This window comes from Miscanthus floridulus, chromosome 11 (assembly GCF_019320115.1).
Source record: "Miscanthus floridulus cultivar M001 chromosome 11, ASM1932011v1, whole genome shotgun sequence".
NCBI lineage: Eukaryota > Viridiplantae > Streptophyta > Magnoliopsida > Poales > Poaceae > Miscanthus > Miscanthus floridulus.
Window position 1 is genome coordinate 58,917,440 of NC_089590.1, and position 144,179 is coordinate 59,061,618.

At 45.6% G+C, this 144,179-nt stretch overlaps 7 protein-coding genes and 2 pseudogenes across 12 annotated transcripts in view; 1 reads left to right on the forward strand and 8 right to left on the reverse strand.

Annotated features, from left to right (window-relative positions):
* The window catches only part of LOC136490870 (transcription factor bHLH153-like), a 5,236-nt gene extending 2,405 nt beyond the window's left edge, over positions 1-2,831 (reverse strand). The window contains exons 1-2 of one of the 3 annotated variants that reach the window (XM_066487068.1): positions 2,031-2,819; positions 1-1,253 (exon numbers count right to left, since the gene is read on the reverse strand). The exon at positions 1-1,253 is cut by the window's left edge and continues 963 nt beyond it. The gene's annotated coding sequence lies outside the window, so the exon portion shown is untranslated. The other 2 variants (XM_066487069.1, XM_066487070.1) reach the window with 2 other exon arrangements.
* Positions 2,832-24,246: 21,415 nt separating this feature from the next.
* LOC136492020 (uncharacterized) lies at positions 24,247-38,523 on the reverse strand. Its single transcript, XM_066488183.1, has 4 exons — positions 38,494-38,523; positions 38,245-38,408; positions 24,752-24,895; positions 24,247-24,667 (listed from the first exon to the last, which is right to left on the reverse strand). The coding sequence occupies exons 1-4, from the start codon at positions 38,521-38,523 to the stop codon at positions 24,247-24,249; spliced, it is 759 nt and encodes a 252-aa protein (XP_066344280.1).
* A 10,328-nt stretch (positions 38,524-48,851) lies between these two features.
* Positions 48,852-53,393, reverse strand: LOC136493187 (uncharacterized). Of its 4 annotated transcripts, none has more exons than XM_066489240.1 (5): positions 53,207-53,393; positions 52,468-52,588; positions 52,025-52,317; positions 49,983-50,225; positions 48,852-49,435 (listed from the first exon to the last, which is right to left on the reverse strand). In XM_066489240.1, exons 3-5 carry the CDS (start codon positions 52,265-52,267, stop codon positions 49,160-49,162), a joined length of 762 nt encoding a protein of 253 aa, XP_066345337.1. In that variant the 5' UTR covers positions 52,268-52,317; positions 52,468-52,588; positions 53,207-53,393; the 3' UTR covers positions 48,852-49,159. The 4 variants fall into 4 exon arrangements, with proteins under 4 accessions (XP_066345337.1, XP_066345336.1, XP_066345334.1 ...); XM_066489239.1 differs by having other exon boundaries at positions 52,025-52,325; XM_066489237.1 differs by lacking the exon at positions 52,468-52,588.
* A 15,736-nt stretch (positions 53,394-69,129) lies between these two features.
* On the reverse strand, positions 69,130-70,016 carry LOC136494313 (endochitinase A-like; annotated as a pseudogene).
* Positions 70,017-78,603: 8,587 nt separating this feature from the next.
* On the reverse strand, positions 78,604-79,908 carry LOC136493188 (endochitinase A-like). Its single transcript, XM_066489241.1, has 2 exons — positions 79,411-79,908; positions 78,604-79,295 (listed from the first exon to the last, which is right to left on the reverse strand). Exons 1-2 carry the CDS (start codon positions 79,835-79,837, stop codon positions 78,889-78,891), a joined length of 834 nt encoding a protein of 277 aa, XP_066345338.1. The 5' UTR covers positions 79,838-79,908; the 3' UTR covers positions 78,604-78,888.
* A 7,641-nt stretch (positions 79,909-87,549) lies between these two features.
* On the reverse strand, positions 87,550-87,921 carry LOC136492021 (uncharacterized). Its single transcript, XM_066488184.1, has one exon. The coding sequence runs from the start codon at positions 87,919-87,921 to the stop codon at positions 87,550-87,552; it is 372 nt and encodes a 123-aa protein (XP_066344281.1).
* Positions 87,922-88,801: 880 nt separating this feature from the next.
* On the reverse strand, positions 88,802-91,939 carry LOC136492022 (uncharacterized; annotated as a pseudogene).
* Positions 91,940-94,668: 2,729 nt separating this feature from the next.
* LOC136493189 (endochitinase A) lies at positions 94,669-95,891 on the reverse strand. The gene is made up of 2 exons (XM_066489242.1): positions 95,430-95,891; positions 94,669-95,303 (listed from the first exon to the last, which is right to left on the reverse strand). Exons 1-2 carry the CDS (start codon positions 95,848-95,850, stop codon positions 94,900-94,902), a joined length of 825 nt encoding a protein of 274 aa, XP_066345339.1. The 5' UTR covers positions 95,851-95,891; the 3' UTR covers positions 94,669-94,899.
* A 47,177-nt stretch (positions 95,892-143,068) lies between these two features.
* The window catches only part of LOC136494522 (protein DUF642 L-GALACTONO-1,4-LACTONE-RESPONSIVE GENE 1-like), a 2,926-nt gene continuing 1,815 nt past the window's right edge, over positions 143,069-144,179 (forward strand). Inside the window, exon 1 of the mRNA XM_066490674.1 lies at positions 143,069-143,230. Within this exon, the coding sequence (XP_066346771.1) occupies positions 143,140-143,230 (91 nt within the window). The 5' untranslated portion in view covers positions 143,069-143,139. The remainder of the gene's footprint in view (positions 143,231-144,179) is intronic.

Genomic DNA, 144,179 nt, shown 5'->3' on the forward strand with positions numbered 1-144,179 from the left:
AGCTCCAGATGCCTGTAGGACATTGGCCTCGTTCGGCTCGCTGAATTTTGGCTGGAAAATACGGTTCTAGCTGAATTGTTGTGAGAGAAAAACACGGTTCCAGTTAAAAAAAGAAGTCGAACAAGCCGGATATGGGGTAAGCCGAACGGGGCCATTAGGAGCTAGTTGACGGATTTCAGTCTTTCAGCCAAAATTGTCCACTGTGCACTGTGCTGTTGTATATTGTGTACAGTACACGGTACGGTACGATGAAGATAATCTACTCAATCATTAAATACTACTTCACAACCGCCCTTAAGCGTAGATATAATAAAACTAGGACTAGTATATGTATATCATCATAAACCAGATTGTAGCTCTCATAAATCATAATCATGTCTGAACATGAACAACGAAAGCTACCGTTTGCATTAGCAGCAAAGAAATTATACGAGTCTACATCAACCCCTTCATTATAAATTATAATCTGATGATGATGGTGCCGTTACGTATTCCGGCTGGTAATGATCAGTGATCAACCAACGCGTATTCTCGTCATGACACACACAGTCCAGTTAGCAGCGGGGCCCCATCATCTTCTGGCGCATGCGGAAGACAAACAACAGGCAGGCGCCAGCTGTTGGTCAGGCTAGGCTAGCGGCGGCTAGCGGCTAGCTAGCGACGCTGGTGCAACTGCCCTAGCGTTCTTCCATTTGGGCGTCATTCCAGGGTCTCTGATTGAGAGCTTCAGACAAGCAGAAGCAGGCCCTGCGGTGCTGCTACCAGAGAAAACAGGTTTGGACTGTACTACCGCCATTTGAAGTTGGAATTTGGAAGCAAGCAGCTAGGCCAGACATCCATTTGAAAGGATCATTAGGGCAGAGTTACTGGACAGTTTTTACATAGACAAACACTGGTGGCATCATTTTCCTTTCCTTTTTTTTTCAGAAAGAAGGTTCTGACTGAACCTTATGGGTTCACTGATCATGCATGCATACTACTAGTGTACTAGTGTACAGTTCATGTTTTATATATATACTAACTAACAACCTTGTTCTTTGTTTAAGAAAAACAAATATAGTTGTGGAACTAACAAACTATGGGAAGTAGTAGGAGAGGACAAGAGGCTTGTCCCCTTCGATGATGCACGCTGGTAGCAGAAAACCACTCATGATTGACTGACGAATTTGTGAAGTAGCACCAGGTTGTTTGCAGTTCCGAGCATCAACAAATCTAGGCACACCCCTTATTTTGCCATCATCGCTCCTCCTTTACTGCACCCTCACCAAAACCGCTCACTGTTTAATTTATTTCTACATATACAGTCTACTTGAATGAAGCAAGTAAAAATAAATAGATCGATGCGTAATCAATCGAGAGTACCAGCAGCCTTTAAACCAAAGTGGGAGGCCTTGAATACGCTCGATCGTCCTGTCCTACCCTCGTCGCGACGTCATCGGCAGCAGGAGGCCAAAATAAATTGCGTTAGCAGAGAGACTAATCGCACGTCTAATTAAAACCGGTCGCCGACGTAGGCCGATATCCGTAGCCGTAGCCACCCGGGAGCCAGCTGTGCGGAAAGGACGCGAGAGCCAGCCCAGACCCGCTCGCCGCCTGCCTGCCTCTGGCTGCCTGCGCGTACTGACACGTTACTACGCGCATTGCGCCGCGCCATCTCTACATGCATACGCCATGGCTTGCCTACTCTCTGTTTCTGCGTGTGCGTGTCGGTGAGAAGACAAGAAACCGAAGGATCATGAACACGGCAGGCAGAGGTTGTCGCATGCACTTATGCAGGCCGCCCGCCATGGTTGAGCAAAGAAAAAGCCTTTTGGAAAGACCGACCGGGCAAAGAAAAAGCCATCGCCATGGTTAACCGGCGCGCGGCTAGCTGGTATAGTACTCCTATTCAGCTCACCGATCGATGATAAACAAGCTGCTGGTATCTAGCTACGAGCATGCATGCATGCATAACAATACCAGACTACCAGTCCAAGAACTATCTGGAGAGGGTTACCCCCTGAAAAAAGGTGAAACGGAGAGGCTCTTACCAGGATCAACGGCGACCACTGCGTGCGGAAGGAGAGCGAGCACAGGGGAATCGATTGCGGTGAAGATGGCACGAGCTGATGTCTGTGTCACCGGCGGGGAAACGACCGAACCAGCGGCAGAGCGGGGCGTGCGCTTCTTCTCTCCGCCTTCCCGGCGTGCAATCGCCTTCCCTTTCCCCCGGCCGGAGCCGCGCGCCACACACAAAGAGGAGAACGAAGAGGCTGCCGGGAGGCACCCACCTGCGAAAGGAGGAGAGGCTGTGTTGGGGAAGAAGGAAGAGACGAGGCTTACGCAGGGTTTAAGGATGGATGGGTGCAGAGGCAGAGGGGAAGGCCCGGGGACATCTGGGGATCAGGGAAGAGGGAGTCCGGCCCTGACCGTGTTTATATACAGAGGACAGAAGAGATGAGTTGCTATTGCTACCTGGGTGTGTGTGCTGCGGCCTGCAGATGGATAGATTTCCTCGAGTAGAGCACGTATTTTCGTAAGGAAAGAAAACTAGTATATCTCCGCTACTCTATCTGCGCTAACGACGGAAAACAAACAAATGGGGTTCCTTATCACGAAATCGTTAGGTGCACCTCCCGGATGGGCTACTGGTGCAAAGGGACAAGGGAAAAGGAGATGCTGTGCACACCACCTTGTGCCGGTTCAGGCATGACAACTTTGGCAAGGACGAGAACGAGACGAGCGTGGGGAGGAGGAGGAGGAGTGCATGGCATGGCATGTCGATCGATCTGTGCCAACACTCGCCTCGCGTGTGGACTGGAGTATGTGTATCCGATGTGCGCCTAGCACTTCCGTCCGCTTTTCATGGCTTTTCCGCGGCTCCTTTTTCCGTTTCCTTTTTTTTTTTGTGTTTGTTTTTTCGGTCGCATGCATGGGCCTCGGTGACAGCTAATATCCAGAGGGTGGAGAGGGAGGGAGCGGCGAGACAAGGACAGGAGGTGACGCCATATGCTCAGCCCACAGCGGCAGGGCAGCGAGCGAGAGAGGGACTCAGAGGAGGGGCCGGACGGCGACACCCCGAGAGGGTTTTATTTAGGCAGGATGTCGAGCCAGCTCGGTTGGTTTGGTCTAGCTTAAACCGGTTTTATTAGGGTAACAAGCCAGCTTGGCTTGACGGGTTAATATTATGAGTTAGAGAAGCAGCTCAGCTCAGCTCGTTAGCGAGCTCGAGCCGCTCGTTTAGCTCGTGAGCTACTAAAAATAAAATACACATGTTTATAATGTTCATGTCACAATAATTTCAGAAGGTGACGTGCATCATTATGCAACCATACATGATTAATACATATTAGGTTCATCAAAAGTATCAACCATGCAACATAGCTGGTCCATCCATAATCCATACAGTTCCAGCATACTTACTAGTTGCTTGCAATCACAGACTTAGAAAACTCCACAAATTCAATGTTAGCATCGTCATCTTATCCCTAAAAAACAATCCATAAATCAACATTTAAGTACCACAACAATTATAAAATCAAAATTCATATTAAACAGCTGAAAATAAGGATTATATATCCATGGAATAGGTGTCCACTTCTAGATCAGCATCATCATCTTCTGGATTCATAGTCGTGGGCTAATAGGCCTCAGCTCGTTTGAGCTCGTGAGTAGCTCACGAGCCGGTTCGTTAAAACAGCGAGCTAGATTTTTAGCGCAGCTCATGAAAAAAATTAAAATGAGTCAAGCCGGATACAAGTCGAGCGAATTGACGAGACGTGAGTATTTTGTCCTGCCTCAGTTTTATTACTCCTGAGTTACTTCCGTTCCGGCCGCGCGCGCTTGCCGTCGCTGCTGCTGCCGATCGATCTCGGCCTCGGCTCCCTCCGCTCGCGTGTGGCGTTCGTGCCGTCCCGCGTGAAAAGGCTGCTGGTGCCTTGTGCGTTCATGCTCCGGCACGGGAAGAAGGCGACTTTTCCGCGGCGGGCGGGAACACGGACCCTGTCCGTGTGCGGCGCACCGTGCAGCAGGGCGTGGACTGTGGTCTGAGGACAGGGATACCGAGGGATAGGGCGGGGCCGGGGCTGCGCACGGGTAGGTCCGTAGGTGGTCGCGCGTCGCTTCTGTCAGAGCAGCGGCACGTAGTACTACTCTGTATGCCGTATACGTCAATAATGCGTGCGCACAACATCCATCGTCTGGTGGTCTGGACTGGCTGGCTCTGGGTCGGATCGGATCGTCTGCACAGAGCACATGTCTCTCCCTTCGTGTTCCTTTGCCTCCGTCTTCGTCTCGTTTTCTTTGCAGCACTTGGAAACAAAAGAGAAATCGCAAGTGCCTTTTACCATACACGTACACAGGCTAGTGTGGAATTTTTCAGCGTGTAGGCTCTGGTTCCATTTCCCTATCAGGCAGTGAGTATGATCTTAACAACTCTCTGAAATCAGGCAAGCTTGTTGAGGTAGGTCGTCTATGCTAGTACCCTAGCGGCTAGCACAGCATCAAGACTCTTCTAAGTATGTCGTTCCACCTGTAGTTTTATTCCCACGCTACTTATTTGTCTGTATATGTGATGATGTTGGTGACGTACGAGCCGCTTGTCTTGACGGGATCCGTTGCATTGCATGCATGCTGCTAGTACACGTATCGTCGACCTTTCGCTTTTCCGGAGTCCGAATCAATCTTCAGCTTCTTCGGCCGGTGCTGATACGATCGTATATGATCGTGGATTATTACTGCTGACTGATTTAGTGTGAGAGAAAAATATTATTCTGATTGAAAATTTACGATCGTTTACGACTAAGCGTGCCCCGACAGTTTAACCCACTCAGGTCCGCCAAGTCTTTGAGTAATCCCCTGTTTCAGCACCGCAGATTCCATCCCGTCCCATCTCATCAGTCATCTCATCTCTTCTCTTTCGGCGGCTCCCCTCCGCTTCACCTCACATGATCCAACAGTGAGACCCCAATCGTGACGTGCCCCTCGCCTTTCAGTTTCATGGCATGACTGCCTGACCGCACGGCTGCCTAGTTGACAGCCAAGAGCCCGCCGCGCCCGACCGGGCACGATCTCGGCTCGCTGCTGGCTGCTGGCTGCTGCTGCATGCGGGCAGGGGATTTCAAGGGACGGGACGGGCTGCGCGAGGCCCCGGTCGTCGGTCGCTGTCCCGCCTGTCCCGGTCCGCGCCACGGCTGGCGCGCCTCCACGGCGACGGCGACCGCCGCGCGAATCGGTTTTTCTTTGCCTCCAGCTCCAGCTCATCAGAGCGCGCGCCATGCACGAGTCCACACGACGCGACGGCCGCGCGCCCTGGACCTGATGGGCGGGCCGGACGGACGGGGTCCACGCGCTTCCACCGCCTCTCGCGAGTCGCAGTCGCGACCTGAAAGGGATTTTTATCTGCTGCGCCGCTGCATCGACTCGTCCATCTTTACTTCACCCCCAATTTGCGCTGTGCTAGACCAGTTCCATTACGACGGGTTGGCAACTTGGCATCGTATCGTATCATATCGCAGTAAACTCTCTTTTAGACATACTCAATTATCTCTTTTAGACATACTCAATTATCTATCGTTTTTTATTTTCGTCTCGCAAGTTTGACTCGATTTATAAAAAAATACATGCAACATTTGTATCTCTAAATAAATTTAGTATAAAACTAGATTCAAATATCTTTCCAATGATACTAATTATATATCATAAATATTAATATTTTTTAATATATATTTTGTTAAAGTTATTTTTTAAGAAACAAAAATAATATATATTTTGAGAAGGAGGGAGTACGCTACTTGCGCTGGTCGTGTATGCCTGTGGGCGATAACAAAATCGACACGGCATGGGCCCGGGCCGGTTATCCGGCGGCGGCTAGTACGTACTCCACTCCTACTCTGCATGGACTGGTCCTCTCAGCTGAACATATGTCAGACGGTTTCCAGCACCGCTATAAACAAATCGTAGAAGCAGGGCGTCTCAAAATTCCAAGTTTTTTCACTCTCGCTCCATCACATCAATTTTTGACACATGCATGAAGCATTAAATATAGATAAAAAAATAACTAATTGCACAGTTTGGTTGTAAATCACGAGACGAATCTTTTGAGCCTAGTTAGTCAATGATCGGACAAAGTTTGTCAAATACAAACGAAACGTGCTACAGTGTCCACATTGCAAAAATTTGCAATCTAAACCAGGCCCAGCTGAGTAGGTAAAGTTCAAAGATGATGATGACAATTCAAGGTCTAGGTCTTGTTTAGATTGTAAGTTTTTTCACTCTCTCTCCATCACATCAAATCTTTGGACACATGCATGGAGTATTAAATGTAGATAAAAAAATAACTAATTACACAGTTTGATTGTAAATTACGAGACGAATCTTTTGAACCTAGTTAGGTCATGATTGGACAATAATTGTCAAATACAAACGAAAGTGCTACAGTGCCAAATACTGATTTCTAACCCCAATCTAAACAATGCCCTAACCGTAGAAGCACCGCTATTCAGTAAGGGAATGAGACAGGACCAGGAAAATCATGGCTTGCCTAAACCTAGAGGTAGAAAGCCTAGTAAAGCTGTGTCGGGTACCATAAAACGGGGTCCCCTAAACGAAAACAGAAAAAATCATTTAGACCCTGTCAAAATCAAAGCCAACAGACAACTATTGGTTAACCCCCGGCCTTGTCCGAGGCCACCGATTCTCCGCCTCGCTCGGGGCCTCGCACGAGAGGCGTCGGATGGCCTGACGACTTTCCGCCTCGCTCGAGGCCTCGCACGAAAGGCCTCGGACGGGGAACCGATTCTCCGTCTCGCTCGAGGCCTCGCGCGTAAAGCCTCGGACGAGATGCCGATTCTCCATCTCGCTCGAAGCCAGCTCGGCAACAGCCCCGTCGCCTCCGCCTCGACCAAATTCCCCGACAGAGCGTCGCGTCCAATTAATGCGACCAACCACTCCCGCAACATCAGCCGGACGACGGCTCGACACAGCAGAGCGGCCGACGAGACGGGAAGTCGCATCAACACCATGCCGTCCGGACAGGACGGGGCAGGGGTAACCAGCCGCTGTGCCCGGCACTGTGCCCACGACTGACGCCCATACTACGCTGTGCTGCCTAACCCCTGCTCCGAGGACAGCGCGGCGTGGGGAGTCAAGTTCGGGTCCCTGCAGCCACGGAATCAGTGTACGGGACCAACTGCTCCCACCGAGCCTCGGCAATCCACTTCAGGGTCTCGGCAACCTCGGGATTCGCGTCCGCCGAGCCCCCACGATGGCTCGGCCTCGGCACCAGCTGAGCCTCGGCTCCTTATGCGGTCAACACACAGCGACCAGCACGTCGTCCGCCATGCCCTACGTCAAGCCATCACTAGAGCTCCCACGTCGCACAGGATCGGGCGTGACCGGCGCGTTGCTCCCGTGCGTCAAGGACAAGGACCGCTCCGTCGACCATACCACCACAGTGACAAGCTACAGGGCTCGGACATATCGTCTCTGTTCGCACGACGCTACGTAGCAACCCCATGTATCACCCCTGTCCCCCCTTCAACTATAAAAGGGAGAGACCGGGGCCGTTTTTAGGAAGAACACGAACGGGCACATGAGCTCACAAGTTCACGAACTCACGCATACACGCACAAGCAACGCGCAACACTCTGTAATCCGGCCGCTCCCCCGCTGCCTGAGATCAACATCTCAAGCAACCCACACCGTTCCACGCAGAGACCTAGGGCTTGCTCCCTCTCTCGCCTTGCTTGTAAACCCCTACTACGAGCACTTCGGTGCAAGGAATACAAGATCGATCTCTCAGACTGGACGTAGGGCACCCATTGCCTGAACCAGTATAAACTTTGTGTCTCTTTGCATCACCATCCGGGATTAGGAACATGCAGTACAAATTACTAGTTGGTTGAGGGCCCGCCGGTCTAAAACACCGACAGTTGGCGCACCAGGTAGGGGCTTCTACTGCGTGTCATCCTCGTCATCCCGACAAGTTCTAGATGGCAGACCACGTGCGACCATTGCGTCTCGGCACGATAATCTGGTTTGGGAGCCTAGAGTTCATGTCTCTAGGACATGAGTACGATATGGTACTCCTCTCACCCAGAGTCCCACTGACCGTCGACGACGTCACGCCCCAGCAGCCTAGGCGCAGGCGGCGCCTAGGCCACCGCTCTCATCACGCTCGCCAGGCACGACACGGGCGAGACCACCCCGACACCGCGCAAGCTCAGGGCGACGTGCCGCGCTCCACCGGTATCCCACGCCCAGCTGTTGGCACAAGGTCCCTGGTTGGGGACCTGTCGAGCCTGAGCCTAGACAAGGGAAAGACGCCGGTGGCGTGTGGCGACGCCCTTTCATCAAGCTCTGCCCCGCCACCTCCTGAGAAGTTGACTTCGGTGGAGCAAAGCCTGGCGATGGCACCGTCCCCGTACCCCTTCGGGTTGAGAAATGCCGCCGCCACCTATGCTTCCGCCTACGCTTCCGCTCATGCGGAGCCCTCAGGACGCCACCAGCGCTTCGCCCTCGACTTTGACCCACACCCACGCTGACTCCTCAGAGGAGGACGAGGCGTGGGCCGGAGCGGACTTCTCCGGACTTCGTGACCCTAAAGCCATGCGCCGCTTCCTAGCCGCGAGCGACTACTGCTTCGGCTACTCTGACTCTGACGACGAAGGCACTTACGACCCCACTCGTGAGTGCTTTCACGTCGGACTCGGGATGCCGAGCACAGGCAATGAGGACGAAGGGGTAGGCAACCGTTCCCTGCTTCGCCAGGGGGCGAGCGCCGCCATACCTCCACGCGTTGTCCCACCGGCGGCGCAGAACGAGAACCTTGCCCCCGGATAGCTTCAACGCCCGGACCTGGAGCAGCTCCGTGAGCTTTAGGCTAAGGTCGAACAAGACCGACTCCTTCTGCAGCAGCTCCGAGACACTCTCGAGCAAGAGCAGCGAGGTCACGGCGAGGTCGGAGCAGCCCGGCAGAGGGCCCGCGACGTCCACTGCCGCATCAACAACGACGGGGGGGGGGGAGGGGGGGCGAGCAACCCCTTATCTTCAATCGCGCTAGCCAGAACATCGCGGCAGCAGTGATGCTTCTTCGAACGATGCCTGAGCCCTCTACCACGACCGGGCGATGGGTCCACGGCGAGCTCCGGGACCTCCTCGAGACCACCGCGGTGCAATAGGCCGAGAGCTCCGCCTCGCGACGGTGCGGGGGTGCCTCGGAACTTCCCACGGCATCGCTTCAGTAGGATAGAGGGCCTCGGTTCACCTCGAGCCTGCTCGGGCACCAACCGCCAACAGGGCCCCCTCGGTGCACGACCGCCTCGGCGGCCGACGCAAGGCGCAGGACGACCGCGAGGTGGACAGCAGGCGACGACGCCACGATAATGAGGGGCCCACCTGAGGATACCGCCCGCACCGAGGTGGCCGCTACGATAGTGGGGAGGACCGCAGTCCTTCACCTGAACCACCTGGCCCTCGAGTCTTCAGCAGAGCCATCCGCAGCGCTCATTTTCCTACCCGGTTTCGACAACCAGCCAACCTCACGAAGTATAGCGGCGAGACCAATCCTGAACTTTGGCTCGCCGATTACCGCCTGGCTTGTCAGCTAGGCGGCGCGGACGATGACCTGCTCATCATCCGCAACCTCCCGTTGTTCCTGTCAGACTCGGCGCGAGCCTGGCTCGAACACCTCCCTCCCTCATAGATCCACGACTAGCGCGACTTGGTCAGGGTCTTCGTCGGGAATTTCCAGGGCACATACGTGCGCCCCGAAAACTCCTGGGACCTTAAAAGTTGTCGCCAAAAGCCGGGCGAGTCTCTTCGAGACTTCATCCGGTACTTCTCCAAGCAATGCACCGAGTTGCCCAGCGTCGGCGACTCGGAAATTGTCCAGGCTTTCCTCTTCGGCACCACCTGCCGAGACCTGGTCCGAGAGTTAGGCCAGAACGTACCGACCTCGGCTGCTGCGCTCCTCGATGTCGCCACCAACTTCGCCTCGGGTGAAGAGGCTGTCGGTGCCATCTTCCCCGACAATGAAGCCAAGGGGAAGCGGAGGGATGAGGCCCCCGAGGCCTCGGCTCCCCACCTCCCCAAGAAAAAGAAAAAGAGTCGCCAGAGGAAGCAGGAGGTCCTTGAGGCCGGTCTGGTTGCGGCCACGGATCGCAAGAATCTCCGAGGCCCCATAGGCCCCGAGCTCTTCGACGACATGCTGAAGAAGCCCTGCCCTTACCACCAGGGCCCGGTAAAGCACGCCCTCGAGGAGTGCACCATGCTCTGGCGTTACTATGCCAAGCTCAGACTCCCCGACGACGATGCTAAGAAGAGGGGCGCCGGCGATAGGGACGACGACAAGGACGATGGGTTCCCCAAGGTGCACAACGCCTTCATGATCTTCGGTGAACCTTCAGCGTGCCTCACGGTGCGCCAGCGAAAGAGGGAATGCCGGGAGGTCTTCTCGGTGAAGGTGGCCGCTCCTCGGTACCTCAACTGGTCTCGGGAGGCGATCACCTTTGATCGGGATGGCCACCCCGATCATGTCCCAAACCCCGGGCAGTACCCACTCGTTATCGACCCCATCATCGGCAACACCTGGCTCACTAAGGTGTTGATGGACGGGGGCAGCGGCCTCAACATCCTCTACGCCAACACCCTAGAGCTCCTTGAGCTTGACCAATCACAGCTCCGAGGCGATGCTGCGCCTTTCCACGGCATCGTGCCGGGGAAGCAAACGTGATCCCTCTGGCGCATCGACCTGCTCGTCTGCTTTGGCACTCCCTCCAACTACCGCAAGGAAGTCCTCACCTTCGAGGTGGTTGGGTTCAAGGGAACGTACCATGCCATCCTAGGGCACCCGTGCTACGCCAAGTTCATGGTGGTCCCCAACTACACCTACCTCAAGCTCAAGATGTCGGGTCCCAACGGCGTCATCACGTTCGAGTCCACATACGAGCATGCATACGACTACGACGTTGAATGCATCATGTACGCCGAGGCTCTCATGGAAGCCGAGACCCTCATCGTCAACCTCGACCGGCTGGGTGATGAGGCGCCTAACTCCAAGCGTCGTGCCGGGACCTTCGAGCCCACGAAAGCCGTCAAGCTCGTCCCGGTCGACCCCACCGGCTCTAATGACCGGGCGCTAAGGATCAGCGCCACCCTCGACAGCAAATAGGAAGTCGTGCTCGTCGACTTTCTCCACGCGAATGCCGATATGTTCGCGTGGAGTCCCTCGGACATGCCAGGCATACCGAGGGAAGTCACCGAGCACGCCTTGGACATCCAGGCCGGCTCTAGACCGGTGAAGCAGCGCCTACGCTGATTCGATGAGGAAAAGCATAGAGCCATCGGCGAGGAGGTACAGAAGCTTTTGGCGGCCGGGTTCATCCAGGAAGTATCCCATCCAGAGTGGTTAGCTAATCCTGTATTAGTTAAGAAGAAAAACGGGAAGTGGAGGATGTGTGTAGACTACACCGGTCTGAATAAGGCTTGTCCGAAAGTCCCTTTCCCATTGCCTCAAATCGACCAAATCGTTGACTCCACGACGGGATGCGAAACCCTATCCTTCCTTGATGCGTATTCCGGTTACCATCAAATCAAGATGAAAGAGTCCGACCAGCTAGCAACTTCTTTCATCACCCCATTCGACATGTACTACTATGTTACTATGCCATTCGGCCTCAGAAACGTAGGGGCCACGTACCAGCGGTGCATGACCCAGGTCTTTGGCGAACACATCGGGCGGACCGTCGAGGCCTATGTGGACTACATCATGGTCAAGTCCAGGAAGGCCAGCGATCTCGTCGATGACCTGGAGATAGCCTTCAAATGCCTCAGGGAGAAGGGCATCAAGCTCAACCCCGAGAAGTGCGTCTTCGGGGTCCCCCGAGGCATGCTCTTGGGATTTGTAGTCTCGGAGCGCGGCATCGAGGCTAACCCAGAGAAGGTCTCGGCTATGACCAACATGGGACCAATCCAAGACCTCAAAGGAGTACAGAGGGTTATGGAATGCCTTGCGGCCCTGAGCCACTTCATCTCACGCCTTGGCAAAAAAGGCTTGCCTCTGTACCATCTCTTGAGGAAATCGGAACGCTTTTCTTGGACCCCCAAGGCCGAAGAAGCCCTTGTCAAGCTCAAGGCACTGCTCACCAACCCTCCTGTCCTAATACCGCCAGCCAAAGGCGAAGCCCTCTTACTCTACGTCGCCGCAACGACCCAAGTGGTCAGCACATCCATAGTAGTTGAGAGGCACGAAGAAGGTCACGCTCTACCCATCCAATGACATGTTTACTTCATCAATGAAGTGCTCTCCGAGACTAAGACACGCTACCCCCATATCCAGAAATTGATCTACGCCGTAGTCTTGGCTCGACGCAAGCTGCGTCACTACTTCGAGTCCCACCCGGTGATCGTGGTATCATCATTCCCCCTAGGAGAGATAATCCACAACTGGGAGGCCTCGGGTAGGATAGCCAAGTGGGCCATCGAACTCATGGGGGAAGCTCTATCTTTTGCACCTCGGAAAGCAATTAAATCTCAGGTGTTGGCCGATTTCATGGCAGAATGGACCGACACCCAACTACCACCTGCTCAAGTCCAGGCAGAATGCTGGACCATGTACTTCGATGGGTCCTTGATGAAGACCGGGCAGGCGCAGGTCTGCTCTTCATCTCACCCCTCAGAGTGCACATGCGCTACATGGTTCGGCTCCATTTCGCCGCCTCCAACAACACAGCCGAGTACGAAGCCCTCGTCAACGGCTTGCAGATTGCCATCGAACTTGGAGTGCGGCGCCTCGACGTGCAGGGCGACTCATAGCTCGTCGTTGATCAGGTGATGAAGGAGTCGAACTGCCATGACCCCAAGATGGAGGCATACTGCAAGCTGGTACGTCGCCTCGAAGACAAGTTCGACGGTCTCGAACTCAACCACATCGCGCGTAAATTCAATGAGGCCACGGACGAACTGGCAAAGATGGCATCAGCGCAGGCCCCGGTCCCCCCGAACATCTTCGCCAGAGACCTCCACAAGCCTTCCATCGACTATGCCTCGGCAGCGGAAGAGCGCCCATCGGTCGAGCCCACCGTAGGGCTCGAAGCCCCCTCGGTCGTCGAGACCCCCTTGGCCGAGACCGAGGTTATGGAAGCAAACGTAGAGCCTCTTGAGGCCAACCAGGGCACAGACTGATGGGTCCCGTTCCTTGATTGCCTTGTTCGAGGAGAGCTCCCTGCAGATAGGACCAAAGCCAAACAGCTCGCGCGGCGAGCCAAAGCTTACGTCCTTAGCAACGGCAAGTTGTACAGGCAAAGCCCATCTGGTGTCCTCCAATGATGCATCACCACCGAGGCAGGTCAAGCCCTACTTTAGGACTTGCACGTGGGAGCCTATGTGATGGGACTAGGGGTTGTTCCTGATCTTTTGGTGAGTGTGGATAAACTCGATTTGGGGTGGATTCGACGTTGGCTGTCCGACTACAACGACCACAAGGTTGCTGCACCTTAGCAACAGGTACACCGGCTCCGATTGTGATGTTCTTGCCGTGCCAAGAACACCAAGAACCTGCAAGCAACCGAGAACAAGCAAGAACAAGATGAACAAGCAAATAACTCACGGATTTAAGCCAAAGGCTGAATCTGAATCACAAGTTGGGGTCTTGAAACAAGCAAATCGGGTGGTCTAGCCGACACACGCGTTTACAAGGAAGAAGCAGCAGCTATCTTGCATCTAAACAAAACCCACCCTCATTCTGATGGCTGCTGGCTCTATTTATAAGGAGGAGAGCACAAGGGGGAGTGGGAAACCCTAATCTGGGCGCCCCTCAAAGGGTTGTAGTTAGTACAAGGCCCAGGCCCAAGCTGTAGGTCTCTGCGTCCTTTGGCTTGCTGCACACAGCTTCGGTAGATTCTGATAGTGGGGTTGGACCCATGTGAAAGAGGATGACGCGCTCTTTCCAACAAGTCAAAAACCAGCTTCATTGGATCTTGTATCAAGGAGTTATGGTACTTTTGATGGAGTGTCCCCTGCTGTCTCGAGATGAGCTGTGCGCCCCATTAATGATGATTCCCACTTGTTCGGCTGCTCCATCCTCATCATGGGGTCTAAACATGAGGCAATGGAGTCTTGACCAACATTCCTAAGAATAAGACAATCATCACCATGATTTAGTAGCATCCAATTCTGAGACGAGTTTGTATGAACAGCGAGGAACGACTTTACCTGATAATTAAGTTGTCGTGCTAGAGCTCTTGTCATCGGACCTTGTTGTGCAGCAGGTGTGGTTGTATCAATGGAAGGGATGTCCTCATCATCCTCCCCTTCTTGCATTTGAGTCGTCCTCGACTCTAGTTCATCCTCTTCTCCCAAATATGGCTTCAAATCTGCAATGTTAAATGTGGGGCTAACCCCAAAAGCTGCAGGTAGCTCAAGTTTGTACGCATTATCATTAATCCTTTCTAACACTTTAAAAGGACCATCGGCTCTAGGCAGCAACTTAGACTTTCGCAAATCAGGGAACCTATCTTTTCTCAAATGGAGCCAAACTAGATCACCAGGTTCAAAAATGACATGTTTCTTCCCTTTGCTACCAGCTAGTTTATACTTTGCATTCATGCACTCTATTTTCTCTTTAGTGGTTTCATGCAATTTTAAGATCAGTTCAGCACGTTGTTTAGCATCAAAGTTCACTCGCTCCGAGGTCGGAAGAGGTAACAAATCAATAGGAGCACGTGGCACAAACCCATAAACTATCTCAAAAGGGCTTTTCTTAGTGGTAGAATGCTGTGAACGATTATAAGCAAACTCAACATGAGGCAAGCACTCTTCCCACATTTTTATGTTCTTTTTCAAAACAGCCCTAAGCAATGTAGATAAGGTTCTATTGACAACCTCAGTTTGTCCATCAGTTTGGGGATGACAAGTAGTGGAAAATAAAAGCTTAGTCCCTAGCTTAGCCCACAAAGTTCTCCAAAAATGACTAAGAAATTTTGCATCCCGATCAGAAACAATGGTGTTAGGCACACCGTGCAATCGAACAATCTCACGAAAGAACAAATCAGCAACATGTGTAGCATCATCGCTCTTATGACATGGTATGAAATGTGCCATTTTAGAAAATCTGTCCACAACAACAAACACACTATCCCTCCCCTTCTTTGTTCTAGGCAGTCCTAAAATAAAGTCCATTGAAATATCTTCCCATGGTGCACTTGGAACAGGAAGAGGCATGTATAAACCATGAGGATTAAGGCGTGACTTAGCTTTCTGGCATGTTGTGCAGCGAGCAACGAACCTCTCCACGTCTCTCCTCATCTTGGGCCAAAAGAAATGACCAGCAAAGATGTCCTCTGTCTTTTTCACACCAAAATGTCCCATGAGTCCTCCTCCATGCGCTTCCTGCAACAATAACAAACGCACGGAGCTAGCTGGAATGCATAGCTTGTTGGCTCTAAAGACAAACCCGTCGGTGAGGACGAATCTGTTCCATGTTTTCCCCTCTTGGCAATTCAGCAATACATCTTTGAAATCATTGTCACGTGCATATTGTTCCTTAATAGTTTCCAAACCAAAGATTTTAAAGTCAAGTTGTGAAAGCATGGTGTAACGTCTAGACAAAGCATCAGCAATTATATTTTCCTTCCCCTTTTTGTGTTTGATGACATAAGGAAAGGACTCGATGAATTCAACCCACTTGGCATGTCAACGGTTCAGTTTTGCTTGACTACGGATGTGTTTCAATGATTCATGATCAGAATGTATGACAAACTCTTTGGGCCACAAATAATGCTGCCATGTTTCCAAAGTCCGAACTAGAGCAAGCAATTCCTTATCATAAGTAGAATAGTTCAAACTAGGGCCACTCAACTTTTCACTAAAATACGCCATAGGTTTTCCCTCTTGTAACAGCACACCACCCAACCCAATTCCACTAGCATCACATTCAAGCTCAAAGGTTTTGTTGAAATCAGGAAGTTGGAGTAAAGGTGCATGAGTTAACTTATCTTTGAGCGTGTTGAAAGCATCCTGTTGGGCTGCAGCCCAAGTGAAGGTTGCACCCTTCTTGGTGAGTTCATGCAGCGGGGCTGCAATGGTGCTGAAGTCCTTCACTAATCGATGGTAGAAACCAGCAAGTCCTAGAAAACTCCGCACTTGTGTGACCATGCAGGGAACAAGCCAGCTGTGTATGGCCTCAACCTTGGCTTGATCAACTTTGATTCCCTGCGGTGTCACAACATATCCAAGAAAAGAGACTCGATCTGTGCAAAAGGTGCACTTCTCAAGATTGCCAAACAAGTGTGCATCCCGAAGAGCATTGAAAATGGCACGCAAATGATCAAGATGTTCCTCTAATGATCTACTATATATCAAGATGTCATCAAAGTATACCACTACAAATCTGCCAATAAAAGAGCGTAAAACCTCGTTCATTAATCTCATGAAAGTGCTGGGTGCATTAGTCAATCCAAAGGGCATGACAAGCCATTCATATAAACCAAACTTAGTTTTAAACACTGTTTTCCATTCATCTCCTAGCTTCATACGAATCTGGTGGTAACCACTACGCAAATCAATTTTAGAGAATACAATTGAGCCACTCAATTCATCAAGCATATCATCTAACCTTGGAATAGGATGACGATATCTGATTGTGATGTTGTTTATCGCTCTACAATCAACACACATGCGCCATGATCCATCCTTCTTAGGAACTAAAAGCACGGGAACGGCACAAGGGCTAAGAGACTCACGCACATAACCTTTGTTGAGCAATTCTTGTACTTGTCTCTGAATCTCTTTTGTCTCGTCCGGGTTGGTCCTATACGGCGCACGATTAGGCAAGGAAGCCCCAGGGATGAGGTCAATTTGGTGTTCAATCCCTCGAATTGGTGGCAGCCCCGGTGGTACCTCCTTTGGAAAAACATCGGCATACTCCTGCAAAAGATTAGTGACAGCAGGAGGCAAAGAAATAGATGTATCTTCGAGTGAAAATAAAGTTTCTTTGCAAACCAAAGCATAGCAAACAGTAGTACTAGCATCAATCTCATCCAAATCAGATTTGGTGGCAAAGTAACAAGAGCCTTTCAGCTTGATCTCATTTTTATTATGATGAACAGATTTGCTAGACTTCTTCTTATGTTTCTCAAGTTCATTAGCGACAATCTGATTTTCACTAGCAACAGCCTTATTCTTAAGTTTGCTAGATCTAGCAAGTTCATCTCTTAGAATAGACTCAGGGGACATGGGGTGCAACACAATCTTCTTGTCATTATGCACAAAAGAGTATTGATTTGTTTTACCAGAGTGCAAGGAATCTTTATCAAACTGCCATGGTCTACCTAACAACATAGAGCATGCTTGCATAGGCACAACATCGCAGTCAATGGAATCATGATAAGAACCAATGGCAAACTCTACCCTTACCAATCGGGTTACCTTCACCTTGCCGCTGCTGTTAAGCCACTGAATGTAGTAAGGCTGCGGGTGTGGTTTTGTGCTCAATGAAAGCTTCTCCACCATTTCAGCACTTGCCAAGTTGTTGTAGCTTCCTCCATCTATGATCACACGGCAAGAGCGTTCCTTGATCACACACTTGGTTTGAAACAAAGTGTGGCGCTGATTTTGTTCAGCTCTCTCCATTTGGGCACTTAGCACCCGCTGCACCATGAGGCTCTCATAGTGCTCAGCAGCTTCAGCCCTAATGTGCTCTTTGTCTTGTTGGAAATCATCTCCTTCCGCTACATTGTTAGCAGCAAGCAAAGCATATGTTTCTTCATCCAAATCACTAGCAGAGGAATACCCACCATCAGCTCGCACAATCATCACACGTGTGCTTGGGCAGTCCTTGCGTATGTGGCCATATCCTTTGCAGCGTAGGCACTGAATATCCCTTGTTCTCCCCATGGATACCACCGAGGATGAACTCTTGGCAGATGTAGCCGTTGCTCCTCTAGTTGGTTCACTTAGGCATGGTACAGAATTTGTTGTAGAGGAGCATGGCTTGATGGTCGAGGAAGATTGTGGGGGTGCACGCGTTGACGGTGCAGCAGCATTGGAGGGTGTCCACGGGCTAGCACGACCTGCAGGAATGTTAGCCCTCATGCTAGCTCGTCGTCCCTGCACTTCTCGTTCAGCTTTACAAGCAAGGTGAAATAAACGATTGACAGAATTATATTCCTTATAAGCTAGAATGTCCTGAATCTCCCGGTTCAGCCCACCCATAAATCTAGCTATGGCACCATCCTCATTTTCCTCTAGCCCGCAACGAAGCATACCCATTTGTAGCTCTTGATAGTACTCTTCTACAGATTTGGATCCTTGCCTCAATTGTTGCAACTTATGTAAAAGATCACGGGCATAATAAGAAGGAACAAATCTGGCCCGCATGACCCGTTTCAAAGCATCCCAAGTTGGTGTGTTATTTGGGTTCTTACGATGGTATTCAGACCACCAAACAGAGGCAAAGTCAGTAAACTCACTAGTTGCAGCCCTAACACGTTTGTCCTCAGGGAAATCATGGCAAGTAAATTTCTGATCAACAGCTAATTCCCAACTAAGGTACATATCAGGATTATACCTCCCATCAAAAGTAGGTATGGTGAATTTAATCTTGCCAAATGAGTCATCGGCACGTACCTCTTGCCGTGGTCGGCGAGGACCTGTCTCATGGCGGCGGCGATGTTGTTCGATGCGTCGATGACCATTCAGCTCCTCATCAAGCTCAGTGTCCGCTGCATATTCTTCTTCATCATGACCAGCAGCACTGCCCATGGTGTTGTTGTTGTTGTGATTGCGTCATTCGAAACCATCACAGCGATTCTATTCCATCCTCTCCAATCGCTCCAAGACACCTACAAGAGATGTATTAACAGAACCAAGAGTGCCTTCCAAGGAAGCCAACTTGGTGTTGGTCTCAATCTGAGCCGTCTCCAATTGACCAAGGCGCTCATTGGTGACACGAACATCCTCATCAAGGTGTTCAGCATGGAGCCTCACTTTGCGTTCAAAGTGTTGTAGCAAGGCTTTTGATCGAGGTGATTGTGGAGGGGTCCTTTCACTTTCTCCTGCCATGGTTAGTATGTAGCAAGGGAATCACAAGAAAATATGTCCTACCAACTAACTGAATTAGGTGGCAACAATTTTCATTCTCTCAGCATGTGCAACCGAGTTCTTACATGTCCTTACCTTGCTATGCAGATGGTGTTGGCGACGACAAGAACAACACAAGTAGTAGCAAGTAGAACCCTGTGACGTTGTAGATAATTTGTGGAGCTGTAGGTGGCTTAAAAAAAATCAAGGTACAACTGGAACCACATTAGTCAATGCAAGTTGAATAAGTGTTCAAAGATAGTATCATGCTGGTCCTAGGCTAACCCGTGCTAGAGACGCGAGCCTAGACACAAATGTTGTCACCAGACAGTAGCAAACAATGGAAATGATGAGAGTAAATAGCATCAACTTAACCCTTCTTTTTTTCTTTCTTTCTTTCTTTCTTTCCTCCTTTTCCTTTCTTTTTCTTTTCTATTTTCTTTTCTTTTCTTTTCTTTTCTTTTCTTTTCTTTTCGACAAGTAGCGCACAAACTGAACTTTTGCAATATGATTATAACAAGAATGCAGCAAGTAGCATAGACATTCTTTTACTAGGGATAAGGATTGCAACAAGTAGTACAAATATGCAATTTGAACTCTCTTATTTTCAGAACTGAGTGTACTCAGATTTGCACCAAAAGGACAGGTGCATAAGGTAGTGTTTGTGTAGGCGCGGCTAAAGGTGATGGTGGTGAGGGTTTCAGCGAAAAGGTGGAGAGAGCAGCGTCTGAAGTGGGGGGGGAGGCAACAACGGATTGTGTGGTGACTAAAATGCGACAAGAACTCGAAACTCTAAAGGATTAGAACCTAAGAACCAGCACTTGACACCATGATGTAAAGCACAAACTCAACAAGCAAAGAACTAAGCAGATCAGCAAGGCTCAAACTTGTGTTTGGAATTTCAGTTCTATCCTATTTTTATATTTCTGGACTATAGGTAAAGTAATGAACGGTAAATCACTCACCAAAGAACCTTGCTCTGATACCACATGATGGGACTAGGGGTTGTTCCTGATCTTTTGGTGAGTGTGGATAAACTCGATTTGGGGTGGATTTGACGTTGGCTGTCCGACTACAACGACCACAAGGTTGCTGCGCCTTAGCAACAGGTACACCGGCTCCGATTGTGATGTTCTTGCCGTGCCAAGAACACCAAGAACCTGCAAGCAACCGAGAACAAGCAAGAACAAGATGAACAAGCAAATAACTCACGGATTTAAGCCAAAGGCTGAATCTGAATCACAAGTTGGGGTCTTGAAACAAGCAAATCGGGTGGTCTAGCCGACACACGCGTTTACAAGGAAGAAGCAGCAGCTATCTTGCATCTAAACAAAACCCACCCTCATTCTGATGGCTGCTGGCTCTATTTATAAGGAGGAGAGCACAAGGGGGAGTGGGAAACCCTAATCTGGGCGCCCCTCAAAGGGTTGTAGTTAGTACAAGGCCCAGGCCCAAGCTGTAGGTCTCTGCGTCCTTTGGCTTGCTGCACACAGCTTCGGTAGATTCTGATAGTGGGGTTGGACCCATGTGAAAGAGGATGACGCGCTCTTTCCAACAAGTCAAAAACCAGCTTCATTGGATCTCGTATCAAGGAGTTATGGTACTTTTGATGGAGTGTCCCCTGCTGTCTCGAGATGAGCTGTGCGCCCCATTAATGATGATTCCCACTTGTTCGGCTGCTCCATCCTCATCATGGGGTCTAAACATGAGGCAATGGAGTCTTGACCAACATTCCTAAGAATAAGACAATCATCACCATGATTTAGTAGCATCCAATTCTGAGACGAGTTTGTATGAACAGCGAGGAACGACTTTACCTGATAATTAAGTTGTCGTGCTCGAGCTCTTGTCATCGGACCTTGTTGTGCAGCAGGTGTGGTTGTATCAATGGAAGGGATGTCCTCATCACTATGGGCACCATGCGGCACCTCGGACGCTCGTCGGAAATGCCTTCCGCCAAGGGTTCTACTGGCCGACGGCGGTTGCTGACGCCACCAAACTAGTACGCTCCTGCGAGGGATGCTAGTACTATGCGCGGCAAACGCACCTCCCGGCCCAAGCCCTCCAAACCATCCCCATTACATGGCCATTCGCCATATGGGGGCTCGACATGGTTGGGCCTCTGCAGAAGGCCCCCGGAGGCTACACCCATCTGTTGGTTGCGATCGATAAGTTCTCCAAGTGGATCGAGGCTCGTCCGATCAATCAAATCAAATCCGAGCAAGCGGTGCTGTTCTTCACTGATATCATCCACAGGTTCGGGGTTCCGAACACCATCATCACTGATAACGGGACGCAATTCACCGGTCGCAAGTTCCTAACGTTCTGCAATGACCACAACATCCGTGTGGCCTGGTCGGCCGTAGGACACCCTAGGACAAACGGCCAAGTAGAACGTGCCAACGGCATGATCCTACAAGGCCTCAAGCCAAGAATATACAACTGGTTGAAGAAGTTTGGCAAAAATGGCTTGCCAAACTCCCGTCAGTCATCTGGAGCCTAAGGAACACCCCGAGCCGAGCCACAGGGTTCACACCGTTCTTCCTGGTCTATGGAGCCGAGGCCGTCCTCCCCACTGACTTGGAATACGGTTCCCCGAGGCTCCAGGCCTACAACGAGCAGAGCAACCGCACTGCCCATGAAGATGCCCTCGACCAACTAGAGGAAGCCCGAGACATTGCGCTGCTACATTCGGCCAAGTACCAGCAAGCCCTATGACGCTATCAAGCCCGGCACATTCAAAGCTGAGACCTGAAGGTGGGTGACCTGGTGCTGAGGCTGAGGTAGAGCAACAAGGGCCGCCACAAGCTGACCCCACCATGGGAAGGACTGTACATCGTCGCCCAAGTGCTGAAGCTCAGGACCTACAAGCTAGCCAACGAGAAGGGCGAAATCCTCACCAATGCTTGGAACATAGAACAGCTACGTCGCTTTTACCCTTAAATTTCCAAGCATTGTATACATTGTTTCTCGAAATACAATTAAGAAGCGTTCTTTAGTTGTTCTAATTTTCCAAGAAACCCCCCGAGCCCATCACGGGCCTTAGCATTATGATAACACCGTAAGGGAGACTCAGCTCTGCCTCTGCAGAGGTGCCCACTACAGGGCTCGAACAGAACACGGCTCTGCCTCTGTAGAACCGAGCCTCCCTCAGGGGCTAGAAGGGGGGACTCCCCCCTAAGTCTCACGCACCATTTCTTAATCGTTTTTCAAAAAAAAATCTATGCCAAACTCTCTAGCGCGCTCTGACATATTGATTGTAAAAAAACCTAAGGACCGAAAGACTGTCTCAAGGCCAAAAGGCCGGCCGAGTCGCGAGACGGCCTACGCCTCCGGGCTACGGCACTCCCTCACCACCTTTTGCCCAAGGGGTAGCTTGGCTCTGAGGAAGTTTTTTGCAAGAAATATGTTTAGAGACAAGACAGAGGGCAGAGGCTCGGAAATACAATAAAAACGATTAAGAAGCGTAGACGCACGATTACTTTAAAAAGGCCTCGACGACCACCAGCGTTATGATACGATAGCGTAATCCCTAATCTATTTACATGGCCTCTTGGGCCCAGGTCAAGGTTCAGGGTCTCCAGCATTGGCAGACGACGTGGGAGGGACCACCTCCTCTTCGAACAGCTTGGCCAGCACCGTGCCGGGGCCCTCAGCCGCCTCCATCAACTTCACGACCTCCTCATCGGCCTCCTCATCATCCTCGGCCAGGACATAGCCATCGCTGACGGCCTCAAGGTCGACGCCGACGTAGTGTGAGGCGACGACGGCCAGGGCACGCTTGACGCCCGTGTGCAGCGGCCCTCGGAGTCGCTCGCGCACTTGGCCGCTCAACGCGATCAAGCAGCTCCTAAGGGAGCTGCCCGACTGGACCCCCTCAACCTCTAGGGCCTCATAGGTGGAATGGACGGCGCTCCGTAGCGCGTTGTGCCCCTCGATTTTGGCCTCAAGCACCACCTGCACCACGACGGAAGCCTCGGCCGCCCGAGAGATCTCCTCCTCCAACCCTGCGCTGAGACAAGCAGGATGGGGTTAATCGTGAAAGAAAATAAGCCAGACTGGGGCAAAGGACTACGGGACTCACCCTCGGCTTTCTATTTCCAGCACTGGGCCTCGACCCAAGAGGCCTTGACATTCTCCTTCTAGCCCTAGACCTCGACCCGAGAAGCCTCGGCCGCCCTGGAAGCCTCTTTCTCCAGCTCTGCATCACACCAGGGAGTTAGGAGTTGAACGCAAGGAAAACAAATAAAACAAGGGGAATAAGACTCACCCTCGACCTTTCCCTTCCACGCCGTAGCCTTGGTCCGGGAGGCCTCAGCCTCCTTGAGGGCCTCGGTCAGGGTGCCCTTCGCCAGCTGGTGCGCACTCTGCTCCCTCCCCAGCTGCCCAGCGAGGGCCTTGGTGGAGGCCGTCACTTCTTCAGCTCGGGACCAGAAGGCGTCCCGATCACCGGCCACCCGGGTCAGCTCCTCCTCCAGCTCCTTGACCCGCGCCGCCAAAGGGGCAGCCTGCTCCCGAGCCGTGGTAGCCTTGGCCATCATATCTTCACAGCGAAGGCGGAGGTCTTCCACCTCTGCGCTTCGCGCCGACAGAAGCTCGTTGGCATCGGCGAGCAAGCCCTTCTACCGCTGGAGCTGGTCCCAGACGTCCCTCTCCCGCTAGAGGAACAACGACTTCCTGAGGGACCGAGCCTCGAGCTCCTGATAGGCAAAACGAGAGTCATGCACTGCGAGAAAACTCGGAAAAAGACGACACCGCACGAGAAAAGAAGGCGCGTACCTGGGCGACCCCAGGTAGATCATCGACTACAACGGACAGCGCTGTCCGTAGCGACCGCTCCGCCAGCTGACGGTATTGCTCGAAGGTATCCCAGCGCCCCCCCTCAGCCGTGTCCTCAAGGGCAAACAGAGGCTCCCCCTCAGGGTCATCTCGGCTCCGCCACAAGACACGCGGGTGATCCCACCCGCGGGGCTCGGGTTGCACCCTCACGAGGGACGAGCTTCCCTTGCCAGAGGTCGGAGCAGGCTGCTCCGCAGCACTGGTCGCCTCGGCATCTGCCACCTCCTTCCCCTAGGAAGTATCATCGGAGGAGATCGAATGGACCTCCACTTCCCGGGCACTCTCCTACGGCGGCAGCGGGCCTTGGATCGGGGGCAGTATTGAAGCTTGCCCCGCCCCTGTCTCCACTTCCTAGGCCGCTGGCTTCACTGCACTCACACCGGCCTCTGCCACCCTTCCCTCGGTGGTCCCAAGGGCTCCAGCCTCCGCCACCATGGCCTCGGTGGTCCTGGGCACTCCGGCCTCCGTCGCCTCAGCCTCGGAGGTCCAGGGGGGCTTGGCCTCGGTGGCCTCGGCGACTAAAGGCACCTCGGCCCCATCTAACTCATGGGCCTCGGCCTTGTGGGGCATAGGCGCACCCTCCCCTGCCTGTGTCAGGGCCGCCTCGGAAGCCTCTCCTTGGGCGACCGGCTCCTTCGTGTCGGCCCTCGCCGATGCCGCGCCACGTTGTATGGAGGCTTGCGCCTCCACCAACGATTGGGTAGTGGAGCTGGCGCTCACCTTGAGCGCCTTGCGTGGTGCCAAGGTGGGCACCTCCGCATGACGCTTCCAGCTGAGGGCAAAACACCAACAAGGTCAGCATACGACAAAGGAACGAATGGGAGATGCTGCCTACTCCGCCAAAAAAAATACTCACCTCGAACGGGGACACAACCGCTTCAGCACGGCGTCCCTCCTCAGCAACGGCGGTGGTGGCGGCGGTAGCACGGCCTCCGTGTCCGCTGATGCCGGCCGGCCCTCGCCGGACCCCGATGCCCCCTCGACTCTATGGCAGAACCTCCTAAGAAATCGGGTCCACGTGCATCTATCATTGTCTCAACAGACCTCTGATAGCGTACACAAGTTCCCAATAACTTAACAGATCTATCGGGTGTCCTCGGGAAACCCAAATCATCCACGAATCTTTTCCGAATAGGATCCCAATCACAGACATTGCAGATTACAACAGTTTTTAATATACATATCAGAGATTATAAAGCGGAAGATTTAAGTTTTAATATTACAAACCAGTTGTTTCAAACTTACAAAACCATAAGTGTCATACAACCATAGTAGCAGGATAATATTACATTAACATTATTTTTCATACAAACTAGTGCCTTGTCCAAAGGCCATTCATCATTCCTCATCGTCATCGACTTCAAACACTGACAAGCAGCAGGGACCAAAACAAGCCTGCGCATGCGACTCACCTGCAACAAGGGTTAACAAACCCTGAGTACAAAAGTACTCAACAAGACTGACCCGACGTAAAAGGGGGGTGAAAGACTTTAGCGATGCAGGTGTTGGGGCAAGGTAAGGATGTAGCAAGATTCAAAAGTTCTTTGCCAAAAGCTTACTATTCTTGATTCTATTTTCAAGTTTTTACCTCTAAGTCTTCTTAGTTCATTATCTCAAACTAAGTGTTCATATCCCATGTTCCAATCCTTTTCATTCTATTCCTTTTCTCAAGTTTTAGTAATTCACCAGTCCTGCATTGCTTCTGTAATGAAACGAGTCTCCATATCCGCGGAGCACCGGCAATTCGAATTGATTCAAGTCCCAGCTAGGGATTCCTTATCACACGACATATGTAGAACTTAATCTTGCATATATCAACCTCGCTACCGGATCCTCCTATATTAAGCCGTCTCCACGCCACCCGAGAGCACAGCACACCTCCAATCCGGCCACATTCCAGCCACGAGGGTACACACTGCTCCCGCCATCTCTCCACTCCCAGTGTGTGGGCATTCGTCTTAGTATCGGATTAGCCGAAGTAGGCTTACCGGAGTATGTGACCAGTACTACAAAGTGTCTCGTTCAGAAGATCCACAATGAGTGGCCTTTAAGCGACATAGTCGGCAACATTACCCAATATTCAAGATAAGTCACCCGACTAGTCTCTAGTTCATTCCACCTTCTTTCTTTCTTTGGCTAGAATGCCATCTTTGATTGTATCGAAACTTTTACTTTGAAAGCCTACCATAAAGCATACTAAGCATTCTACGCCTTTGTAAATGAAATCATCTTCAAGGATGGTAAACAATTAACAAGGTAGGCAATGCATCAAGTAGGTAACATTTGAAATAATCAACTTAATGCAATAGGTAACATAGGTGATAAACTTTTCAAAGTGAACAAGGTAATGGTTTAATGCATAAACCGGGGCTTGCCTTCGTTGACGATCTCGGGTTCCGGATCAGTACCACAAATATCGAATCCCGAGACAACCGGGGATTCTTCCACAACTTGCTCAACTAGGATCGGTTCACTCTCGGATTCTACACGAAATAATAACATATGCTTCAACATGATGATAATGTAAACATGATGCTTTCATGGTGCATGAAATATAATAACACCTTGAGTACAACTTTCCTTCACGGTATAGTTGCAAGCCAACAAAACCAACTTGCAATTCTACCATCAAGGACCACACAAGTGACTTGACCAAATTGATCTTGAAACCCTACTGGTCACAAAACATGACCAAAATAAACATCAAACTCTAACCTAACACTTAGGGTTTGCTTTTATTCATTTTTTTGAATTAATTTGGAAATAAGCCCAAAATGAACTTGTTCCAAATGACCTCAAAATTTTATGTAAGCTTCCTCATGACAAATTAGTGTACGAAAACAAATTTCTTAATTTTTGGAGTTAGACAGTGGCCTACAAAAATCATGGAAATTACATTTATCAATTAATTGGGCAATTTTCATCACATTCAAAAAGTATTGTAAATCAATATTTCATATTTTTCCTAAATAACTTTCATCACAGAGAGGTCACACAAAAAATTTCATAATTTTTGGAGCTCTAAATAAATCTACACAAAAATAACAAAAACAGACACTATTCATCCATTTCTGAAATAGAAAAATTCCAATTTGAACTACACAGTCGCTGACATACGGGACCCACTTGTCATCCCTAACCTTCGACTTTGACCACGACGACGACGGCACTGACCGACACTAACTCACCGACGGCGAGCCCAACGGCGACGGCCAAAGTACAAAAACGTTCACAAAGACTAGGCGCATCGATCTGTGGCATTACGAAGGTTGATTACGACACGAAACAAGGCTGACGCCGGCCATGGTGGATGTGGCAGCACGGCAATGCTATGCTAGTGGAACAAGGCCGGTAATGGTGAAACAAAGAATCCAGGAAGCACCAGTAGCTCACCCCGAACGTGTTGAAGCAACGAGCGAGACCGGAGAAGCTACGGTGATGCGGGTCGACGGTGGCAGCGGTCACGGCGGAGCAGACTTCGTCAACGATGGTGTTCCGGCGACTGCAGTGGGCAAAATGACCAAGCAAGAATGGATTAAGCACTAAAGCATCGAGACGAAGCTGTAGAGACAAGAAGCAAGGGCAACGGCTCACCGGATGACGCTGGCCGCGGTGAAACGGAGCTTCGGGTGAGGTCGCCGGCCACGAGGAAGAAGGGTCGCTAGCGGCGGTTCTCGGTGGACTTAGACAACCACAGTTGGTGGGATGGGTTCACAAGGAAGAGACGAAGCTGGAACACTACTTTGCCGAGGCTGGCTTGCGCTGAGGAGGCGAAGGAAGCTCGCCGGTGCTGAGGCGGCGGCGTCGGGAAACAGAGGAGAGAAAGAAAAGCTGATAACGTCGTCGGAGCTTTATAGCGCGGCCAGGAGAGCGAGAGAACGACAGGCAGTGAGCATCCCATGCCAGCGCGAAGCCGAGGGCGGCCACGGGCGCGTCTGGAAGGCCGGAGAAAGGACGCCGACGGTGGGGCGGTGGTCGTGCACTGTTCACCAGAATTACAGAATTGCCATCCGTTTTAAAATACAAATTACTCCCAAATTTGTATAACAACTCAAAAATCTCCAAAAATAAAAGTTGTTCAAAATCAAAAGTTCTACAACTTTGCTTAAATGAAGATTTTCAAATTCTACCTCCATTTTGAAATTTGAATTTGGGGTGCATTTGAGCATTTGAATCATTTCAAAATTACTCCAAATTTTATATGTAAACTTTAAAAACTTTGAATACCAAAGTTGATCCTTATAAAATAAGCTTCAACTTTGTTTTTTGTCACACCCCCAAATTCCAAATGGATTTTGAAATAGACAGAAGGGGCAAAAAGGACTTTTATAAATTGAATTTGAATTCAAATTTGATTTGTTTACCTTTTTACTTAACTATGATTTTTGACCAGTTACATGGCCCATTAGGGTTATTTGAGTCAATTGACACATGGTCTCACATGATCACATAAAATTTGACCCTTGTGGTCATGATCTTTGTTTAGAGTTTTGAATCACATTACATCACATAACATAACAACTTATGAAATAAAGCTTATTTAGTGAATGCATTCAATTTTTTCTACTTTATGAATGCTTTGCAATGCATATGATGACATGTCAAGTTTTAGTGCTAGGTCAAAACACCAGAGGTGTTACAACCCTTCCCCCTTAAAGAAATCTCATCCCAAGATTTAAAACCTAAGGCTAAGTAATGGAAAAGAAAATGTGTCAAGCTAACACATCATAACTTTGTTCAAAAAGCTAATGAGGGGGTTTTCCATTATTTGACAAAAGAGACAAGTTACAACATAGACAAGGTATTGCAACTAAATAGAAGCGAAGAAGTCAGGAAGGTTTTCTTCTAAGTAATCCTCGGACTCCCAAGTAGCTTCATCTTCAGTGTGTTGATTCCATTGTACTTTGTAGAACTTGATTGTATGTCTTCGAGTGACTCGATCTTTCTGATCTAAGACTCTAATGGGGTACTCGGCATAAGTCAAATCAGGTTCTAGTTCTACATCACCTAAGTCAATCACTTGGTCAGGTACTTGAAAACACTTCTTTAACTGGGATACATGGAAGATATCATGCATAGCTGACATGTGATCTGGTAGCTTGACGCGATAGGCGACCGGTCCACATCATTGTTGGATTTGAAAAGGACCGACATAATGGGGCGCCAACTTTCCCTGAATCCCAAAACGATGAACTCCTTTCATCGGCGATACCTTGAGGTAGACATGATCTCCCACCTTGAATTCTAGTGGTCGTCTCCTCTTATCAGCATAGCTTTTCTGTCGGGATTGAGCTACCTTCATATTAGCTTGTATGAGTTTAACTTTCTGTTCAGCTTCCTTGACCACATCCGACCCAAAGAACCAACGTTCTCCACATTCTGACCAATTTAAAGGTGTCTGGCATCTACGGCCATACAATGCTTCGAATGGTGCTATTTTAATGCTCTCTTGATAGCTATTGTTATATGAGAATTCAGCTAAGGGAAGGCATTCATCCCATTTAGCACCATAGGAAAGGACACATGCCCTCAACATATCTTCAAGAATTTGATTTACCCTTTCAGTCTGTCCATCTGTTTACGGATGATAAGCAGAACTGCGGATAAGTTTGGTTCCCAAAGACTCATGTAGACTTTTCCAAAACTTAGATACGAACAATGACCCTCTGTCAGAGACAATGGTCTTGGGTGCCCCATGCAGACTGAAGATTCTATCAAGATAAAGCTTTGTATACTGTTCCGCTTGATATTTATCTCTGACTGGTAAGAAATGAGCTATCTTGGTTAGGCGATCAACAATAACCCATATTGAATTGTAGCCTGCAGATGTCCTGGGCAATCCCACGATGAAGCCCATACAGATATCTTCCCACTTCCAAGATGGAACTGGCAATGAATGTAATGGACCTACAGTCTTCATGTGAACCGCTTTGACTCTTTGACAAGTATCACATTTGGCCACATATTGAGCTATTTCTATTTTCATTTTGGTCCACCAATATCTCTTTCTCAGATCATGATACATTTTGTTGCCTCCTGGATGAATGGAGTATCTTGTAGAATGAGCTTCATCAAGAATCTGCTTTCGCAGCTTTGGACTTTTGGGTACTACCAATCTATCTTTGAACCAAACGACATCGGATTCATCAATATTGAAACATGTTGGTTTTCTAGATCTGACTTTATCTTTGATATGGGCTATACCCTTACTTTTTCATTGAGCAACAATGATCTGATCTTTGATAGTGGACTCAACTGCAATATTGGACAGGGAACCTTGTTCTATGATTTGTAAATTTAGATGCTCCATCTCTTGACACAATGTTCGTTGCATAGGTTTCATAGTTAGACAATGGCAATGACTCTTGCGACTCAGGGCATCGGCAACCACATTAGCCTTGCCCGGATGATAATGCACTTCTAAGTCATAATCTTTGATAAGTTCTAACCATCTTCTTTGCCTCATATTCAACTCTGATTGAGTGAAGATATATTTCAAACTTTTGTGATCCGTATAGATATGACAGATATTGCCCAATAAATAATGTATCCAAACCTTGAGTGCATGAACAACAGCAGCTAATTCAAGATCATGGGTGGGATAATGTTCTTCATGCTTCTTGAGTTGTCTGGAAGCATACGCTATGACTCTGCCTTCTTGCATAAGAACACATCCAATACCAATTCCAGATGCATCACAATAGATATCAAACGGACTCTCAATATCAGGTTGTGCTAATACTGGTGCAGTTGTTAGCAACTTCTTTAATGTTTGAAAGGCCTTCTCACATTCTATTGACCATACAAACTTAGTTTGATTTTTCAGCAGTTCAGTAATCGGCTTTGCAATTCTGGAGAAGTCAGGGATGAACCGACGGTAATAACCTGCCAACCCCAGAAAACTATGAACTTGATGAATAGTGGTAGGTGCTCTCCAGTTAAGGACTTCTTCTACCTTGCTCAGATCAACAGCTATACCTTCAGCAGATAACACATGACCCAGAAATTGTACTTCCTCTAACCAGAATGCACACTTACTGAATTTGGCATATAATTTGTGGTCTCTTAATCGTTGTAGAACAATGCGGAGATGTTCCGCATGTTCCTCTTTGCTCTTAGAATAGATAAGAATATCATCAATGAACACCACTATAAACTTATCCAACTCGGGCTTGAAAACTGAGTTCATCAGGTACATGAAATGAGCTGGAGCATTGGTCAGCCCAAAAGACATGACTAAATACTCATATAGACTATATCGTGTAGTAAACGTTGTCTTCGGCACATCTCCCCGTCTAATCTTAATCTGGTGATAGCTTGATCTCAAGTCTATCTTCGAGAACACCTTAGCTCCCACAACTTGGTCAAAAAGCAAATCAATTCAGGGTAAGGGGTATTTGTTCTTTATGGTGACTTCATTTAACGGCTGATAGTCAATACATAACCTTAAGGTTTGGTCCTTTTTCTTCACGAAGATAGCAGGGCATCCCCAAGGTGATGAACTAGGTTGAATGAAACCCTTGTCTAACAACTCTTGTAGTTGGATTTTTAATTCTGCTAGTTCTTTGGGTGGCATCCTATATGCTCTTCTGGACACAGGTGTTGTTCCTGGTTTCAGATCAATTCTAAATTATACATCTCGGTCTGGTGGCAGACCATGCAGGTCATCGGGAAAGACATCCGTAAATTCACATACCACCAGAATTTTCTCGGCTTCTTCAATAGTAGTTGCACAGACTGTTCTAACCATACTCTTAGGAAAGGGAAGTTGGATGAGAAGTTGGGTTTTGCTGTCAGGTACATTTACCCTTATGGTTCTACGCATGACATCTATGACAGCCCCGTGTTGAGTTAACCAGTTCATACCAAGGATCACATCTATATCTTGATCCTTTAATATTAGCATGTTGGTAGGGAACTCATATCCTCCCAAATCAATAGGTACATGCTGAACTATCTCCCTTGTATAGATTCGTCCTTCGGGCGACTGTATATGATATGGTTCTTTTGTTTCCCCAATAGTTATCCCATGTTTCACAACAAATGTACGATTGATGAATGTATGGGATGCACCATAATCAAATAAGGTAATTGCAGGATGCTTAGCAATGGGAAACATACCAATCATTACTGGTTCTCCTTCTGGAATAGATTCCACCTGAGTATAGAAGACCCTTCCAGTTTTCTTCTCAGCCTGACCCTTCTGACTGTTCTGAGCATTGCCCTTGTAATGATTCTAAGCTTGAGTAACAGGGGCTTTAGGCGCATTAGGATCACTCTTCCTGGGATACGGACATTCTCAGGAAAAGTGTCCGGGTTTACCACAATTATAACATGGATAATTGTGATTCTGGGGAGTAGCAGTGCGGTTTGCATTATTTGTATTCTTTTGCTGCTGCGGTGCTTGATGAGGATAAGGCGTATTAATTGTAGGGCGAATAAAGATTTGCTGCCTGCTTTGGCTTTGTTGTGGGTGGAATGGTGCACGGCCATGATTCTGAGGATGGTAGACCATCTTTTGATGCTTTCCACTCGACGATCCGGAAGCAAATACTCTCTTTTTCTTTGCCTCCTTGTGTCGGCGGTAATTCTCCTCTGAAGCGATAGCAATGTTGACTGTCTCATGATAAGTTGCGTTGCCACAAGTTGCCATCATGGTCTAAAGTTTGGTGTTCAGGCCTCTTAGGAAATGATTCTTCTTCTTCCTGTCAGTATTCACATACTCTATAGCATACTGTGACAGGTGATTGAAGCGCCCAATATAGTGCATCACCGGGTGCTCCCCTTGCTTAAGAGCCAAAAACTCTTCTAACTTCATGGTCATCACACCATTTGGAATATAGTGTGCCCTGAAGGCATCATTAAACTCCATCTAGGTGATTTGGTGACCAGCGGGCTGTACTGCTACCAAATTTGCCCACCAGGCACCAGTAGCTCCTCGGAGTTGCTGTGCCGCAAACCTTGGTTTTTGAATCTCAGTACAGTGAATCAGCTCAAACTTTTGCTCTATTGTCCTAAGCCAATCGTCAGCTTCTAAAGGCTCTTCTGCCTTAGAGAACACAGGTGGACGTGTGTCAGTAAAATCAATATAGGTTGACTCATCATTTCCGTTATTATGGCGGCCACGATTAGGGTGTGGTGCCTGTTGGTTCTGAGCCAATTCCCTTAACAACCTAGCATTCTCTACCGTTGCATTGACGAGTGCGGCTATGGCATCTGCCATAGTCGGAGGCATTGGTGGAGGATTTGGGATATCATCATGGTCTTGCGAGGTACTTGCACCAGCTCGGGTGATAGGACGAGGCATCTGTTAGAGAGACACGTTTATTTACATTATTATTTATTGAAAGCAGTTAAAAGGTTTCATGCTACAAAGGGTTAGTTATTTAAATTACATGTTTTGTATCCCACAAGACAACCCTGGTTTACTAGAAAAGCAGTAAAGGAACTATTACTACTCCAAGCTCTCAGTCATCGGCGTCCGTGTCCATACCGAACGAAACATCATCTTCATCTGAGAAGTACACTAATTCCTCAGGGTCCTCCTCCTCTTCTTCATCGTGGATTTCTCCTGGATCTACAATCATTTCTTCATCTGTAACTTCACCACCCCCATGAGGAGGATGAAGTTGAGCGTACATCATGTGGACATTCTCATGAAGAATGGCATTGTCCATATCCAGGTCTTCTACGTAGAACTCCAACTCATGGATGCGTTCGTTGGCCGCATCCTCTCGTGTCCAGGCTTCATTCCGCAACTCGGTATTCTTGGTGATGTCCCTTCACATTTCTGCCAGCTTCTCTTGATCTTTAGCATGAGCTCGATGAAGAGTGTTGAGCTCCATGGTAAGGTTCTCGATGTTGGTGGGATTGCTTGAAGATCCTTCATCTCCTAACTTCCTGGAACTTCCTTCACCAAGCTCATGGTTTCGCAGTGCCAACTGGTGACGAGGGACTCTGTGAGGTCTGGTGGACATGCGTGTGGTTATCTTGGTCTTTGCCATAGCCTGTAGAAGTTAGGGTAGGACTATAAGGATAGCTTGAGGGTAATGGAGGTTAGCAAGAATGGGATTGACATTACTTACCCAACCACTTTTAAGGGGAATTATTATGCAAGGTGTTCAAGCATGATGCATGAATCAATCTTACGAATCTAGGTACAAAAGATTTATATAATCAAAAGTACTAGATTTTTAATACATAGGACAAACCTAATCATATTATCCGCCATGAACTTTCAAATAAGATAAGATTGAGGCTAGATCAGAGGTAAGAAAGTTTACTTTCTTTGATCCAAATCAATTTGAAGGTTTTCCAAAGTAACCTACAATGATCTTAGATAGGACCTGCTCTGATACCAGCTATGGCAGAACCTCCTAAGAAATCGGGCCCACGTGCATCTATCGTTGTCTCAACAGACCTCTGATAGCGTACACAAGTTCCCAACAACTTAACAGGTCTATCGGATGTCCTCGGGAAACCTGAATCATCCACGAATCTTTTCCGAACAGGATCCCAATCACAGACATTGCAGATTACAACAGTTTTCAATATACATATAAGAGATTATAAAGCGGAAGATTTAAGTTTTAATATTACAAACCAGTTGTTTCAAACTTACAAAACCATAAGTGTCATACAACCATAGTAGCGGGATAATATTACATTAACATTATTTTTCATACAAACTAGTGCCTTGTCCAAAGGCCATTCATCATTCCTCATCGTCATCGACATCAAACACTGACATGCAGTAAGGAACAAAACAAGCCTGCGCATGCGACTCACCTGCAACAAGGGTTAACAAACCCTGAGTACAAAAGTACACAACAAGACTGACCCGACATAAAAGGGGGGGAAAGACTTTAGTGATGCAGGTGTTGGGGCAAGGTAAGGATGTAGCAAGATTCAAAAGTTCTTTGCCAAAAGCTTACTATTCTTGATTCTATTTTCAAGTTTTTACCTCTAAGTCTTCTTAGTTCATTATCTCAAACTAAGTGTTCATATCCCATGTTCCAATCCTTTTCATTCCATTCCTTTTCTCAAGTTTTAGTAATTCACCAGTCTTGCATTGCTTCTGTAATGAAACGAGTCTCCATATCCGTGGAGCACCGGCAATTCGAATTGATTCAAGTCCCAGCTGGGGATTCCTTATCACATGACATATGTAGAACTTAATCTTGCATATATCAACCTCGCTACCAGATCCTCCTATATTAAGCCGTCTCCACGCCACCCGAGAGCACAGCACACCTCCAATCCGGCCACATTCCAGCCATGAGGGTACACGCTACTCCCGCCATCTCTCCACTCCCAGTGCGTGGGCATTCGTCTTAGTATCGGATTAGCCGAAGTAGGCTTACCGGAGTATGTGACCAGTACTACAAAGTGTCTCGTTCAGAAGATCCACAATGAGTGGCCTTTAAGCGACATAGTCGGCAACATTACCCAATATTCAAGATAAGTCACCCGACTAGTCTCTAGTTCATTCCACCTTCTTTCTTTCTTTGGCTAGAATGCCATCTTTGATTGTATCGAAACTTTTACTTTGAAAGCCTACCATAAAGCATACTAAGCATTCTACGCCTTTGTAAATGAAATCATCTTCAAGGATGGTAAACAATTAACAAGGTAGGCAATGCATCAAGTAGGTAACATTTGAAATAATCAACTTAATGCAATAGGTAACATAGGTGATAAACTTTTCAAAGTAAACAAGGTAATGGTTTAATGCATAAACTGAGGCTTGCCTTCGTTGACGATCTCAGGTTCCGGATCAGTACCACAAATATCGAATCCCGAGACAACCGGGGATTCTTCCACAACTTGCTCAACTAGGATCGGTTCACTCTCGGATTCTACACGAAATAATAACATATGCTTCAACATGATGATAATGTAAACATGATGCTTTCATGGTGCATGAAATATAATAACACCTTGAGTATAACTTTCCTTCACGGTATAGTTGCAAGCCAACAAAACCAACTTGCAATTCTACCATCAAGGACCACACAAGTGACTTGACCAAATTGATCTTGAAACCCTACTGGTCACAAAACATGACCAAAATAAACATCAAACTCTAACCTAACACTTAGGGTTTGCTTTTATTCATTTTTTTTGAATTAATTTGGAAATAAGCCCAAAATGAACTTGTTCCAAATGACCTCAAAATTTTATGTAAGCTTCCTCATGACAAATTAGTGTACCAAAACAAATTTCTTAATTTTTGGAGTTAGACAGTGGCCTACAAAAATCATGGAAATTACATTTATCAATTAATTGAGCAATTTTCATCACATTCAAAAGGTATTGTAAATCAATATTTCATATTTTTCCTAAATAACGTTCATCACAGAGAGGTCACACAAAAATTTTCATAATTTTTGGAGCTCTAAATAAATCTACACAAAAATAACAAAAATAGACACTATTCATCCATTTCTGAAATAGAAAAATTCCATTTTGAACTACACAGTCGCTGACATACGGGACCCACTTGTCATCCCTAACCTTCGACTTTGACCACGACGATGACGGCACTGACCGACGCTAACTCATCGACGGCGAGCCCAACGGCGACGGCCAAAGTACAAAAACGTTCACAAAGACTAGGCGCATCGATCTGTGGCATTACGGAGGTTGATTACGACACGAAACAAGACTGACGCCTGCCATGGCAGATGTGGCAGCACGGCAATGCTACGCCAGCGGAACAAGGCCGGTAACGGTGAAACAAAGAATCCAGGAAGCATCAGTAGCTCACCCCGAACGTGTTGAAGCAACGAGCGAGACCGGAGAAGCTACGGTGACGCGGGTCGACGGTGACAGCGGTCACGACGGAGCAGACTTCGTCGACGACGGTGTTCCGGTGACTGTAGTGGGCAAAATGACCAAGCAAGAATGGATTAAGCACTACAGCATCGAGACGAAGCTGTAGAGCCAACAAGCAAGGGCAACGGCTCACCGGATGACGCTGGCCGCGGTGAAACGGAGCTTCGGGTGAGGTCGCCGGTCGCGAGGAAGAAGGGTCGCTAGCGGCGGTTCTCGGTGGACTCAGACAACCACAGTTGGTGGGATGGGTTCGCAAGGAAGAGACGGAGCTAGAACACTGCTTTGCCGAGGCTGGCTTGCGCTGAGGAGGCGAGGGAAGCTCGCCGGAGCTGAGGCGGCGGTGTCGAGAAACAGAGGAGAGAAAGAAAAGCTGATAACGTCGTCGGAGCTTTATAGCGCGGCCAGGAGAGCGAGAGAACGACACGCTCCATCCCGTGCCAGCGCGAAGCCGAGGGCAGCCACGGGCGCGTCTGGAAGGCCGGAGAAAGGACGCCGACGGTGGGGCGGTTGTCGTGCACTGTTCACCAGAATTACAGAATTGCCATCCGTTTTAAAATTCAAATTACTCCCAAATTTGTATAACAACTCAAAAATCTCCAAAAATAAAAGTTGTTCAAAATCAAAAGTTCTACAACTTTGCTTAAATGAAGATTTTCAAATTCTGCCTCCATTTTGAAATTTGAATTTGGGGTGCATTTGAGCATTTGAATCATTTCAAAATTACTCCAAATTTTTTATGTAAACTTTAAAAACTTTGAATACCAAAGTTGATCCTTATAAAATAAGCTTCAACTTTGTTTTTTGTCACACCCCAAATTCCAAATGGATTTTGAAATAGATAGAAGGGGCAAAAAGGACTTTTATAAATTGAATTTGAATTCAAATTTGATTTGTTTACCTTTTTACTTAACTATGATTTTTGACCAGTTACATGGCCCATTAGGGTTATTTGAGTCAATTGACACATGGTCTCACATGATCACATGAAATTTGACCCTTGTGGTCATGATCTTTATTTAGAGTTTTGAATCACATTACATCACATAACATAACAACTTATGAAATAAAGCTTATTTAGTGAATGCATTCAAATTTTTCTACTTTATGAATGCTTTGCAATGCATATGATGACATGTAAAGTTTTAGTGCTAGGTCAAAACACCAGAGGTATTACAGACTCTCTGCGGGGGCAGTTGCGTCGCCCCCGCCGCCGCCTGCTCCATCTCTGCCGTTGAGCCCACCAGGCTGACGGCTCGCTTCCCTAACACCTGTGCCTCGGGCGTGTCGGCCTCGGCCCCGAGGCGAGCGATCACCAGCCCCGAGGCATCCTCTGCTCCTCCTCCTAGGAGCGCCGGGCTGCTCGCCGATGTCCCGAGCGCTGTCTCCCCAACGTCGGGGAGATGGTCCAGGGGACCCCACCCCAGCTCGCTCTCGTCATCACCATCCGAAGAATCCGCCGACAGTGACGGCAATGGAGACACCTCCACTGGGAGGCCATCCTACCTCTGCTACCGGCGGCGCTTCTCCAGCTCATCACGCTCGAGGATCTTCCTCTTGCGCTTTGCCTTCGCGGCGTCCTTCCGCCTCTTCTGCGCCTCGGCGTGCGCCCGGTTCACCGCCCGCCGCTCTGTGTCCTCGGGAACGGGTGGCAGGGAGGCTCGCACGTCCCTCATCCCCTGCAGGGACGGCAAACACAGATAAGGGAATGGGAAATAGCAAGGAACGAGGAGGCCTCAGGGGCCACAACAGTGCATGACTTACCAGCGAGAGGTACCCCCGCGACGGGCGCATCGCGATAGGGGTTAGGCCACCGCTCTTCAGCCGCCCCTCCACCGTCTCCCTCACCTAGCGTAGAATCTCCTCATCGGAGAGGGTGGAGGCAGACATCCGGATGCCCTCGATCGGCTCATCCGGTCTCATCTTGAACAGGCGCCGCCGCCGAGCCATCAGCGGCAGCACCCTCCGGCGGTGGAAGGCCGCCACAACCACAGCCGCCGTGAGGCCACGGCCGCACAGCCTCTCTAGGCCCTCCAGGAGCGGCTGCAGCTTGGGCTGATCATCCTTCGCGACGCCATACCTCCACTTCTCCGGACAGCTCTCCGCGATCCGTCCGGTGTAGGGGGGAAGTCCGCCGTCATCGTTGCGGAGGTAGAACTAGCTGGTGTACCAACGACGATTGGTTAACGCAAGCTGGGCCGGGATGTAAAGGTGCTGCCGGTCCTGGCGCACTTGGAGAGTGCAGCTACCGGCCCTCACCACCTTCCTCGTGCCCGTCGTGCCCGTCGGCTTGGTGGTATGCCCCGCCCAGAAAAGGTGGAGCTACAGCTCCCAATGGGGGGCAATCCCCAGGTACCCCTCGTAGACGGCGACGAAGATGGCCGCCTGCGTGATGGAGTTGGGGTTGAAGTTGTGGAGCTCCACGCCATAGTAGTACGGGAGCGCCCGCATGAACCGGTCCACCGGTAGGCCGAGACCGTGCTCGTGGAAGGACACGAAGCTCACAACGTAGCCATCGCGTGGCCTCAATTCCGGCTCACCCGACGGAGCAATCCACTCTGGCCTCTTAGGGTCGGTAACCAGACGGAGAAGGCCGTCGTCGACGAGTGACTGCAGCATCTCCACGGATACGTCGGACTGACCCCAAGGATCTGCCTCAATGACAACAACGCCAGCCATGAGTGCGGTGGAGAATGCGACTACGGCGGTAAGCCGCCCTCTCTCTCTCTCCCTCACCCTTCTCCCTTCTTCTCCCCAGTGCTCTCTGTTCCTAGCAACGGCTCGAGGGCAGCAAAGGCGAATGCAGGCAAGGTAAGGAGGGGAGGGGCGAGGCTCGTTATGTATTTATGCAGGAAGGGGACGAAGCGGACGGGCGATGAAATCGGGGGACTTTCCCTCAAATCAGATACAGTTAATCCAGATCCGCTTTTACCGCCCACGTACCCACCTTTTCCTTATTAATCGTGTGAACAGTTGTGTCCTATCCGCTGACACAGCGTCGCGTCTGACCATAGCAGTGGCAGGTGCCGTTTCGCCTCCCCGAGAAAACCACCTCAAAAGGCGCGCCTACCGTTGTCAAGCCGATGGAGGGGGGGAATATCCCCCACCCGATTCCTTTCAGACGAAGAAACTGGGCACCGAGACCGTTACGGTCCAGGGGTTTGAAGGCTGGGCCCCCAAAGGGTTTCGACAGCCGCCCTAGGGCAACAGAGTCAGGGACGACTATGGGCGAGCCTGTACGTGGCCGAGGCCCAAGCAAGCGAAATGCTTGGGATGCCCTAAGTCGTCTCCGAATGGGATCCCACCGTAGGAAGGCATCGAGCCCCCGGGGCCCATCGAACGGCCTTGGGACCCACTAGAGAAGCCCTCTGGTACTTTTGGAGCACGTCTCTGGACCGCTAGCCGACCCCTATCGAATGGGGCACGGGCCTCCACTCAGACTTACCCGATAACAGCTCACCGGAAGTGTCACCGCTCGCACCCACCGAGGGTAGCCTGGCATATTCCACCCCTCCTTCTGAACGAAAAGGATGCGTGAGGGTCGCACAAAAAGTCAGGGGAACTCCTGACCGCCCTCTCGCGCCGTGCGGAGGCTCGGGTGCTCTTCCTGCAACCAAGCCGAGACCCAGCGACCCGAACTTTTTCTCAGGGGCTCAGTAAACACTATAAAACCCCTCACTCAACATGAGACAAGCCCCTGGAGGAATAAAACCACTCCCCCAGGGCCTCGGGGGCTACACCCGGCGGGTGCGCTCGCGTGCATCCACCGAAGCCTCGAGTACGAAACACCATCCTGCCAGGAGCTGCCATGAGCCAAGTCTCATCAAAACCTCAGGAAGAGCGCTCGCACTCTCCCTGAGGCTCGGGGGCTACTGTCGGGTACCATAAAACGGGGTCCCCTAAGCGAAAATCGAAAAAATCACTTAGACCCTATCAAAATCAAAGCCAACAGACAACTATTGGTTAACCCTCGGCCTTGTCTGAGGCCACCGATTCTCCGCCTCGCTCGGGGCCTCACACGAGAGGCCTCGGACGGCCTGACGACTTTCTGCCTCGCTCGAGGCCTCGCACGAAAGGCCTCGGAGGGGGAACCGATTCTCCATCTCGCTCGAGGCCTCACGCGTAAAGCCTCGGACGAGATGCCGATTCTCTGTCTCGCTCGAAGCCGGCTCGGCAACAGCCCCGTCGCCTCCGCCTCGACCAAATTCCCCGACAGAGCGTCGCATCCAATTAATGCGACCAACCACTCCCGCAACATCAGCCGGACGACGGCTCGACACAGCAGAGCGGCCGATGAGACGGGAAGTCGCATCAACACCATGCCGTTCGGACAGGACGGGGCAGGGGTTACCGGCCGCTGTGCCCGGCACTGTGCCCACGACTGACGCCCATACTACGCTGTGCTGCCTAACCCCTGCTCCGAGGACAGCACGGCGTGGGGAGTCAAGTTCGGGTCCCTGCAGCCTCAGAATCAGTGTACGGGACCAACTGCTCCCACCGAGCCTCGGCAATCCACTTCAGGGTCTCGGCAACCTTGGGATTCGTGTTCACCGAGCCCCCACGATGGCTCGGCCTCGGCACCAGCTGAGCCTCGGCTCCTTACGCGGTCAACACACAGCGACCAGCACGTCGTCCGCTATGCCCTGCGTCAAGCCATCACTGGAGCTCCCACGTCGCACAGGATTAGGCGTGACCGGCGCGTCGCTCCCGTGCGTCAAGGACAAGGACCGCTCCGTCGACCATACCGCCACAGTGACAAGCTACAGGGCTCGGACATATCGCCTCTGTTCGCACGACGCTACGTAGCAATCCCATGTATCACCCCTGTCCCCCCTTCAACTATAAAAGGGAGAGACCGGGGCCGTTTTTAGGAAGAACACGAATGGGCACACGAGCTCACAAGTTCATGAACTCACGCATACACGCACAAGCAACGTGCAACACTCTGTAATCCGGCCGCTCCCCCGCTGCCTGAGATCAACATCTCAAGCAACCCACACCGTTCCACGCAGAGACCTGGGGCTAGCTCCCTCTCCCGCCTTGCTTGTAAACCCCTACTACGAGCACTTCAGTGCAAGGAATACAAGATCGATCTCTCAGACTGGACGTAGGGCACCCATTGCCTGAACCAGTATAAACCTTGTGTCTCTTTGCATCACCATCCGGGATTAGGAACACGCAGTACAAATTACTAGTTGGTTGAGGGCCCGCCGGTCCAAAACACCGACAAGCTGCTACCTCTAAGACTGTCAAAAATAATAACAAAAAAAATGATGATGACAATTCAAGGTCTAATCTGGAACTGCAGAGGTCTAAGAAAGAAAGGGGTTGCTACTTATCTGAAAGATTTAATACCTCCATATTCCTTCCACTTTATTGGTCTTCAGGAGACTATGGTTAAGGATTGTGATGAAAAGCTTTTAAGGAATTTTGATCCTCAACAACAACATTTGTGGCTGTATAATTCTGCTAATGGTAAATATGGGGGTATCTTAGTTGGTGTGAAGTTAGAATTTTATGATGTTGGTTCTTTTCAACAGGGTGATTTCATGATTCAGGTAAATTTGTGGGATAAAATTAATAGAATAAAATGGAACTTGCTGGTGGTGTATGGGGCTGCCCATGATGATCAGAAATTAAAGTTTCTATCTGAAGTATCATCCTTTTGCTCTAAAAATCCTGACCCTATCTTAATTGGTGGAGACTTTAATATTCTCAGATATGCTCGTGAAAGGAATAAACCCAATGGGACACAGAGATTCTCTGGTCTCTTTAACACTCTCATTAGTTTTCATGAATTAAGAGAAATTATTATGTCTGGTGGATTGTTTACCTGGTCTAACAATCAGGAGAATCCAACTCTTGAAAAACTTGATAGAATATTAGTTTCTAAAGACTGGGAAGACATTTTCCCTCATGCCCTGGTAAGAAAGTTGCCGACGGAAATCTCTGATCACAATCCATTGATATTGACCTCTAGGCAGTGTGTTCCCTTGAAATATATTCAGTTCAAATTTGAGCTAAGTTGGCTTAAGAATCTTGACTTCCACTCTGCTGTTAGGAAAATTTGGGAAAAGCCTTGTAATGCTAAATCTGCTCTTGATAAGATACAACAAAAACTGAAGCTACTGAAATAGTACTTCAAAAGGTGAGGGTTTAATTTGCAAGGAGAACTAAGGAAAAAGAGAAAGGAATTCAGTGAAGAGCTTGCTAAACTAGAGGCTCTTGAAGAAATTGATGGGCTTAGTAATGAACAATTGACTAGAAAGATGTGGTTAATAAAGGAAAATTTAGCTCTGCTTGACCGAGAAATAGCGTACTGGCGTACAAGATGCCATGAGGAATGGCTGTTAAAAAGTGATAACAATACTAAGTACTTTCATAAAATTGCTAATGGGCAAAAACGAAAAAATACAATTATATCTCTTGAAAATGAGGGTAATATTATTGAGGGAGATGAAAATCTACTTAATCATGCTACTGGTTACTATGCTGATTTGTTTGGTCCAGGGGAAGGGCATAATATTCATATCGATGTTAGTCTTTGGGATGCATTAGAAAAAATATCTGATGATGATAATACTGCTTGACCAGACCTTTCAATGAAATAGAAATTAAAGAGGCATTGTTCTCAATGGAGAAAAACAAAGCCGCTGGCCCAGATAAGATTCCCATAGAATTCTACCAATCTTGTTGGGATATTGTGAAAGATGACATTATGCAACTGTTTGCTGATTTTTTGAAGAGAAAGTAGATATTAATAGAATTAATTATGGTATCATTACTCTTCTGCCCAAAATATCTGATGCTTCGAAGATTCAACAGTTCAGACCTATTTGCCTACTTAATTGCTTATACAAATTGGTAACTAAAACCTTAACAGTGAGGTTAGAAAAAAGGTCGCTGAAAAATTGATTCATGCCAATTAAACTGCCTTTATGAAAGGCAGGAATATCATGAGTGGGGTTATGATTTTACATGAAATTCTGCATGAAACAAAGAAGAAAAAGCAGTTGGGTGTGATATTAAAATTTGATTTTAAGAAGGCATATGACAAGGTAAAATGGAGTTTTTTGTTTGAATGTTTGACTTCTAGAGGTTTCAATAGAAAATGGTGTAGTTGGATTGAAAGAGTTGTGACCGGTGGGACGGTCAGTGTTAAATTGAATAACCTAATTGGTCCCTGTATTAAGAGTTATAAGGGAGTTAGGCAGGGTGACCCCCTCTCGCCAATTCTGTTCAATTTTGTGGCTGATGGACTGGCCAAGATGATTCACAGGGCTTAGTCCAACAAACTGTTTACTGGTCTGATTGATCGTATAGTTGATAAAGGGGTTGCTATGTTACAATATGCTGATGACACCATTATATGCTTGAAACATGATGTTATGGGGCTAGGAATATGAAATTATTATTGTACATGTATGAGTTGATGGCTGGGCTCAAAATAAATTTTCATAAGAGTGAAATTTTGACCATTAATGATGAGGAGAATTGGGATACTGCTTATGCTAAAAAAAATTAACTGTCAAATTGGTACCTTCCCTATTAAGTATCTCAGTGTACCGGTTAGTCCTAGCAGATTGCATGTGAAGGACTGGTTCCCTATCATTGAGAAAAATGCTAAAAAACTTGATATTTGGAAGGGGTACCATGTGTCCATGTCTATAGCTGGCAGGTCGACTTTGATTAGCACAAGCTTGAATGCACACTCCTATTTATCATATGTCCATTTACCTTTTGCCAAAAACAACTGTCAGAGCTTTAGACAAAATCAGGAGAACTTTTTTTGCAAGGAGGTGGAACAAAAAGAAAATATCATCTTGTTAAATGGATAAGGATTTGTAAGCACAAAAAGAAGGGTGGTTTGGGTATTAAGGATATTAGAAAAATGAATATTAGCCTTTTGTGCAAATGGTGGTGGAAACTTGAAAATGGGGTTGGTTTATGGCAAGACATCATTAAGTATAAATATATTAAGAATGCCTCCATCTGCATTGTGAGTCACAGACAGAATGATTCGCCTATATGGTCTGATTTGCTGAAAGTCAGGGACATCTATCTTCAGGGCAGGAAAATTGCAGTTAAAAATGATAAAAAAAAACATTGTTCTGTAGGAATACTTGGCTTTATGAGAAGCCTTTAAACATTTTATATCCTAATTTGTTCAAATTGTGTGAGCAACCTGACATTTATTTACATTATGTTAAAATGAATTCTTCAGTGAGTACCTTTACCTAATGGTTAGTGGATGATCTTTGGGAGCAATGGAACAATATTTTGAGAGATCTTTCTAATATAATTCTAGATACTTCTGATGATGTGATACAACAACAACAACAACAACAACAACATAGCCTTTCAGTCCCAAGCAAGTTAGGGTAGGCTAGAGTTGAAACCCACCAAGAGCCCTAAGTCACGGTTCAGGCACTTCAATAGCTGCTTTCCAAGTACTCCTATTCAAACATAGATCTCTAGGTATATCTCAAGCTTTCAAATCTTTTTTTATTGGCTCCCCCATGTCAATTTTGGTCTTCCTCTACCTCTTCTCATATTATTAGCTTGGCTTAGGACTCCACAATGCACTGGTGCCTCTGGAAGTCTCCTTTGGACATGGTCAACCCACCTCAACCGATGTTGGACAAGCTTTTCTTCAATTGGTTCTACCTCTAGGCGATCACGTATATCATCGTTCCGAACTCGATCTATTCTTGTGTGATCGTAAATCCATCGCAACATATGTATTTCTACAACACTTAGTTGTTGAACATGTCGAATTTTTGTATGCCAACATTCTACTCCATACAACATAGCCAGTCTAATCGCCGTTCTATAGAACTTGCTTTTTAGCTTTTGTGGTACCCTCTTGTCACAGAGAATGCCAGAAGCTTGTCGCCACTTGATCCACCATGCTTTGATTCTATGGCTAACGTCCGCATCAATATCTCCATCCCTCTGTAGCATCGATCCCAAATACCGAAAGGTATCCTTCTTAGGCACTACTTGACCTTCCAAACTCATATCTCCCTCCTCCTGTACAACTCCGCTAAAGTCGCATCTCATGTATTCGGTTTTAGTTCTGCTCAATCTAAAACTTTTAGACTCAAGGGTCTGCCGCTATAACTCTAGTTTTCTATTTACTCCCGCCTGACTTTCGTCCGCTAACACTACATCATCAGCGAACAAAATATACCAAGGGATATCCCCTTGTATGTTTCTAGTAACCTCATCCATTACCAAGGCAAAGAGATACGGGTTTAAAGCTGACCCTTGATGAAGACCAATTTTAATCAGGAAGTAATTTGTGTTACCATCGTTTGTTCGAACATTGGTCACAACATTGTTGTACATGTCCTTAATGAGGGTCATGTACTTTGATGGGACTTTATGGTTGTCCAAAGACCACCACATAATATTTCTTGGTATCTTGTCATAAGCCTTCTCCAAGTCAATGAAAACCAAGTGGAGGTCCTTCTTCTGCTCTCTAAACCGCTCCATAACCTGTCTTATTAAGAAGATTACTTCTGTGGTTAACCTTCCGGGCATGAATGTGATCCTATGGAAATTTGGTAACAAAAGTTCTTTCACTGTTAAGTCTGTGTACAATGCTCTCTCTACAAATGATGTTGGTCCTTATCATAAGAAAATCTGGAAGGGGAAAATCCCAGCAAAGATTAAAATCTTTCTCTGGTTAGTTATGAATAATGCTATTTTAACTAAGGACAACTTGATTAGAAGGAAATGGGCTGGTAACCCAACTTGTCGTTTCTGTGATAAAGAGGAAAGCATTTCTCACTTGCTATTTCAATGTAGTACTGCCAAAGTGGTGTGGGCAGTGGTAGCTTATGCCCTTGGGCCTTGGTGCTGATAATGTTCCCAGAAATATTCAGCAATGCTGGCAGTGGTGTGAAAAATGGTTACCCAATGGACAGAAGTTTCATACTTTGGGCATTGCAGCTATATGCCTGGGCTATCTGGAGAACTAGGAATGATATCTGCTTTGAAGGCAAAAAAAAAAAAAAAAAAAAAAAAAACCAATCACTATTGTATGTTTTGCATGTGCGCTCATGTGTTACTGGGCAGGGCTGTTTCTGGAAACTGACAAAGAAGCTCTGGTGCGTGGCGTCAATCTGATGATGGAGATCGCGTTGAAGCTGTTAAACAAGAAGTCGGCAAAGAGGAAGCAACAACTTCTGGAGGATGATCAGGAAGAGCAGGCTGAATGACTACTGAAGCAATCAAGATGTTGGGATGGCACTGCGCACTTGTTATCTTGTTTTGTGGCATAAATCTTTGCTGGTTTCCTTAAGGATTCTCGTAGTTGGTCTTAGCTGATACTCGCTTCTAGCTTTATTCTGGTACTGTCGTTATTTTGCTGCTAGTATCAGGTGTGTTGTTAGCTCTTGTAATAGCTATCAACCTTCGCGGTCACGTCTGCTTTCTAATCTGCGTCTGTATGTCTCTACAAACTTTGTATTTCCGTTGTCATCAATGGAAATGGGGTACGACCTCGCTTCGAAAAAAAGGTAAAGTTCAAAAGACCAACGGCCGTATGGTTGAATGCTCGTTTCTTATGGAATCCTACACTAAATCAATTCCTAGACTTGTTTTAAATTAAAAAATTTATATTTAATTAAATTTAAGAACAAAGTACAGTTATTCATGACAACAAATGAGTATATGATAAAAATTTTATCTTACGATGCATCTAATGATACTAATTTGTTTCATAAATCTTGATGCTCAGTCAAACTTAGAAAAATTTACTTAAAACAACTATAAAAATTATTCATTTAGAGATAGAGAGAGTATATTTTTTTAAAAAGAAGAGAGGAACGTATACTATAATTATGAGCAATAATAATTTCTTATTATATATTATTTGCATGAGCGAAGCATCTGAAAATCATTAGAGCCCAAGTCTGCAACAGAAAAAATATCATCATTAGAAACGAAAAGACTGGTTTTTTATGAAGACGAAAAGGAAGTGAAACGGGGTGCCATCTCCACCGGCTGATTCCTGCGTCTGTGCCGCGAATCGTGTCGCGGTGCAAGCAGCCTTTGCGCTTCCGCCGGGAAAGCAATCGCTCTCTCGTTAGGCCCGGCAGTTCAGGGCGCCGCTCGTGCAAGTGGCCGGGGCATCCGCCTCAAGTCGCAAAGCCTACGTGATTAACCAGATGGGGTGCTTTGCTTAACTCGTTTTTGGTGATGGCATGTGCTTAGCTTGCTAATTCGCCCGTGCGGCGGTCGACGCGGCACATGTGGTGGCACCTGGCTTTCGGCGCAGCGCTACTCCGCAAATCGCGGTTTCATCATTAGGAAGTAACCTATTACGACCCTGTTGTTTATGACCTGTTTGATTGGATATCTAGATTCGTACTCCGACGATCATATAGGTGAGTACAGTTTGTTCCGTTCCACCGCGAATTTGTTATGGAATGACGTGCCGCTGGGTTAATCATGCGTTCCTTCCCAATCAAGACACCAGCAAACCGCCAAGATCATCACGGTGCTGAAGCGTGTTTTTCTCTCACAACAAATCAGCAAACAATACTTTTTAGCCTGGCTTTTCAGCGAAGCGAACAGGGCAGTGGGGACAAATTCTTACATCAGAATCAGAAAGTTTGTAACGCAATCTGCAATCACACGGCCATGATAAGGAATGAACGTTTCCAGCGGCGTGGGGGAAAAAACCCTCCGCTCTTGCAAACAGGCTCTGTGAAACGAAGGGCCATTCCACAGGAAAGTGAAACCAATACGGTCGAACACCCCATTTGTCACAACAAAAGTTCAATGCTTGCAGGCTTGCAGTTACAATGTCTTTTGGTACTCGTACGTTCTATATGCAGAGTCTGTCAGGAGAAATACTGTCAGATCGGAAAAATATTGTTAGACCTGGATCTCGTTTAGATTGCAAGTTTTTTCACTCTCTCTCCATCACATCAAATCTTTGGACACATGCATGAAGTATTAAATGTAGATAAAAAAATAACTAATTACACAGTTTGATTGTAAATTACGAGACAAATCTTTTGAGTCTAGTTAGGCCATGATTAGATAATAATTATCAAATATAAACGAAAGTGCTACAGTGTCAAATATTGATTCCTAATCTCAATCTGAGTGATACCAACAAACAAACAGAGGCCAGCAGACGTAGTTATGATCCGTCTGACGAAGCATTCAAGTTGCCACCGGCATCTCATTGACCGACAGACCATCACAGGTACACCGTACAGCAGCCGGGTCTTCATAAGTGACATCAAACAGAAACTCCCCCATCTTTTCTGTTCTGTAGCGAACACAAACCACACATAAGTATTCCACAGCACCAGGCGAGGACGACCAACGGCAGCAGATAAGCAGCTAACTCATCTACATCACCACAACGGGAAAACTCAGAGGCCGACGAAACAGTGCGACCTCCGAACTACGATTCCTGCGCGTGCGGGCGCAAATAGCCTCTGCAGAGCTCCTCGATACGACGAACGAGCTGTTGGGGCTGTTGCCACCACGTGGATTCGGAAGAAGTTGATCTTCCGTAGTAGTCTTCTTGTGCACTATCCTTCTTGGTGATGCTCTCGGAAAAATCGCGCCAGTTTAGCATTGCACGTTTCAGTCGAGCTGTTCTCTTCCCAGTAACCATATATCTGGTGTAGTCCCTAGCAAGGCGGTATAACTCCTCCCCTCTTATTATGTGGATATACTGCATAACAAAGGGCACAAAAAGAATGATTTAGAAAGCACAATAGTTTCCATGTACTGATGTTAATTTGTGAAATCCAGTTCTGCATCCCTGTTAAGGTACTGCCGAAGTGCGTTCCCTATAAGTCTGCTCACATTGATCAATCCAGATATACATGATATGTGTGTTTCTTTGACAAAATTAAAACCATATGGATAGTTGCAAAAGATTAAAGTATACTGTTTATGCGTATATCATAAGCTCATCAAGGTTTCAATTTGAAAATTCTCTGCTCCAGCAATCCTTATTATTCTTCCTTATTTAACTAATAGTGTGGGTAGAAAAATGTTATTTTAAGATAATGAAAATACAATATTATGATGAAATTGTACCATCCCCATGAGTAAAAACTAATGATGGTTTGATATAGGCGGGCTATATCGTCTAATAAAACTTGAGGCAAAGCTTTTGCTGTCCTTTCTAAAAAAAAAAAGACGGGCTAACACAACTTCATCTAAAAATATAGCATAATGCTACAAACTGGTAAAACATGAAGTGATGACCTTACCACAAGTATGAATGCAACAGTTGCTATAAAAATCTGGAGCATCTCATATAATGATTGCTTAAAAGACTCGTCCTCTGGGCCATCAGAACGACCACCACCACGTCCATAACGGTTTTTGTTTCCTCCATTTCCACCAGATCCTAGTCCTCGAATCTTAGCCATTTGATCCATCAGCACGTCTTGAATTGACCTTGGCCTTTTTGCTTCTGCCATAGCTTTGTTCAAAGATTCCATTGAAAAGGGCTGGGGAAAAGGCAATAAAAAAGGGTTAATTGGATCTGTGCCATTATAACTTTGTCGTTTCTGAAGAACGTCATTACTATTCGTCTATTTTGAAGCATGCCATTACAATTCTTCGTTTCCCACAAATATGCCACTGAATACGTATGGACACAACCTGGGCCTAGCTGCAGGCGTATACGAAGACGTATACTTCATCTCCCCTGTCACTGACACGCGGGCCCCATCATCTTCCTCCTCCTCTTCTCCGAATCTCTCTCTCCGGTTCTCTCTCTCTCCATCCCGAGCGCCAGGCCGCCGCGGGTCGCTGCCTCCGCGGGTCGCCCATGGCGATGGCCACCGCCGCCGCCGCGGGTCGCTGCCTCCTCCTCTCCCGCCCGTTCCCTTTCTGGCTCCGCCTCCTCCGCGCCGCCCTCTCCACCGCCGCCCCCACCCTCAGCCCCACCTCCACTCCCGCTCCCCCTCCGCGGCACGAGCTCCTCCTCGAGCGCCTCCGCCACCTCAAGGACGCCTCGTCCCCTGGCGTCCCGAGGCCCGCCTCGAGGGCCGCGGAGCGAAGTTCGCAGCAGGGGAAGGGGAAGAGGGTCGAGGCCGCCGAGAGCTTCGAGGAGCTCGGCCTCGGGGAGGAGGTGATGGCCGCGCTCGGGGAGATGGGCATCTCCAAGCCGCGAGCAGCAGCAGCAGCAGCACAAGCCCTCCTTGCTCCAGCGCCTCCACCAAGCACCGCCGCTGCCATTGCCGGGGTCGACCCGAGCTCGTCGATCTCCTCGCACAAGCCATCTTGCGCCCTTCCGCTGCTTCCATCGGCTTCGCAAGCGCATGAGGAGGCCATCTCGCTACATCTCGTGGCTAACCTGAGCTGGAAACCTCATCTCCCACGGACGCCGGCGGACCTTGGGCCATCCTCACCGACGCCGGCCTCACCTGATCCGCTCTCACCGGCGAGGGCACCCTCGGTGTGTTTGCAGGGCCACCCTCGACCTCCTCCGTTGTCCGCTAGCCCTCCACGGTCGCTGAAGTGCCATGCCAGCATCTCACGACAGCCATGGACGAAAGGTGGGAGCAGGAGGAAGGTGATGAGGAGAGGGGGAAGAAGAAGATGACATGTGGGGCCCGCGTGTCAGTGACAGGAGAGATGAAGTATACGTCTTCGTATACGCCTACAGCTGGGCCCAGACTGTGTCCATACGTATTCGGTGGCATATTTGTGGGAAACGAAGAATTATAATGACATGCTTCAAAATAGGCGAATAGTAATGGTGTTCTTCAGAAACGACAAAGTTATAATGGCACAAATCCAATTAACCCATAAAAAAATTAGCACATTATTATAGAAAAAGCATTTGGACATGCTACTATGCTTGAATTATATCACAAAATTGTCATGCGCATGAAATCCAACCAAATAGAGTTATATCGCTCTAGATATTCTAAATTTAGTATAACATAGAGTACCAAAATACTTCAACAGAGTACCCTAGTTCAACATCTACCAAAATACTCAAATAGAATACCAGATCAGATCAAACTTGTTTAATTGCTAAGCATTACAGAATTAAACAAGTTCCTGATACAATGCTCTCCAAGAATTTGGATCCTACAGCAAGAAGATAAAAAAGGTGATAAGCAAGTCCCTTTTGTCAATACCAACAAGCATTACAAGTTTTACAACACCGTTCTTATGATAACATAACAAGTGTGAAGTATGCTTCGCACTGGGTAAAAGAAATAGTTACTGCATGAATAGCTTAAAATGGGAGAAGGAAAGAAATAATCCAGGGGAAAGCAACAACACTGCTTACATCATTGATAATCTTAGGGTTCTCTTTCCCACTCGAAGCATACACAGGACCAAGTCTTTTATGGCAAGCGGAAACAAGAACAAGCCTTGGATACACTTGCTCCTGCAGCTTGAAGGATCTGGTTGAATGTGGGCATAGAGAATGTTGATGAAGTAGCTCACGGGTCCTTCCAGGACCAGCTACTGGCTTGTACGCAGTGAGCATACTATGAGGCTTGTGTATTGTAGCTTGGAAGTAGCTCATGTTTTCATACTTCTTGAATCCCAGAATAGCTTAGAGCCAAAGGCCTAACACTGTACAACTAAAACAGAGATGTAAGTACCAAGCACACAGAAATCTGAGATAAGAGTGTAGCTTATCTGAAAGTAAAATCGGTATCAACTCAAACGATATAAAGCAAATAGACATAGCTTCCATTTTATGGCATAGCAGTTTTTAGTCACCTGTAGTAGTCAGTAGTCACAGATCAAAATTATTCACCAGAACTCCAGAAGTCACAAAATTTCCTTAAGAAAGCAAGACAACCTGATTTTGTTCATATGTTTCCATTTCAGAACTTGAGTTCTGCATAGATGTTGTGAAAGGCTGAAAGAACGTCTGGAGAATGTTGTAAACTTGTAATAATACTTTTTTTTCCCTATTAATGATTCAGATAGCAAGTGTAATGAGGACTAAATGGTGGAGGCCATGTTTAATCTGGTAACACCAACAAAGTGAAACTTTAGCAGATCCTAACCAGTTAAGTTGATACTTATCTTGAAAGCTGAGTAAACGCAGTACATCAACTAGTGAGTAGTCCTAACTCCTAACTCCTAACATTAAATTCCATTACACGTTCTCCAAATTGTGCCATGGATTTGGGACATTTCGCAGCCCCTGTTTCTCAATTTCAGCATGCAAACCTGAATCAGAGAACAGCAGTACAGTACCATCCAAGTATCCAACGAATGAACGGATAGCTATTTGCTGACATGCCGAGTGAAGTTCATACGAAAGGCCTGCTGCCCGTATCAACCCTTTCAACGCCCGAGCAATCCAAACTGATGAAAAATGAAAATGCTCCACTCACCCATCCTAATCCCGCACCTAATAGGGACACTAAAACTATACCAAACAAAGCAGGGAGGCGCCTAGAGCCAGGAAGCTATCCACACCAGACAGAGGCGTCAGCGTTGTGGTTACCTGCGTCGGCGGATTGGGGAAGCGGAGACGGAGGCGGAGGGCGGACGGGGAGGCCAGGGACCGAGGCACCGAGCGAGGAGGCGAAGGATTGCTAGATTGGGTTCCGCTGGAGGCTTGGGTCCGTCCGCAACCTCCGGCGTACGCCGCCTCCCCAAGGCCCAAAAACGTCGGCCACGTGGCTGCCGTCCCAGGAACCAAACGGTCTGATTTTTGGTTTGTATCTCCGCCTGATCGACGTCTGTGCTTCTTACAAAGAATAATAAAGGTCTACTATTATGCTAAAAAAATTAACCTACAATCTATTCGAAAGGAAAATCGTACTTTTTGCTAAAAAAAAGAAAATCGGGGTGGCTAGCGCCTGATGACCGAACGCCCGTGCAGCTCGCCCCAGTCCGCCATCGCCTCACCTTCCTCCGGATTCGCCCCGCCCTACGCGCGCACTCCACTCCCGTATCTACGCACGCCGGTCATTCCTCAGACCCACTCCTCGCTCTCCGCGCGGGCGGCACTCAAGAGCCGGGAATCGGCGTGCCCTCGACTGGAGCAGCACTCGTCAGCCCGCCCCCAGCACCCTGTCTGCTGCCCCCCAGCGCGCCGCGCACCAACCTCCTGCCCCGCGGCTCGCCCCCGGCCGAACAACATAAAACACTTGCAACATGAAAAAAATGAATGCGACATACGTTTAAAAAATAGATGAAACACTTGGAACATGCACTTGCAACCATATGTGTAGAACACATGAAACATCCAAAAAATAGCACTTGCAACTTGCAATATGAACCCCACTTGCTGCAACATAAGACTACAGCTGAAACATTTTGGAACATATTGTTGCAACATATGTGTGAAACATATGCAACATCCAGATAAAAAACGATTGCAACATACGTCTAGAAACAGATGAAACATGTTGAAGAAACGCTTGCAACATGCTTTTGAAACACTTACAACATATGTAACACCCCGATCTACTTTTGCAACATCAAAATAGAACAATTGCAACATACATCTGAAATGTCTGAAACAATTGAATCATACATATGCAATATAGCGGAGGAGAAGGCCGGAGCCGGTCGATTTTGCCCGGGTCGAAGTTAACAGCGAGCGGCGGCGTGCGAGCACTGTAACACCTCAGGTGTTTGCCACCAGTTAAGCAATGGGTTTGAGCTAAAACATGGTATATTAAGTGATGATGAAGATGTCAAGGTCAAACCTATAGAAACGAGCCCCAACCTAAACTTGGATATTGCACCTTTTGCTCGCCTATAGACCCCTTTTCAAGATATATGCTTGGGTGGTGTGATTGGGATATCTTCATGTGTCTCACATCAATACCCATCTATATTAGACACTCAAAAAGTTTCATGAAGTTTGGAATAAAAAAGTCACATGAAATGATAAGTTATATCCTTATTGGAATGACTTTGCGAAGTGCTTGAATTGCACTATTAAGTGAATGAGAACATGAGATGTCAACCAAACCTTGCAACCTTGCCAAAATGACTCTAGATGAACTCTACAACAAAAGTCATGAAAGGTTCATGTTGGGCAAATGCCAAGAAAACGCTCCAATGGAGCAAAAAGGATAATTTAAGCTTCATAGTGATCCTACTTTGGTCAAACTAGAACAGTAGGTTCTATACCAGTTTTGAGGTTGGACCTTAAATGAAAGTTGTAGTCCATATCATGTAGAACAAACTTTGTTTTTGGACCAAGAACTAGATCAACTTGGAAATAAGTCAAACAGAGGCTCGAAGTTGGAACCTGCTGCTGATTTCAACACTTAGAAATATTCTAAGTCTGGAATTTTGCTAAGCAACGACGTTGGCATTCCGCGTTCTCCAAATTTTGCTAAGCAACTTCAGTTGATCCAAATGTAAAAGTTGGAGCTTACATGATGGGGAAGAACATACAAGAAGATGGCACCAGTTGCATTTCATTTCGACCATCAATTTTGGATGTTTGCTTGTCGCTGTCAAATCACTGACACTATCAAGTTTAGTACTAATTATCTGCTAATCCAACAGCCTAATGGCCGAGCACCCTGAATCAAGTTTGTAGAGCATCAGAAGGAGAACAATTTTGCTTCAAGGCCCATAGCCCAATTCGGAGCAGAGATGGCCCAAAAACGGACCCCAAGTCGGGCACAGAGACGCACGCCACGTGTTCGTTGTTTTGTCTCCGTGGCAGCCATGCAGCAGTGCGCGCACTCCATTGCCGCCGCGCGTCCCGCCTCCGCGCCACGCGCTGCCCTGCCCCTGCGCCTCCAAATGCGAACGCCAGAAGCTGCCCTCGCCTCCCTCACTCGCCTCTCCCACTCACTGTCCTCCACTCGCTCTCCCTCACGCGAACGCCGAGAACGGCCATGGCCGCCGCGAGCTCGAGTTTGGCCGCCGCCGTTCTCCCACCTCCGAGCGCTTCGCAGCCCAACAGCCACCGCCACTACCTTCTCCTTGCCTTGCTCCATCTCGCGCGCATGCTCGCCCAAGCTATTGGCCTCCGGAACAACGCCGCCGCCTTGCCGCACGGCTGCATGCCACCGGCGTGTGTGGCCAAGGCGCCACGGCCCACCTCTGGCCAAGCCACGGACACACACGGGTGCGCACGACTCCCCTGGTGCTCCCCCGCCCCTCAGCCGCCGACGGCATGGCCTCCTACGGCCGGAGCAGCGAGCTCCGACGGCCTCCCCTGCTCAAAATCCCGTCAGGGACCTCCTACTAGAATTCGACGAAGTTCAGGGTCCTAACTGCGAAGTCAGTGACTCATGTGAATAGTACCGTAAGGACTGGTTTGTAATTATTTTGCAAGAACTTTGGAAATTCATAGTAAATCGTAGAAAATTCGTAAAATAGTAAATGAGGACTTTTTGGAATCCTTATGAAATTGTCTATGCATTGGATCTATAATATGGCATGTTTAGTTTAAATATTTTGCGGTAAAAATAGATTTGTGCAGTAAGGTTGTAATGCTAGTTGAATTTGTTATTTTTTATAACTGTAGATCTAGGGCTCCAAATGAAGTGAAATTTTTGTGGCATGCTACTCATGTGATAGTTGATGTGTGGTAAAAATTTCATGAGTATTGGATGAAGTATGAGTGAGTTATTGGTTTATCTTGCTCTCACATGAATTCTTGCTTTAGCAACTTGTCTTTTTCATAGAGCTTGCTATACATATCCAAATGGAGTGAAATTTGTACATTAGACTATTGAGAGGATATGTGAGCCACTGTAATTTTTGTAGAAGTTATTGTGCACTTTTGGTATATGTTCATTAAGTCACCTTATTATCTAAAATAAATTAAGAAATGCATTAAAAGAATTTATTTGGTCATGGACACTAGATTTTCTGGTGTTCTTTAGTCATGTGTGACATGTTGGTAAAGTTGGTTTTGCCTAATTATGTATTTGCAACATAAGTTAATAATTATTTTCTTGCCGATGTGGTTTATGGACAGATCTGGGAACTTAGCAAAGTTCTTCATGATAATGTGCTTTGTTGTGAAACTTGTTTATACAAAAGTTGTAGATAATTCATGTATCTAGCTTCTATTAAAATTTGGTGTCATTTGGCCAAGTAGTTTAAGAGTTATAGCTGTTTAAAGTTGGGTTTCAGAAATGGCTGCTTTCTGTCAATTGTAGACCAGTTTCTGTAAATGAATATATTTGGCTTAGTTAAGTTGAGAATCATGCTAAGATGATTAATGATGAATTGTAGAAAATTTCATAAGCTTTCCATAATGTCTTCTTGCAAGTCATTTGGATTTGTGTAACTCCAGTTATAGCTAAATCTTGTAGCTGCTGTTTGCATGTCCAGAAATTGGCAGATTCCAATTATAGTGTTTGCTTGTATATTGTTAAGTGTGACTTATGCCTTGAGTGATGACTGAGTTAGAGCACATGAGATCTTGGGAAACTTGTGTCATGCTTGGTGTTGTCGTCTTCTTTGCCATCTTAACATGATAGATTGTGTGATGGTTAAGTTAAGCATCGCAAAGTACTTAAGTGTGTAGTGTAAACTATGCTTGTCCTTGCTTGCTATTTTGTGATGCATCTCATGGTACTATTCTTCATATTCATACACTTGCATATTGCATCTCATCTAGGTACGCTAGATGAACCACGTGAAGAATATGGTGTTGGAGCCAAACCCGAAGACGGTGTATGGAGGATCTATCCCGAAGATGGAAGGACTAAGCAAGTGTTAGGACCTGTGATGTCACCAGGACGGTGCAAGCTAACTGAACTGACTTGTGGCGGATCCCAGGCAAGCCCCGGAGCATTATAAGTCTCCTAATTTATAAAAGCAATTCTTTCTATATATGAGTTATATATTGTTGCATTAAGTTGTAGGAGTTGATTGAAACCGTTGATGCATTTATTACTATCCTTGCCTACCTTATTACCTTTTTACCCTGTTAGGTCAGGATCGAATAACTGCTTAGCCTTGCTTAGACCGGTAGCGATCGGTGATATCCGGTCACCTACATTATAGGTGGTTACTGGAAGAATTTAGCTATGGAAAGAATGATATCCTGGAATTAACCATGTGTGATGGATAATTGGAGACCGGACGGAAAAAGTTGGAGGCAACCAGACAGGGTTCTGGGGTGCTGTTAGTTTCCGTCTGTGTCGATTAAGGACCGACCGTTGTTGGGCCTCGAGTCATGTTGAACGCATGCCTTACATTTAGCTGGCCGGATAAAGTACCTTCCGACCACGAAGCTGGGAGATTTTTCGGGCCGAGTAGATTGCCCGCAACGCACTGTGCCGGAGCAGGTGTGGTAGGACACGGGGGCGGGATGATAAGGCCAAAGTGCAGTCGGTCGGCCCCCGGGTACATGTGGTTCCTGGCAAACTCGAGATTCCTGGAAAGTTGACTCGGTGATCAATATCTCACTTTAGCGGGTGAGTGAGGTTTGTGTAAGGAATAAATCACCAGCTGGTTAGGAATCGATTCGAATCGCCATCGCTCCTGGATAGTGAGCACTTGACTCGAGTTACTTCATCGTAGTAATTATTATGGAACAATGATGGTTATCTGGATGGTACGGGATATGCTAAATCTAAATTGGTAACGGAATGTTATTGGTTAATCAAGTGATTGCTATAGTACAGGTGCTTACCTAGATGGATAGGTTATAATAAAGATGATGCAAAGTATTTACAAATGGTTTATTCATGATAACATATGCTTTTCGCAAATGAGTCAGCTAGCCCACTAAAGAAAGCCTTGCATGATCCTTGGTGTCACTTTATTTCTGGTTTACGACGGGTAAGTCTGGCTGAGTACATTCGAGTACTCAGGGTTTATCCCACCTTGTTGCAGGTGATGTTCTCGACCTGTTGATGATGGTGGCTAACCACCGGTGGGCTCGGTGATTCTATACTTACTTCTCATCTATATGCTTTTGTCGGATGATGTCACTATGCTAGCAATATATTGGGAACTTATATTAATGTAATCATTTGAAAGCTATGTTGTTTTCACTAAGCGGTTTTGAAACCCAAACTTGTACTATTATTTGTTAACCCCTTTGTAATATTATTTCCGCTGCAACTCGATGTATGTGATGTGTATTTGCTTAATCACGCGATCTTGGTTGTGATGTTGATTTACCGAGGTCTTTCGGGACACTCGGCGGACTACCGGGTTTATATGAGTGAAAGTATGGGTGTGTCAACGTGTTAGCGGGGACAACCGTACTTGATCTTGTATAAACTGGGCGGTTCTGTCACAGCTGGTATCAGAGCGAGATTAAGCATAATACTGTCAGGTACATAGTTTTAAAAGCCAAGTTTTGGTTTTAAAAAGTCTATTTTAACTAAAACTTCAGCTACAAGCAAATTTGTCAAAACTTATTCGTAAAACTATGCTAGCGACATCTTCCTTTATGCCCAGTTAAGGACTATTAGGTGGCTATCTAAGTACTAACTTTGGGGGATGTACTTTATTGAAAATTTTACTTTCGTCGTCCATACGGCGTGCTATTGTATGGATGCCATTCGCTTTGAATGGTAATGTATGGATCAATTGCCTCTACGCCCAGGTAAGTGTGAGTTGTGAGAGTATGATCGTCCAACTGTCGGTCTAGGGGAGAGTTAGCTGTGGTTACTGGAATATTTACATGTTACACACATGTATATATGAAGGTACTTAATTGTGGGTATATCTACCGGGTAGCTATGGATACCGAAGTATATATATCTGGGGATGTATATATGGAAAGTATCTTAGTTTACTGCTTTCATTATGTGCTTATTTATCTCTTATGGGAATGGGCTGCCATGAATTTGCCTGCAGGTACGCTAATCACGAATGCGTAGATTGAATGTAGCTGACGACTAGCTATATATCGAGAGAGTACGTGTTATGCCACCGACATAGAACGTGATTGCCACCTTAGGCTGGCAATTTCATGAGGACGAATAGGACGAGCATGCATCATGATTGCGCTTGTGCATCAATATGCTTCCCTTCCTTTGTTCTAAGTACTAAGTAACTTGTGATCGATGTATTGCACTATCTTCCTTGTGTGGAGTTAAACAAGAATGCCTTGTTCCATGTTGCTTGAATAGGAAGTGCTTGAGAAAAGTGTGTGCTTAGTCTTGCTAGAAATAATTGTGGTTACATGCTTAACCTCTAATGTCCTCTAGTTTAGCCAAGTGGTGGGTATGTATGCTTGTTATCTAATTAGTGCCATAGTTATCACCCCTTTTGTCCTCGGTAAGCATACGAGTGTTGAAGAGCGCTATCCTAGAACCACGTCCAAGTTTTGGTAATCACTTGGTGGACACAAGACGTATATGGAAATTTGGCAAGAAGTCCCCTGCTCAGTTGTCTTCGGCAAGTAGGCTATGTTCTCTTGCGCTGTGTTTTGATCTTCAGATCACCTCCTTGTTGACTCCTAACCTTGTGACTACCTTTGTTTGCTGTCCCTCCTTCGCATAGTGCTTGCTCCTATGCAACCCAATTTATGCCATGTGAGATTTCTTGCAGGCTGTATGTTCAGTAATGGTGCCACGATTAGCAATCTACGGTGCCGTGACGAAACCGAGAGCCTCCTGTGGGCGCGCACGCAAGGTTGTGCTACTCGGCACGCGCTGGTATCGAGGTTTCTAGTCATGAACCATTGCCGAACTACACCGATATGTTATTCTCACTTGAGCTCTTCCTTGGTTATCTCTCCTTATCATGTCAAGAGATATATATGTCGAACTAGATGCAATAGGACTCCCTTGTGAAGTCGTCCAATGGTTAACCTTTGAAGAACAGGTCACTAACAGGAACATAATCAGACTGCAAGAGGTGGTAGACAAGTGACTCTACTTGACGATCCCTATAATGACGTCGATCATCTAGTGAGCAACTTATGTCATTTTCATTGGATCAGAAAGGTGCACCACACTTAAGGTTGAACAAGTTATCAGTCGGATGATAAATGGACCAGGAGATTATGTGTTGTAATAGGTCACCTGATATATATGAGTTCCTGTCCAAGTTCTCAATCTTTAGGTGCATAAGGATCACGTAGACGAACCGACCTCCTTTGGTGTGACCCCTTTCTGCCGACTTCGATGGCGACCATCAGTTATGCGTCAAACACAACTATTGTTGGCAAGAGTGCAGATTTAGAACTTTTAGTGTTGAGAAACAACTGATTTGTTACCAGTAGGAAAGTTAGTCTTCAGATAGGTAACAACTATTTGGTAACTATGAAGGCCAGATCTCACAGGACAATGTTGATCAAGGAAACAGCAAACCTGGCCCCACGATGCAAGTGCTACTTCTTCTCCAAATGTGCTATCAAGTCAATTCCATCTTTGACAATCACGTATATAGTACAAGACGTTGTATCGGCTAGGTAGGAGCTAGCGAAAGCACGTCCCTAGTTTTTAGTCAGCATCTTTGTGCCCCAAGGTGCCACTAACACATGTGTCCGGACTCTATTGGATGAAGTGCCGAAGGATATATAGGAATGGTTCCTTGTCAATGTAGAAATGCCCTACATGTGGAATAATGTTTTGTGCCCTGTAAAAACAGCCCACAAGTCCAATGCTTGTGCATAGTCAAGTTGGTATCTAGATCAACGGCGGAAAATTGTTACCTAAGAAGCATGTGAGGAAAACCCTAGCCTCCATCCTCAGCGAGAAAGCTACCGCGGTTATAAAGGAAGAACGAGAAATCTGTCTACATTTTAAGGTACAGAACCGAACATCTTCAAGCCAACAATTAGTGACTCAAACGAAGTTGGATTGACCCCAAACTTGGTGATCTCATTCCTTGCTTAGGGCCCTTCAATGTCTTAAGTTGGTTTGAGTATTGGTTGAGTAAAACGCCGGATTTGAGAGATATCTTGTCAGGCTCGGTTTGCTGCCATTTCAGAACAGAGCAGTTTTGGTAGATGAAATTGTTTGGATGGTCAACGGTGTTCGGTTGAGTTGATTTTTGGTGAGTAGTTAGAAGACCCATGGATCTACCCGCCCACCAAATTTTGTGCATATTGGAGTAGTAGTTTGTGAGATATGAATAGAAAACAAAAGGGTATAGAATCTGCAATTTCGCGGTGACTGCGATCATCATTTGCATTAGACGGTGGTGTTTGTAATTCATGCCAAGGAATTACAACTTGTAGGTGTATTGCTGATTAGACAACCCTCCATACCCTTGAGAAGACTAATTGCACCCCTATGTGCCTTGCTTTTGCCCTCTTAGATCAGCAATGCGTAAGCAGTCAAAGTGTTCTAGAAGTCAAAATTGTGCCCTTGCAATTCGAAAGCAATTGGAAAGGTGTCAGATCGCAGATTTTTGGATTATGGTTTTTGAGATATTGATTGGCCTTAGAATGGAAGCCTCGACTACAAATGTAGTATGAAAGCTAGTTCTGCTACGAGGCAAGTCAACCCAACTTGCTGTGCAACTGCACCACGAAGGCAAATTGTACTCAACCTGCTTGGTAGTGAACTAGTCCCTAGTTTTGTGATTACTTGCAACTTGTGTTGTCCTCCAAGCCTCGCTAACATCCTTCTACGTCAATGGTTCTCCAATGCTGACATGCCTTTGGTACCTTATATGTGTTTTTACCCAAGAGGTTGCATCAGATTCCACCCAGATCACTGTTGCAACTTGGATACGAAGGCTCCCTAAGGAATGATCATCGAGAACATTGAGCCGACAGTGTCAGCTACTATGTTTACCACTCACTCAGCAGACTTAAACCATACAATATTGTTATTAAAGAAAGAGCACTGCGCACATGGAACATTATGTAGCTTTCCATCAGTTGACATCTAAGTGATTGTACCGCTACAACCAGTTTGGATATTGGTTAACTAGCTTCTCATACCCTCAAAGGACGTTTACCCATTTATGATCACATCCTTTATGAGAAGTTGTGCTCAAGCCACTTTAGTAGAGAACTGCTTTTCAAACCTTGGGAACAAATATAGCACCGTTGCAAGGAATATCCGTCAACCGACTATGGTCTAGTGCAAAGTCCATATGGTCTGTGCTATATCCACTTGGGAAGTAGATGCTACAAGTATTTAGTCTACGTTTGTATCGCTCTTCGTACATCGAGGATGAAGTACGTAGGACATTGCTATCTTGGATTCCTCCCAAAGTAACAATACTTCATGAAGGCCAAAGAAGGAAATTCTTCAGACAACAGCTTACGACGAAGAGCAAGTATCAGAAAGTGTCATGACCCAATTAGCCTCTCTGATGCTCCGAAGTGAAGTATCCTAATGCTATCACTAATGTTGGAAACTGGTAGCCTGTCTCTCTTCCACAAAAGTCTTTCGTCCTGAATCTCGGGACGCGATTCTTTTAAGGAGGGAGGGCTGTAACACCCCAGGTGTTTGCCACCAGTTAAGCAATGGGTTTGAGCTAAAACATGGTATATTAAGTGATGATGAAGATGTCAAGGTCAAACCTATAGAAACGAGCCCCAACCTAAACTTGGATATTGCACCTTTTGCTCGCCTATAGACCCCTTTTCAAGATATATGCTTGGGTGGTGTGATTGGGATATCTTCATGTGTCTCACATCAATACCCATCTATATTAGACACTCGAAAAGTTTCATGAAGTTTGGAATAAAAAAGTCACATGAAATGATAAGTTATATCCTTATTGGAATGACTTTGCGAAGTGCTTGAATTGCACTATTAAGTGAATGAGAACATGAGATGTCAACCAAACCTTGCAACCTTGCCAAAATGACTCTAGATGAACTCTACAACAAAAGTCATGAAAGGTTCATGTTGGGCAAATGCCAAGAAAACGCTCCAATGGAGCAAAAAGGATAATTTAAGCTTCATAGTGATCCTACTTTGGTCAAACTAGAACAGTAGGTTCTATACCAGTTTTGAGGTTGGACCTTAAATGAAAGTTGTAGTCCATATCATGTAGAACAAACTTTGTTTTTGGACCAAGAACTAGATCAACTTGGAAATAAGTCAAACAGAGGCTCGAAGTTGGAACCTGCTGCTGATTTCAACACTTAGAAATATTCTAAGTCTGGAATTTTGCTAAGCAACGACGTTGGCATTCCGCGTTCTCCAAATTTTGCTAAGCAACTTCAGTTGATCCAAATGTAAAAGTTGGAGCTTACATGATGGGGAAGAACATATAAGAAGATGGCACCAGTTGCATTTCATTTCGACCATCAATTTTGGATGTTTGCTTGTCGCTGTCAAATCACTGACACTATCAAGTTTAGTACTAATTATCTGCTAATCCAACAGCCTAATGGCCGAGCACCCTGAATCAAGTTTGTAGAGCATCAGAAGGAGAACAATTTTGCTTCAAGGCCCATAGCCCAATTCGGAGCAGAGATGGCCCAAAAACGGACCCCAAGTCGGGCACAGAGACGCACGCCACGTGTTCGTTGTTTTGTCTCCGTGGCAGCCATGCAGCAGTGCGCGCACTCCATTGCCGCCGCGCGTCCCGCCTCCGCGCCACGCGCTGCCCTGCCCCTGCGCCTCCAAATGCGAACGCCAGAAGCTGCCCTCGCCTCCCTCACTCGCCTCTCCCACTCACTGTCCTCCACTCGCTCTCCCTCACGCGAACGCCGAGAACGGCCATGGCCGCCGCGAGCTCGAGTTTGGCCGCCGCCGTTCTCCCACCTCCGAGCGCTTCGCAGCCCAACAGCCACCGCCACTACCTTCTCCTTGCCTTGCTCCATCTCGCGCGCATGCTCGCCCAAGCTATTGGCCTCCGGAACAACGCCGCCGCCTTGCCGCACGGCTGCATGCCACCGGCGTGTGTGGCCAAGGCGCCACGGCCCACCTCTGGCCAAGCCACGGACACACACGGGTGCGCACGACTCCCCTGGTGCTCCCCCGCCCCTCAGCCGCCGACGGCATGGCCTCCTATGGCCGGAGCAGCGAGCTCCGACGGCCTCCCCTGCTCAAAATCCCGTCAGGGACCTCCTACTAGAATTCGACGAAGTTCAGGGTCCTAACTGCGAAGTCAGTGACTCATGTGAATAGTACCGTAAGGACTGGTTTGTAATTATTTTGCAAGAACTTTGGAAATTCATAGTAAATCGTAGAAAATTCGTAAAATAGTAAATGAGGACTTTTTGGAATCCTTATGAAATTGTCTATGCATTGGATCTATAATATGGCATGTTTAGTTTAAATATTTTGCGGTAAAAATAGATTTGTGCAGTAAGGTTGTAATGCTAGTTGAATTTGTTATTTTTCATAACTGTAGATCTAGGGCTCCAAATGAAGTGAAATTTTTGTGGCATGCTACTCATGTGATAGTTGATGTGTGGTAAAAATTTCATGAGTATTGGATGAAGTATGAGTGAGTTATTGGTTTATCTTGCTCTCACATGAATTCTTGCTTTAGCAACTTGTCTTTTTCATAGAGCTTGCTATACATATCCAAATGGAGTGAAATTTGTACAGTAGACTATTGAGAGGATATGTGAGCCACTGTAATTTTTGTAGAAGTTATTGTGCACTTTTGGTATATGTTCATTAAGTCACCTTATTATCTAAAATAAATTAAGAAATGCATTAAAAGAATTTATTTGGTCATGGACACTAGATTTTCTGGTGTTCTTTAGTCATGTGTGACATGTTGGTAAAGTTGGTTTTGCCTAATTATGTATTTGCAACATAAGTTAATAATTATTTTCTTGCCGATGTGGTTTATGGACAGATCTGGGAACTTAGCAAAGTTCTTCATGATAATGTGCTTTGTTGTGAAACTTGTTTATACAAAAGTTGTAGATAATTCATGTATCTAGCTTCTATTAAAATTTGGTGTCATTTGGCCAAGTAGTTTAAGAGTTATAGCTGTTTAAAGTTGGGTTTCAGAAATGGCTGCTTTCTGTCAATTGTAGACCAGTTTCTGTAAATGAATATATTTGGCTTAGTTAAGTTGAGAATCATGCTAAGATGATTAATGATGAATTGTAGAAAATTTCATAAGCTTTCCATAATGTCTTCTTGCAAGTCATTTGGATTTGTGTAACTCCAGTTATAGCTAAATCTTGTAGCTGCTGTTTGCATGTCCAGAAATTGTCAGATTCCAATTATAGTGTTTGCTTGTATATTGTTAAGTGTGACTTATGCCTTGAGTGATGACTGAGTTAGAGCACATGAGATCTTGAGAAAACTTGTGTCATGCTTGGTGTTGTCGTCTTCTTTGCTATCTTAGCATGATAGATTGTGTGATGGTTAAGTTAAGCATCGCAAAGTACTTAAGTGTGAGTGTAAACTATGCTTGTCCTTACTTGCTATTTTGTGATGCATCTCATGGTACTATTCTTCATATTCATACACTTGCATATTGCATCTCATCTAGGTACGCTAGATGAACCACGTGAAGAATATGGTGTTGGAGCCAAACCCGAAGACGGTGTATGGAGGATCTATCCCGAAGATGGAAGGACTAAGCAAGTGTTAGGACCTGTGATGTCACCAGGACGGTGCAAGCTAACTGAACTGACTTGTGGCGGATCCCAGGCAAGCCCCGGAGCATTATAAGTCTCCTAATTTATAAAAGCAATTCTTTCTATATATGAGTTATATATTGTTGCATTAAGTTGTAGGAGTTGATTGAAACCGTTGATGCATTTATTACTATCCTTGCCTACCTTATTACCTTTTTACCCTGTTAGGTCAGGATCGAATAACTGCTTAGCCTTGCTTAGACCGGTAGCGATCGGTGATATCCGGTCACCTACATTATAGGTGGTTACTGGAAGAATTTAGCTATGGAAAGAATGATATCCTGGAATTAACCATGTGTGATGGATAATTGGAGACCGGACGGAAAAAGTTGGAGGCAACCAGACAGGGTTCTGGGGTGCTGTTAGTTTCCGTCTGTGTCGATTAAGGACCGACCGTTGTTGGGCCTCGAGTCATGTTGAACGCATGCCTTACATTTAGCTGGCCGGATAAAGTACCTTCCGACCGCGAAGCTGGGAGATTTTTCGGGCCGAGTAGATTGCCCGCAACGCACTGTGCCGGAGCAGGTGTGGTAGGACACGGGGGCGGGATGATAAGGCCAAAGTGCAGTCGGTCGGCCCCCGGGTACATGTGGTTCCTGGCAAACTCGAGATTCCTGGAAAGTTGACTCGGTGATCAATATCTCACTTTAGCGGGTGAGTGAGGTTTGTGTAAGGAATAAATCACCAGCTGGTTAGGAATCGATTCGAATCGCCATCGCTCCTGGATAGTGAGCACTTGACTCGAGTTACTTCATCGTAGTAATTATTATGGAACAATGATGGTTATCTGGATGGTACGGGATATGCTAAATCTAAATTGGTAACGGAATGTTATTGGTTAATCAAGTGATTGCTATAGTACAGGTGCTTACCTAGATGGATAGGTTATAATAAAGATGATGCAAAGTATTTACAAATGGTTTATTCATGATAACATATGCTTTTCGCAAATGAGTCAGCTAGCCCACTAAAGAAAGCCTTGCATGATCCTTGGTGTCACTTTATTTCTGGTTTACGACGGGTAAGTCTGGCTGAGTACATTCGAGTACTCAGGATTTATCCCACCTTGTTGCAGGTGATGTTCTCGACCTGTTGATGATGGTGGCTAACCACCGGTGGGCTCAGTGATTCTATACTTACTTCTCATCTATATGCTTTTGTCGGATGATGTCACTATGCTAGCAATATATTGGGAACTTATATTAATGTAATCATTTGAAAGCTATGTTGTTTTCACTAAGCGGTTTTGAAACCCAAACTTATACTATTATTTGTTAACCCCTTTGTAATATTATTTCCGCTGCAACTCGATGTATGTGATGTGTATTTGCTTAATCACGCGATCTTGGTTGTGATGTTGATTTACCGAGGTCTTTCGGGACACTCGGCGGACTACCGGGTTTATATGAGTGAAAGTATGGGTGTGTCAACGTGTTAGCGGGGACAACCGTACTTGATCTTGTATAAATTGGGCGGTTCTGTCACAGCACCACCGCCACCACCAGCGGGCTTGGCTTGGCCGGGTGGGCGCACTAGCACTAGTGGCGCACGCGCACCACCGCCACCAGCACCCATCAGCACCACTCTTGGCTTGGCCGAGCGAGCGGGGCGCGCTACAGGAAGGGGCAAGAAGGGCTCACGACGGGGGCGAGCGAACAGCGCTGGATGGGGCGCGCGGCAGCAGCAAGGCAAAGTGGCATCCGCGTTTGGGACGGGACGAACAAAGTGGCAGCCGCAAGGCGATGTGGTGGAGAAGAGGGAGATGAAGGGATAAGAAGTTTTTTTCTTTTTTTTTTAGAATGGTTGGGGGCGAGGGTGAGGACGAGTGGATCAGCGGTTGTTGGACTGCGTCGTGGCCCACCATCGGTACCATCCGGGTGGACAGACGCCCTATACCCAACATTACCGAACGAAAAATATCGTATTTTGCTTTTGTCTTCACGACCTATTGCGGGAGTCCAGATTTTCTTCTCCAACTTTAGATCAGGATATCTCTATGAACTCTAAAATCATTTAAATTACCCTATTGTCCGGGTCAGCTGTGATTTTGAAATCAATTTTATGCATGCAATTAGGAAAGAAAGAAAGGAAAAAAAAAGTGTGAGAGAGAACATTTGCACCCAGATACGGAGTAGACAATCAGAAATTTAATATAACTAATAGAGTAAAAACATACAAGGAACAGACGTGAGTGTTTTTTTTTTTTGAAGTGTAAAATAGTGGTTTGATACATGGTGAACTACAAAAGTTTCAGTTCTCAATATAATCTACAAATTTGTAGTTTACAAGATTTTTATTTGGAGTTGCTTATAGCTCCAAATATGTGTTTTAATGTCTTAGATTTTGAAGTTTAAAATTTATAATTTTCAAACAACCTTAAATATTCGCATGGTTAATACCAAAATTATAATGGTCGACCCGATCTAGAAGTAGTTGATAATTTTTTAATCTAAAGTTTTCTTTATTTTAAGTTCTCAAATTTTGAAATTTAAAATTATAGAAAATTTCAAACAATCTTGGATAGAGACACGTTGGATACTAAACTAAAATTGTGGTACTTTACAAGATTTAAAACTTTATAATTGAAACTTTTTCATTTGAGATCATTTGGTAACTAACGTTTAATATAAAATTACGAAATGTTGATGCATAATTATGGAGTAAAACAAATTGATAGATAACCGATCCATTCTTTGTAGGAGCGGTGGGTGTTGAGTGTTGTTTGTTTGTCTAGAAAACTTTTTGTTAATATATAGGTATATACAAAGATAGAGATAGATATTTTGATTTTCGCTGAGAGTTCACGCCACTCTTCGTTATTCAGGTCGAATAACACAGACCCAGCCCCTGTATCTTTCATTGCTACTACGGTAGTACACATCCGTGAATCTCTGAGGTTCACTTCAGCCGGCAGGCCATTTATTCTTCACGAGCTACATACTCCGGCACGTCTAGCAGGTGATGTTGTTCCCTGGGTCGACGCCGAACTGCTTGCAGTACTCCTTGTAGTAGCCCACCCGCATGTTCACCGCGGCGGGGTACTTGCCGTCGCACACGAGGCCGACCTCGAAGGCCCTGATAGTGGCGCCGAACCCCTGCGGCATCACCTTGTGCGCGTTGTTCATCCAGAGCCAGAGCGCCGTCTTGAACGAAATCACGGGGTCCTGCGCCACCTTGTCCGGGTTCCCCCAGCAAGTCGAAGCCGATGCTCTGCCCCGCCGGACCGTAGTTGAAGTTCCACGAGATCTGCAGCGGGCCGCGACCGTAGTACTTCTTCCCCGGGGTGCACGGCCATTGTGAGCTCAGGGCGCACGAGACCTGGCTGTTCCCGTTGATCTGGTTGATGTAGCAGAGATCTGTTGCCACGTACATGTATTGTATTGTATATGTACGCAGAAGGCAAAAGCCACCGTCAAGGAATCGAATCAAATCATGCAATTTATATTAAGGAACATGTATAGGCCGTAGAGCGGCGACTTTACATCCGGTCTCGTAGGTGACGTGCACGAAGAAGGCGGCGATCTCGCACTTGCCCTCCGCCTCCGTGCCGCCATGCGCGAAGGCCGGAAACGAGTCGGCAGCGCTCACGAACGCGCTCCGCGTGTAGAAATTCTTGCCCTCGCACCCGTTCCCGGCCTGGGCCTTGATGCCGTTGAAGAACGCCTCGGTGACGACGCTAGACACGGACGCGCCGCCGCTGTCGCCGCTCCCCAACCCCAAGCACGGGCTGGCGGCAGCGAGGAGTGCTAGACCAAGAGCCAAGGCCGTCAGGATCATCATCGGCGTGACGGCGTCGGTGAGTTATCGTCGTACTGGATAAGAGTCTCAGCTCGGTTGCTTAGCTACACGTTATGACTTTTGAGGATGGCATATGACACGGTGGTTTGGCGTTTATATATAGAGAGAGATCGACCGGCCGGTCAGTGCACGCATGATGCATCCTCTCGATGTGGAGGAAGAAGGATGGACTAGGTCGATCGATTGAGTATTACAGTACTATTTGCACTGGCACCACTGTTCCACAGTTTGAACTTGAGTACTAACTAACCGGCCACGAGTCATCCTTTCTGGTGTACACGTACAGCTGCCGCCGCTAGCTCTAGCAGCCGTATGCTGTTCAAGTCCATGGATCGTGCATGTGAGGATATATATCGGTGACCTGATGCGTGTTACGTGTATGTCCAATCCAGCATGCAAACGGTCAATCAGAAGGGAAGACTTCCCAATATTGCTGCCGTCGATGGTTGCTTATAGTTTGACACGCACGCTTACACCTTTGTTTTCTTGTCCTTTCCAGACTTCAATGCCACCGAGTAATTCGGCAGAACTCCGGCTCTAATAATCCGTAGAAGTCACTCCTAATATCTCTCAAAAATTTTGAATGTAAAACTTAGGATACGGTGTTTGAGTTACACCTTTGTTTGAGTATACATTGTTTCAATTTTGTACTAGATACAGATGTTCAAACCACTTTGTTCTGCCTACCAGATTTGATATGGTTCTTGGGGATGCAGGGTTACCAATTCGGTCAGACGCCGCGTTTTCTGGGCCTACGCACTGCCAGCCCAAAAAGCCTGTTCTCCGATCCTTTACCTTCATTCTTTCGCGGTTTCTCTAGAAAAAAGACAGCGATATATCTAAATCGCACAACTGCCGCGGATTTTCCCACTGCTCACCTTCTCCGGCGCGACCACCTCCGCTTGCTCCGCCCCGAGCCCTCCCCCGCCTCGCGACGCCAGGCTCCGCCGCTGGAGTCGCGCTTGCCGCCCACCCCTGCCCTCATCGCCGGAGCTAGCACCGGCGTCCTCCTCAACACCTCCTCCTGCAGCTGGAGACGGCGAGGGCGTCATGGCCGTGCCGTACTTCGTGCCCGCCTTGACGCTCTTCGCGCCCGGTGCCCCCAGCGGAAGAAGCTCATGGCGGCCAAGTCTGTGGTGCTCTTTGCTCCGCCACCTTCCAGCCCCGATCTGCCCATCGAGGCGGTTATCAAGTTCCTCAATGTGCCTGATATGGTGGTCACCATCCACTAGAGTGTCACGCGTGAAATGTTATAAGCGTATGTTTCAAGTGTTTCAGATGTTCCAGAGGTATGTTGCAACACTACGGGAGACGCGCTCTTTGCCGAGTGCTTGGCGCTTTGCCGAGTGTCGAAACACGGGCACTCGGCAAAGAAGCAGTTTGCCGAGTGCCGCCTCGGCAAAGCCCGCACTCGGCAAAGGCCGTCTTTGCCGAGTGCCAAACACTCGGCAAACGTCCTCTTTGTCGAGTGTCAGGCACTCGGCAAAGAATAACCCTCGGCAAAATACCTCAGGCGACGCCGGTGGCCCCTCCGTCATCCTTTGCCGAGTGCTGGCCGTTAGCACTCGGCAAACATGCTGTCTTTGCCGAGTGCTGCAAGCCTGGCACTCGGCAAAGTATTTTTATTTTTTTTATTTTTGTTTTCAAATTTTTTCTGTGGCATTTATACAGTACCTTGAAGCACATGTTCCAATTTAGAACTTTTCTATGACTTTTTGGTATATTTTTTAAATTTTTTATGTTTACTTGAATTTTTCTCGAAAAAGTAAATTTGAACTGCAGGTGCATGAAATATTGGAATTTAGCGATTCAAAAAATGGTATTCATGTTTTTGAGTGTATTTTGAGGCCGTGTGCAGGGACATTCGTGAAATTTCGAACATCTGTTTCACGAACATGTGGAGATGTCTGGGTTTTAGGCATCGTACGTCACAACTTGCTCGGAAACTTCTAAATTTTTTTACCACAGCCTCTACATGCGATGACACGACACCTCGACAAGTTTCGTGATTTTCGGACTTCGTTTGCATTTTATATAATTAAAAAACACTTTTTAACAAATTGGTGGTCATGTTTCGTGAAACAGATGTTCGAAATTTCACGAATGTCCCTGCACACGGCCTCAAAATACACTAAAAACATGAATACCATTTTTTGAATCGCTAAATTCCAATATTTCATGCACCTGCAGTTCAAATTTACTTTTTCAAGAAAAATTCAAGTAAACATAAAAAATTTAAAAAATATACAAAAAGTCATAGAAAAGTTCCAAATTGGAACATGTGCTTCAAGGTACTGTATAAATGCCACAGAAAAAATTTGAAAACAAAAATAAAATAAAAATAAAAATACTTTGCCGAGTGTCGGAATTGGCACCCGGCAAAGGAACCTCTTTGCCGAGTGCCAGGCTTGCAGCACTCGGCAAAGAATATTTAGAATTTTTTTTCATCTTTCGGATTAAAAGAAACCCCCCCTGAATTTCTTTGCCGAGTGCCCGCATCTCGGCACTCGGCAAAGGGCCGCCCCACTTAACCCTAGCGGGCCGGCCGGCCCGCTCCCACTCTCCCTCTCACAGCCACGTGCCCTGGCCCCGTGCCCGGGTCTGCCCTCCCTGGCTGGTGGTGCGCCGCCCCGCCCCGCCGCTGCCCGACCTCCGCCGCAGCCGGCCCCGCCCTGGCCCCGCTCCGCCGCCGGACGCGGACCTGCCGGTGGTGCCCTGCCCCAGCTGCCCCCCGCCCCTGAACCGCCGGAGTGGAGGAGAGGAGGAGCAGGGGAGTAGAGGAGAGAAGGGAGGTGGAGGAGAGGAGAAGGGAGAAGGAAGAAGGAGAAGGGAGGAGAAGGAGAAGGGAGGAGGAAGGAGAAGGGAGGAGGAGGTGCCTCGGCCGCCGGCCACGCCCCTCGCCGTTTGTCCCCGTCGTCGTCCCCGCCCCTCGCTGGAGACGAAGGTGACCCCGACACCGCGTCGCCCGACTCCACCGCCACCCAAGGTATAAAGCCCCCCGGTTGTCGGCCTTCGTGCCTTGTATGTCATTGACGGCCTTCGTGCCGTATGTGGATGTGTGGGCCTTCGTGCCGTACGTGGATGTGTGGGCCTTCGTGCCGTATATATGCTGTCGGCCATCGTGCCGGCTTTTTTCTTGCAGGTTTTGGAAACCTCCCCGTACAGGGGAGGTTCTTCCAAAAATTTTAACTTATAGTATTATAATTCTTCTTTTGCAGAGTAGGACCCGTCGGAGGGGGCCCGGAGTACGTAGGCGACCCCGATCGTCTTCGTCGGCGCTGCGGTCCTGCCTGCACAGCGTCGTCTCGCCACTGCCCCGCTAGCCTGACTCCACCGCCACCCTAGGTATAAATAACCTCTCTTCCTTATCGTTGTCGTAGATCGGTGTAACCCAGTTAGGCGTCTACCGTTCGAAACAGATACGGTTGGAGGTATGCGGATCTTCGCATATCTAAGACCGTATATGTTTTAGATTGTCCACTTTTTGGATAGCCCGCGGATGCGCAGATGGCCGAGATGATCAAGTTCATGCAGCAAATTGGCCAGCAACAAGGTTGGGCGATCCCACAGACGCTGCTTGCTCCAGATCCACCTCCACAACGTCCTGATTCTACCCAGTGAGTATAAGTATGAAGTTTTACTTTCTATGCTAAAACTTAAAGAAACCTAATGAAACCTAGAGAAACCTAGTGATGGTGGTGGTGGTGGTGTGGTGGTCATGGTGGTGTGGTGGTCATGGTGGTGGTGGTGGTGGTGGTCACGGTGTTGTGGTGCTAATGGTGGTGGTGGTGTGGTGGTGGTGTGGTGGTGGTGGTGGTCATGGTGGTGATGTAGTGGTGGTGGTGTGGTGGTGGTCATGGTGGTGATGTAGTGGTGGTGGTGGTGTGGTGGTGGAGGTGAAGTGTTGGTGGTGAAGTGTTGGTGATGGCGGTGATGTGGTGGTGGCGGCGGATATTTATCTTACATATTTATCTCTTCTCTTGTCGCTCACGTGCAATCTCTTCTATTTTGTGCAGCATCAATCGGGGCGGCGTCGAACCACCTCGGAGGGTCGCCGGGATCGCACGTTGAGCCATCCTAACCCGGACCGTCGTCGTGAGCTTCAAATGGCAGCCGTTGTGATATAATGCACACAAACATAGCATACAAATATCACAATCTCGACTCCCAAGTCTAAAGTCCAAACACACAAGCATAGTTCACAAAGTTCACACGTGCATGTTTGCAACCATGAAAGACTAAAAACAAAAAAAAATTGATTTTTTTCACTTCTTTGCCGAGTGTCATGACCATGACACTCGACAAAGCTAGGAATCTGGGACACTAAGCTTCCTAGCTTTGCCGAGTGCCATGGTCAAAGCACTCAGCAAAGAAAATTAAAAAAAAACTGCTTTGCCTGCCTACCTACAGCACTCGACAAAGAAAATCTAAAAAAAAAGAAAACAAGCTTTGCCGAGTGCCAGATGCAGGCACTCGACAAAGCATTAAAAAATAAAAAACATATTTCTTTGTCGAGTGCCGACGCGTGGCACTCGGCAAAGGGGCCGTCACCGTGACCTGGCCGTCACGGCGGCTTTTCTTTGCCGAGTGTCGTCGTGGCACTTGGGAAATCCTTTGCCGAGTGCCCGACATGCGACACTCGGCAAAGAAGCCTTTGCCGTGAAGGGATATGCCGACAGCTCTTTGTCGAGTGTAGCACTCGACAAAGGCTTTGCCGAGTGCAAAGCCTTCTTTGTCAAGTGTAATTGCACTCGGCAAAGCACGCGTCTGCTGTAGTGCAAGTGTTTTATATGGATGTTGCAAAAGTAGATCGAGATGTTGCATATGTTGCAATGGCTATATACGTATGTTGCAAACGTCTGTTCCAAATGTTTTATCTATTTTTTCCACATATATGTTTCAAGTTTTTCAACTGGATGCTGCTTATGCTTGCAATGACTTTCAAGTGTTTTGCAAGTGTTTCATCTATTTCGAACGTTTGTTGCAAGTGTTTCATCTAGATATTGTAAAAATAAATCGGGTGTTGCACCTGTTGCAAAGCACGTGAAAAATGGAGTCGAGAGCGGTCCTCGCACACGGTTTGGCAGTGCGGGTGACGTCCAAACGGCGTGGTGGGCGCGTGAAACGCAGGCGCGAACAGGGGCATGCTGGCGTGAGGGCGGGCCTAGAATGCATGCGTGCAGGAGAAACGGAGTACAGCGCGAGCGTCGGTCGGAAGCTAGCACTTCCCTAATCAATAAACCTGTCAACAACACTACCATTGTTTAAGCCTCTGACGCCAGTTGGAGCGGAGTCGCAGGCTCGTACCTCATATGCGGCATGTGCAGCGCAGGCCACAGACTTGTGTAGCAGGCCAATTGCCCGTACAAGCCCATTAAAACCCCCTCTGAAACAAAAGATTCAGAGAGTACAAGAAGAGAAAAACGCGTAGGAATAAAATGCTATAAAACTTCAAATCCTATATGATTCAAGAACAAATTAAATTTTGGGAAGATGCCTTTGGACGCAATGTAGCAAAAAAACAAAACAATGAGATTGGAGCTCATGTTTAGAGCATCTCCAAGCAGGGCCGGTCCTGAGATTTGTTGGACCTAGAACGAAACTAAAATTTTGGGCCTTTTTATATTAACATGATAATACTAGTACTATTTATGGCTAGTATATATACACAAATATAAAAAATATTACTAATAAGCAGTTAACTGAATGCAAAAGCAATATTCATATGAAATAATTTGTATACATATTGAATTACCTCAAAATTTTCTTCTAACATTCCTCGATGCGAAGACCTCGACGATGGTGTCAATATCAATCTCCAACAATCTCTTCTCAATGATTAATGTTTCCAATCTATTTAACCTTTGGATCTTCTGGATTAGCGTTAGCTGGTTCCTCCATATCTCAAATCATCTGTTAAGAAATTTATGAAGAGCCGCTCTCTGTTATTGTATCAAAACATCTATTCGTGTTTTCTTCTTTCTTTTGTCATTGTTAGAAGCATACTTTCTTGATGACATGGTACCGTAAAAATTTAGAGAAACAATTAGTCAAAGATTAAACAATTTGCAAATCTAAAATTCCAAATGATGTCCGTCCGGGTCTGTGAAATCTGAATCAATGATTAACCTTTACCTTAGCGGTCGGCAGTACATGGTTAGGGAATACTCCCTCTGTCCCTTATTATCTATCGTTTTCGGTTTTCGTGCCACAAGTTTGACTAGATTCGTAGAAAATGCGTGCAACATTTGTATCTCCAAATAAATTTATTAAAAAAACTAGATTAACAGATCTATCTAATGATATCAATTATGTATTATAAATATTAATATTTTTTATATAAATTTAATCAGAGTCATTTCTCGAAAAGCGAGAACGATAGATATTTAGTGACAGAGGGAGTAGAGAATTAGGGATCATATAGGAGATAGGACAGAGAATCAGAGATTCGTACCTATGCGGATCACGTATTCACGTTCAGTCTCACTCGTTCACTTGCGGCCGTGCCTGCCTGCAGCCTACCTGGCTACCTGCCGCCCGTTGGCAACTCGCAGAGCGGTAGAGTCGCGGTCGTATGCAGAGGAAATAGAATGAACAGTCACCGACTCCGCGACTCGTAGTCGAAGGCTCAAAGCGTCTCGCGTCGTCATGAGGACCGAGGAGTCATTGCTGCGGCGTGCCGACGTCTGCGACTCTGCGTACGTATGTTTGTTACTAGGCTCACATACGCCGAATACTACTTGTGTCTGCGTACCTGGGGTGGGGCCCATGTAGCTCCCTAGGCCTAGGACGGTTGTCCCTCTCGCCCCGCCCCAGGGCCAGGCCTGTCTCCAAGAGACTCTCCATATCCTTCTTAAATGCTAGGAATAGAGATTTTAGTGAAAAATTATCTTTCAACAGCTTCTCTAAATGGTCATCCAAATAGAAATACCTATCTTCTATTCCAGATTTTTCGCTGGCCAAAAATAAAAGACGAGAATGGCTCTCTATAGTGCGCATGAGATATAGAAAAACTGTTGGAGAGTGAAAAGATATAGAAAGCGATTTTTATGCAAATGGCTCTCCAAATAATGATTTAGAGAGTGAGATTTAGAAAGGCTTTTAAGATGCTCTAAGTTTCTTCCAAAATTCCTTTAGAATGGCCCCATTAGCGATTTTAAAGGAATTGTTGGGAAGCATTCCTTTTCTCCAATTGGTATCATAGGAATTTTCCCTATACAATTGAACCCTTTGAAATTCTTGTGTTTTCCTCCATTCCAAAGGGGATCTAACTACTTTAGTAGGGGTAAAGTTCATTCTACCTCCCTAAATTATCGTTATAGTATACTTTTTCTTCTCGAACTTGAAAACAGGACGTCTTACCTCCCGAACTCTCAAATCATTCAAATTATCTATCTGTCCTGGTTTGGAGTGGTTTTAAAGATGGTTTTATTCTTTTTTAGTTAAAAAATTGGTAAACACTTGATAAAGTTTTCAAACCCAAAAATATCTAGAGATAGATTGGGACACAACAAATCAAAATAAAATATTAGAGCTCATGAAAACATCTTTACAGACTTCAAAAAAGAAGGTTTATCTCTATAAAATGGAAAATATTAAAAATTCTTGAAAATTATGAAAACAATTCTTATCGATCTATAAGCATTAAAAACTTTGCATGGCAAAACTATGAGATGCAACCAACATGAATGCAACATATATTAATGTTGAATGCATTCATGCTGGATGTGTATTACGTTTTTTGTTGTGAAAGTTTTTAAAAACACGTTTACATATCAATTAGGATGTTTTAGAAATTTTATAGTTTTTCTAAATATTTTTCCATTTTCCTAGAGCTAAATCTATGTTTTGAAGGATCGTTGGATATTTTCATGAGCTCTAAATATTATATTTTGATTTGTTGTATCCAAATCTGTATCTATTATTTTTGGAATTTTTAAAAGCTTGGAGACATTTTTTGTGGTTTAAAAACCTCGATCACAATTTTTTTAGCTAAAAGAAGGACAAAATCGTCTTTTAACACCACTTCAAATAAGGATAGAAGCGTAATTTGAACGGCTTTGAGAGTTTAGGGGTAAGATGTATGATTTTAGAGTTCAAATCAAACTAGGACGATAGTTTATAAGAAGGTAGAGCATTCATTTTCCATCCCAAAATTTCGGAGGCCTTGTACGGTCAACCCGCTTGCACCGAGCCTTCTACGGGCCTCGGTATGATGAGTTTCAAAGCTGACGCACACTTGTGTCGCACCTCGCACGGAAGGAGATCACTTGCGTGGGAGGTATGATTTTTTTCCAGACGTACATGTAGAGAGCGAGCCTCTCCAAAGGCGGAGAACGAGAAGGCCAATTTTAGAGAGCCAAACTGATGCAGAATGACATATTTGTTGGAGCTTTTTCTATGTTCTATAATAAAATTTGTGGTGTAGAGCCATTTAGAGATGTACTAAAATACTACAAATGATCCATACATTATGAATTTAGTACTCTACTATAATTATATTTGTCAACCTAAATCCCACCGACGATTTTAGTGAAATAATCCCATTCCTTCATTCCTTGTGTTGTGATGGATGAAGTGGAGATGGATGGAGATCATCCATTTCATTATATAAATAAAAAAGCAAGTAGTGAGAAAATATTGAACCACCTCATTTCTTAAACGAACACCTTTATGTATGTGCTGAACCCTTACACGCAACAGCAAAGCACGCTGGAATTCTAGATACCCAGCAGTCAATTATTCGTGGCACTTAGCATGCATATCACAGATGCTTCATTATTCATGAGTCCTGCAGTTTTATTGTTACTAGTAGCACGTACTCGTGGCGCCGGTACAAGTACGCTACGCCGAGTATTATTTATTCTTTAGCAGCCAAACATGCATATGAACCCGGCCGGCACCTGAACTTGCTAGCAGGTGAGGTTGTTCCCCGGGTCGACACCGAACTGCTTGCAGTAGTCTTTGTAGTAGCCCACCCGCGCGTTCACCGCGGCGGGATTCTTGCCGTTGCACTCGAGGGCGCCGTTGATGGCCCTGATAGTGGCACCGAACCCCTGCGGCATAACCTGGTGTACGTTGTTCATCCAGAACCAGAGCGCAGTCTTGAACGAAATCACGGGGTCCTGCGCCACCTTGTCCGGGTTCCCGAGCCCGTCGAAGCCGATGGACTTTCCGGCAGGCCCGTAGTTGTAGTTCCACGAGATCTGCAGCGGGCCGCGCCCGTAGTACTTCTTCCCCGGGACGCATGGCCACTGCCTGTTGTTCGCGTCGCAGTAGTTCATGCTCGCGCCGTTGATCTCGTTGATGTAGCAGAAATCTGTCGGTAAATATATATATGATGAAGCCATGCGAAGTTAAGTTCCGAATTGATCAGCGAGACCAGGACACCACCATGCAAGAATTGAACATTAGTGGCGGTTTAATGAACTCACGTCCGGTCTCGTGCGTGACGTGCGCGAAGAAGGCGGCGATCTCGCGCTTGCCCTCCACCTCCGAGCCGCCATGGGCGAAGCCGGGGTACGCGTTGTCGGCGTTCAGGAACGCGCTTCGCGTGTAGAAGTTCTTGCCCTCGCACGAGTTCGGGGCCTGGTTCTTGATGCCGTTGAAGAACGCGTCGGTAACGACGCTATCCACGTTCGCGCCGCTACCTCCACCGCCGCCGCCGCCCCCACCTGAGTGGCACGGGCCCGAGCGACACCCTGCACCACAGTAGTCGTCGGTCGTGCCGCAGTAACCATACTGGCTGCAGCAGTAGCCTGGCTGGCAGCCGCAGTTCTGCGCGGCGGCTGGGCCGGCAGCGCAGAGGAGTGCTAGCAGCCCGAGAGCCAGGACCGCCATGATCCTCGTGGTGCTTTCCATAACGGATCACAGCGCTTCAGTTTCTGACTGTTGGTTTCCTTGCCGAAGCGCACACCTTGTTGTGAGGTGATTTGAGGTGGTATGTTGGCGTTGTTTATATAGAGACCAGGGCTTTGCATGTCGTTCGACTTTGAAGTTGAAGATCAGGATGGACTAGCTACGTTGGTCCAGGCGTCCAGCATTGTGCATTTGTGCAATTGTGCTGGCACTACTGTTCCACATTTTACGAACTTGTGGCGGGAAATCTCTCCACAGGTACGTACTCTCTGTTTTCACGTGCTGCGACGACTGCCGATCGACTATAGCTGCAACGCAATTTAAAGATTTGGAATTTCGATAGCAGCCGTGTACTTGTTACTTGGTGGAAATCCGGCGCGTGCTACACTGCTACTGGGACCAGTCCTTCACATTTCTTGTATAATTTTCTCATCCGCGAAGACATTGCCGTCATCCGGCCGCCGCTGCAACCGTATATGACCGTATATCGATGGACAGCTCCACGCATCATGCTTGTGCAACACATATATATCGGTGACATAAATCGTCAATCCAGAAATGAAGACTTGTATGAGATCCCTGCCCGTGATATGGCTGCATAATTTGGACAGAACGCACGAGCCTGAACTTATGCCTTCTTCACAGTAAAGTTAAGGACGGTCGCAAAAAAAAAAAAGTTCAAGGACGATCATTCTTTACTACATTTGTTCAATATATATGGTGATTTTCCTCTATCAAATAATTATAGTTGTAGTAGTATTTTTTATAAAAAATAGAGTGACTATAGTTATACTGTCATATCCGATTTTAATGATTAAATGGGATGCATAAATCTTATGTGCGTCCAGAGATCAGTCGCACACATAAGCTGATAAATTACAAAGTATCATCACGAGTGTTATTACATCACGAATAAGAATTCATTACAATAGTATCAAATCTATCATAAAAGCGGAAGAACAAGATAGCTACTCTCCACGAGAGCCTTCAAACTCCACAGGGACGTCGACTGGTGAACCACAAGTCTAGTAATCCTCAGGGTACTCCTCATAACTATTGTCATCTGTTACCCATCCGGGATTTTTATCTAAATAATGAAAATAAACAAGCATAAGTACATCTCGTACTCAACAAGAATAACATGGGATTATGAAGCTCAGGAGGCTGACACTGGTTTACTGCGATTAGCATTTTAATAAGTCAAAGTTTTAACACTATATTAGCATTTAGTTGTGCATAAGCCCAATTAAACCACGTGATCATAAACATCAATAATAGTCATCATTAGAATTATCATCATTAATAACATCATCATCAAGTGAGCAACTATTCTGTCAGTTTTCTGGACCTCTCGTGTCCGTGAGCACGGCTGTTATAATAATTTTTAATACTCTGTAGAGTTTGTTCATCTTTACCCACGAGTCGTGATTTACCCTTTCACCCGAGGTAGCTAATCTCTTAACCCCCTTCCTAGGGAGGTCGGTAGGGTTCACTATGTAGCCTTTCAAAAGTTTCCCTAACAAGTTAGTGCCCACTAGGTTTCTGCAGCCTGCGAATGTAGAGCTCCCCTTTTTAAAGGCACATTCCGCGTAGGTTATACACTTAAGAACAGAGGCCGCACTACACCCAACCCGGAACACACCCCTTTTGTGCCTTTCGGTAACCACTAGCAAGCTAGAAAATGTCCTACTACTGAGCTAAAGCTAGAGGCATGCGGCACTCCCGGTTGTACTGTATGTCCCAGCTTTTGCCAACAGATAAGTCCGTAGGGAGGGCCAAGAGCATCTTGTGCAAAAGCCAATTGCTCTCTCGCCCTATCGTCCAGTTGCTAAAAGCAAGTTTTTACCATTCGTTCCATAGAATCATTAGTCATCATTCCGATCATGTATAGATAAATTGAGCGCTAGCAAACTACCCATATGCAGGTATAACCCATCGGTAATCAAGGTACAAGGTGACAATAACTAGGAGATCCTTACGGGTACCAAATTATACACTTGCACATGACTAAATAATTAAATAGCAAATAGGATAAGGAGATCTCATGCTATACTTGCCTTACTCAAAGTTTCGCTGCTGGTCCTGGTCGTCAAAGTAGTACTCCTGGTCACCCGCGAATTGCTCACTGTCTATACTCGATCATCACATCAACATACATGCATCCACGAGCAATCATGCATAGCAAACAAGACTACAGATTAGAACAATACACCAACAGAGACAAAACAAGATAAAAGGTTTATAAAACGAATCTACGTCTCGCTAAGAACACACAGACGCAAAGATCACGAAAATCGGAGCTAAAACGTGAAAGTTATGAGTTAAACAAGATTTCCTATAATAGTTTAATAGATTAAATCTAATCATGAATTCTAAAAGTTGAAAATGTGATTAATAGTGTAATAAACATGTAGATTACTTAATTACGAACCTAACGCAACTCGAATGGATCAAATCGGATCTAAAACGGGTGAAATATGATGAAAAAGGGATCTAGATGGCAGTTCCGTAATTACAGCAAACTTAAACGAATTAAAATAAATCAAAATTTGGGTTTTTTTGAATCAAGCCGAGGACCGTGGGCGTAAATAGTGAAAAGCTGAGGGTCTCTTTAACAAATTTACCACGCGAAGGGGTATGGATGAATCTGATCCATTGGATCCGATCTGGACGGACCAGATTAGAATGGAGAGAGAGAGAGATCGTCGGCCGGAACAGGAGCTGGCGCGGCCATGGCCGGCGGCGAGAAGGTCATCGACGCTAGCAAAAAGGGCCCTATGGGCCACGATTTGATGAACCGAGGGCATGGGGATGACGTGGGGGCGATGGCGATCACGCCTGGGCCCTTTACACGGCCGGGGAACGGCCCGCGCGATGACCGCCATGCCCGGCGGCAAGAAGAGCTCGCCGACATGCGCGGAAACGGCCCTAGATGCCATGGTTCGACTCGAAAATCACACGGGATGAAAGAGGGGGAATAGGGGATTCTCACCGCGGATGAAAATGAAGACGCGATGGATCGGAGACGGCTCGCGGCTAGGAATGTCGGACGGTGAAGCCCCTGCACGTTGGCGACGCGAGAGGATCAAACAAAGGCGAAAAGAAAGGAAAAATCAACATGGGGGAGAATCACTACCGTGTGAAGAAGATCGACAGCTGATCCAAAATGATGGCAAGGCGGCTGAACGGCAGCTCGAGCTCGGCGGCATGAGCTAGGGTTGCGGCGGTGCTACGTGCTCGATAGGGGGCAACGGCTGCGCATAGATGGGAAAGGAGTGCGAAGTGGGGGGGCGGCGGCTTATATAGAGCGGCTGGTGCACGTGCGGGCTGCCAATGATGCCGAGAAGCTCAGGCGTAGGCAGTGGGATAAGCGCGGCACGATTTCGGTGCAGGTGGTTAGGGATGGTGCTGACGGGTGGGTCCATCGCGTTAGCGAGAGCAAGGGTGGGAGGGACAGTGGGCACGGCGGTGGTACTGGGCCAGCCCAGCTAGGTGTGCCAGCGGCAGGAAGAAGGAGCGCGGGTGAGAAATGACCAACGGGCCAAAATGGAAGGAAGAGAGGGAGAGGGAAAAATTCCTTTTCTTTTTCCAAAGCGATTTTCCAAATCCATTTTCAAAAGATTTTGAATTCCTTTTTCAGATTTGATCCAAGCCACACAATACCAAAGAAACAATGCTCCAGCATGAATGCAACAACATGTATCTAGACCTTATAGTTGATTTTAATTTCACACAATTACTATTTTCCTAAGTTGAAATGCACACATAAATGCATAAATAAATCAATTTCACCTATTTTTAAATGATTCAAATTTTAGGGTGTTACAATTCTACCCCCTTAAAAGAATCTCGTCCTCGAGATTGGATGGTGCTTACTCAAACAACTGTGGATATGCTTTCCTCATATCCTCTTCTCTTTTCCAAGTGGCCTCATCCTCAGTGTACCGACTCCACTATATCTTGCACATCTTTATAACTCGACTCCTTGTAATCCTTTTTGCCATCTCTAAGATTTTTATCGGGTATGCCTCATATGTTAGATCTTCCTTAACAGCAAGTTCTTTCAAAGGTATTTGCTCTTCTAGTACTCGTAGATACTTCTTTAATTGAGACACATGAAACACATTATGCACACCTGACAGACTCTCAGGCAGTTCTAGTTGATAGGCCACTTCTCCACGTCTCTCTAGAATCTTGAAGGGACCAATGTACCTTGGTACTAACTTTCCCTTCATATTGAACCTCTTCGCACTTCTCATTGGTGACACCTTCAAATACACATAATCCCCTACTTCAAAAGTCAACTCTCGTCTTCGGGTGTCAGCGTAACTCTTCTGTCGGGACTGTGTCACTCTCAAATTATCTCTGATCATCCTCACTTGTTCCTCGCATCTCTAAGAACATCCAATCTAAACACTTGAGTCTCTCCTGTTTGATTCCAAAACAGCGGGGTTCTACACTTACGTCCATACAAAGCCTCGAAAGGTGCCATCTTGAGACTCGTCTGGTGACTGTTGTTGTATGAGAACTCAATATATGGCAAACTCTTATCCCAACTAGTACCATATTGCAGTGCACAAGCTCTCAACATGTCTTCCAAAATCTGGTTGATCCTTTCAGTTTGCCCGTCAGTTTGGGGGTGATAAGCAGAACTGAAATTCAACTTGGTTCCCAAAGAGCTATGTACCTTCGGCCAAAATTGTGATGTAAACTGAGTACCTCTATCAGACACGATCTTCTTTGGGACTCCATGCAGGCTCACTATCCTTTCCATGTATGGCTCTACTAGTCTCGCTCCTGTATAGGTAGTCTTGATCGGTAGAAAGTGGGCAACCTTAGTAAGCCAATCCATTATAACCCATATTGAATCATAACCTCTCTGCGTGCGAGGTAATCCAACAATAAAATCCATTCCAACTTCTTCCCACTTCCACTCAGGTATCTTCATTGGTTGTAGCAACCCTGCATGTCTTTGGTGCTCAGCTTTCACCCTCTGACAAATGTCACACAAGGCCACATACTCTGCCACATCTCTATTTAATCCATACCACCAATACTTCTATTTAAGATCCAAGTACATCTTGGTACTTTCGGGGGTATGGAATAAGCTGACTCATGGGCTTCTCGTAGAATTGCATCATAGATGGTCTTCACTTTAGGCACACATATCCTTTTCCCAAACCATAGAGCGCCAATCTCATCTATCCTAAAGCCTGGTGCCTTTCCAATCACTATATTCTCCGCTATCTCCTTGAGTTTCACATCCTCCAACTAACCCTTGCGAATCTCTTGCTCCAAGGTAGGCGTCACCTCTAGCTCCATAGCATTAGTGATAATGCTTAGGTTCAGTTGCTCAAACTCTGCACATAACTCAGGCATTGGTGTCGCCTGAAGCTCATTAACATAACTCTTTCTATTAAGAGCATCGGCCACGTACGACATTTGCTTTCTTGGGGTGATAGTGCACATCCAAATCATAATCCTTAATCAATTCCAAATAACGATGTTACCTCAAATTCAAATCTGACTGAGCAAAGATGTACTTTAAGCTCTTGTGATCTATATAGATGTCACTCTTGTGTCTGATCAAATAGTGCCTCTAGATCTTCAAAGCATGAACCACTGCTGCTAACTCCAAGTCATGAGTGGGATAGTTCAACTCATGCTTCCTCAACTACCTTGATGCATACACCACAACTCTTCCTTCTTGCATAAGAACACATCCGAGGCCACTAGCGAGATGCATCATAATAGATGGAGAAGCTCTTACTCAAATGTGGCAAAACCAACACTAGAGCTATAGTCAATCTCTTCTTCAACTCCTCAAAGTTAGCCTAGTACTTATCAGACCATACAAACTTAGCATTCTTCTCTAACAGGGCTGTCATAGGCTTGGCAAGTTTAGAAAACCCTTCGATGAACCTTCTATAATACCCAACCAATCCCAAGAAGCTACGAATATCACTCACATTGGTTGGCGGTTTCCAATTCAACACGTCTTCTACCTTGCTTGGATTCACTGCTATTCCACCATTGGATACAACATGACCTAGAAAAGAGACTTCCTTCATCCAAAACTCACACTTCCTCCGCTTAGCATACAACTTGTGCTCACGGAGCTTCTACAAGACCAATCTTAGATGTTCAGCATGTTCATCTTCAGTATTGAAGAATACCAGTATATCATCAATGAATACCACCACAAAGTTATCAAGAAATTCCATGAACACCTTATTCATTAAGTACATGAAGTATGCGGGTGCATTGGTCAAACCAAAGGGCATAACTATGTACTCATACAACCCATACCTTGTAGTAAATGTTGTCTTAGGTATGTCAGAGCGTCGAATCTTCAACTGATGATAACCAGAGCAAAGATCAATCTTAGAGAACACACAAATACCTCTCAACTGGTCAAACAAGTCATCAATCCTTAGCAGCAGATACTTATTCTTGATAGTGACCTCATTAAGAGACCGATAGTCCACGCACATCCATTGGGTGCCATCCTTCTTATCCACAAAGATCACAGGCGCCCCCATGGAGATGAGCTAGGGCGTATGAAACCTTTCTGCTGCAACTCCTTCAATTATTTCTTAAGTTCCTTTAATTCATTAACCCCTATTCTATATGGATGCTTAGCTATGGGTGCAGTTCTAGGTAATAATTCAATAATGATCATGGTCAGGTGGCGCACCTAGCAAGTCATCGGGGAAGACATCCAGAAACGCTTCCACAACATAGTCCTGCTGGTTGACATTATCATTCAGCTGGTTCACAGTGGCTGTCGGTGGTGCTTGCACTACCACATCAACACTGAGTTTGTCTCCATTAGGTGTGGTCAAAATAACTACCTTCTCCTGATACTGAATCACTACCCAGTGTCGCTTCATCTCCAGTCCATACCTAGAATGATATCTATACCAGCTGTTCTCAACACAATAGGACTCACTTTGAACGCTATCCCCCTTAAAGAAAGGCTAGCCGAGGGACACCAAAAGGTAGCTTGCATACCTTCCCCCGGTGAAGCCACTAGTATGGGTTCTTTCATGACACACAAGGTCATACCATGTAGTCTAACAAATGCTTGTGAAATGAAAGAATGCGAAGCTTCAGAATAAAAAAGAATGGTAGCAGGGATGGAATTGATACTGAACGTACCGAGCATAACTTCTGGAGCTTCGAGTGCCGTCTCAGCTGACACATGATTCACCTTTCCATAAAGGGGTGGCTTTTGAGGGGTTCCCTTCTGGTTACTGTTCTGACCCTGGGGTGCCTACTGATTCTGTCTCTCAGGACAGTTATAAGACATGTGGCCCTCTTTGCCACAGCGTAAACACTTGTTGGAAGTGTTAGGTGCACCAGTCTTCATGGGGGTGTTGTTGGACGTGTTCATCTAGTGTGGTACTTGCTGACCATCATGCTGCTGCTTCTGCTAGCGCTGCTAGAACTGGTTGCACTGTGGGTACTGACCACTGTTCCACTGATTGGATTGCCCATGGTACCTCTGCAAGAAACCTTGCTGGGGGTAGGCACGCTGGCGAGTGTTGCTTCTAGAGGCCTGTCCCTGAAGCCTCCTCTTCTTGGCATCCATCTCCTTGTGCTTATTGTTATTCACAATAGCGTGGTTCACCAATGCTTGGAAGTTAGGGTAGGTGTTAGACATGAGCTGGAGCTGAAGGCCATCGTACAACCCCTTGAGAAAGACGCTGCTTCTAGTGGTCCATAGCCACATCATTAGGGGCATAGCGTGACAGTTGGGCAAACTTATCACGGTACTCTGCCATAGTCATAGACCCTTGCTTCAGAGCCCTGAACTCCTCCTGTTTCAGCTCCACCAATCCTTCTAGGATGTGATATGCCCTGAAATCCTCCCTGAATTCCTGCCAGGTGATAGCAGGAGCATTATTGGGACGTCCATACTGGTATGACTCCCACCAATCTTGGACTGCTCCCTGAAGCTGGTCAGAAGCATAGAGCACCTTTTCCAGATCATTGCACTGTGCTATGTTCAGTTGTTTCTCCACAGCACGTAGCCAGTCGTCTGCCTCCAAAGGATCAGCAACATGAGTGAACACGGAGGGCATCCCTTCATAAACTCCCCGCGCTTGTCCTTGACTTGGACAGGTGGTGGTCCTCCTGCGGGTTGGTTATCCATGCGTTGCATCATTGCCTGCATCAATTGTGCTTGCATTCCCATCAGTTGCTCCACGGTCACCTATGGTGTCCATGGGGGCACCTCTACCACGGCCCCTGCCTCTGCCTCCTCTGGCGGCCATTTGTTTTCCAAGGCACATTAGTGAAATTTAGAAATATCCCATAAAAGATCACTTGTATAAGAGACAAAATAAAACTGCACAGTTCTGGGCGAGTTCCAACGATAGCAAATTGGTAAAACAGGCATATATCAAGCTACAGACATCATTTTATGACGTTCTTTACATGGTTAGAAAGCTTACAAAGTTTTCTACTACTTTCTTATAGAACACCTTTTTGGATTATATCATTAAGTTAATAAAAAACAGAGCGCAACCCAATCTTTTCTGAACTCCAGACAGCGCTGCAACCTCAGTTTGCGACAATTAGATCTCCCAAATCAGAACTTATAAAAATGCGATTCCAGAGGCATTTGAAAGATACGGAAGTCTAGTTATCTCCATAAAATTTTCATGATTTTTGGACATAGGGATATTGAGATATATGATAAAGAACACAGACTGCTCCAGAAATCAGAAACAGCAGAGACATATAAAGCAACCCCAACTATATTATTCATCAACTCAAACTTATGGTTCTAAACTATGGGATTTGTGGACATGCCCACAATCTCCCAACAATTATGAAAACTCCAAATCAACCAATGCCACAAGCATAAACAACTAAGCAAATAAAGTCTCACAAAACACACAATGACTCGACTCAACTCGCAAACTAACAACGTTTTTATTACAAAGTGGCATCATAACTCTAAGGGGAGGTGTTGATGACGGTAAACTCCGGGGGCTTCTTCTCATAGAGCGGGGGCAATCCAAGCTGAGCTCTCATGGCATCATTCTCCTTTTGGAGGCGCTTTCCGGTCCTCTGCGCCTCACGTAGCTCTTCTTTGAGGTCTTCATTCTCCATTTGCATCACATGAACATGCTTGACCGATGCGTCCAAGGTTGGGCCACTGTTTTGGGGATTTTGAATCACCCAAGTCCCATCATTTGGATCATGGCGAGAAAGGAACCTAAAGCGATCCTCCTTCATAGCCTCATAGCGTCGACCATGATAGTGGATGTAGGCCTCCTGAGCTGCGTCCTCCATACTATCCATAGCTGTAGCCCGTCTTGCTGTGTGGGAATGGACAGTTTCCACCTTCTAACTATCATTGGCTTCATTCCAAACCATAACAGATAGATTTGTCTTCCAGTATGTGGCCTCCAAGGGGTGCGTATGCTCGACACAGTAATACTTGATGGTGGCATTGAGGTCCGGGTAGTAGTCTTCTAGCATGTTGAGAAGCAGTGAATGGTAGTAGGCCGTGTCTGGAGCATACTTGAAGTGGTACGTGCTAGTCCAACCCGGCTCATCCTCCACCTGATTTGGGCATTCATTAGGGGTAGTTTGGTCTTTGTTGAATTGCTTTAATGGCCTTTAGTCACTTTTAGTCACTAGAACCAAACATGGGTGACTAAAGTTTAGTCATTGGTTTTAGTAGCTAAATTTTAGTCATGGGAAACCAAACAGGCCCTAACTAGGCTTGCATCCTACAGTCAACACGGCTTTCATACCAATTTGCCACACCTGATTTTTAGGATAAAATGGGATGCATAAATCTTATGTGCGCTCAGAGATCTATCACACACATAAGCTGACAAATTACAAAGTAACATCACGAGCGTTATTACATCATGAATAATAATTCATTACATTAGTATCAAGTCTATCATAAAAGCGGAAGAACTAGATAGCTACTCTCCACGAGAGCCTTCAAACTCCACAGGGACGTCGACTGGTGAACCACAAGTCTAGTAATCCTCAGGGTAGTCCTCATAACCATTGCCATTTGTTACCCATCCGGGATTTTTATCCAAATAATGAAAATAAACAAGCGTAAGTACATCTCGTACTCAACAAGAATAACATGGGTATATGAAGCTCAGGAGGCTGACACTGGTTTACTGCGATTAGCATTTTAATAAGTCAATGTTTTACCACTATATTAGCATTTAGTTGTGCATAAGCCCCAAATTAACTACATGATTATAAACATCAATAATAGTCATCATTAGAATTATCATCATCAATAACGTCATCATCAAGTGAGCAACTATTCTGTCAGTTTTCTGGGCCGCTCGTGTCTGTGAGCACGGCTGTTATAATAGTTTTTAATACTCTACAAAGTTTGTACATCTTTACCCGCGAGCCGTGATTTACCCTTTCGCCCAAGGTAGTTAATCTCTTAACGCCCTTCCTAGGGAGGTCGGTAGGGTTCACTATGAAGCCTTTCAAAAGTTTCCCTAACAAGTTAGTGGCCACTAGGTTTCTGTGGCCTACGAATGTAGAGCTCCCCTTTCTAAAGGCACATTCCACGAAGGTTATACACTACATAGGCCGCACTACACCCAACCCGGAACATACCCCTTTTGTGCGGATCATGTATAGATAAATAGAGCGCTAGCAAACTACCCATATGCAGGTATAACCCATCGGTAATCAAGGTACAAGGTGACAATAACTAGGAGATCCTTACGGGTATCAAATTAGACACATGCACATGACTAAATAATTAAATAGTAAATAGGATAAGGAGATCCCATGCTACACTTGCCTTGCTCAAAGTTTCGCTGCTGGTCCTGGTCGTCAAAGTAGTACTCCTGGTCACCCACGAATTGCTCACCGTCTATACTCGATCATCACATCAACATACAAGCATCCACGAGCAATCATGGATAGCAAACAAGACTACAGATTAGAACAGTACACCAATAGAAATAAAACAAGATAAAAGGTTTATAAAACGAATCTACGTCTCGCTAAGAACACACAGACGCGAAGATCATGAAAATCGAAGCTAAAACGTGAAAGTTATGAGTTAAACAACATTTCCTATAGTAGTTGAAAAGATTAAATCTAACCACGAATTCTAAAAGTTTAAAATGTGATTAACAGTGTAATAAGCATGTAGATTACTTAATTACGAAACTCGAACGAAGGGTGAAATATGATGAAAAAGGGATCTGGATGGCAGTTTCGCAATTACAGCGAACTTAAACGAATTAAAATAAATCAAAATTTGGGTTTTTTTAATCAGGCCGATGATAGCGGGCGTAAATAGTGAAAAGACATGGGGCTCTTCAACAAATTTGCCATGCGAAGGGGTATGGATGAATCTGATCCATTGGATCCGATCTAGACGGACCAGATTAGAACAGAGGGAGAGAGAGATCGCCGGCCGAAACAAGCGCCGGCGCGGCCATGGCCATCGGCGATAAGGTTGCCGACGCGAGCAAAAAGGGCCCTATGGGCCACGATTTGATGAACTGAGGGCATGGGGATGACGCGAGGGTGATGGCGATCACGCCTAGGCCCATTACAAGGCCGAGGAACGGCTCGCGCGGTGACCGCTATGGCCGGTGTCGAGAAGAGCTAGCCGACACGTGCGGAAATGGCCCTAGAGGCCAAGGTTTGACTCGAAAATTGCACGAGATGAAAGAAGGGGAAATGGGGATTCTCACCGTGGATGAAAATGAAGGCACGATGGATCGGAGATGGCTCGCAGCTATGAATGGCGGACGACGAAGCCCCTGCATGTCGGTGATGCGATAGGATCAAACAAAGGTGAAAAGACAGGAAAAATCCACGTAGGGAGAATCACTACCGTGCGAAGAAGCTCGACAGCCGATCCAAAACGACGGCGAGACGGCTGAATGGCAGCTCGAGCTCGGTGGCGCAAGCTAGGGTTGCGGCGACGCTGCGTGCTTGATAGGGGGCGACAGCTGCGCGTAGATGAGAAAGGAGGGCGAAGGGGGGCGGCTTATATAGAGCGCCCGCGCGCACCTGCGGGCTACCAATGACGCCAAGAAGCTTGGGCGCGGGTGGCGGGATAAGGGCGGCGTCCATCCGATTTCGGCGTGGGAGGTTGGGGATGGTGCTGATGGGTGGGCCCGACACGTCAGCGAGAGCAAGGGTGGGAGCGGCAGTGGGCGCAACAGCGGTACAGGGCTGGCCCAACTGGGTGAGCCAGCGGCAGGAAGGAGCGCGGGTGAGAAATGGCCAACGGGCAGAAATGGAAGGAAGAGAGGGAGAGGGAAAATAAATTCCTTTTCTTTTTCCAAAGCGATTTTCCAAATCCATTTTCAAAAGATTTTGAATTCCTTTTTCAGATTTGATCCAAGCCACACAATACAAAAGAAACAATGCTCCAGCATGAATGCAACAACATGTATCTTGACCTTATAGTTGATTTTAATTTCACACAATTACTATTTTCCTAAGTTGAAATGCTTTTCACATAAATGCATAAATAAATCAATTTCACCTATTATTAAATGATTCAAATTTTAGGGTGTTACATATACTATTACAGACTTGCTAGCGTCCGAACATACTATCCGGGATGCTAGCATCGGACGGTGCTCCCGTACACACGCCTGACGCACCCAGCTCCCTCGCCCCGCACCCATCCCACTTTAGAGGCCGCACGAGCCCACGCATGCGCGGGACCACCCTGAGCCCGCTCCATTTCACGTGCCCGCATGCACGCATCACCACCACCAGCAGGCACGCGCGGTGATCCATGGTGGCGCACTAGCAGCAACGCATGTGCTTCCCCGAGATCTACTTTTGAAACATCCAAATGAAACATCTGCAACATACGTCTAAAACAGATGAAACACTTAAAACATACATGCATAGCTATAGCAACATGTGCAACATCCGATCTACTTTTGAAATATTCAGATGCAACACTTGTAACATACAAAAAAAGACAGATGAAACACTTGAAACATGCGTCTAAAACACTTGCAAAAAACACTTGAAAACCATTGCAAAACATACGCAACATCTAGATAAAACACTTGCAACATATGTGTGAAACATATGAAACATCCAGGTAAACACACTTGCAACATGCATCTAAAAACACAGATGAAACATCGGGAACAGATGCTTACAACATACGTGTACAAACCATTGCAACATATGCAACATCCCAACCTACTTTTGCAACATCCGTATGAAACACTTACAACATACCTCTAAAATATTTGAAACACTTGAAACATACGCTTGCAACATGCGTTTTCAACAAAACCTAGCAGGCGGGGAGCAATGCAGAGCGAGATCCGACGCTAGGTCGCGGTGAAGAAGGACGATGGCACTGAGCTGGTGGCTGCGCGGGCCTCGGTGAGCAGCGGTGCCCCTAGCGAGCGGCACCTATAGTGGAGGCGGCAACAGCGGTCGGGCAAGTGCGGCCTCGTGTGGCGAGGCGCTCCCGCGCTGGAGAAGGTCGCGACGGGCAAGTGTTGTGCTCGCGGCGAGAGCGACAATTGCGCTGGAGAAGGTGAGCGGTGGGCGAGCGGCGGAGAACGCCACGACGGCTGTGCGAGTTAGGAATGTCGTTGTTTTTTGAGAAGCCGTGAAGGAAGGTAGAGGGGAGCGGGCCTATTGGGCTGGTAGCGTGCAGGCCGAGAAAGTGTGACGTCCGGACGGACGGACGGACGCCCGCAACACAGCATTTCCGATACTATTAACATAGGTATGTCATGATGTTTGAGCCAAATATACAAATGTCTAAGGCAACTACTTAAGTAAATGATTGTCATTGATTGATAGATTTTAAATGAATTGTTAATATTATTGGTATATGAGTCGTTAATGCATTTTTCATTATTGCTAAAACATATAAATATTTTTTATCACCCATGCGTGTATGTATTTTTGATGTGCATGATGGCACAACATGTATTTTTACTTAAAATTATTTTTATACATTTATAGTAATAGATTTTGATAATTTAGAAATAGTTAAATGCACCCGATGTCCATTAACTTATTACTTATGCAAGGGTTTCAGTTAGGTGTATTAACTCTAAAAGTTAACTTTCGGGTTCATATTTTTAAGTGTTTCACTACAGGTCCGTACCCCCTTTGTTTTGGCCCCTAGGTACGCTAAACTTTTTAAATGGTTCACCGTACATCCGTACTCTTTCAAGGTCTCCTTAGATCTTAGATCTGACGTGACATGTGAAGTCGGTAATCAACATGACTAGAAATTTGCAATTAGGCCCTCCTCTCTCACTTTCCTTCATTGCTTCGTTCCCTTGGCGGCAGCATGTGACACACAAGGTGCATGGTGAGCGCAAGCGCTGGCAAGCAGTACAAGCGCAAAGGACGGTGGCGCATGACGAAGGACCGGTGGCGCAAAGCATAGGGCCATAGGGGGCACAAGACGGAGATGCAACAGTGCGTGTGTCCCGCAAATCATCTTCTTCCTCTTGTTTCTTCACCACATCAATATAAGACAGCTATGGTAGGGAGGGGCCGATTCGGCCAAGAGAGCAGCCACCGGCGGCAATGGATGAAACCGGGAGCTTCTTCTCTCACCCGCACACCCAAGGGTGGTTTTAATTTGTCTGATCGAGGGTAGCAACGGGTTGGCCACAAGCATTCCTGTCCGGCGGTCGACGGCGAGCAAAAGGTAGAAGATGACGACAAAAATGGTGATCCGATATAGACTTACCCTAGATACGTGTATGCGGGGATGAGAAAGTGCGGTGGACTCATCTGCACATTTGTTGAAGCAGTAATCGCCCACACACTGTTTATTGATTCAGTTTTTAAACCCTTGCTGCGTACAAGCGATCTGCAAGCGTACACACTGTTTCGAGGCAACATGCATAATACAGTTGCTTCATTATTCAGGTCGAACAAGTGGCTCAGCCCCGGCGTTTTATTATTACTGCTAGCTAGCACGTACTAGTCGCAAAACTCTGGGTTTCGCGAGGGGTGCGACGCGGAGCATTTATTTATTCTGGACGAGCCATGCAAGGAGCCAAGGACTCGCCGACGCCAGTCGCCTAGCAAGTGAGGTTGGGCCCCGGGTCGACGCCGAGCTGCTGACAGTACTGCTTGTAGTAGCCCACCCGCGCGTTCATCTGGGCGGGGTTGTTTCCGTTGCACTCGAGGGCTCCGTTGATAGCCCTGATGGTGGCTCCGAACCCCTGCGACATCACCCGGTGCACGTTGTTCGTCCAGAACCAGAGCGCCGTCTTGAACGCGATCACGGCGTCCTGCGCCACCCTGTTGGGGTCCCCGAGCCCGTTGAAGCCGATGTCCCTCCCGGCAGGCCCGTAGTTGTAGTTCCACGAGATCTGCAGCGGGCCACGCCCGTAGTACTTCTGTCCCGCGACGCACGGCCACTGCCTGTTGCTCGAGTCGCAGTAGGCGTTGTTCTTGTTGATCTCGCTGATGTAGCAGAAATCTGCAGTTGTCCGTATCCACACAGCAGAATTACAAAAATTGATCAGCATGATCGGTCAAATCATCAAAGACGATCATGCAGAAGAGAGATTAGAGTGTGTGGTCAGTGGACGTCCAGTGAACTTACGTCCTGTCTCGTGCGTGACGTGCGCGAAGAAGGCGGCGATCTCGCGCTTGCCCTCCACCGACCCGCCACCGAAGCCTTTGTACGAGTCGGCGGCGCTCAGGAACGCACTTCGGGTGTAGAAGTTCTTGCCCTCGCACCCGTTCCCGGCCTGGTTCTTGATGCCGTTGAAGAATGCGTCGGTGACAACGTTAGCCACGTTCCCACCACCACTGCTGCTACCGCCTGGGCTGCCGCCGCCAGAGCGGCACGGGCCCGACTGGCACCCGTCGCCACAGTAGTCGTCGGTCGTGCCGCAGTAACCGAACTTGCTGCAGCAGTAGTCTGGCTGGCAGCCGCAGTTCTGCGCGGCGGCCGGGCCGGCAGCGCAGAGGAGCGCTAGCCCGAGAGCCAGGACCGCCAAGATCCTCGGCGCGTTTGCCATACTGGATCAGATCAGTACTTCAGCTTCTGGCCAAGGTTCGTTGCTGCTGCGGTGCAGCTTGTTGTGAGGTGATTTGGGATGTCATAAGGGTGCCGTTTTATATAGACATCAGGACGCGCATCTTTGTCAGTGCATGGCATGTGCGAGTATGCAACGTGGAGGATGTGGATGGAACGGCTGTCGCGGTCCACAATTGCACTGGCACGACTGTTCCACGTTTGTGATGAACTTTTGACGCATGGGTCAGCATGTATCGACAAGCACTCCAACGTAGGTTGAGATATCTTCATATTTGGATCTGCTAGCTTTCGTGTGATTTTTCGCGTCTGCGAAGACAATTGCCGTCGTCTTCTTTACCCGGCCGGCGCGGACAGCCGTATATTGTTGCTTCAATTCCACGTACCTCGCATGTGAGGATGTATTGGTGGGCTGGTGGCCTTGGTCTGCGTGTTCCAAAGGCTATAGCAGAAGTGGTCAAGCAAGAACGGAAGACTTCCAAGCTACCTATATACCGGTGATGGATTAGGCCATAATCCACTTTGAGATAAAACTTGTGACGTGGATTTTTTTTATATAAAAGATTATATAGATAAGGAAGAAAAACTCCAAAAAAAAACTAGAGTATCCGTGTTTTGCCTGTGGTTTCTCTAGAGTAGTCTGCCATGGTTAACAAAATCGGTGTTCCGCCTTTGGTTTCTCTAGAAAGCTTTTTGGAGTTTTTCTTGCTTGTCGTCTTATATATAGTTAATCCAACACTACAAGTTCAAACTGATCAACATACAAGGCATCTACATCATCTTTCACTAACTATCTGTCTATCTATATCTTCTTCCACTAATAGCTACGTCATCCTACTAACAAAGTCTACAAGATAGCTATTTATATTTTTGTTATATCTCTAGAAGGCTCTTTGCCCTTTTTCTTCCTTATTCTCATTATGCGTTGATTTAGAATAGAAGAGTTATACTTTTAGAGTAATTTAGAAGATTTCTTTGAGAGGGAGTCACCTTCGTGGGGCTTGAGCTAAAACAATAAATTGCCTCATCTATACAATGCCATTTTTTGTCTTGTAATATAGTGCATTATAGAGATTTTAGAATAGATTAGAAGAAAATACAAAAGACATATGTGCCTCACTTTATTTATTAATTAGACTCTATCATCAACTAATTGATGGTGATTGGTTGATAAATGGCAAGTAACACTACAATACCTGCTAAATTTATGTAACTATTTCATTCAAAACAATTTTCCCTCAAGACTCCCTTGTATTTGGGTATAATTTTTGACTGCTTGTATGCACTATATTATAAGGATAGAGGGAGTTTATAACACCCCTTAATGTCCCGTGTTCGCCAAGTGAGTTCTCTTTTAATCGCCGAGAAAACTGGTTGGATTATATATTACTGCATACTTACATTCAACCCCATGCAAACAGACCCTTGAAAAGAGCACAAAATTTACACAGAAATCATTTTTTGAGGTTTGATCTAACGCATATGTTGCATATCATTAGGGATTAGCAGCGCCCGACGCGCTCTGATCCACTGTTACTTGGTATTCATACTAGCCTACTGGGTAATAATGTAAGCGTACTAGGTAACAAGGTAGGCGAAACTCATCAATAGAGGAAGATTTGTGATTGATGGTATATGCATAAAATAATTCAATCGGAATAACAAATTTTGTTTTTCATTGCACACCTCGACCATTTAGGTATTATGTTGCACAGAAACCACTTTTCATCATGATTGATTGTTGCATATTGAAAATTGTCCCCTTTCCCCTCTCATTACTTTATCTATTCACTTGATGGTAAGAGAACAAGCAACACATGCATGTGTGCATGATGATTCCATATAATAGTATATATGGCCTTCTTTGTCTTTGCAAAATCTCTCATATTTCCATGTACTAATGGCTAGAATACCAAAGGTAAAAACATAATACAACAAAATGCTTGAATATAGAGGGACAACAAAGAAAATAATCGGATCAGAGTAAAATGCATCGATGATCACTAAACTTGTTTGGGAAAGTTATCTATGTCTCAAAACTTCTAAAACATAGAATGGGCCCCTAAACTTTCTAATTGTATCGCATGATGTCCAAATCCTCATAATTTGTATTGAACTACATGTGTGGTACTTATATAGTGAATGTATGATGACATGCATAAGCCATGTAGGCCCACATGCCATCTCCATATCTCTTTTCTCCTCACCTGTTCTCATACCAGGACCTACTCATGGCTGTCACCGTTGGGGAGGCGTACTGCATTGGCTTCATTCTCCTCCACCGGGCTCAAGGTTCATCGAAGTACAACTATGGACTATTCCGACATAACCACACCCTTAGCCAGTATCCCCCATGGCATTAGCTGTTGAGCCTATGCCAACTACCGCAATATTCAAGTTCTTGATGAGCATGGTCATCATGCTACTGGATTTAGGAAAGATGGCATGTGGGCTCAAGATCGTCCGTGGAACGAGGGACAGGGGAGGGAGGAGACTAGGGAGAGGGGATAGATGGAATTAACACATGGGTCCCATATGTCAGATCCATATCACCACACATGTAGCATGCCACATGGATGATTTAGTGCTAGTTATGTAGATTTGGACCTTATGTGCTATAATTAGTAAATTTAGGGGAATCCAAATCTGCACTTTAGAAGTTTGAGAACCTAGATGACATACTCTGACAAGTTTAGGGACTGCCAATATGTTTTACTCTATTTAATATATCAAAAATTGACATTTCATGTACAAGGTCACCATTTATAGGGAGACAAACTACCTTGAAGTTCTTTTACCATGTCACCCTTCCTAGCTACTTCATTTCTACTAATGTTCTAGCATATATTAGAGCAAAATGGTCATTACATATTAAATCAGTTACATAATTGTTATTTGCTTGGATGATAGAGAGATCTTTGTGTCTCAATTGCGAAGCTCCTGGAATTAGTGGAGGTGAAGTTTGTCACCAATATCCACTTGCATTAGTGAAGGTCCCGAACATAGGGAAAATCTCATGATAAGGGCCCCAAAAATCATTCGGTAGTAAGTTGCAAAGATACTCAAAACAACAGAGATTGGAATGCTAGGTTACATAAACCCCAAAGAATGGCATGAAATTTCTTGCAAAGATGGTGAAATACAGAAGATTGGGTCTTAGAGCTAAACCAAGTACACTTGTAAGGGAAATTATGATTTTAGTGATTGTGTGACATGTCCAATGGGATTAGCATTGTTTACTAGTAAACAAGGTTCTTATGAATGCAAATATATGAGCTTGGCTGAATGCATATAAAAGGAGACAAGTGTATGTGTTGATGACTTTTGAAGACTTTCCAAAGACCCAAGACATTGAAGAAATAAAGCTTGGACAAGAAATGAAGTGAGTCCTATTAAAATAAGTGCATAAGATGCTTGTTACTTAGCATTGGATGCTTAACCTAAAGGCATGAACAAATCCATTGAAGAGAACCACAATAGGGCCAAGACCCGGTGGGTTGTTATTCACCGGATGACCTAGTGCCACGATGAAGTCCACTTGATACGTGTACTAGATTAATGTCCAAAGGTGATCAAGTCAAGCGCCAGTCCCCAACAGATGCTCTGATAAGCAATAGGTGGTTCATCGAACATTTTAAGTTTGGTACTGGATTGGGGAGTTTAAGGAACTAATCATCAGGTGACTCCAGATGATAGCATTGGTCCTTTGCATCATAAAAAATCAAGGGCACAACGAATGCACCAGAAAGATCCTATTATGTGGTCAAGAAGATATGCGCCGTTGTAAGTTTAAGGTGAGATCCATTTATACCATGGAGAACATTTGTTTCTTGTATATATATCATAGCGGAGTTTGCGATACCGAGTTTGAAGTGTTGGGGATATACATATATATGGCCCACAAAACCATTTGGTGTTTTTGAAGCTTCTTAAGGTGTAAACACAGATATCTGAAAGCTTCAACATCTAAGGAGTGATCTTGAAGATTAAGGCAATTAATGCTAGTTTATGTCGATTAACAAGTAGAGCTTTAGGTGCCTAGAGTAAAGCGATGTTTGCACAAACTTGCTTGCCGGTGTGCTTGTATGCACAAATCATTGTAATCTATGGCTTCTAATCTTTTTGAGACCCTCCAACCTTAGTTGTGGAGTTGCTGTTGGTGTTGTGTGAGGGAGACCCTCAAAGACTTGGTTGAAGCTCAACCGAGTGAGTACAATGGGGAGCATTCTAGGAAAGGCAAGGCAAATACTGTTGGCATTTCTTAGCGCAATCACCAAGTGAGGAGGTTTTAAGTCCATCACCGGCAACAGCGCCAGAAATGCCTATTGGTATTTCTTAACACCATTACTAAGATTGAGTTAATCTTAGCAATGCTGCCAAGAAACATCAACTACGATAGTTCTTAACGATTACAGAGAAAATCCACAAGCGCACGGATCTATCGTTGTAGCATTTCACCTGGAAGTATTCAGGGTATCGTTATTTTTATTTTCCCAAAGGAGAGCAAGGTATGAAAAGTCTAGCATGAGCATAAACATGATTACATACTTGCATAGTGGACCATAGTGCATGACAGGGGTAAAAACGGTATTTCATGGATAGTGGACATATATCTGGGCCAACCTCAAGGATAAAAGGAAAATAAAGAATAAAATAATATTCCTACGTGGAGCTGGCATGTCTAATATAGCCATGCAAAGAACAGTTAATGATCATACAAGTTACATGACTAGAATTAGAACTAAGTGTGAGATGGATGGGGAGATCTCTGAGCACTGGTCTGCCAGCAAGCGCGAGAGACTTTAAAACTTCTACACAATACCCAGATGTGAGGGATTACAAGGGACGGACAGGGCTATCACCACCTGCTGCCTACCCCTCAACCGTGGGATACCGTCATATCTAAAGGAACATGTACAAGGAAACTACCCATATCCCCCTGGGACTCTGACCCTATGGATCAACAAGCAAGAATATGGGCAAACCCAAAGGAACGACGAACCGTCACCCCAACCCTAGCTCTACTTTTACTCATACAAATCATATGAATGATTAGCATGAAGTTGAACATGTTAAGATCATGACGCATAAACTATATGCTAGGTCATATATCATGACTATAACAAGGCAACTATACTCTAGTTCATATGCACTACTATATAAATGACATGAGAGCAAGACTTTGGAAGAACTCTTCATTGTATTATTCATACCAAGTGTTGCTTTTCTTCCAAGGAGCCAAGCCCTCCTTGATAGCTTTGGCCTTGCTCACAAAACTACTAAAAGTAAAAGTACAAGAGGTGGTAGTGAGGTGTAGCACCAAATGATGGTGTGTGTCTTGAGAATGAGCTCTAGCCCTCAATTTATAGTGGAGTGTGGTCGGTTTGGCGTCAATAAAATAGGAAACACCCGGGAACCGCCGTAGAATGGCGGCATGCAACCGCCAGGGGAAGTTGGGCCCAGGCGGCATGATAAGGACAGCACTCCTTTGGATGTACCCGCTAATCCTCCAACCGTCATGCAAGGTCCAATGACCGAGGCTCGAATGCGTCAACTCAATTTAGAGGTGAGCTCGTTCTTAAGCGATCCTTTTCATACTTTTGAGAATAGACTACTACCTAATGATGTTATCTTGCTGAGGAACATTGGAGAGGGTCATGAGGGACTTAGATGATGTGGTGGAGGTGATGATGACCAGCAAGGACGTCCAACAGAAACTGGAGGCCCGATCCAACATGATTTCGAGTCTGCCTCGGCCTCCAGGACCAGTCTGCCTTAAACTGGTCACCCAAGACGCATCCGGACTCCGTTTTCGACGATCCACATATGGTTGGAAAGCTAATTTGATAAGAAAGCCAATCCAAGTGGTTTCACATCAAAAGCCCTTCAGAATCAACAAGAATTGTCAAAACAAGTTAGCGTCTAGAATCTGTCATGGTGCTGCGACATCGTCTTTTGGTCCGTTGGACCGTGTATCGTGTTTGGGCCCATTAGGGGGCACGTCCTGGGTAGGCGATGACCCTAAGACCTTTATAATCATATGCCGCCACCAACATTAGGTTTTGAGTTTTTCTTAGATTAATCTGTCAAGAACAGTTTCGTCGTTCATCGGTTTGTGAGACCCTAACTTCGTGAGATTAATCATTCATCTGTAATTTGGTCGCTTTCTTTCTTGTTCTTGCTTGTGTTTCTTCATTGCACAGGCAGGGATTAGCCTTCTTGGTGAGGTCAACCGGATTCATGTCTCGGTTGATAATTAGAGGAGTTGTGGTGCTAAGATTACAGGGTTCGATCTTTCGATCTGAAGCCGAATCGGCGTGTCATTCTCCGCCACAACGATAGTTTCCTCTACCTGACGGAAGATCGGGATCCCTGTTCCCATTAAGTGGTATCAGAGCTAAGATATACCATTAAGTTCACATTTATCCCCTAGTTTTGAGTGTTTCGCATTCGTCCCATAGTCCAGTGCCATACTTGTTTTTTTCTGTCCTAGAACCTTCCGCGCCATAGCCTTTGCATATTTCAGTTTCAGAGTCCGTCGTGTTGAGTTTGTATCCTGATCGAGGTCTTGTTGCTGGTTAGGTTGTGTTAGAGTCTAGTTCATGTGTTTTCCCCCATCGTTTCCATCAAATCTTTACTGTCGTGACCAATTTTACGCATATTATTCCTATTTTGTTCTCTAATTCGGAGCCAATTCTTAAAATTGGTCTAGTTTTTGCATATGAACTCGGATTTTGACGTTCCATATATCAAAATCGATCTAAAACAAATTTTGTATCCGTCCGTCCGAGGCTTTGCTGGGGTTGGAGATTTTTATTTTGGTCAAAAACTGGTCACGAGATCATCTTTTCGTGGTCACAAGCTTCTTATCGTTTTTAGCACATCTTCTGAAATTTCCACAGGCTATGTCTTTCGCTTGTTGCGGCTCATATTTTCTATGGTTACTTCTTTTGTGCTCCTAAGTGAAGGAAAAATATCAAAAAAATAAAAAGAAAAAGTTGAAATTTCCCAAAAAAAACAACGACAGCCCAAAAAATAGAAAAAAGAGAGGGGCAAAAGAGGAACAATATCTAGAGGAGCACATAGAGAAGGCCAAAGTGAGCTGTGTTAGCGTGTGCTATCTTGTTCCTTGTTTGTGTTGCTGTTGCTATCCATCATACTTATTTGTCACACACCTGGTACTTGAAACATTTTAGACCAGCAACGAGAATAAGTACTTTAGACTATAATTCAGCATTACTTTCTGTTACTGACTTGTGTGCTAAATATACATATTATTCTTTGTGTGCCTTCCAAGCTCCACAAACTCTTTAGATCAGTACAGAAAAAGAGTCTTATAATCTTGGTACCACTGCCTCACAGGCATCACGAACCAGCCGCCGGTTGTACCGCCCACTGCTTGTATTGATAAGAACTTTGTAAGAGCTTGGTAAGACGCTTCCACTTGCTGTGAAAAGTGACACCACTGCAACTGCAACCACGTAGTAATTTGGTAGGGATAACTTTCACCGTTTGTTCCTATTTTTGTGTTTACAATGACAGGAGATGATAAGACTGGAGATAACAATCCTAAGGGTTTCAACGAGTGTGTCAGCCAAGAGCAACTGCAAGCTGTTGTAGAGGATGCCCAAAAAAGGATGAATGAGGCTGTCAGAAAGGCCATCACTGACGCACTCATTGAACTCAACATTGGCAATAGCATGGAGAGATTGGACAAACGAATTTCCACGCTAACCGACAAGGTTACTGAGTTGGAAACCTTTGTGGCGGGCAATAACGACGTCTCCGGTAGCAACACCGATGGTCTCTTGTCAGAAGACATGGTGCATGATGCCAGTGGGAACATAGATCGAGCAGCCTTTCGACAAGCAAGATTACGACGATGTCTTCGCCGCAACACGACAGGTATGGGTGGTGTCCACCACCATCAAGGTAATAATCACCGTGTGCTCGATGATCCTTATGCTAAGATTAAGTTCACAATACCATCTTTTTCGAGTCATTATGATGCTGAGGGATATCTTGATTGGGAGATGACAGTAGAACAAAAGTTTAGCGCCCACCTTATGCCTGAGCATCATAGAGTTCGACAAGCTACTAGTGAGTTTAAGGATTTTGCCATTATTTGGTGGAATGGGCTAGCTGCACAGGATGCTTTACCTGGTTTGTGGGAGGAACTTAAGTTAGCTATGCGTGATCGCTTTGTACCTCCTTCTTATCATAGAGACTTGCGTAAGAAATTGATGCATTTAGAACAAGGAGATAAATCTGTACAGGATTACTATGGTGAGCTCCAAAAGGGATTGATGCATTGTAGTGTTGTCGAGGGGAACGAAGATTCCATTTGTCATTTTTATTCAGGTTTGAGGCGCGAGATTCAGGACATTGTTGATTATAAAGAATTTAACACTGTCAACCAGTTGTTTCAGTTTGCTATGCTTGCAGAAAAGGAATTGCAGGGGCGTGAACAGCAGAGCAAGAGCAAGGTCAGCACCACATACACGCCATGCTCGGCACCATCTTCGGGGCTAACCAAGCCAACCACTTTTCAGGCGCCTCCACCAGCGAGCAAGCGACCAACAGCCTCTAGAGTTACCGCTACACCTAAGGCATCTCCCGCATGACCTTCAGATTTAGGTAAAAATTCTTTGCAGGTGCCTCATCCGTTGCATCGACGGGACGCACTTCGGGCATTCAGTGCCACCGCTGCCATGGCATTGGCCATGTGCAGAAGGACTGCCCAAGTTAGCGAGCATATATTGCTACAGAAGATGGTTACATCAGCACCTCTGACATTGAGGATGAAGAAGACCAAGATGCAGATGAGGAGGGCGGTGAAGTCCTTGGTGATGAGGCCATGGCGCCCTATAGGAGCATCATTGTACAGCGGGTGCTCAGCTCATAAGTCCAGCAACCTGAAAAGCTACAACGCCATAACGTGTTCTAGATTTTCTTTGTCATCAGCAACCGTCGAGCACGTGTCATTATTGATGGAGGTAGCTACAATAATTTGGTGAGTTCTGAATTGGTCAAGAAGCTTGGCTTGACCACACACCCACACCCACGTCCATACTATATTCAGTGGCTAAATGATTCTAGAAAAGCAAAGGTAACACAAACTTGCAGAGTTTTATTTTCCATTGGTTCTTATGTTGATTCTGTTGGTTGTGATGTGGTACCTATGCAAGCCTGTTCACTCTTATTGGGTCGTCCTTGGGAACAGGATAATGATGCTACACACCATGGTAGAAGTAATAAATACACCTTTGAGCATAAAGGAAAGAAAATTACTTTGGTACCTTTGACCCCTGCTCAAATTGTACAAGCTGATAGAGAACGCGCTACTAGTTTGAATGATGTTCAATCTGAAAATCAGCAAGTTGCTAATTCTATTCTCTCACCTAAAAAGGACAAGTCTACATCTAATTCTAAGGTCAAGGGGATTAAATTGAAGGGTGGTGTTATTCTTGCAACAAAATGTGACTTTGCTGAAATTTCTGATGATGATATTTGCTATGCTTTGGTATGCAAATGAGCTATGTTTTCGCTTGATGATATTGTTAGCTCGGTGCCGATTGCTGTCACTAACCTTTTGCAGGAGTATGAGGATATTTTTTCAGCTGAGATACCCCTAGGGCTGCCACCTATGAGAGGGATAGATCACCAAATCGATTTGATTCCGGGAGCAACCTTGCCCAATCGAGCTACCTATCGAGCTAATCCCGAAGAGACTAAGGAAATTCAGCGGTAGGTCCAAGACCTTTTGGGCCACGGGTATGTACGTGAAAGCCTTAGTCCTTGTGTTGTTCCTGTACTTTTGGTTCCTAAGAAAGATGGAACTTGGCGTATGTGCATTGATTATAGAGCCATCAATAATATTACTATTTGGTATCGTCATCCTATTCCTAGGCTAGACGACATGCTTGATGAGTTGTGTGGTTCTATAATTTTCACCAAGATTGACTTGCGAAGTGGCTACCACCAAATTAAAATGAAACTTGGAGATGAATGGAAAACTACATTTAAAACCAAATTCGGGTTGTATGAGTGGTTAGTAATGTCTTTTGGTTTGACAAATGCACCTAGCACTTTCATGCGCTTAATGAATGGGGTTTTAAGAGCTTTTATTGGTCATTTTGTGGTAGTTTACTTTGATGATATATTGATTTACATCAAGTCTTTTGATGAACATATGGATCACTTACATGTTGTTTTTAATGCTTTACGTGATGCACGTTTATTTGGTAACCTTGAGAAGTTCATCTTTTGCATGGATCGAGTTTCTTTTCTTAGCTATGTTGTAACTCCATAGGGAATTGAGATGGACAAGATGAAAATTGAAGCCATAAAGAGCTGTCTGGTTTCCCAAACCATCACACAGGTGATGAGTTTTCTTGGTCTTGCAGGATTCTACCGCCGCTTCATCAAAGATTTCAGCACCTTTGCTGCCTCGTTGCATGAGTTGACGAAGAAAGGGGTGGTGTTCCATTGGGGAAAGGCACATGAGGAGTCCTTTGATACTTTTAAGGACAAGCTCACACATGCACCATTGCTGCAACTTCTAAATTTTGGTAAGACTTTTGAGCTAGAATATGATGCTAGTGGAGTTGGCATTGGGGGTGTTTTGATGCAAGATGGTAAACCCATTGCTTACTTTAGTGAAAAATTGCATGGTCCTGTTCTGAATTATTCCACGTATGATAAGGAATTGTATGCACTTGTCCATTCTTTAGAGACGTGGCGTCATTATTTGTGGCCTAAAGAATTTGTTATTCATTCTGATCATGAATCACTTAAGTATCTTCACTCTCAACATAATCTGAATCGTAGGCATGCTAAATGGGTTGAATTTATTAAATCTTTTCCTTATATTATCAAACACAAGAAAGGGAAGGATAATGTGATTGCTGATGCTTTGTCTAGACGATATACATTGCTGTCCTAGCTTGATTGTCGGATTTTTGGGCTTGAATTAGTAAAAGAACAATATGCGCTTGATCCTGATTTTAAGGACGTGTTGCTAAATTGTAGAGAGGGACGTACATGGAATAAGTTTATGATCAATGATGGGTTTTTGTTTAGAGCTAACCACCTATGCATTTCAGTTGGCTTCATTCGTCTTTTGTTATTGCAGGAGGCACATGGAGGTAGATTGATGGGATATTTTGGAGCTAAGAAGACAGAGGAGGTGCTGTCCACACATTTCTTTTGGCCTAGGATGAGGCGAGATGTAGAACGGTACGTGGCTCGGTGCACCATATGTCAAAAAGCTAAGTCGCGGTTGAACCCACATGGTTTGTATATGCCTCTTCCTGTTCCTTCTACTCCTTGGGCCGATATCTATGGATTTTGTGTTGGGTTTGCCAAGGACTAAGAGGGGGAGGGATATTATTTTTGTGGTGGTTGATCGTTTTTCTAAGATAGCACATTTTATTCCTTGTCATAAGAGCGATGATGCTGTTCATATTGCTGACCTTTTCTTTCAAAAAATCATTCGCTTGCATGGTATGCCTTCTACTATTGTTTCAGATCGCGATACAAAATTCTTGAGTCATTTTTGGCGCAGTTTGTGGAATAAATTGGGGACCAAGCTGCTGTTTTATACAACATGTCATCCCCAAACTAATGGGCAAACAGAGGTAGTGAATTGAACATTGTCCACCATGTTGAGAGCGATTTTGAAGCGCAATTTGAAGATGTGGGAAGAGTGTTTGCCGCATGTGGAGTTTGCATATAACTAGGCGGAACATTCCACCACCAAGGTAAGTCCTTTTCAGGTAGTGTATGGTTTTAACCCTTGTGCTCTATTGATCTTTTGCCTTTACCTACCACTGAAAGAACACATAGTGATGCTAGAGAGCGTGCTGATTTCATTCATAAGTTGCACGAAACAACTAATGCAAATATTGAAAGAATGAATGAAAAGTATAGAATTGCTGGTAGTAAAGTAGAAAAGAAATTAAACTTGAACCGGGTGATTTGGTTTGGCTACATTTGAGAAAAGATAGATTCCCTGAACTACATAAGTCTAAATTAATGCCAAGAGCAGTTGGTCCTTATAAGATAATTGAGAAAATAAATGATAATTCCTATAAACTTGAGTTGCCACCCGAGTTTGGGGTTAGTCCCACCTTTAACATTGCAGATCTAAAGTCTTATTTGGGAGAAGAAGATGAGTTTGAGTCAAGGACAACTCAATTTTAAGAGGGGGAGGATGATGAGGACATCACTCCTTCGTATGTACCCGCTGATCCTCCAACTGTCATGCAAGGTCCAATGACCCGGGCTCGAATACGTCAACTTAATTTAGAGGTTAGCTCGTTCTTAAGCGATCCTTTTCATACTTTTGAGAATAGACTACTACCTAATGATGTCATCTTGCTTAGGAACATTGTAGAGGGTCATGAGGGACTTAGAGGACGTGTTGGAGGCGATGATGACCAGCAAGGACGTCCAACAGAAATCGGAGTCCCGATCCTACATGATTTCGAGTCTGCCTCGGCCTCCAGGACCAGTCTATCTTAAACTGGTCACCCAAGACGCATCCGGACTCCATTTTTGACGATCCACATATGGTTGGAAAGCTAATTTGATAAGGAAGCCAATACAAGTGGTTTCACATCAAAAGCCCTTCAGAATCAATGGGAATCATTGAAACAAGTCAGCATCCAGAATCTGCCAGGGTGCTGCGACACCGTCTTTTGGTCCGTTGGACCGTGTATCGTGTTTGGGCCCATTAGGGGCGCGTCCAGGGTAGGCGACGACCCTAAGACCTTTATAATCATACGCCACCGCCGACATTAGGTTTTGGGTTTTGCTTAGATTAATCTATCAAGAACAGTTTCGCCGTTCATCGGTTTATGAGACCCCAACTTCATGAGATTAATCATTCATCTACAATTTGGTTGCTTTCTTTCTTGTTCTTGCTTGTGTTCTTCGTTGCGCAGGCAGGGATTAGCCTTCTTGGTGAGGTCAACCAGATCCGTGTCTCGGTTGATAACCAGAGGAGTTGTGGTGCTAAGATTGTAGGGTTCGATATTTCAATCTGAAGCCGGGTCGGTGTGTCATTCTCCGCCACAACGATAGTTACCTCTACCTGACGGAAGATCGAGATCCCCATTCCCATTACGGCAGTGGCTGGGGTGTGGCCGCACCCCTGGTCCACCTGCACCCTAGTGGGGCTACCTCACTATAGCCTTCACATGGTCGGTTCCTAGGTGGGCCTGCGCCCCTCCCACATCGGTGCTCGACCTAGATTCTTCATTGGAATGGGCCTTTGCTTGAATCTTTGGTGTAAAATCTGCATTATGCTTTCTCTTTTGTGCATTTTGATCATTTTCCACTTGTATTCAAATATTTGTCCTACAAAATATGTTTTCTCCAATACAAGTGAAACTATGTTAATAGTTAAGTCATATGTGTCAAAAGATTGTTTAATTCTCCTATTTTGGATAATAATTGGCGGTCGAATGTTGTCGTTAGTGACCACCAACGAATCCCCCAAGCTTAACCTTTGCTCGTTCCAAGCAAATAGCTAAGTACTTGGTTGTTGATCAGGAGTTGCTACTATGCCGATACAATTCACAAATGCCATGTTTATAACAAAATATTCTTCCACAATTCAAATAAGTTGGCATTTTTATCCACCCTTTACCTTGATCCCTGTGGGGCGCTGTGACAGAACCGCCCAATTTATACAAGATCAAGTATGGCTGTCCCCGCTTAACATGTTGACACGTGCATACTCTCACTTATATAAACCCGGTAGTCCGCCGAGTGTCACGCAGGACCTCAGTAAATCAACATCACAACCAAGATCGCGTGATTAAGCAAATACACATCAAATACGTAGAGTTGCAGCGGAAATAATATTACAATTGTTTCACAAATAATAGTATAAGTTTGGATTTCAAAACCGATTAGTGAAAACAACACAACTTTCAAATGATTACATTAATATAAGCTCCAAATACGTTGCTAGCATAAGTGACATCCTCAGATAAAAGCGTATAGATGAGAATAAATATAGAGTCACCGAGCCCACCGGCGGTTAGCCACCATCTTCAGCAGGCCAAAACCTCACCTGCAACATGGTGGGATAAACCCTGAGTACTCGAATGTACTCAACTAGACTTACCCATCATAAACCAGAAATAAAATTGACTCTAAGGAGTATGCAAGGCTTTATAAGTGGAGGTAGCTTGACAACATTTTGCATAAAAAGCGATTAACTCAATTATACAATTATAATTCTGTCATCAAGTTAATTAGAACTATACGTCTCTAGATTAGCAACTATCTTGTGCCAAACATATGGTATATCTTTTTAGAGCATACAATAGTAACCATAGCAGGTATAGTAATTCCATATTTATTCGAACCATCACATTCCATAATCCAATTACTACGATGTTGGGACTAGCCAAGTTTCTCACTATCCGGGAGAGACGGCGATTCGAATCGATTTCAACCAGCTGGGAATTTATTCCTAACACAAACCCAGGCAGACCAGATCATTAGTCGCCTTAGGTCACCTTTGGTACAACTCAGGTCCACATTTCATGGGTCCGTACCGCGCCGCACAGTCTGGGACACCAGATGCTAGGACGTTCAGGCCTAGCCTGCCCTTGGGCTCAGTCTGATCTCCCCCGCAAGGAGCGCACAACAGAACGAGGCCCGGCCTGAGTTGAGCTACTCGGCTTCGCGGTCGAAACGAGTTACCTGGCCAGCTAAGTGATAGGCATGCATTCAATCTTGTTAGAAGCGCCAACAATGGTACGGTCCTTAATCGACACAGACAGAATCACATGAGTCAACCTACGCATAGACTCCGCCCGGCCTTGATTTCCTTTTACCCCATGGTTCTGTTCCACGATAGCAAATATAGCCAACCGTGCTCCGGTATCCACCTATATCTCGTAGGTGACAGGAAATCACCCGACTTCTACCGGTCTAAGCAGGGCTAAGCATATACTCGATCCTGGACCTATACCGGGTTAAAGGTGTAATATCTGGACAAGGGATTCATATGCATCAAGTGGTTTCATTCAACTCTTATAACCTAATGCATCAATCATAAGTACTTAAGTAATCATTTGTAAAATATTGGGAGACTTAGAATGCTCCGGGGCTTGCCTGGGATCCGATACAAGTCAGTTCAGTTAGCTTGCACCGATTTGGTGACATCTCCGGTCCTAGCACTTGCTTAGTCCTTCCATCTTCGGGATAGATCCACCAAACCCAATCTTTGAGTTCGGCTCCACATCACATCCTTCACGTGGTTCATCTAGCATACCTAAATGAGATGCAAGATGCATGTGTATGAATGTGATGAATGGTAACACAAGATGCCTCACATAAGCATTCAAGACCAACACAAGATTATGCAAAACCTAGACATCAATAGCTATTTAACTAACATCACACAACTAACCATAGAGAGCAAGCACATCAAGCATGACACAAGTTTAACAAGGTCACAAGTATCATAACTTACCATCAACAAGGGCATAAGCCACACTTAACAACACATGGAGTAAACAACCACAACTAGCATATGTCTATTTCTGGACTGGAAACAACAGCTTCATGTTTGGATCATAACTAGAGTTATACAAATCCAATAGCCATGAAACAAGACATTCTGGAAAGCTTATGAAATTTCTACAATTCATATTTAATCATATTAGCATGATTCTCAAGTTAACTAAGTCTAATATACTCATTTACAGAAACTGATCCACAATTGATAGAGAGCAGCCATTTCTGAAACCCAAGTTTAAACAGGCATAACTCACAAACCACAAGGCCAAATACCACCAAATTTTAACAATAGATAGATACATGAATTATATACAACTTTCTTATTATCATCTAGGTGTTATTCAAATCCTAACTAGATCAAACACTAGCATCTTTCAGATCTGCTCTGAATACAATCAAAACTTGATAGAAGACTTAAAAGTCATGTAACTCCTAAACTATCAGGCCTATGGTCTTACAATTTGAACACAAGCAAGGTAATGAAATTTGCTACAACTTTTGTATTCACTACAACCATAGCAAACATCATTTACACCACGAAAATAATTGCACAAGCAAAACTACAAATGCGGCCCAACAACAGTGGTACAGAAAACTGATAGAAACTTCAGAGAAGCATAACAGGAGTTCTAGACCTCCAACAAACATGAACCATAACTTTTTGAAAATATTAGAAAGTTACCTATAACTTTCTTATTCTCATATTAAGATGATTCTACAGTTATAATGGTCAATTAATCCAATAATTGCATCTCTATCCAAAACATAGACAGAAACTGACATACCACTTCAAACAGCTACAAATGGAGTTATACATGTCCAATAAATGTGGTTCTAGACTTTTTAGAAATCTTAGTAAATTATAAACAACTTTTTTGTAAACACCTACAGCTAATTCTACTATTAAGAAGACCCCACAATAAGAACAAGAAACCCTTTCTGAGTTTGGGCAGAAATAGCCACTGAGATTCAAGCAACTATAACTCAAGATATACTTAATCAAAAATCATGATATTTATCTTTTTGAAAATATTAAGAAAAGTACTAAAACTAATGTATTATCATAAAGTCATGATTCATAACTTAACTAAGCCAATTAATTCAAACCTGCAGTACTATTCAGAATAGGAGCAAAGCAATACAGGTAATTTGTTATTTTTATAGATCTTAAAATATCAAGCCTAAAATATTGAAATTTTTACCAGACATCAAGAATAACCTTAGTAGTACTCCACAAAAATTTCACAATTATTTGAGCACAACATCTGCAGTTATGAAAAAGACAAGTAAGACTAGCATTCAAACCCTAACTGCACAAATCCATTTTTACAGCTAAAACTTTAAACTAAAACCTGACATATTATAGATCTAGTGCATATATAATTTCACAAGGATTCCAAAAAGTCCTCATTTTCTATTTTACGATTTTTGTATGAATTACTATGAATTTTCAAAGTGGAGCATTCAAATCTGCAAAAAATCAGAGAAAGGAAATCTAAATCTTGCATCGAGGACCCTGCGGAAAATATAAATCAAACATCAGCGAAGAGGTCCTTATGAGTACTATTCACATGAGTCACTAGTTCTTCACATAACCCCCTGCCTTTTCCCTTATTGCCTCGCGAGGTCCTTCCTCTTCCACCTCTGGAGGGCAGCGCAGGGGAGCGGCCGGGCTCGTGGCTCCGGCGGCTATGGTCGTCTACGGCATCGGCAAAGTGGCGGGAAGCATCCAGGGACCTTCTCACATGCGTGGGGCTGCTCAGGTCGGCCGGAGGCGGGCTAGGTTGGCCTGGCCACACGCACAGGCGGAACGCTGGCGGCTGCTGCGACTGTTGCTCCGGCGGCGGTGCTTTCCGGCGCCTTGCTGACCGAAGGAAGGCACGGAAAGGCGCTCACGGCTTGCCCGCTGCTGGGCACGGCTGCAGAAGGGTTGTAGGAGAGGGAGCAGTGGTGGCACAAGAGCTTGGTGGCGGCGGCCATGGTGGCTCCGCTCTGGTGTGGCCAGAGCGCGAGCGAGAGAGCGAGAAGGGACGGGTGAGGGACGGGGCAGCTCTGGCGCTCGGTTATGGTGGAGTAGGGCATGCGGTAGCGCATGGCACTAGGGTAGGACGCGCGTCGGCCAGCTACGGCCATGCGGCAATGGTGGGAGCGCGCCCTGGTGCATGGCGTCCACGAAGACAAACTGTCGAGCACGTGGCGAGCGTCGGTGTGGGCAAGGTGGGGAGCCGATTTGGGCCACTTCCAGGCCGAATCAGACCTTGGCCCAAAAATGAAGTTTGTTCACCTCAGCCTGCTCTACATTTTTCATTAAGGCACTCTAGTCATTTGAGCAACATAATAGTGGGTAATTTAATCTCCAAAGTGGCATTGTCAATGCATTGACGGCGATTAACAAACTCCAAAATTGAGGGTCATAACAAGGTCCAACGAGTGCCATCTTTATACATGCTCTTTGCCATCATGTACACTCCAACTTTTATATTTGGACCAAATCGAGTTGCTTAACAAAATTTGGAGAACGCGAGACGTCAATGCCGATGTCGATGAATTTCTAGACTTAGAATATTTCTAAGTGCTGAAATCAGCAGTAGGTTCCAACTTTGAGCCACTGCTAGACTTAGTTCTGAGCCAATCCATAGTATACTCCAAAAACAAAGTTTCTTCTACATAACATGAGCTTCAACTTTTATTTAATGTCCATCTTTAAAACAGGTGCAGAAGCTATAGTTCTACTTAGACCAAAGTAGGATCACGATAAAGCTTAAATTATCCTTCGTGATCCATTGAAGCATTTTCTTGGCATTTGCTCAACATGAACCTTTCATGACTTTTGTTGTAGAGTTCATCTAGAGTCATTTGGGCATGGTTGCAAGATTTGGTTGATGATCGAGAATTCCATTCACTTTATAAAATAATTCAAGCAAGGACATAACTTGTCATTTCATGTGACTTCTTGATTCCAAACTTCACAAAACTTTTCCAATGTTCAAGAGAGATTGATACTAAGGTGATGGACATGAGAGAGGTGTGTTTAACATTATTCAAGCATACATTTGAAAAGAGTCATCATGTAAGTAAAGGTGTGTTGTCCAAGTTTAAGTTGGAGCTCCTCTTATAGATTTGATCTTGACACCTTCATTACCACTTGACATGTCATGTTTGAGCTCAAACCCATTGCTTAACTGGTGACAAACACCTGGGGTGTTACAGGTGTATAGCTTTTTCACGTTCTTAGGCGGTTGCAAGATAGAACGGTTGTAACATAATTACCAATCATTTATTCTTTGATCGACCATCTATCCAGAGGTTTTATGAGTTTTGTAAAACAAATGTAAGTTCCTTGAATGATTCTCTCGATCGCTCAATGTGTATGAAACCTCACCAAGGCATTTAAAATTTTGCCTTCTTTTCATATCCTACCACTAAAAGCTTTTGAGTGGAGTTTTGGGTAGGTATGAAATTTTGAGTCATGCTTGCATCACATATTTTGCTAAGTCAAAATTTAGACCTCAAGGAGATGCAAGTCATACACTTTGATCAAGACGTGCAAGTGTGTGGAATTTTTCATAAAGTTCCTATTTCTAAAATATTTTGGTACTCCTTTGAATCATGAATCTCTCTCTTTTTGGATGAATACCCTTTATTTGAAACTATAGGCTATCTTTATTTCTTTCTTACTTTTTTTTGTTTTCTTCATGCTCTTTGGCATGTATTTTTTTCTCTCATGCCTTTTGGCATGTATATTTTTCTTCTTTTTCTTTTTTTAGCATAGCCCATACAATTCTTTTTGGTATATGAAATTTTTGAGAGAGAGACACATGATAAAGTGAATGGAGTAATTATTTGGTGGACGGAAAAGCATGTTTTTGCCTAACTCTTAGTGTAAGAGTCAGCAATTTTATTTATGGATGTACATGTGTCTTGATCATGGGTGCATGATGAGAATCTCAACAAGGGCCACGACAATTTGACAAAGCTCAATGTAATAACAAGTAGCATATGACTAAGGTTTTGAATTTGAATCATGTTATATGGCCTTGGTAGGTATTCATAATTAGTGAGGAACTTTTGATTTTAGCATTTTTGAAAGTAAAATCTCTGGATGTCAAGTTTCTCTTAGAACAAAGTCATAGTAAATTCTATTTGTAACATATCATAACTCGCAACAACTTAGAAAAGGAGCATGCATTTGCATCCCACAAGTTTTCAAGTTTTATGATGTGACATTTTTAGTCAACAAACTTAAATCTTGAGGAATACTAAGTTATAAGCTAGGCACAGATGAATTATAGACAGAGCAACTATTCATCATTCCAACTTTAGGAGAAACTAACCATTCCTTAAATACATATGAGAGTGGAATTCATTTTTTGGTATTTTTATCATATTTTATTTTTTATGAGAGAAAACAAATATAAGTGATAAATAAAAGATACATGTTACCTTTGCGGGGCCCTCCCCCAAGCTAGCTTATGGCTGGTTGCTTGGTGATGACTCCGAGGTTGCTTTATTGTATTTATTGCATATATTTTTTATATAATTATACCACCAATGTCTATACTCAGCGGTTTTGGTTCAATGATCAAATTTAAACATCACATTTATATTTGATCAAGGTAGGCTAAACAACCTAAGCACCATGCTTAATTTGAAAAGCCTATGAAAGAATGATCGATCACTAACTATACTTCAAACAAAAAATTTGCTTGTATAGAACAAGGTGAGTTTTATTCTAGATATATGAAAGGTGAACTAATTGTTTCTATTTTAGCATAGTTTATAGTTTTGTTATATGAGAAAATCTAAGCAAATTATAAAAGGATAACTACCGATTTGCCTTTGGCAAGGGCTCACCGTTTAAAGTTCAATGAGCAGGACTCTTCTCCTTTCACTTTTTGCTTGACGATGGGACATCCGTGCCTAGAGGAGTACGCATGGATGATTGCACCTTCTTTGGTCTCCACACCATTTTGTTTGATTTTGGTGGTGTGGTGGTGGACTTTGGAGCTTCTTCTTTTTGTTTCTACACCGTTTTCTTAGGTGGTGTGGAAACAACCTTTGGCTTTTCTTCTTTTTGTTTTAGGTTGTTCTTTGGATCCGGTCTCTTTTTGTTTTCTTTGTTTTTCTTGGCGAGGCTGTCCAACAGTTAGGGTTGTATTTCAACCTACTTTATGCCTTGTGGATTCGGCCCGTACTTGATACGGATCATGGAGCATTGCTCCTGCCTAGGCCGAAAGTCAAACTTTTCCTCTTTGCCATTGATGTTGAAGCGGATTTCTTCGGCTCCAACATCAATTTGTGCTCCTATGGTACTAAGGAATGGTCGCCCAAGGATGAGGGGTGACTCCTTTGTTGTTTCCATGTCTAATACCACAATGTCAACTGGGACAAAGTATCCCTAGATTTTCACCAGGATATCTTCAGCAATCCTAGCTAGATAGCGGACCATGGAGTCAGCCAGCTAGAGCATCATTGGCGTAGGTGTGAGGTCGGTGAAGTTCAGCTTATCGAACATGACCTTGGCAATCATGTTGATTCTAGCCCCTAAGTCGCACAAGGCATGATCGAACTGCTAGGTGCCAATGGAGCATGTGATAGTGGGGCACCCGGGGTCCTTCTTCTTCTCAGGTAGACGGTTGAGTATAGCAGCGCTACACTCTTCTGTCAGCTTTACAACTTCTATGGATGGCAATGGTCGCTTGTTGTTGATAATGTCTTTGATGTACTTCGCATAGGAAGGTACATGTAAGACTTCCATTAGGGGAACGCTCACATGTATCTTTTCTATCATCTTGACAAAGCGAGCGAATTGCTCGTCCATGACTTGCTTTCTTTTTCTTGTCAGAAACGGCAGGTAGCTAATGTCGATGAAGTCTTGCGGTGTCGTTTGCTCCTCTTCATGATATTTTTGTGTTTTTATTGATGATGAAGGTCCGTCCTCCTGTTGCCCTTTGCTTTTCCTATTTTATGGTTAGGGTTTGGTGGATCACGAGTGGACTTACCTCCCTCATGGTCACCGCATTAACTTTTTCAAGAGAATTATCTGGTTGCCCTAGGATCTTCCCTTAATTATTAACAGGAATAGAAGCATCCATTTGAGCTAATTTTGTTTCTATCATTTTATTGAAGCTTAATTGATTTTGAACAGAGGAAGATAAACCTTCTATTTTAAAGTAAATATTTTCTAGCATTTTATCATTATAAGTTAGATTTTTTAGTTAGGTTTTCATTTATTTTTGCCTGGCCTAATACTAGGTCTTTCAAGGTAGGTTGATTCGAATTGTAATTTAAGTTAAAGTTTGAATTACCTCCTTGTAGGTGGGACTGATTGTTTCACCCGTTATTGTTCCCTTGTCAGAACCCGTTGTTGATGTATGATGCTTCTTCACGGGTCTTGAGGCAGTTGTTCCTCGAGTGTCCAACCTCTTCACAGACCTCACATGTCATATGTGAGTCCATGGCCTGGACGGTGCTCTTCATGGCTTCCTTTTCAGCGGCACGCTCGTCCAGTCTTTTCAATAATAAATCCATTTTTGTGGCAAGCATAACCGCCTCCTTCACAATATGCATGCCTTTTTGTTGTTTGCGTTCCTCACCCTAGCTCTGGTTTGCCACCATTTTCTCGATGAGGGCTATGGCATCAGCAATGGTCAGGGAAAGGAATGCTCCTCCAACAGTGGCATCTACGTGCCCCTTTGACATGGTGAAAGGTCCTTGTGTTGGTTTTGGTAATTGAGTGACAACCTAGGTGGACTAATATGTGTTTGAGTGAGATACACAGGTGATTAGTCCACAAGTACATGTGTGTGAGCAACATATGACATGATGGTGAAGATGGCTCGGAGATGTTGCAAAGCTCACACATGTGATGAAGGAGCTCATTGCATATGAGACAAGACATGGAGTCATGTGATTAAGGTGGAGAAGATCAAGACAAGACTTGTCTCGATGGACCAGTTGCAAGAGTGAAGGGCAAGTTGAGTGATGACTTGGCACTGATGGACCAAGGCAACGGTGAAGAGCAAGTAAAGTCAAGATCAATGAACCAATATGGTCACGTGATGATATGAAGTGGATCATATCATTGTTGATCGTGTTGGTGCATGTGTTGCATCAACATTGGAGGGGATGGAATGGAATGCGCAAGGCAAAGGTATAACCTAGGGCATTTCATTTCATCGGTCATAGGTGTGTAGAGAAGTTTATGACCGGGTTTAGGATAGATGGTCGTACTATCAAGAGGGGCAAACTTGTTTGCATATCGGTCATCTAGTGCCACTCGAGTGATCTAACTTTGCATCGTTGCTAGGATAGAGTGGCGTGGCAAGTTGAGTGGCTAACTCCTTAAAAATGTTTGTGAAAATGCTAACACACATACACTTGGTGGTGTTGGCACATTTGTAAAGGAGAAGAAGTTAGAGTTGAAATGGATCAACTCAAAGAAGAAACGGAGGCAAGAAGTGGTCAATAGAGGTGACCGAACGCAGGCCTCGGAAGGACCTACGCGTCCGGTCAATTGTAGCCGTAGCGCGCTGGCTGGCCAAAGGCAAGGAGTTAGGACCGGACGATGGCCCTGGTTTCATCGGCGCGTCCGGTCACCTTCTGAAGGGTGGCATGTTGGCGCGAACGGACGCGCAGGGGCTAAGTCCGGTCGATCGTGATGTATGGTGACACGGTGTTGGTGGGCTGGCCAGAGAGGACCGGACACTGACCGCATCAGGTCACGTTGGATCAGATGTGTCCGGTCGTGGTTTTGCCTCTCTGGACCCTCTCTGGAGTTGACCTAACTCCGCACGGTGCAGCGTTAGGAGGGATCGGACTCGACGCTCACACTATTCATGGTCCGACAAGTGAACAGTGGACTGTCCACGCCTGGGTGGCAGACTATCCACTGGCTAAAATCGATGGCGAGCAGAGTTGCTGGAAACTATGTCTTGGCTATTGGAAATCAATGGCGGACTGTCCGACCCTTTAAGGGCGAACTATCCGTCGGCTAATTTCCAAGGAACAGTGGTTTGGGACAGGTTCTGCACATGTTCTTGGGTTTGAACAGTGGGCTGTCCACCTATAATTCCCGGACTGTCCGAAGCTATCGTTTGAACTCTAACGGTTAGTTCAAATGGCTAGTGACACATGGAAGCGCAGCAGCGACTAGACATAGGGATTGGCACGTCCGGTCAAGTGGACCTACGCATCCGGTCGATGCGCAGAAAGCCTAGTGAAGGGGTAACAGCTAGTTTAGACCGTGGGGTCATAAATAGAAGTGGTGGCCGGCCTTTGGTCAGTAGCTGAGCACACTAGAGCCTTGGTGGCTTGTGTGGTGGTACTTGGGAGCCCTCTAACTCACTCTTGCTTGATAGTGTTCATCCGATTGAGTGAGTGAGCGATTCTAGTGCGATTGCATCATGAGGTTGCATCATGTGGCACTAGGTGGTCATCTTGCAAGCCAGTGGTGCTTGTTACTCTTGGAGGTTGCCACCTTCTAGACGGCTTGGTGGTGGTCTCCGTCGAAGCACGCAAAAAGCTTGTGCATTGCTCCAGAGAAGAGATTGTGCGGGGATTGTGCTCACCCCATAGGAGTCGTGAAGAGCAACTCTAGTAGAGCGAGACTCGAAGGGCAACAAGTGGTCTGGCCGGGTCAAGTGCTAGAGCTTGTGGTAAGCAGTCTACGTGGGAGAGTGTGACTTGCGGGTCACCACTAGCAAGAGGACCGATGGCAACCTTAGAGCTTGTCTCAATGGGGACTAGTGTGTTGGCAAGGACATGAACCTCAGGATAAAAAACACCGTGTCATCTTTGTCTCCCCGTTGGTTTGCATCCTCGTTACACAAGCTTGTATTTACTTCATTTACATTGTACTTGTGTAGTTGCTCTTGTAATTAGTTAGCTTGTGTAGCTTGCTAGTTACCTTCTTGCTTGTGTAGCATAGAAGTAGCTCCCTTGCATGATTAATTCGATTTGAGTAACCTTGTTAGTCACATTGCTTAGTTTGTGTAGCTAAGTAATTTACGCCCTATAATTTGGCTTGTGTAGCCTTGTTATTGAGCATTGCTAGTGAGCTTAGGTGGCTTTGTGCTTTTGCATCACTAGTTGTGTAGGAGCTCTTCTGGTTGTGTGAAGTACTAGTGCAAAGGTTTGTGTGACCTTGCACTAGAATTGATTAGGTGAGCTCTAGCTAGCCTGGCACCTTAGTTGCTTAATTAGAATCTTTGTAAGTTGTGAACTTAGATAGAGGGGTGTGGTCTTGGCTAGACCGATAGTTTTAATTTCGCATTTGTTTCTGTTAGCCGCCGCATTTAGTTTTTAGAAAGGACTATTCACCCCCCTCTAGCCCGCCATCTCGACCCTACACGTGGTATCGAAGCTTGGTCTCTATTTGTGGTCTTCACCAACCCGAGAGGATGGCGTCTAGTGGGCTAGATGTTTGTGAGACACACATTTTTTATGGCACAAACTTTGTACTTTGGAAAAATCACATGCTTGATCATTTTCGTGCAAAGGGACCTAAGTTTTGGTGGATTGTCACTAGTGGTCTCACTCATATCTTAGACCATAGAAATCTCACCAAAGCTCAAAGAGTTCTCTATGAAGTTGATGCACATGCTTGTTGTTATATAATGGATGCTTTGAGTTTTGATTTAATGAAAATGATAAACTATGTGGGAACCGCTCGTGAGATATGGGAATCAATCAAGCACACCTTCGGTGATTCCTCCACGTGGGATGATGGCAAGTTCAAGAAGGAGGATGAGCCTAAGGATGAGGTTGCACATGAGTGTGTTGAGCATGACCACGATTTAGTGATTGTGGAAGGTTGCTCCACCTCATGATCAAGTGATGATGAAGATCGATCCACTACAAGTTCACTTGACAAGATTGATGATGATGATGCCTCAAGTGATGCCAATGATGATGCTACTCCATGCACACTTGATGGTAATGATGATGGATCATGCCTAGATGACATTGCTTCTACAAGCTCTCCATTGCCTCATCGCTTCATGTCACAAGGTGACACAAAGGTACAAAATGCTAATGTGGTTGATCATGTTGATTCATATGATGAGCTTGTTAGTAGACTTGCTAGCATGACCATATCTTTAGAAAATGAGAAAGCTAAAACATTAAAATTGGAAAATGAAAACTCATTTCTAAAGAACTCATGTGAAGAACATAAGAAATTACTTGATGCTCTTAAGGCCCCGTTCGCTTCGCTGAAAAAAAAACAAGCCGAAACATTGTTCCTGCTGATTTGTTGTGAGAGAAAAACACTATTCCACCTAAAAAACAAGCTAAAAAGACGAATTATAAGAGAAGCGAATAGGGCCTTAAATCTTCACATGATGAGCTAAAATTGACTGATGACACACTATTTGCATCTCATGAAGAATTATTGGAACAACATGCTTCTCTCATTAAAGTATTTACAAAGAAACTTAAAAAGAATGAGAGCTCATCACATAAGTCAAGTGATCAATTGCAACATGTGACTAACTCTTGTGATGTAGGGAAGAAGCATGTATCCACCTATTGTGATGATTTATTAGAAATGACATGCTCTTCACACATAGATGCTTGTTCTACTTCTATATCTTGTAAGGCTAACCTTTTGAAGGAGAACAATGAGCTCAACAATGAAGTGAAGAAATTAAGCAACAAGTTAGAGAGGTGCTACAACTCAAAATTCACCTTTGAGCACATGTTCAAGACTCAAAGAAACTTCGGTGACAAGAGTGGCATTGGCTTCAACAAGAGCATAACCAAGGGGGAAAGAAAAAAAAGGAAGAAAGATGGAGAAGCAAGAACAAAGGAGGCTATCTCATTTCATGTGCTTCAAATACCATGAAGTGGGTCATCTTGCTAATAGTTGCCCCAATGAAGAAAAGCTCAAGTTGAAGAAAGAAGAAGAGAGGCTAAAGCATGTCAAATGCTTCAAGTGCCGCACATGGGGTCATCTTACCTCTATGTGCCCAACTAAGCAATTAGTGAAGCAACAAGTAAAGCCTCAACCAAAGCCACAAGATGAGCAAGAGAAGCCCCAAGTTCAAATCAAGATCAACCATGAAGATGGTGGTGACTTGATGATGAAGAAGAAGAAAACAAGAAGGGGTGAAAGAGTAAGGCATCCAATGCTTATTCAAGATGCCAAGATGATGAGCAAGAATCAAGATGAGAAGAAGGTATATGCTCACATCAAGTGCTTCAAGTGTGAAAATATGGGACACTTTGCCCCAAAGTGTCCTACCAAGCTTGACAAGAAGGTTCAAGTAACTCATGAGAGGCAAGGCAGTGAGAAGCACCACATGAGCAAGGAAGAAAAGGCTCAGTTAAAGAGGAAGTGTTACTCATATAGGGAAAGAGGACACATGGCTAATTCATGTCCCCTAGGTAACAATTCTAAGTCTATTTCAATTGTTGATAATAATATGCTTAGAAAGGATGACAATGGTACCTCATTACAATTGCAAAACATCCCGCTACTCATACTAAGGCTATGTCTAAGTATGTTGCTCCTAACTTGAGAGGACCCAAACTTGTTTGGGTACCATAAAAAAGTGAATGATTATTTGTAGGTACCATGGGTATTGGAGGCTTGATTCAATGGGTTTCTCTTTGTTCATCATATGTTGAATCAAGTTATGAAGCTTAGTACACATCCAAACCTAATGTCAAGTGAAAATTGAGTGAAGTCCAAATGCTATCAACATACAAGTGTCATATTCAAGTTGTGGATGATTTATTGGCTATAATTGGTGGCTTGAAATTATTTGAGTTGAAGCTTGAAAATTGGATGATCATGATCTAACCAAGGTATATCTCTTGTTGATCATTTCATTTGGGTGCATATGAGTTGATTGAATTGGATAAATATGTAATGTTGCTTGCTATAAGATGATTGAATGGATAAATGCTTAGTAATCAAGTTTGGATTGATTTGTATTGGATAAATTCATGAGATAACCTTTAGTGAGTGGATTGAATGGATATATATATCTTGTGAGAGTATTCAAGAAAGTTAGTTTCAAGTTTGATTCAATTTGAAGTTTAGCTCAATTGGTTGAAATATGTCCTATATTTGAAAATATGAGTGAGCTGAGATCTTAGCCATGATTGAGTAAACAAATCTATTTGAATTGGCTTGAAAATTGGTATGCATGCTCTAGACCTATGGTATAAGATGTTGAACAAATCTGATTATTTGAGTTTTCAGCATGTAGCAGTGGTGGAAGAATTGAAATCTAGTAGCAATCTAGAAGTCAAATGAAGGCCAAATTTTTATAGCTGCTATATGACTTAGTGAACCACATATCCACCATATTTCGTGGCATTTGGGTCTGTACATTGGGAGATATACATTTTTCTTTGAAGGGTACACAATCTGCCAGAAAAGTGATAATTATTGGATTGATCAAGAGTCACTTTGATTGAAAGGTCCTCAAATTCAAAACATGTTTACAAGTGTTTGAGGTACCTAAGTTTGGTTTTGGATTGATCTAGAAGCATGACAAGTAATGAGTATAAGGCCATTTGATTGTGGAGTGTATTTGGCACACACTTGGTACTCAAATTGGAAGATCAAGATCAAACTCAAGATGAAGATGAGGTTTAAGTTATAGTGACAATTGGAAATCATTTGGTAGAAAGAAAATGACTTAAACAAGTAGAAAGAAAATGACTTAAAGAAGGATTCAAGGTTACTCATCAAATTAAGTCCATCACTTGGATCAATCAATCAAGTTATTTCAAGTGAGTATCAAGAATGGTTCTTTGGAGAGAGGTCACTTCTCCCTAGTGTAGGGGCTTACCGTCTATGTGTAGGTAAACCAAGTGTGGTACTTAGAAGGCTAACATGGAAGTGGTGATCTAAAGGACACTGAGATGCTTAGTTGAAGCAATCTAAAGGGTTGATCAAGAGAGCAAGTAACGCCCAAAAGATAGCTTGTCATGGCAATTCAAGTGGTATTCCTCATAGTTCTCTCATGCAAGCATTGATCAAAAGAAGAAGCAAGCCAACCACAACAAGATAGTGCACTTGATCTTAAGTGGTTCCCAATTCATATGGGTGAAGAATGGATTTTATATTGATGATTGGTCTTCACCAAGCTATTAAATTAGACTTCACATTGCTATTGGAGAAATGAATTCGAATCTATGTGACTATCCTCTTCTCCAACATAGCAAAGGTATCATTATAATGTGCATGATCATTTTTCATCCCTTACTAGTATGTGGTTAGAGCATATAGTACATGATTATTAGGATCATACATAACAAATGAAATTTTAAAATTCATAGCCTACTGAAAGCTCTAGTTTGGTTTTGGTAAATTGATGAAACCCTAAGTGCTAACCTAGTTTATCAAGTGATCATGATATAGATAGCACACTCCAAGTGGTGAAGCAACTGAAGATCATAACATGATGATGGTGATACCATGGTGATGATCAAGTGCTTAGACTTGGAAAGGAGAAAGAGAAAAACAAAAAGTTCAAGGCAAAGGTATAATTTGTAGGAGCTATTTTATTTTGGTGATCAAGACACTTAGAGAGTGTGATCACATTTAGGTTTGATAGTCGTACTATTAAGAGGGGTGAAACTCGTATCGGAATGCGGTTATCAAAGTGCCACTAGATGCTCTAACTCATTGCATATGCATTTAGGATCTAGTGGAATGCTAACACCCTTGAAAATGTTTGTGAAAATAAGCTAACACATGTGCACAAGGTGATACACTTGGTGGTTGGCACATTTGATCAAGGGTGGTGAAGTTTAGGTGCAAGGGTAAGAAACTCCACCGGCGGAGTGTCCGCCCGTAGAGTGCGGACAGTTCGACGGTGCCACCGGCACCCTAGACAGAAAAGATGGAGGTCACTGTAAGTGACCAGACGCTGGCCTCGGTTGGACTGGAGCGTCCGGTCAGTGGCAGCAGAGGGCGTGCATTTCGGTCTCATGACCGGATGCTGGGTCGCTCAGCGACCGGACGCTGGAAGGGTGCGTCCGGTCAGTGCTGACGTACGCTGACGTAAGCATACAGAGGAGACATTGTGTGACCGGACGCTGTCTATGTTCGATCGGGAAAAATCGTGTTTGGAACCTTACTGGAAACGACCGGACGCTGAGGTCCAGCGTCCGGTCACTTTCTAACTAACGCGTCCGGTAAACAGATGACCGTTGAAATCTAATGAACAACATTTGAAGCAGGGGACATGTGGCAAGTATCACGTGACCGGACGCTGAGGGGCAGCGTTTGGTCATCGGACCGGAGCGTCCGGTCACCCCGCATTGTGTCCAGTGAAGGGGTACAACGGCTCTATTTCGTGGGGGCTTCTATTTAAGCCCCATGGCCGGCTCAAGCTCACTCTCTTGGCCATTTGCATTGACATAGCAACCTTGTGAGCTTAGCCAAAGCCCTCCCACTCATCTCCATCATTGATTCATCATCATAGTGAGATTGGGAGTGAATCGAAGTGCATTGCTTGAGTGATTGCATCTAGAGGCACTTGGTGTTCATGTTTCGCTATGGGTTTCGCTTGTTACTCTTGGTGGTTGCTGCCACCTAGATGGCTTGGAGTAGTGAGGATCGTTGAGCGGAGGGCGGTGATTGTCTCCAGCTCCGATCGTGGTGATAGTGAGGGGTTCTTGACCTTTCCCCGGTGGAGCGCCAAAAGGTACTCTAGTGGATTGCTCGTGGCTTGTGTGATCCTCATCTTGTGTTGGTTGTGCGGCACCCTATTGAGGGTTTGGCGTGTGATGCCAATTAGCGCGTGAACCTCCAAGTGAGTGAATCGCCACAACAAGGACTAGCTTGCCGGCAAGCAAGTGAACCTCGGTAAAAAATCATTGTGTTCATCCTTGGATTCCGAGGTGATTGGTCTCCATTGTTATCCAAACTTGTGATTGATTGGTTCATACATCTACACGGCGGTATAACCTTCTTGCCCACTCTTTACATTACCGCAAACTAGCTGTCAAGCTCTTTAGTGTAACTAGTTGTGAGAGCTTGTTGGTTTGGTTAGTGTGGCTCTTTAGTTAGCTTTTGAGAGCATACTAACTTAGTGTAGTGATATAGTTATTGTGTGGATATACTCCATCTAAACTAGAATTGTGGTAGGTGGCTTGCATTTTGAGTAGGCTAACGCAACACTTGCTTCGCCTCATAATTATCTAACTATTTTGTTAAGTGTTGTTGTAGAAATTTTATTAGGCTATTCACCCCCCTCTAGCAATTAGGACCTTTCAAGTGGTATCAGAGCCGAGGTCACCGTTATTTGAGGCTTAACAACCTTCGGTGTTAAAATGGCTCAAATCAACAACACCAAGGAGCCACCCCAATTTGATGGCTCCAACTATCCCTATTGGAAGGCCAAGATGACAACTTATATCAAGTCAATCAATAGGAAGGTTTGGAAGGTGGTAGAAACAAAAATTGAGATTGAAGATTCGGAGAATCCCACCGCGGCCGAAAAAGTACTTCTCCAAAACAATGACATTGCTCTAAGTGCTATTCATGATGCAATTGATGAAAGAACATTTGTGCAAGTCAAAAATATTGAGATGGCTCATGAGGCATGGAAGAAGTTGGAAGAGTCATTTGAGGGCACTCAAGCCGTGAAGGGTGCAAAGGCTTACATTCTCAAAGAAAAGTTTGCAAGCTTCAAGATAAAGGATGATGAGAGTGTGCCGGAGATGTTCCATAGGCTTCAAGTGCTTATCAATGATCTCAAAGCACTTGGAGAAGAAGTGAAGGATAAGGACTTCTCCCACAAGTTCTTGAGATGCTTACCCTCAAGATTTGGTACATTGGTCACTATTCTAGTGAGGAGTGGTTTGGACACCATGACACCAAACCAAGTGTTGGGAGATATAATGACTGATGATACTTATAGAGATGATGATGAGAAGGAAGAAAAGAAGGAGAAGAAAGATGAGAAGAAGGATGAGAAGAAGAAGAGCGTGGCATTCAAAGCCACATCATCCAAGGGCAAAGCAAAGCAAGAAACATCAAGTGAAGAAGATGAATCATGGGATGATGATGATGATGAGAAGATGGCTCTATTTGTCAAAAGATTTGGCAAGTTCATGGTGAAGAAGGGCTAACGTGCTAGAAGAAAGAAGTCTTCATCCAAGAACAAAGAAGAGTCAAGAAGGTGCTTCAAGTGTGGAAGCAAAGATCATCTGGTTGCTCAATGCCCATACAATAGTGACAATGATGATGACAACAAGAAGAACAAGAAGAAGGACAAGAAGGAAAAGAAAGAGAAGAAGGACAAGATGGCCTTCAAGAAAAAGAAGGGCGGTTCATATGTAGTCACTTGGGATAGTGATGCTTCCTCAAGTGATGATGATGATGATAGTGATGATAACAAGACCACCAAGAAGAAGGTTCTTGCAAGCATTGCTATCAATGAGAAGCCTTCTCTCTTCGAATCTTCATCATGCTTCATGGCTAAGGCCACTAAGGTACAATCTTGTGATGATGAAAGTGATGATGAACATGAAAATGAAAATGATAGTGATAGTGATGATGATGAACCTACTAAGGATGAATTATTTGACATGCTAGAAGATGCTAAGGAACACTTTGACATTAAGAGAAGGGAATGCAAGAGCTTGAATAAGGAGGTAAAAGCCCTTAAGCAAGCCCTTGATGAGCTCAAGGCAACTCATGAGAGGCTAGGGGAGGCCCATGAGAAGCTTGGCAAAGCTCACAAAAAGCTTGAAAAGGCTCATTCCTCTTTGCTTGATGAGCAAAATAAAAAGAAGCATGTTAATACGTGTGATGTAGGTTTAACTTGTGACATAATTGATGAATCACTATCTATGCCTATCATTGCTCCTTCTACTAACCCTTCTTGTAGTACTTCCACTACCATCTCATCTAGTGGTGACGGTCTCACTTGTGATGCCTCACTAGTGGTTGAGAATGAGAATCTTAAGGAGGTTACTAAGCTCACTCACACCTTAGCTAAGGCTTATGGTGGTGAGGACCGCTTGCTTATGTGCTTGGATACCCAAAGAGCTTCTCTCTACAAAGAGGGATTGGGCTATACCCCTAAGAAAGGCAAGAAGGCCTTTGCTCCTCACAAGACTAGTTTTGTGAAGAACAATGGTCGGTTTTGCACTAGTTGCAAGCAAGTTGGTCATAAAGAGCAAGAATGCACCAACAAAAGTAAAAATGCTAATGTATCCACCATTAAGCTTAATTCTTCCTATGTGCTTATTAAGGGTACAAATGGTGTAAAGGCTAAGTTCATTGGCAAACCATGGATGGGCTTGAAGAAGAAAGCCATTTGGGTGCCAAAGAGCCTAGTGACTAACCTTCAAGGACCCAAGCAAGTTTGGGTACCTAAAAATAATTGATCTTCTTTTGTAGGTTAATTATAAGGCCGGAGGAAGGCATTGGGTTCTTGATAGTGGGTGCACTCAACACATGACCGGTGATGCAAGAATGTTCAACTCAATCAACACCAATGGCAATGATGGTTATGATAGTATCACATTTGGTGACAATGGCAAAGGCAAGGTCAAAGGGCTTGGTAAGATTGCAATATCCAATGACATGAGCATATCCAATGTGTTGCTAGTAGAAAGCTTGAACTTCAATTTGCTATCCGTGGCTCAATTATGTGATCTTGGATTTAAATGCATATTTGGGGTAGATGATGTAGAGATCATAAGTGTAGATGGCTCTAACTTGATCTTCAAAGGCTTTAGATATGAGAATCTATACTTGGTTGATTTCAATGCTAGTGAAGCTAAATTATCTACATGCTTGTTCACTAAGTCTATCATGGGTTGGTTATGGCATAGAAGGCTTGGTCATGTTGGAATGAAACAATTGAATAGATTGGTTAAGCATGACTTGGTTAGAGGCTTGAAAGATGTTGTGTTTGAAAAAGATAAGCTTTGTAGCTCTTTTCAAGCCGGCAAACACGTTGGAAACACCCATCCTAAGAAAAGCATGATGAGCACTAGTAAAGCATTTGAGTTATTGCACATGGATTTGTTTGGGCCAACACAATACACTAGTATCGGTGGAAATAAATATGGATTTGTGATAGTGGATGACTACACTAGATGCACATGGGTATTCTTTCTAGTGGACAAAAGTGATGTGTATGCAACATTCAAATCATTTGTCAAGGGCATTCATAATGAGTTTGAATCAACCATCAAGAGAGTTAGAAGTGACAATGGTAATGAGTTCAAGAACACTAGAATTGATGAGTTGTGTGATGAGTTTGGAATTAGACATCAATTCTCGGCCAAGTACACTCCACAATCAAATGGCCTTGTTGAGAGGAAAAATAGAACACTCATTGATATGGCAAGGTCTATGCTTAGTGAGTACAATGTGAGTCAATCTTTTTGGGCTGAAGCTATCAACACGGCTTGCTATTGTAGCAACCGCCTCTATTGTCACCGATTGAAAGAAAAGACGCCATATGAGCTCTTGAATGGTAGAAAGCCCAACATTGCTTATTTTTGGGTCTTTGGTTGCAAATGCTACATCTTGAAGAAAGGCACTAGATTGGGCAAATTTGACAAGAAATGTGATGAAGGATTCCTACTTGGCTATTCCACTACAAGCAAAGCATGTAGAGTTTGGAATTTGGATAGTGGTGCTCTTGAGGGAGTTCATGATGTTGAATTTGATGAAACCAAGGGTTCACAAGTAGAGAATGAGAACTTGGAAGATGTTAGAGGCATTCAACTTTCAAATGCCATAAAGAATATGGATATTGGTGAATTGAGGCCTAGGCAAGTGAATGATGATGAAGATGATCAAGTGCAAGTGCTCTCTAACTCAAATGTGAAAGATGATACACATCAAGCTAGTGCAAGTGGCTCTCATGACAATGAACAAGATCAAGTGGCTAGTACATCATCTCAACCCAATGATCAAGCAAGAGCAAGCAATCAAGTTCCAATCCTCTAACCAACCAATGTTGCAAGAGATCATCCATTGGACACTAAAATTGGTGATATTTCTAGAGGTGTACAAATAAGATCAAGATTGGCATCATTTTGTGAACACTTCTCATTTGTGTCATCCATTGAACCAAAGAAGATAGATGAAGCATTGAAGGATGTTGATTGGGTAAATGCTATGCATGAAGAATTGAATAACTTCATAAGAAATCAAGTATGGGAGTTGGTAGAAAGACCAAAGGGACATAATGTGATTGGAACCAAATGGGTCTTTAGAAACAAGCAAGATCAAGATGACAAGAAGCCCAACCATGTGTACAAGTTGAAGAAAGCATTGTATGGCTTGAAGCAAGCACCTAGAGCATGGTATGAGAGATTGAGGGATTTCCTACTCTCTAAGGGGTTCACAATGGGCAAGGTTGACACCACTCTTTTCATCAAGAAGATTGGAAAAGATCTATTTGTATTGCAAATATATGTTGATGACATCATATTTGGATCAACCAATCAAGATTTTTGTGATGAATTTGGAAAGATGATGGCTAATGAGTTTGAGATGTCCATGATTGGAGAATTGAGTTACTTCCTTGGTCTTCAAATCAAGCAATTAAAGAATGGTACATTTGTGAGTCAAGGCAAGTATATCAAGGATATAATCAAGAAGTTTGGCATGAGTGATAGCAAAGTCATTAGCACACCAATGGGAACCAATGGCAACTTGGATAGTGATGCAAGTGGAGATATGATGGATCAAAAGTTGTATCGGTCTATGATTGGAAGCCTACTCTATGTGACCGCATCAAGGCCGGATGTCATGTTTAGTGTGTGCATGTGTGCAAGATTTCAAGCCTCACCAAGAGGATATTGAGGTACTTGAAGCATACATCAAATGTTGGTTTGTGGTATCCCAAAGGAGCAAAGTTTGAGCTAGTTGGTTACTCCGACTCGGATTATGTGGGATACAAGGTTGAAAGGAAGAGCACCTCGGGCACATGTCAATTGTTGGGAAGATCACTTGTTTCATGGTCATCAAAGAAATAAAATAGTGTTGCATTATCAACCGCCGAAGCCGAATACATATCCGCTGGTAGTTGTTGTGCACAAATACTTTGGATGAAGGCCACTTTGAGCGACTTTGAAATCAAGTTCAAGAAAGTGCCATTGCTATGTGACAATGAGAGTGCAATCAAGTTAACCAACAATCCGGTTCAACATGCAAGAACAAAGCACATTGATGTCCGCCACCATTTCATAAGAGATCACCAACAAAAAGGGGACATTTGCATTGAGAGTGTAGGCACCGAAGATCAACTTGCCGACATATTCACCAAGCCATTGGATGAGAAAAGGTTTTGCAAGCTAAGGAATGAGTTGAACATATTAGATTTCTCAAATATGTGTTGATGCACACCCCACTCATATGACATGCCTCTCCTTCGAGCAATCCAAGGTAAAAGTTGATTGGCATGACATACATCTTTGCTAAGGACATGATTAGTGCATCTAGTCACATCTTCAATTTTATTAGGACCTTTCTAGTGGTTCTATTTTTTTAGGCTCATTCATGAAAATCAAATGATTTTGATGTCTATATGGTATCACTATTGCTTCTATGCTTGACTTGATCTAGTGATAGCATATGACATGTTTATGGGCTTGTAAACCTAGTGTTTAATCTAGAAAATAAGCTCTAAGTGTTTAACTCAACATGGTACAAGATAACCCTTATTAGGAGGTGTGAAGAAGCTTGTCCTTGGATCAAACCGAGTTAAATGTCTTTGGCAAATAATCTAGATTGAACCAAATTTGGGAAAATAATCCTCACCCCATTGATTGACATTGATAATCTCAACCTATCTACCTTTTAAACCTTTATGGTCATTGATGACAAAGGGGGAGAGAAACAAAGATATAAGTGATAGGGGGAGAAATAACAAAGAAATTAGAAATTAGTACATGAGTGAGAAACAAAAGACATTAGTAATATTAGTGTACTAAGATGGTGAAAAGACAACAAAGGGGGAGAACTTGTCATAGGGGGAGAGATATGACAAAGGAAAGGGATCAATTAAAATCTTGAGCACACAAGTAGGGGGAGCAAGCTCATGAACTTGTATGGTGCATTTGAATGTGCATTTCATATGTTTGCTTGCATGGCACAAGTTTTAAATTTTAATATCCACGCTTGTGTGGTGTATGATAGTTGTAGGTTTGAATGATGAAATGAAAATCCAGCATGCATAGGTTATCCTATGATTTCATTTCCAAGTGTTTCCAAGGGGTATTAAGCTAACCATGGTGCTAAGGATGGTATAATGGTGCACTCCGATTGGTATCACGCTTCAAAGGTCCATCTTTTATACCTTACCATCATTTGGTAGATATTGACTCCTACATTTCCTATCTATGCAAATGTGCAAGCTACAATCCAAACTCTTAGCACATATGTAGGGAGAGCAATTGCTACCATTTGGGGTTCATGAAACTTGTCCATATCCTTTTACACATGGTAAAAATGCTTGGGCAAGCAACATGGATTCAATTGAACTTCAATTCATATCTTTGTAAAAGGGTTGTCATCAATTACCAAAAAGGGGGAGATTGAAAGCTCTAGTTTGGTTTTGGTGAATTGATGAAACCCTAAGTGCTAACCTAGTTTATCAAGTGATCATGATATAGGTAGCACACTCCAAGTGGTGAAGCAAATGAAGATCATAACATGATGATGGTGATACCATGGTGATGATCAAGTGCTTAGACTTGGAAAGGAGAAAGAGAAAAACAAAAAGTTCAAGGCAAAGGTATAATTTGTAGGAGCTATTTTGTTTTGGTGATCAAGACACTTAGAGAGTGTGATCACATTTAGGTTCGATAGCCGTACTATTAAGAGGGGTGAAACTCGTATCAGAATGCGGTTATCAAAGTGCCACTAGATGCTCTAACTCATTGCATATGCATTTAGGATCTAGTGGAATGCTAACACCCTTGAAAATGTTTGTGAAAATATGCTAACACATGTGCACAAGGTGATACACTTGGTGGTTGGCACATTTGATCAAGGGTGGTGAAGTTTAGGTGCAAGGGTAAGAAACTCCACCGGCGGAGTGTCCGCCCGTAGAGTGCGGACAATTCGACAGTGCCACCGACACCCTAGACAGAAAAGATGAAGGTCACTGTAAGTGACCGGACGCTGGCCTCGGTTGGACCGGAGCATCCGGTCAGTGGCAGCAGAGGACGTGCATTTCGGTCTCATGACCAGATGCTGGGTCGCTCAGCGACCGGACGCTGGAAGGGTGCGTCCGGTCAGTGCTAACGTACGCTGATGTAAGCGTACAGAGGAGACATTGTGTGACCAGACGCTGTTTGTGTCCGGTCAAGCATGACCGGACGCGTCCGGTCGGGAAAAATCGTGTTTGGAACCTTACTGGAAATGACCGGACGCTGAGGTCCAGCGTTCGGTCACTTTCTAACTGACGCGTCCGGTAAACAGACGACCGTTGAAATCTGATGAACAGCATTTGAAGCAGAGGACACATGGCGAGTATCACGTGACCAGACGCTGAGGGGCAGCGTTCGGTCGATCGAACCGGAGCGTCCGGTCACCCCACGTTGTGCCTAGTGAAGGGGTACAACGGCTCTATTTCATGGGGGCTTCTATTTAAGCCCCATGGCCAGCTCAAGCTCACTCTCTTGGCCATTTGCATTAACATAGCAACCTTGTGAGCTTAGCCAAAGCCCTCCCACTCATCTCCATCATTGATTCATCATCATAGTGAGATTGGGAGTGAATCAAAGTGTATTGCTTGAGTGATTGCATCTAGAGGCACTTGGTGTTCGTGTTTCGCTGTGGGTTTCGCTTGTTACTCTTGGTGGTTGCCGCCACCTAGATGGCTTGGAGCAGCGATGATCATTGAGCGGAGGGCGGTGATTGTCTCTGGCTCCGATCGTGGTGATGGTGAGGGGTTCTTGACCTTTCCCCGGTGGAGCGCCAAAAGGTACTCTAGTGGATTGCTCATGTCTTGTGTGATCCTCATCTTGTGTTGGTTGTGCGGCACCCTATTGAGGGTTTGGCGTGTGATGCCAATTAGCGCGTGAACCTCCAAGTGAGTGAATCACCACAACGAGGACTAGCTTGCCGGCAAGCAAGTGAACCTCGGTAAAAAAATCATTGTGTTCATCCTTGGATTCCGAGGTGATTGGTCTCCATTGTTATCCACACTTGTGATTGATTGGTTCATACATCTATACGGTGGTATAACCTTCTTGCCCACTCTTTACATTACCGCAAACTAGTTGTCAAGCTCTTTAGTGTAACTAGTTGTGAGAGCTTGTTGGTTTGGTTAGTGTGGCTCTTTAGTTAGCTTTTGAGAGCATACTAACTTAGTGTAGTGATATAGTTATTGTGTGGATATACTCCATCTAAACTAGAATTGTGGTAGGTGGCTTGCATTTTGAGTAGGCTAGCGCAACACTTGCTTCGCCTCATAATTGTCTAACTATTTTGTTAAGTATTGTTGTAGAAATTTTATTAGGCTATTCACCCCCCCCCCTCTAGCCATTAGGACCTTTCACCTACCACTATTGCTTGAATGATTAGTTGATCTAGTGATATGAGTATGAGTTTATTCATGAGCTAGTAAACCCAAGGTACTTGATCTATTTTGGATTGCTAATAAGTGACAAGTACAACATTGACAAGATACCCCTTGCAAGAGGTGCGAAGAAGCTTGTCATTGGATCAAACCGGACTTAGCTTAGGCAAATCACTTTAGCTCAAGTTAAAGAGAAAGAAGCTCATGGAAACAATCTAGTTTAAGAAATGGTTATAATTGACAAATCCTACAAGTGGTTCCATGATTGTTCTTACACGTGGTATCAATTATACAAGACGATGGTTCCACAAGTGATCCTCAACTTTAAGTGATCATCAAATGAAGAATGCTTTCCTCATCTAGAAGAGCTCAAGTTTATCAAGTGAATGAACCATGCTATGACATAGGGGGAGGTGCCCCACCAATTGGTATCTAGGTCAAAGATCCTATATGTGGTATCTCAAGAGCTATACAAGTGGTGTCGTTCCAATATTTGGAAGAGTCCATAAAAATGCAAGATTCAAGCCTCAACCATCTACCCCAATACAAGCCTTTGCATCAATGAGAAGCACACCTTTTATGAAAATTGATGACAAAGGGGAAGATATTGTATAAAGATATGAAAGCTTTGGGAGAGATTGAGATTTGGACATGGACATGGACATGGACATGGACATGGACAAAGTGGGAGCAACATTGAGGAATATGAGAGGATCACAAATTCTTGGACAAGAAAATCACACAAGTAGGGGGAGCAAGCTCATGAACTTTGGTTGTTTGCATTTGACTTGTGCATATTCATGTGCTTGCTTGCATTGCATAAGCTTTTAAATTCAATATGCATGCTTGTGTGGTATATGCTAGTTATAGAATTTGATTGATGAAATGAAAACTAGCATGCATAGGATGATAGCTAGACACTTGGTATGCTTTTCAAGTAATGCTAGTACCTTGCTTTTAATGTTGATCTCATGAGGTATCTAGTGCTTTTGTTTTTAAGTGATATCTAGCTAACCATGGTTCTAAGGATGAACTTAAAGGTGCAACTCCGATTGGTATCATGCTTCAAAGGTTATCCTATATACCTTAGCATCATTTGGTAGTAATTACTCTCCCACAATTTCAATCTATGCATATGTGCGAGCTTCAAACCAAACACTCTAGCACATATGTAGGGGGAGCTAATACTACCAATTTGGGTTTGTGGTACTTGTCCAAAATCATTTACACATGGTAAAATTGCTTGGGCAAGCAACATGAATCCATTTGAGCTTAATGTCCATATCTTTGTAGAGTTGTCATTAATTACCAAAAAGGGGGAGATTGAAAGGTCCTTGTTTGGTTTTGGTAATTGAGTGACAACCTAGGTGAATTAATATGTGTTTGAGTGAGATACACAGGTGATTAGTCCACAAGTACATGTGTGTGAGCAATATATGCCATGATGGTGAAGATGGCTCAAAGATGTTGCAAAGCTCACACATGTGATGAAGGAGCTCATTGCATTTGAGACATGACATGGAATCATGTGATCAAGGTGGAGAAGATCAAGACAAGACTTGGCTCGACGGACCAGTTGCAAGAGTGAAGGGCAAGTTGAGTTATGACTTGGTGCCGATGGATCGAGGCAACAGTGAAGAGCAAGTGAAGTCAAGATCGCTGAACCAATATAGTTATATGATGATATGAAGTGGATCATATCATTGTTGATCGTGTTGGTGCATGTGTTGCATCAACATTGGAGGAGATTGAATAGAATGTGCAAGGAAAATATATAACCTAGGGTATTTCATTTCACCGGTCATAGGTGTGTAGAGAAGTTTATGACCGGGTTTAGGATAGATGGCCATACTATCAAGAGGGGCAAACTTGTTCGCATATTGGTCATCTAGTGCCACTCGAGTGATCTAACTTTCCATCGTTGCTAGGATCGAGTGGTGTGGCAAGTTGAGTGGCTAACTCCTTAAAAATGTTTGTGAAAATGCTAACACACATACACTTGGTGGTGTTGGCACATTTGCGAAGGAGAAAAAGTTAGAGTTAAAACGGATCAACTCAACGAAGAAACCGAGGCGAGAAGTGGTCACTAGAGGTGACCAGACGCAAGCCTCGAAAGGACCTACGTGTCCGATCAATTTTAGCCATAGCGCGCTGGCTGGCCGAAGGCAAGGAGTTGGGACCGGACGCTGGCCCTGGTTTCACCGGTGCGTCCGATCACCTTTTGAAGGGTGGCATGTTGGCGCGAACAGACGCGCAGGGGCTGAGTCCGGTCGACCGTGACGTATGGTGATGTGGCTTTGGTGGGCTGACCAGAGAGGACCGGACGTTGATCGTATCAGGTCATGTTGGATCGGACGCGTCAGGTCATGGTTTTGCCTCTTTGGACCCTCTCTGGAGTCGACCTGACTCCGCGCGGTGCAGCGTTAGAAGGAGGGATCGGACACGATGCTCGCACTATTCATGGTCTGACAAGTGAAAGGTGGACTGTATGCGCCTGGGTGGCAGACTGTCCGCTGGCTAAAATCGGTGGTGAGCAGAGTGCTGGAAACACTGTCCAGGCTATTGGAAATCAATGGCGGATTGTCCGGACCTTTAAGGGCGGACTGTCCACCGGCTAATTTCTGAGGAACAGAGGTTCGGGACAGGTTCTAGACATGTTCTCGGGTTTGAACGGTGGACTGTCCGCCTATAATTCCCGGACTGTCCGGAGCTATCATTTGAACTCCAACGGTTAGTTCAAATGGCTAGTGACATGTGGAAGCACGGCAGCGACCGGACGTAGGGATCGGCATGTCCGGTCAATACGCAGAAAGCCCAAAGAAGGGGTAACAGCTAGTTTAGCCTGTTGGGCTATAAATAGAAGTGGTGGCCGGCCTTTGGTCGGTACCTGAGCGCACTAGAGCCTTGGTGGCTTGTGTGGTGGTGCTTAGGAGCCCTCTAACTCACTCTTGCTTGATAGTGTTCATTCGATTGAGTGAGTGAGCGATTCTAGTACAATTGCATTGTGAGATTGCATCGTGTGGCACTAGGTGGTCGTCTTGTAAGCCGGTGGTGCCTGTTACTCTTGGAGATTGCCACCTCCTAGACGGCTTGGTGGTGGTCTCCGTCGAAGCAAGCAAGAAGCTTGTGCGTTGCTCCGGAGAAGAGATTGTGAGGGGATTGTGCTCTCCCCGCTGGAGCCGTGAAGAGCAACTCTAGTAGAGTGAGACGCGAAGGGCGACAAATGGTCCGGTCGGGTCAAGTGTTAGAGCTTGTGGTAAGCACTCCATGTGGGAGAGTGTGACTTACGGGTCACCACTAGAAAGAGGACCGGCGGCAACCTTAGAGCTTGTCTCAACGAGGACTAGCGTGTTGGCAAGGACATGAACCTCGGGATAAAAATCACCGTGTCATCTTTGTCTTCCCATTGGTTTGCATCCTTGTTACACAAGCTTGTATTTACTTCATTTACATTGTGCTTGTGTAGTTGCTCTTGTAATTAGTTGTCTTGTGTAGCTTGCTAGTTACCTTCTTGCTTGTGTAGCATAGAAGTAGCTCTCTTGCATGATTAATTCGGTTTGAGTAACCTTGTTAGTCACATTGCTTAGTTTGTGTAGCTAAGTAATTTATGCTCTATAATTTGGCTTGTGTAGCCTTGTTATTAAGCATTGCTAGCGAGCTTAGGTGGCTTTCTGCTTTTGCATCACTAGTTGTGTAGGAGCTCCCCCGTTTCAGCCCTAGGCGTTCGGGTTACCTGAATTTTTTGGGTCGGGTAGTTCGGGTCATAAGAAATTCGGGTAATGGAAAATGTTACCTGAATTTAGCCCCGAAAAACCACTACCCGAAATTTCGGGTACCTGATAATTCTGGTTCGGGTTCGGGTATTCCCGAACTACCCGATATTCATGATTCCTCGGAGCTAGCCAACTGGATGCCATCGGAGTCAGGCAGTGGTGCGCCGGTGTGGCCGCTTGCCGGTGTGGTGCGCCGGTGTGGCCGCTTGCCGATGTGGGGGCTCGGGCACAACAATACAACACTAGGGTCGGTGTCGGCCGTCGGGCGGGGCGGAGTGCGGCCGCACGGGGCGGCAGACGACCGCGCGTCGAGCCTGCCTAGCGGTCGCACGGCGTCGGAGTTGGGACATCGGGGCTCGGCCGCGCGGGCGACATTGAGGCGTCGGGGTTGCGCGGTCGCGGCGTCGGCGTCGGGGCGCGGGGCTCGGCGGTCGCTAGGGTTCGAGCGGGGTTGGGATTTGGGGGCGCGGCGGTCTGGGCTTCTGGGGGAGTCTGGGTCGGGGTCTTGAGTGGAGATAGGTGAGTGGAGACTATGGACTTGCTGGGCTGCAATGCGCCAATGCCGCATAGTGCCATAGTGGGCTTGAATTCAATCTAGATGTTGAATTGTTGATGACATTAGTCCATGGGCTCTAAAAATATCGGGTAATATGGGTAAATCGGGTACTAGGCGGTGTTACCCGAATTTTCCGAACTAATTTTGGGTATCTGGAATCACTATCCGAAATTATAACCGGGTAGATCGGGTTCGGATAGTTCGGGTACGGATTCGGGTAGTTCGGGTTCAGGTATTGGGTAGCGGGTAATTTGCCCAGGGTTATATAGAGGTCAGGGCGCGGCTGCCCAACTTCTCAACGCATGGTGTTCGACGTGCAACCTCAGTCACTTCTGCAACTTGCACCACCGGTCCACCGTTGCCCTTAGCTGCAACGTGGACTTGCGGTTTGGAGCCGTGCATGTTTCAAAAGTAGATCAGATGTTATACATGTTGCAATGTGAGTCACATGCCATAGCCGCTTGCTGCAGCTGCTGGGGCACCGTGCATGGAGGGGGCGCGCGTGAGCACCACCAGCACCGGCCACGCTCATGGGTGCCCTTGGCTTGGCAGGGGAAGACTTGAGGCGCCACGGCACGCGCGCCTCAGCAGCCCTGGCGGGGTCAGCAGTGTGCCCGATAAGGATGGGCGGCGGACAGACGATGAGGGATCGAGTGGCGTAGGTGACTGGGACGCAGGTGAGCAGCGCAGGAAGCGAGGGCGCGCGGCGCGGCCGGCGATGGGGGGAGGACACAGCGCGGCAGCTCGACGAGCACGCGGTGGGGAAAGAGGGCGGATATATGAGCGGCCACACTGCTTCGGGCGGTTAAGCATGTAAGGGAGTGGGGATTTTTGTTTTTTGTTTCTAAGATGAGGGAGATGGGGGCCGCGTTGGATCATTATTGAACAAAAAAAACAGCTCCATGGACCTTGTGCTAAATAAAGATGTAATGGGTTCCGACGTTCCGTGCTTGGGTAGGGGCACTCCTAGTCCTAGGAAGTCTGGACAAAGCTTGGACGCCAGTGAAGGGCGTGTCTGTAACAGGTCATTCAAGGCCCAGATCATCTGGATGGCCCAGAAATTTGGTGTCCCTAGACATGCGGCTGGCCACCCACATTTTTTGTTGGGCCAGGTTGGCCTGCTTCCAAAGAGTCAGCAATTGAGCGGCAGTGGAAACCGTGCCAAGCGGCGCACGGACGCAGTAGATGTGCGCATTATCCTCTGCAGCATTCCTGTAAGCTGTTTGCCTTCTCCAGCATTCGTGTAAGCTGTCACTCATCTATCTGCTTTGTTTAGCTGTTGCTGCCTCTCGCCTACTTGCCACCGAGTACACCCCTCCCCGCGGTTACTGGTGCCTGTGTGTTTCTTTCTGCTGGTACTCCAGGCTTGGCTCTCCAGACAAATTGAGAATACTTTGCGAATAAACTACTTGCAGGTTTCTGCGCAGAAGAATCCTATCTCAACTCCCGGAAGGCAGAATGGCCCGCTTGAGATAGGTCTTCACCTTTGCCTGGACTGCCCCTTTACTCAGGAGGTATGGTCTACGTTGCAGCATGGGAAAACTTTGGCAACCTCCAGCAATTCCTTTAAACTCAGGCGGACACCTTAATTGAATGGTGGGAATCGACATTGACCTCAGTCCAGAAAAAGAGGAGATGGGAGTTCAATAAAATGGCTATTTATATCATATGGAATTTGTGGAAGGAACGTAATCGCCGAATTTTTTACAATAATTACTCCACAGCATTCCAGGTGGCCGGACGAGCCAAAGATGATCTAGTGCAATATAGAAGGGCTTTCACAACACCTAGTCATTAGTCTCTACTGCCGGGCTAAGGCTCCTCTGTGTACAGTTTGCCTCCACAGTTCGGCTATGTGTTTGCTTGCCCCTTTTGGCCCTAGTGCCATTCTATACATATAAGAGCAACTTCAGCAGGGCCCCTACTTGAGCCCCCATAACTAAATATGGGGTCTCAGGCCAAAAATTCAACTCCAGCAGGGCCCCTACTACGGACCCAAATTTTGTTGGCCCAACAAAATCTACCCTCCAGACCCCATTGTGGTGGAAGAATGGGGGCCGGCCCCAATCTTTCCTCTGCCGCGCGTGCTGCTACGCCTCCGCCGCGCGGATGCTCCCCGCCCGGCACGGTCTCCCTCCCAGCGTGGCGACTCTCCCCTCCAGCGGATGCGGCAGCGCAGGGACGGCCCAGATCGATGCGGGCACCCTGCTCCGGCGCCGCCATTGCCGCGTGGATGCTGGCGCGCTGCTCCACCGCCACCGCGTGGGGATGCGGGCGCGCTGCTCCGCCGCCACCGCGTGGGCGAGGAATCGCGGCTCCGGTGCAGGTGCGACCGCCCATCCCCGCCGTCGCTTGGGCACGGCTGTCATCCGCGCCGCTGCATAGGCCCGGTCACTGCTCGCCTTGGTACCGGCTCCATTCTCCCCCGTGGTCGGCGTCTCCTCCCTTGCCTCCCTCCGCCGCGCGCGGAGTGACCCGACCACGCCTCCCTCCAATGGGCGACTGCATTGCCCCTGCCGCTCATCCATGCCCTATGTGTGTGGAGAGGATGAGGGGAAGAAAGGCATGGCTCAATGACACGCGGGTCCCAATTGTCATTGGCTGCTGATATGGATTTGGGGGGCTTTGTTTTGGGGCTGCTGTTGGAGTAGAAGAGATTTATTGGGCCAATAAAAGTTGGGGTCAGCACCCAAATAAAAAGTAGGGGCTGTGTTTTTGGGAGTGCTGGAGATGCTCTAACTCCTCTTTATCCCCTTAATAAATGGCAATGGCAGAGCTCCTGCCCTTACTAAAAAAAACTCCCGGAAGGCAGACGAACGAGATTGTGACAGCTACCAAGTGCTGCCACTTCTGCAAATCGATTCCAAGGGTGCGTTTAGTTTGCCCTCAAAGTTGGCGCCGCCAAAAATTCAAGGTACGGTAGTGCACTGTAGCGTTTTGTTTATATTTGGTAATAATTGTACAATCGTTGACTAATTAGGCTCAAAACGTTCGTCTCGCAAAGTACAACCAAACTGTGTAATTAGTTTTTGATTTCGTCAGCATTTAGTACTCCATGCATGTACCGCAAGTTTGATGTGACGGGGAATCTTCTTTTTGCATAGTGCCAAAATTTGGATTATGGGGTAACTAAACAAGGGCCAAGCCCGCATCACCATGTGAGCCCCCAACCTGATGAAGAACCCTGACTGAAAAGAAAAGTCCAGATAGAGTATCCTGTCAGAGAAGAAAACGCCCGATCAAGTACGGCAGTACACTCTGGCGCGAATATAGAGCCGACACGAGCAATTAAGCACCTCACTTGCTCTTGCTCCCCGTAACCGAGAGCGCAAAAACTAATCGCCGACGAAGACCGATCTCCCCAGCCATCGGCGCGAGCAGGCGCTCCGCCTCCGCCACGTACACGCTCCCTGCCCGAACGGCCGATCGGGGGAACAGGCTGCAGAGGAATCCTTCGGTTCCAACGGCCAGGACAAGGCGCAGCACGGCAGCAGCGGCGCCACGTGACCACGCGCGGTCGAGAGGGCAGCGCGGAAATTTCAATCTTTACCACCCCAGATGGAGCCTGCCACATTCGAATCAGGGAGACATGGCCTTCTCTCGTGCGCGCGCGCCGACCGGCCGCGTTCCGCGGCGCCCGATCGATCGGAGGTTTTACTCCCGTTGCGCGAGCCGGGGACGCCGGACGCATGCATGCAGATGCACAGGGCGCCGGCCTCGCCTATAAGTGAAACGGCACCGGCGTCCGGTCGAGCTCGTCCTGGGTCAGCACCCGCTCGAGAGTTTACTCTAGTTTCCAAGCTCCCGAGGCGTAGGAAATCAGAGGTGACTGGCCTACTACGTACGAGGTTACGAGGGGGAGGGGATAACCGGAGATGGTGATCGATAAGCGGAGCGTGCACCGCGCCGCGCTGGTCCTGCTGCTGGTCTGCGTCGCGGCGCGGGTTGTCTCGGCCGTCGGCGATGGTGAGAGCCCCCTGAACTGAAGCTGATGCATTATTAGTTGTTCCTCGCTGCATGACTGATCAGCACGTCAACGTAGCGGCATTGTATTGTTGCTGTTGCCGGTGGCGCCGAGCTCTGGTAGCTGCGCTAGCACGAGGCCTTCTTTAGTTGCACTGGCATTGTGTTAAGATGTGGTTAGTTGTTCGATCATTGTTGCTGATATTGTCACTAATCTTTTAAGTTGTTTATTTTAGTCATTTAGTGAAAGTAGCAACATCATTACCCGCACAGAATATGGTGCAGCTAGTGTTGGTTTAAGTTAGAGAAGCATTTACGTGGCCATAAGAACTTAGAAGAAGCTTCAGTCACGACAAAAACTGGCTCTTCCTCAGGGAAATACAAATGTCTTGGTCATGCAAGAAATTCCTCGTTGTTACATTGATAATTCGCAGGGGCGAAGGTAGGTAATGTGTAGGGGGTGCTAATGCACCATCCCAAAAAAAATGTAAAAACAGTGAGATTGATTAGAATTTCACCATATATATGTACCCCTAGTAGACATGTTTATGCACCCACAAGGCAATTACACCATCCTCTAATTTGCTCTAACTTCGCCACTGATAATTCGGTTGAAGTGCATCTGGTGACAATAATAAGGTGCAAATTAGAGTTACAAATGAGAGAAATGGGCTGTGCTTGAAACATTTTTTTCTTACTTAAGCCGCAAATTAACACACGATAGACAAGAAAAAGTTGCACCATATACATTCGCATTCTTTGATAAATTAGTAATCTTCTTGCGTCGGTTCATGTAGCTGAAGTGTCAGTTATTAAAAAAATCCTAACGTGTTGACTTGTCAGTTAATGTTCCCAATGAAATCAGGGTTCTGCCGTCTCACGTGCGTAGGAATATGTAGGGTCATGTTTAGTTTCACCAAATTTCTAACTTTGACATTATGCAAAAAGAAGA

Bases quoted from the DNA above. Each gene is read 5' to 3' on its own strand.
- LOC136493189 (XM_066489242.1), bottom strand. From the start codon at position 95,850: ATGGCAAACGCGCCGAGGATCTTGGCGGTCCTGGCTCTCGGGCTAGCG. The intron at 95,304-95,429 runs GTAAGTTCACTG...GGACAACTGCAG, and splicing joins CGTCACGCACGAGACAGGAC to ATTTCTGCTACATCAGCGAG.
- LOC136493187 (XM_066489237.1), bottom strand. From the start codon at position 52,267: ATGAGCTACTTCCAAGCTACAATACACAAGCCTCATAGTATGCTCACT. The intron at 50,226-52,024 runs GTAAGCAGTGTT...CCTTTTCCCCAG, and splicing joins ACCCTAAGATTATCAATGAT to CCCTTTTCAATGGAATCTTT. The intron at 49,436-49,982 runs GTAAGGTCATCA...TTTGTTATGCAG, and splicing joins CTGTTGCATTCATACTTGTG to TATATCCACATAATAAGAGG.
- LOC136493188 (XM_066489241.1), bottom strand. From the start codon at position 79,837: ATGGAAAGCACCACGAGGATCATGGCGGTCCTGGCTCTCGGGCTGCTA. The intron at 79,296-79,410 runs GTGAGTTCATTA...ATTTACCGACAG, and splicing joins CGTCACGCACGAGACCGGAC to ATTTCTGCTACATCAACGAG.
- LOC136492021 (XM_066488184.1), bottom strand. From the start codon at position 87,921: ATGCCCTCCGTGTTCACTCATGTTGCTGATCCTTTGGAGGCAGACGAC.
- LOC136492020 (XM_066488183.1), bottom strand. From the start codon at position 38,523: ATGCGCCCGTCGCGGGGGTACCTCTCGCTG. The intron at 24,896-38,244 runs GTAGCAGAGGTA...CCGATTTCTTAG, and splicing joins GAGCTGGAGAAGCGCCGCCG to GAGGTTCTGCCATAGAGTCG. The intron at 24,668-24,751 runs GTGAGTATTTTT...TTTTGCCCTCAG, and splicing joins CGGTTGTGTCCCCGTTCGAG to CTGGAAGCGTCATGCGGAGG.